Source organism: Podarcis bocagei (assembly GCF_964188305.1).
Source record: "Podarcis bocagei genome assembly, chromosome: 10".
Lineage (NCBI taxonomy): Eukaryota > Metazoa > Chordata > Lepidosauria > Squamata > Lacertidae > Podarcis > Podarcis bocagei.
This window is the reverse complement of record NC_138135.1, coordinates 30,079,684-30,185,975: the sequence shown is the minus strand read 5'-3', so window position 1 is coordinate 30,185,975 and position 106,292 is coordinate 30,079,684. Positions and strand designations below refer to the sequence as shown.

Below are 106,292 nucleotides of genomic sequence, written 5' to 3'. Positions count from 1 at the left end.
GACTCAGTCAAGCTTCTTCACTGCTTCACTTTTCTTCGCTGGACACAAGCAGAGCATTCCAGAACACCATTATGAATGCGCTCAGGTCTGTTGCATGACTAGCTAGCCAGGTGCAGTGCTGTCAGATGCTGTCCCATTCATTCCCTGTGTCAATGTCAGATTCCAATGCCATTCTGACCAAAAAATTGTATATGGAACGAAAGGAGGCGCCATCTTGTCCTTTGCCTGAGGCGCCAAAATGTGGCAAGCAGTTCCGCCACTGTGCTCGTTTTGCGTATAAAGTAAAATAATTATATAACAGCACGGGATGTCACAAGAGGCTGATGCATTCTATGAGCTGATATAGCGAAGTACCATATATGTTGATGACTGTCTAATGGTTCCATGTGAGAATGACCGTGAAGGACAATTACCACGAAGTTCTGAAGAGATTCCAGTTTAGGAGCAGGAGCAGGGATCAGAGCCTACAAATGATAGCCTTCCTCGCAGTTCACTTGACTCACATACCATTCGCTTTCAGGCATCGGATTTACCTCACAGAGCACCATCGTGTTTTCACAGGTGTTCCACTGGCATCACTCATCTATTCATCGCGGCTGTCCAAGGTGTTCAATGTGACAGCAGTTTCCCCACTTCAATATGTAGGGACAGAGAAAGAACAGTATGGGGGAAATAGGGTATAAAACCTGTGCTGTCACAAAGACCCCACATTTATCAGGATTTAAGAATAATTCCAGTGTGGTGTAGGCAGCTGATAGAACAGGGACTGGGAACCTCAGGTCTGGGGGGTGGGGGGCAAATGAAGCTCTTGAAGCTTCTCTGTATGGGTGTAGCCAGAGGGGCAGGGGGCAGCTGCCCCCCTAGACCAAATAAAACAAGAGAAATAACTGACCAATCATGACAGTTCTGCCCCCTAACAAAGTCCTGCCCCCCCAAAAATCCTGGCTATGCCCATGCTTCTCTGCTGGCCCTCAGGACTCCCCTCACTGGCCCTTCTTTCCAGCCTCTTTGCGTATTCATGCCCAGGTAGAATGTGTCTCTGAACTTTAATAATTCCTCCTGCCTGCCTGGATGGAAGCTTAGAGAGGAGTCTGGAAGTCTGTGTAGAAACCAGCCTACTGCACAGACTTTAGGATCACCAGGAGTTGAGGAAATATACCTCTTTCCACCTGCACCAACCAGCGGTTTTTGTGTGACAGAAAGATATACACCACAGCGCAAAGCAGTAATGAGATAGTGTGCTTGGGGAGCAGCATGTATGCCTTTGGTGACCCCCAGTATCACAAAAAAAACCCATGGTGCTCAACAGTACCCATTGCTTTGCTGAACTTTCTCCCCTCATCGAGTTGTTGAAGGCACAGCACCTTACCACAAATAAAAATAAAATAAATCCAGTTGGTAGAGCATGAGACTCTTAGAGTCATGGATTCAAGCCCCATGTTGGGCAAAAGATTCCTACATTGCAGGGGTTGGACCTGATGACTCTTGCGGTCTCTTCCAACTCTACAATTCTATTATTCTAAATCTGACAGATCTCTGAAAAAATGGCCACAGTGATTGGTTCAACAATAGCGTTAAAGTATTTCTGCACAATAATATTTTCCTAACTTATTATTATATTCTGTTTTTCCTTTAGAAAGCTTAAGATTGCTTCCATTGGGTTTTCATTTAAAGACTGCCCTGGTCCCTATTTCCTTAGCTTCACCATTGTTACAAGGTTAGATGTTCCTGTACACTGGGACTTACATGCAACGGCATTACCAGTTATAGCACATGACAGTAAATCTGAAAGTCAGCCTTAAGTTACCTCCGAGACCGGCTGTATCTTTTCCAGCTTCAGGGAACAATGCCAGAGGTTAGAGGGATGCATGTATTACTCAGCAAAAGCAATGCCTTCCTTATAAGGGAACGTCGTGACACAGCAAAATGTGCTGCTAAAGCCTCAAAAGGAAACGCTGAATCAGAAAACAGAATGTACAGCTGTGTGCAACAGGAAAAAACAACAGCTTTTCTGAAAGCGGTAACAGATTTGTTCGTAGAGGCTGAAAGGCCTCCTTGTCAGTGGAAGGGAAATGTAAGAGCGAATGCGCAAAGGTTAACAATTATTGAGTGAATTCAACAATTAAAGCAAAACTAGTTTCACAAGTGCTTTGGTAGCACAATTATGTTTGCCCACAGCCAGGCAACTCACATGTTATACTCCTATGGGGCAGTCGTTTGTTTTTCTACAGACAAATCAAACTTTGAGCTTGATGTTATGGTTCACATGCCAGGAAAACAGTGAGGAATTCCAAGGACATTTTCCATTTGTGTAGCAGATTGTGCTGAAAATAAAAGCTGGCATTCAAAGCAATCAGCTTTCTAGCCATCATGATAATTAACAAATCTGACAGAACTGCTGAGAAGAGCAGAGGTTACAACATACCCCACTTTACATGGCAAACTGTGTACTTACTCAGTGCTTGTTTGTCTCTTCCAGTTCATGAGAAATCTACAAATGATCTTTAATGTAATGCATTCAGTCAAACATTAAACAATGCATTCCATGAAATATAGACCATTTGATAGAGTATGTTTGCTACTGGTTGCGGTTTTCTATATCATGGCTGAAGTCCCAAGCTCATCTACTTGAAAGTAAATTATAGGGAAATAAATTGGATTTATGAATAAACACGGTTATATCAGGGTGTAAGAGGCTGTACCTGATCTCTTATTCTCACAGTATAGAGAGGAGAGAGGAACTGTGAAGTAATGATCATATATTTCAAATCAGGAAAGTTGTGGATTAGCACCTTCTTGCTCCAAGTCATCAAATCTTTGGGAAATGCTTGTGTTAGTAATGGCCAATGGATCCCCAGTTTGCACATTGGAAAGTTTTCCCTTCAGTCCTGTACCACAGCAATAGTGCTTCCTGATGTGCTTCTCTCAGTCTCCCTTTCCATCATAGTCCTGTACTTTGGTACTTGTTCTAGAACCCCATTAAGCAAAATGTGTGGGGACACACAGTGTGTTAGCTTCACCCCAATGCCCTCCTGTACATTGGACCCATCTCTCCACTCCTGATCTTCACACAGTCAGAGATTCTTAATGTTTTCAGCTAAGTGTACTGACGATCTCCCTTCAGACCATCTGGAGACTGGAGTCGGCAAGGTTCAGGATCTGACAGGTGTTCATGGTGCCAACCACCTGAACACAGCTATAGTTTCACTCATTGTGGTCCATGTTCTAGTAGAACTGTAGTTCCTGGGACCTTAGCAGAGCACCACACACATCCTTGCAATGCCTTCCCTTGGTTTGTTTTATTTGCACAAAACCAGCAGCGTTTTCCCCTCAGGAAACTGTCCAGATTAATCTAGCCAAGCCACTTTGCAGCCAGCTGTAACATACACATGTTAAAAACAGCCACAAGAACATCTCCCGTTAGGATAGGAGCTAGCATCTCTGCTTGCAAAAGTGGTTTGATGCCTTGACAATGAGCCTCCTGTTTGAGAGAAAAAGACCCAGGTGTGGCTCACTTGGTGGGTCAGAGATGCATCAATAGTCTCCCAGCAGCAATGTTGCTGCCACTTAGTGAGAGGAAGCTGTGTGGATGCCCTTGTGGGAGCACCCAGCAGGTTCTTCTCGTGCATCTTCTCAGCTTTGACCTTGCCATCACCTAAGTCTTCCCCTGCTGGTTAAGTGCCAACAATACCACTGCTAGGAAGCTATTGTTGTTGTTCTGCACCGTGGGATGAGCCACTCCTGGAGGGAACACATAACTTAGTAGAGAGCTCATGTTTTTTTGCACACAGACAGTTCCAGGTTCGGTCCCTGGCTTAGAAGGATCAGGTAGCAGGGGACGTGGAAGTCTTTCCCCCTTAGCTGCCAGAGAGCTGTTACCAGTCAGAACAGAAGAGTATTGCAACAGACTGGGTTGGCAGCTATCGGTCAGAATAAAATTGGCCAGATTGCTGGATCTGGCCTGAAACTGCAATGCACACACACTATGCATGCCCAAATGATTTTGATTAAATGAAAATAGATGGCGATCCCTTGGTTCACCTGCATGATATTTGTCAATCACTAGATCATATAGGCTTCAGAGCGTCTGAATCAGCTTAGATGGGAGGGCATGTGGTTCTGGACTAGACTCAGAGCAGATGTGAATACAGAGCCTAAGACTGGATTCAAGTCAATCAGTCATTGACATGAAACTGCCACAGATCACAAAGGCAGCTTGATAGGCGTGGTGTAGGTGTGAGATCAGGAAAGCCATTGGAATGGGAAGGAGCATAGTAACTTCTAAAGGGCTCCAAGGGAGGCCAATAACCCTGCTCAGTTGGTCGAACATGAGACTCTTAATCTCAGGGTTGTGGGTTCGAGCCCCAAGTTGGGCAAAAGATTCCTGCATTGCAGGGAGTTGGCCTAGATCGCCCTTGTGGTCCCTTCCAACTCTACAATTATATGATTCTACAAAATCAGGAAGCTGTTCCACTGCAAACTGGAGGTCAGGTTGTTGTGACTCCTTTAACTACTGCTTGTCCTGTCATACCAAGGAACACTATCCTTAAAGGTAAAGGGACCCCTGACCATTAGGTCCAGTCGTGACCAACTCTGGGGTTGCGCGCTCATCTCGCTCTATAGGCCGAGGGAGCTGGCGTTTGTCCGCAGACAGCTTCTGGGTCATGTGGCCAACATGACTAAGCCGCTTCTGGCGAACCAGAGCAGCACACGGAAACGCCGTTTACCCTTCCGCCGGAGCGGTACCTATTTATCTACTTGCACTTTGACGTGCTTTCAAACTGCTAGGTTGGCAGGAGCAGGGACTGAGCAACAGGAGCTCACCCTGTCGCGGGCATTTGAACCGCCAACCTTCTGATTGGCAGGTCCTAGGCTCTGTGGTTTAACCCACAGTGCCACCCGCATCCCTACACTATCCTTAAGCAGGCTCAAAAACAAAAAGCATCTCTGATATGCCAGAAATGACCTTGATCCGAATGGCAGTATTAATGATGCATCTCGAGAGAAGAGCGCACGCAATGAGTCCCAGGTAATTATTGCTTGTGTGATGCAGGTGCATATGAGACATCTCTGGAATGAGCTGATGTACACCTTGCTGATGTACACACACACACACACACACAAACACACACACACACACACACACCAGTGACTCATCATATTGACATATATGACAGAAGCTGGACTGATACACAATGCAGGAAACTGTCCTTCAGGGCTGTACTCTGAAGATATAACAGGCATTGTTCTTGAAGACAGGGAATTTCTCTGGACATTTAGGCTCCAGCCGTATGGACTCTTACTCGGGACTTAAGCCCCACTGAACAGAACGTAACCAGGCAAAAGCCTTCGCTGTGAGCTGGAAAGTGGAAAAATGAACTGGGGCTAAGAACTGCCTTCTGTGCTTTTGAAATAGTAACACGCACTTCTGGTTCTTACAGTGCAATCCTAAGCATGTTTACTAAGGAGTAAGTCCTACTGAGTTCAGTAGGACTCAGTCCCAGGTAAATGTGTATAGTATGGCTTTCTTGTCTTCTCAGATTAACAACATGGCTAAAAGCAGGGGTAAGACATGCGAGAATAAAATATGGTTATTTTTTGTGGAGTAGGTTCATTTGCCTTTTCTTGCTCATTGAAAATTCTATTTGGTTTATATTTCATTTGTTAAAATTGCATTAGTTTTGAGTTCCATTAATTAGCATTTCATCTTAATATTTGTCTTGGAGTGTTTCTCTACTAATTTCCCTTTTCAAAAGAAAATTGCTGCTCATGGACATCATATGCACACTTTAGTATATGTATTTTGCCAGAAGAAAGTGCCAGTTTTGAAGAACGGGTGTGTTTAGGGTCATGCATTGTTTCAGAAAGGGCAAATGAGGTAGATTCATGTTTAGATGTGAACTGAATTGAATTTCTAACCCAACCACCCCAATTTTCACTGGCTCTTTAATTACATCTGTTGAGAACAGAGAATGAGCTGTTGGTTTACCTAGATGGTTATGGTGGCTGGACAGAATGTTGCTGCAGATCTCTCCGTTTTTCATGCCAGCTGAGCAAACATGTTCTTAAAATAAACAAACCTGTACTGTTTGACTTGTCCTAAATTCAGGGACATATTAGACATGACCTACTCAGAGTCACAAAAGTCATGACATTGTTTAGTAAATCTGTATAGTCGCCTTTCTTGACAAGTTCAGAATCTCTTACAAAGCTTACTGTTCCTGCTCATGCTGCCTCGCATTAGGTTTGAAAGTTTGCCAGCTTATAAACCCATGCAACCCATCTCAGTTTTTTTAAAAAAATACATTTTTCTTTCAACAGAGAACACAACAGGGTAAAAACTCTGTATAAGAAATAGGTGTAGTTTTATGGGCATGTATTATTCATACTTCCCCTGGAGTATTCATTAAGGAACAGAAAGAGTTAAAGGCACAGCAATCAGATCGCTTGGAAAAATAGTTGCTTCTAGATCATTCTGAAGGTTTAAAAAAAGAAGAAGTAGGGATGTGAGCCAATGCATACAGCTGCAATCTCAGGAAAAGCAGCAGGAAACCATTTGATTCAACACAGGCTCACATGTTCTCACCACAGTGACTCAGCAAAAGTGGCCTCAAGACTGGAACAGCTTAGCTTACTCAGCAAGTGTGGAGAGGCAAACAAAGCCTACCATGACACAGCAAGATGTAGAGACAGATGCATGACTCGGAAGGTTCTTGAGAGGGTTAGTCAGCACAATTCAGACCATTAGCTCTTTCTCTGCACATTGTGCTGTTGTTTTGTAGCTGGAACTCATAATGCAGAAAATATGGCTGAAGGGCTCCTCCAGGTCTATGTGGGTTTTTTATGGGTCAGTAAAAGGGGACAGCAAATAGGAAGAGTTGGAACATGGGGATGAGTAGCAGAGCATCCATTTGTCCTAACTCCTTATTCCCCCTCCCCAACACTAATCCTGTACAATACATAAGGATCCTGTTGTTACACCTCCCCTCTGGAGGAATCCTCTTTGGAAGTTGACTTGGAGCTCCTCAAGGCAGACAGCACAGAGGAGCAACCTGTGTCAAAGGATTGTGAGGCACAGCAGGGGAATCTGGGGACTTCAGGGGTCACAGCAGCTCAACTTCTTCCTCAAAACAAAGATAACCCCTTCGCAGAATCAGCAGCAGAAGCTGAATAGCTGTCAAATCCTAAGCAGTATAGGCACTTAAAGGTGAAGTCTCAGCCAGACACTAGAAGACCGAGTGTGTGCCTGAGGAGCAACTCCTCCAGAGTAAATGTATATGTGAGTAAGCTTCACAGGTAAGATGAAATATGCAAGCCACACAGGTATCTTGTGTGTTCTGGGTGAAGCCTTGGAAGGTCAGGTTTCAAAGTCTTCTTCTTCCAAGCTTAGAGTGGTGGAACAACATCTCTGCACCTTGCCACCTTGATGGTCACTAGACCACCCCTTGTTTGGACCGTGGACTGTAAGAACATAAGATGAGCCCTGCAGGGTTAAGCCAATGGCCTGTCTAGTACAGCATCCTGTTCTCACAGTGGCCAGTCAGATGCCTATGGGAAGCCCCAAAGCAGAACCTGGGAACAAAGCATTTTCCCTGTGATTCCCAGTGCCTGCCATTTAGTGGAGCCATCAAACCTAGTATCCTCCGAGAGCTTTATCCTCCAGATTGCTTCTGGACCTCACTTCTTGTGTTGTCCCTGCAGCTTCTTGTCCTTCCTTCTTCTTTCGCCCTTGGACTTTCTCTGTTAACTCTTAGCTGCTCACCTTGAGGCTTGGTCATCTAATCTTGGGCCATCATGAAATAATGATCCAGTTCTATGTGGATCATACAAGAGAAGAGGGGGAAATGACCTTCCTGTGGGTTAAAAACGGTCATGTGAACTCAGCCCTAAGGCCACTGGCAAAAATAAGAAGAGGAAATCATTTCCGCTACAAGCAGCAGTTATGTGAAAACGCAAGGGTATATACTGATGGACATATCACAAAAGTTGATACTCTCAGCAGTTTCTATTGAGTTCCAGTTCCACTCAGATATGCTCAGCACTTCTAACAGTGGCAGACCATGGCATCTCAGATGTCAATGGCACTCTGTGCGGTGCCAAAATCTGCCCCTCCCCAATGCCTCTTGCCTTCCATTGGAGTAATAGTGGCAGAGCCTGATCCGGCGTCCCAGAAATTCCATGCCCAGTGTGATTGCATTGGCTGCACTCCCCAAGAGATGCCTCTGCTTCTGAAAAGCTAGGAGATAAATAACCAGTATTTAGGACGGGAGCAAAATGGGATAGTCTGGAGTGCTTAGAGTAGACTGTTCCACTTTAGACTGCAAGGAAGTCGTAAGACCTGAAGTCTGGAATGGTGTAGACCATTCAACTCTTTTCAGATTGTACCACCTCATTCTCTTGCATATGTAGGTAACGGTAAAGGACCCTTGTATGTTTAAGCCTGGTCAAAGGCAACTATGGGGTGTGGTGCTCATCTTGCTTTTCAGGCTGAGGGAGCTGGCGTTTGTCCATAGATAGCTTTCTGGGTCATGTGGCCACATGACTAAACCGCTACTAGCACACGGAGGACTGTGACAAGTGCCAGAGCACACAGAAATGCTGTTTACCTTCCCTCCGCAGTGGTACCTATTTATCTACTTGCACTGGTATGCTTTTGAACTGCTAGGTTGGCAGAAGCTGGGACAGAGCAACAGGAGCTCACCCCATTGTGGGGATTTGAACCGCCGACCTTCCGACTGGCAAGCCCAAGAGGCTCAGTGGTTTAGACCACAGCATATGTAGAAGAGACTGAGATCAAATGAAATGCGTAACAGCTGGATGGAGGGAATAAATCAGAAAGAGCAGCAAACCAAAATGGAATAGGCTTGTCCCTGTCATTCGCATGTAAAATTTCTTAAGAGAAAAGGTCATTTGAATTGGGGAAGTTCTGATTTCTCAACTAAAGCTGTTGTGTCTCTACTTGTCTATTATATCTCTGAGAAGCCAGAAAATCAAAGTTTTTAGAAAAAAGGTCTTAGAAACCAGGATTTTTATTTTATTTTAAATCAAAGTTCTGTGGAATGCTCTTCTTGGGAAGACATGTCTGGCACCTTCGTGGTCAGTCTTTACATGCCAGGCTAAGACCTATAGGCTTCCCCAGGTCTTCAATGTTGCCTTATGCTGGTTGCTACCTTTTAAGTTGGGTGTGTGTGCAAGACCCCCTCTCCCCCTCTGCTCACTGCTTTCCCCATTAGTCACTCTGAGCCAGAGAGGAGAGGTGTGATTTTGTGCCCTCTGACACACCCCTGCCCTCACTCAGGCCCATGACAGTTTTATGTATTTTGTACTGTTACTGTTTGTTGTACAAACCATGAGATAACCATGAGTTATATCCCATAGACAAAGCATGGCTTCTCTCCAAAATTCGGTTTCTTCTCCAGCTGCTAGTCTTTGGTGGGTGTCTGGGGTGGGGTGTCTGGACAAAGCACAGCGAAGGAAGGATGCTGGTTTCACATGTATCACGAAGCCATGGTTAAAACAAACTAAAGCTCGCAAGCCACCAATGAGCCATGGCTTTTTATCATGGTTTGTTGCCAGTAAACGAAGCACGGTTAAACCACTGGGCACATAACACTAAGTTATGATTTAATGAACCATGGTTTAGCATTGCGTGTGAACCAGACCATTGGATACAGCAGCAGTTCTACTGACCCTGCAGCAACACATCTCTGGTGCCAGAACAATGCAAGTATAGAATTGCTTTGCCCAATGTTTACAGAATCATAGAATTGTAGAGTTGGAAAGTAGCCCAACATTGGCACATCAACATTTGGGGTGAAACTTAACCGCCTTTTCATATTATCCCAATTACTATAATCATATATTTGTACTCAAAGTATTAAATGCAAAGCTCCTAAAGGATTGCCCCATATGTGAATGCAGCCAGTGTTGCAAAGCTGTAGTTACCCTCAAAATGATGAGCCAGCTTTGCTGTATTATAAAATTGCTTAATATTTTAAAATGACATTTGCAGTTTTGCTTCTGCTTTCTGAAATTTGCGCTGTGACACAAGTATTGCTCAGCAGTCAAATAGGGTACTGCTGCCACTGTTTTCTGGTAGAGCTCTTGTACCTTCAAAAATTCTTTACAAGGCAGAAATAACACAGGAGCTGTTTTCCCCAGCTTGGAGTAGTAGTCTTAAACATTTTTAGAACATAAAAATCCTGCAACAGCTTGCCTGAAACACAAAATAGGCACACAGTCATATGCAAGGTAATCCATAAGAGGAGGAAGACAAAGAACTGTAAGGATTTGTCCAAAAACAGTATGCTACTCTGTACATAGTACAGCTCTGCTGACCTCTGCTGGCCTGTTTATTTTGGACGCAAGCTCTTTTACATGGACAAAGAACAAGATTTATGCATGAAGAAAAAGTGCGAAAATTTTAAGTCTGTCACATGAAGTGGCAATCTTACCCGGATGTATTTCCCAGGAATTATGCAAGTGGATAGGTTGTGATTGGCCAATAGCTCCTAGCATATAGTGGCATGCCTTGTTGTTTAGTCGTTTAGTCGTGTCCGACTCTTCGTGACCCCATGGACCAGAGCACACCAGGCACTCCTGTCTTCCCCTGCCTACCACAGTTTGGTCAGACTCATGTTTGTAGCTTCGAGAACACTGTCCAACCATCTCGTCCTCTGTCGTCCCCTTCTCCTTGTGCCCTCCATCCTTCCCAACATCAGGGTCTTTTCCAGGGAGTCTTCTCTTCTCATGAGGTGGCCAAAGTATTGGAGCCTCAGCTTCAGGGTCTGTCTTTCCAGTGAGCACTCAGGGCTGATTTCCTTAAGAATGGATAGCTTTTATCTTCTTGCAGTCCATGGGACTCTCAAGAGTCTGCCCCAGCACCATAGTTCAAAAGCATCAATTCTTCGGCGATCAGCCTTCTTTATGGCATGCCTACATGTAGTGAAATAATGTGTAACTTTATGTACACTCTGTACACTGATTTATTGGGTTTCCCGCTCTAAACAGAAATACTTTTTTGTGTGAGAAAAGTATAAAAGGGTGAAGCTGTTGCCTGTGAACACTGGCTTTCCCTGAGCCACTGGCGATGGTGCCTGGTTGAATGGCTTTGTGGAAGACAATTTCCTAGAGCCATTTTAAGAGGCACTGTGGCTTGGCCCCTCCATCCCCACCACAGGGAACTACTACTACTACTACTACTACTACTACTACTACTACTACTAATAATAAATTATTATTTATACCCCGCCCATCTGGCTGGGCCTCCCCAGCCACTCTGGGCGGCTTCCATAAAAACCAAAAATACAGTAAAATATCACACGTTAAAAACTTCCCTGAACAGGGCTGCCTTAAGATGTCTTCTGAATGTCAGGTAGTTGTTTATCGCTTTGACATCTGCTGGAAGGGCGTTCCACAGGGCGGGCGCCACTACCGAGAAGGCCCTCTGCCTGGTTCCCTGTAGCTTTGCTTCTCGCAATGAGGGAACCGCCAGAAGGCCCTTGGCGCTGGACCTCAGCGTCCGGGCAGAATGATGGGGGTGGAGACGCTCCTTCAGGTGTACTGGACCGAGGCCGTTTAGGGCTTTAAAGGTAAGCACCAACACTTTGAATTGTGCTAGGAAACATACTGGGAGCCAATGTAGGTCTTTCAAGACCGGTGTTATATGGTCTCGGCGGCCGCTCCCAGTCACCAGTCTAGCTGCCGCATTCTGGATTAGTTGTAGTTTCCAAGTCACCTTCAAAGGTAGCCCCACGTAGAGTGCATTGCAGTAGTCCAAGCGGGAGATAACCAGAGCATGCACCACTCTGGCGAGACAGTCCGCAGGCAGATAGGGTCTCAGCCTACGTATCAGATGGAGCTGGTAAACAGCTGCCCTGGACACAGATTTGACCTGTGCCTCCATGGACAGCTGTGAGTCCAAAATGACTCCCAGGCTGCGCACCTGGTCCTTCAGGGGCACAGTTACCCCATTCAGGACCAGGGAATCCTCCACATCTGCCCGCCTCCTATCCCCCCAAAACAGTACTTCTGACTTGTCAGGATTCAACCTCAATCTGTTAGCCGCCATCCATCCTCCAACCGCCTCCAGACACTCACGCAGGACCTTCACCACCTTCACCGGTTCTGATTTAAAAGAGAGGTAGAGCTGGGTATCATCCGCATACTGATGAACACCCAGCCGAAACCTCCTGATGATCTCTCCCAGCGGCTGCATATAAATGTTGAAAAGCATGGGGGAGAGGACAGAACCCTGAGGCACCCCACAAGTGAGAGCCCAGGGGTCTGAACACTCATCCCCCCCCACCACTTTCTGAACACGGCCCAGGAGGAAGGAGCGGAACCACTGTATAACAGTGCCCCCAGCTCAGTTCAGCAGTCATGAATGGAAAGCTCTGGATGGACAGAGGCAGGACAGAAATCTTATGCTCTCCAGGCCTACAATATTTTTGATCAGGAGTAATAGCTGATGGAAATCATGGAATACACAGAGAAGGCAAAACTGATAGCGGTGATAAGAGCCACAAGTTTAGAATCTTTCAAGGAGGACTGGAAACCTTTTCGGGTCTATCTAAAATAAAACTTCTCATATGCAAAGTCCACAGTGGGGTTTGAAGTCTAAGGGAAAAAAATAGCAGAACATATGAGAACTTTGTTTGAAAGGATGAAACTGGGTATGATAGAATTTAACAAACACAATTGCATGTAATTGCAATTATAAACACAGAGGTTGAGTGAGTGGGAATTCATCGATGTTGTAGACTAGGATTATAACTGTTGAGTGATGAAGTGTACCTTTGAAACGAAATAAAATATTAAAAGTGTGAGAGAAATTATGTTTAGTTTGGATGAGATGGCTCTAGTAGTAAATACAGATGGTGTCTGATACCAGCAAGAGCACCATTGTTCCTTTCCTTCCACTGCCTTCCCAGACAGGACTCTGTTGAGGATGCAGAGCCACCATCTCTTGCTCAGAAGCCCAGAATCTTCTCCTGCTCCTCCCTCTTCCGCACCTTGCAAGGTGACATTTTGTGCCAGGATGCAAGGCCCACTGTAGGGATATCGCGGAGTGGGGCAGTGGGGTCCGGAGGGAGCACACTTCCCCACCAGCAGGCAGCCATGGCCGGCCTGCATGCGTGACCTTGGGGTGCAGGGCAACCCCCCCCAGACAAGCCACAGCTGTCTGTACATCGTTCCACCTCTGCCTGACCTTTCACGATCTCAGCAGTTTGCGGTGTCCTGTCTGTAACCCTTTTCCATGAGACCTCTGTCTCCATTCGTCATACACAGTGCAAGGGGAAAATGACGCTGTGGAACAGGTGCCAAAATAGCTTTTTACCACCCCACGATATCGGGACGGAAGTTGTGTAAAGGTCACAGCCAAAAATGTATCTGCCTAGCTTGCATATTTGTCTCAATAAAAAGAGGCTCCACAGGAATGGTGGTAGCTCGCTCGCTCGCTTCAGACCACCTGTGCGCAGCTCACATGATGATCAACCCGTCTTGGGCCTTCACTTCAGCCCACACTTCAGTGAAAGCACGCACATCTCTAGTGAAGTCAAATATTGTCTTTAATAAGGAATATAAAAGGCAAGTCTCCCAGTTACATGGAATAATTCGGTATTTCACCCCAACAAGCTCCACCCATTAACACAGTGAACGCTGTTTCCTCGGTGTGTTTTCTGATAATGCACAAAAAGTGTCCAGCCTCTGCAGCAAAGAGGGATAGTTTGTGAGGAGGAGCTCTAAGGGAAGGTTATGGCAGGGATAGAGAGATCATGATCAATGGGGGCCGTATGAATTAATTTCAGAAGAGAGGCTGCCTCCTGGATGTTCCTGTTTAGGAGGCAGGAAGAACCCAGTTTTAGAAGGATTTGGTACCACTGAGAAGACATATGCCTCCTTCCCTGTGGTGCTTCATGAGACAGGTACCTGGGCTGGCTACAGTAAACTTGGGTGTTCTCAAAGCAGTCCTTACACAACAGGCAGTGTTGCAACCGAGGCCCACTGGGGTTTTAACCCCAACAGTGTTCTCTGGTCATTACAAAGGGTTTCCATCGTTCCTGCTCATCCAGGGGAGGGCAAAGGATGGAAAAGACATAGACGAGCTGCTTGGTTTTACAACGCAGTGCAGCTGCCTGTAGGGCTGGTAAGAAACTACAGAGCCCACTACCGATTTCCAGCATGGCTTCTTAATAGTCTCTTCATCACGAAAGGAACAACGAAACTGTCTTGCCCACAAAGAAGGAAACCCAAGCCCGTCGACTCACCAGGCGGCGACCCATTTGGCAGCTCTGCAAACCCTTCCCGCTTGTTTCTCTCTTGCGCCCCCAAATGCAGCAATGATTAATCTAACCCCAAAGCAGCCTAGAAAAGGAGGCAGAAGGAGAGGAAAGCGGTGGTGGGGGAAAGGTGTCTCTTCCCCAACACATTCTCCTTTTGCTTCCCTCCTCTCCTACCCCAAGAAAGAGGAGTGCAGTGCAGCACACAGGTCCTCTTGAAACCACAGCACACCAGTCCACAGTAGGGTTCATAAAGCAAACATCGCCTCCTCTTCTTTGTCCTTCTTCCGCGGAGGGCCAGAGCTGCTGTTGGAGGAAGGAGCTCCAGTTGGGGGACTGGGAAGTGTAGGCAGCCGTTCTGCCACTTTTGCTCGCTCTTCCAGGAACTTGTCAAACTCTGGCAAGGAAGAAAAAAGGGAGAATGAGGAATCAAATCAAGAGTTGGAAAAGCCCCGAGCATTGCTTCTTATGTAATCGTTTCCATGGACTGGACACATTTATAATTCCAGATACATTTGGAGATTGATAGTTCACATTCACTGTTCAGGGGTGCCAATTATAAACACAACGCCTTCATTTCTACATGATTAAACATGGGAGCAATACATCCCAACAGATCTGTGCAAGGAGAGCCACATTTTGGGATTTTTCAAAAATCCCAAAGATTGAGAAGACATTTGCACAGATTGCTCATTCATAGAAATTTTTGCATAGACATGGAATCAATCAGCAGATAGCATCCTATGCCTGCAAGAATTCATTGGAAACGTAACCCTCAAAGGCAGGGCACAGGGTCTGCTAGAAACTTGCCTTCGCTGGTGACACCCTTTGGATCCACCGTGTCGTTTCCCTGAGAAAAGAGAACACAAGGAAGTGTGGAAATTATGGCAGATCAAATGAAAGTGTGCAGGGCTTAATTACATGGACAGAAAATCCAATTTTTATTGTGACAGGGATCTAGTGTGTGCTTACCCATACCAGCAGAAACAGACAGCATTTTAAGGCAGAAACAGGATGACATATGGATACCAAAAGTCTACTTCCCCAAACTACCATTTTAGTCAAACAACAGTCACTGCCTTTCAGAAAGGATGAAATGCAGAGAAATTAGTTCTACACCAATATCAGAACAGACAAGACAGTGGAAAAAGCAGACCCTGTTTTAGCCAGTAAGTGAGGAGGCTGATTCACACAACCAACTTTCCTGTGGCAGGCAGCTTCAGCTATGCTTGGCCTGCATTTGGTTCATGGCAAACTAGTTATGTGAGAACTGAAAACTCAGGTCATGTTTGGGGTTTACGATGATGTAATCCTGGACTGGGGTGTGTGTAAATGAAATGACCCACGGCAGATAGTGTGGCAATGCAAACCACACCTTAGCTCAATATACTGCAAGCAGCGGGTGCTTATAGTAGTTTGCAAAGTAGTAAGAATGGGAAGGGGCATTAGAAGCAAAGGAAACTGCATAATGACATGCCAGACCACTGATGCATGTAGCTCAGTGAAGTTGGCTATAGAGGCAGGCAATGTAGTGCTTTCCAGATGTTATTGGACTCCAACTTCCATCAGTGTGGGCAATGATCAGAGATGATGTGAGTTTGAAGCAACATCTGGAGGGCATCACACTGGCTATTCCTGCAAAAGGGTTTCCGACAGGCATCTTCCAGCCCTAAATGGAAATGCCAGGGATGTGAAACTGTGACCTTCTGATGTGCTTTACCCCTGAGCTAGGACCCCAACTCCAGAGACAGAACACCCAAAGGCTGATTCTAGGTAGCTCTGCTGAGCATCTATTACAGATATTTAAAAATAGAAAACTGCCTCATACCATGTCAGACCACTGGTCCATTTAACTCAGTACTGTAGATACTGACTGGTGGCAGCTCTTCGGGGTTTTAGGCTCTACCACTCACCTAATAACTACGTTCATAATCAGCCATCACTAATAAGTAAGTGCTTTGGCTACGTTACTTACCACATCAGTAGAGAGCCACTGCTCAATATCTTCCATGATGGCAGCTTGGGGGACGGGAACCTGGCAGAGAAAGGGAAAACAACAAAGAAAGGCAGGGAAGAGCATGAATGAAACTCATCCTTGCAAAAATGCTCTTAACTGACAGCCGCTTATTTTACTTAGCACTGTTTTTAGGACCAGTATCTGATGGGAATCCATTTCTTAGCTAATTCCAACATCACTTGAGAATGGTTAGATGATTCTCAGGTTCACCTTTCAAATGGCCTAGGCCTACACCTGACCACGAATGACACTGATAAACAGCTATGTCATGCACTGGGTCTCATGGGTGGTATCAATTAAGTAGTAGTTTCAGAAGTGACCCTCAAAGATGGCAAAGTTGTTCAGCCACAAGATCTATCGTGCATACATAGTATTATCCAATATTATGCCACCTTGGGCAACTTTGGGAAAAAGGGCAGGATATAAATAAAATAAAGTCAATTGGGAAGCCCTAGCTGTTTTTTAGTCTTTATTAACACAACATGAAAAAAGTTCTTATTTCGATTCTTAGCATGAAACATTCTGAAGGGGCAAGCATTTTTTAAATACAGGATTAGATTTTGGTGAATTGTGACAAGCTGCCTATCACAAACTGCAATGTATTCCAGTGAACTTCAAATACCACAGAGCAAACTCCCTGTAGCCATGGCATTTCAAGAATATCAATATTGCAGTCTTTTGCATTCCTGGTCAATTCAGGACACACCATCCTGTTTTTCGAGCTTTCCCTCCATAAATCAAAGAGCATCAGAAACTTCTGATTTTATTGAATGAAAGCAGCGAATTTGCACATGCTGAACCACATTCCAGTGGCACAGGAAAATGCCTCAGTGGATTTAACATTTTGCCACCACTTCCTGATGTTAATGCCATTCAATGCTCTCTCTACCGCAACTGAAACAGGTACATCATTATTAGTCAATTGGGATGTGGCATGTCAGATCTGCTATGGATTCTTCATTCACTTTCTCTCACCCTTCTTGTTCTTAAAGGGTTCGTTTCACTTTAAAGTAAAATTCAGTGAGACTGTTAAATGCAATGCTGTCTGGACCCCTGCCATTCATATTGTCACTTTAGAAAATTGCTATGTTTACACCTCCAATTTGGAGCACATCTTGGGTCTGGTAGTAAGCCCAGAATTGGTGGACTGGCATGCAGGGTCCACCTGGCCTATCTGTGAACTCCTGGCTGTCTTCAGTGGATGGCATGCATTGGAGGTTGCCTTCCTCAATGTCTGCATCTTGGGTACTTGAATGTGCCTGCCCATCTCCAGCATGCCACCTTCAAGTTGCTTAAAACAATTTCATGGAAGATAATCTGCTTGAGACAAAGAGCAGCTAATGGCCATGACCTTCATATGCTCTGCTTGTGAACTATCAGCAGCAGACGCCTAGTTATGGCTAGAAACCAAACGCTGGATTATCACTTTATGGACCCTGGTGGGACCCAGGAAAGCATCTCATACAATCTTAACACCCATGGAAACATAAGGCCATGCTAAGACTATTGGACTTAGCTGAGAGGGTGAAGTTGACATGTGCAATTAAGAGAAAAATCATTGTCAATATTTACTAAAGATTGGAAACTCCTTTGCATGAAAAAGAATTGAAGTGGATTTGCATGAAGATTGAAGAAATTATTGGTTTATAGAAAGAGGAATTGTTGGGTGTTATCCTGGAGTGGATGTCTTGAATATTTTTCTATATATAGCTGACAGATGAAGAATTGGAAGTTCTATTCTTTTCTCTTTTTTCTCTTCCCCTGGCCTTTTTTCTTTCTTTTCTTTTCAATCTATTTTTGGAATGTGTTTTTATTTAGATTAGTTTCTTGGCTATTTGATATTAACCATTGTATACTTTTTATCAAACTTTAATAAAATCTATTGAAAAAAAGAAAAAGAAGGCCATGCATCAATTCTTTGGTATTTTAGGTGAAGAGCTGAGCTATTGCTACTGAGCATATAACCTGCATATGCAGTCTAACAGAATTCTGTTTTGATCCTAAATAGAAGGGAAGAGCCTGTGTGACACATTAGATTGTCTGGAATTATACTGTAATTCCAGGAAATGAGGAAGTGGTAGGTATGGCAAGGAGAAAGGCTTACTTCCTACAATGATTCCTTCCAAAATTGGACCATGTGCTAACCCAAGTTATGGGAAACTGCTTAAGGTGAAAAAAGTGATCTCCATAATAGTGAATTTTCAAAAGTGAGATTTTCCCTTTCACTGTGAAGAACTTCTTCTCCCCCGCCTTTGTCAGCAATTAGATGATCTCCCAAATTCACAGATCCTTAAATGCAACAAGAAATTTCTGCTTAAGAGAGAGAGAGAGCACAAGAGCACAGAAGAGAACTAGTAATTCCCATAGGTTACCTTAAGGAGAAGTAAAAGCAAGCGGTTTCTTGCTATTAAGTGTAGGAAAGTTAGCTTCCAAATCAAAGAAAAAGTGTAAAAGCAAAATGTCAGACTCCATCTCACCCAAGAAAGAAAAGATCCCTTTAAAGCCATTTCTCAAGATCCTGAGCTATTCTTGCCTAACCTTCTTTCCTCTGCCAAGGTAAAAGCTCTCCATCAGACTGGTTAGCATAACTGGAGATGTGCTGAGGTTTGAGATGGAGCGACACAATTTAAGAAAATGAAACCAAGACCTCCTTTATCCCTAGAAGAGCTTTCCAAGACAGAGGGAAGACAGGCATGCACAAGCCAGTTGGTACAGTGTGTGGGCACACCTTGGACAAAGCATCTCAATGGGTCTTCTAATCCTGTAGCTATTTCCCTCCACCGGTTCAACTGTATATATTGAATTTGGAACCACAGAAATCAAAATGACAGAAAGCCCAATACTGATCACGTTATTAGTGTAAGTTCCCCTTGAGCTGGCTCTTATTGGGTGTTGTGGAGAAAATAAGCAAAAGTGGCAGAATCCTGAAAGGGTTGGTGCTTCGTGGAGGATATGGAAAATGGTGTGTCATTCATGAGTTTCCTTCTGTGATGTGGCAGCCTAAGAGCTGGCCAGTAGTACAAACCTCTCATCCCATAGATGTTCTCACCTGGTGGGAGAAACATCTCTAGTCTCCAGTGCAGGAGGAAAAGACAGCAACGGATCATGGATATTTCTTGTACAATTGTGGTGCAGATCCCTGGATTGTGAAGCTAGCTGAAAAAGGCTGGGTGGGGGGAGTTATGCTAATGGATTCAGAGTTCAGTTTTTATCCCACTAACACAGGAATGGAAAATCTCTAGCCTGCCAGGCCTAGGATTATCAGATTTCAAAAATTCCTGACACCCGCAAGGTTGTTGAGCTTTTTTTAGGAAGACCCCCAAAATTGTTAAGCATTGTTGTTGATCTTTTTTAGAGGAGAAGGGGAGACCTCCCCCAAAAATAGTGATGTTAAGCTTTTGGATCTGTTTCTACTGCTTTTTCATATGTCCGTGTTTTCCCCAAAATTTCCCCAACGCTATTTTTACACCTGGAAGCCAGGACATATCAGGAGTTTTCATGACATATGGCAAGCCTAGCTAGGCCTCTCTTTGCTTCTGGCACTCCAATATATGTCCCCATCCCAACCGGCATTGAACTGGCTTCATGGCCAGACTGCCATGTTTCAATTCTGTGTGCTGATGAAGGAGCTCTTTTCTCAGTGCACAAAAAGGAAGGCAAAGTAGAGGCATGTGTGTCACACAGAAAGCATGTGATGTACATAAATATGCGTGCTTTAGCCCCATTCATTCTGTGTGTTGGCCCTGCCCACTTTGGGCATGCAGCCACAAACTACTTTCCTCCGAGGGAATCCCCCCTTAGAGGGGAAAATATTCTGCACTGTTGCACTATGTTGATGAGAATATAAGGCTTAAAAACGGTCCCTTGTTTTCTTCCATTGTGTTAATAAGACTTGTCCAGTTCATGAAGCCTTATGGACTGTGGATTTTATTACTGGGAGAGGTTGCTTGACTTCCATCCCAGCCACATTACTTTCTCTGATGTCTGTCCCCACACACTGTTCAGCCAACACCGCACCCTTGCATAGCAGCCTCTGTTTTGCTCTTCCTTGGCAGCGACACATTCTCACCATTCCTTGGCGCATCATCCAGTTTGCAATTGGGGCTCCATCAGTGGAAGCACCTGGCTCCGGCTAATTGAGAGAGAGTTTGCTTTCAAAGCAGCTGGAAAAGGTGGGAAATGTGGGACAGGGTAGGGAGAAATGCAGGTGCCTTCCAGGATAAAGGGCTCAAGAGCTCAGAAGGGAGAGCAGCTCCCCTCTCCTACAAATTAAAGAGAGCTGGAAAATTTCCTTCCTCCTTCCCATTTTTGCTGAGACACAAACAGAGTGCGGGAGAACCCCAAACTGAGCTCATGGCTTATGACCACAAAGATATAGTTGCATTGCCTCTGGGGACGGAAAGGTGTACAATCCCAAACCAGTTTCTTTCCCTATGGATGGGAAGGTCTGAGTTGAAGAAGGATGGCCTGCTAGCCTTCTAACCCAGACCTTGAAAGGAAGCAGGATTTTAAAGCCTGTGTGATCGTAGTTAGTCCAACCTCATATACTTAACAATGCACTGGCCCAGGGGCTAATCCGGCTGCATTCCTTGCCAGACTGCTCCACACCCTTCTCAAGTGGCTTAATAATATCTCTTGAAAGAGAGACAAGAGAGAGAGGAAAGAAACCTCTAATTTTGTGTGGCTGGAATGTAGCCTACAGTATGATGGCACGAGTCATATCCTTTGGTCTGCCCACCTTTGCCTCTGGTCCCACCACTGCAAGTCCATCCAATCACTGGCTTGTGGCCCCTGGAAGGTTTCTTAGGATGGAATGCAGCCCTTGAACTGGAAAAGGCCCCCCACCCTGGGTGGATCCCCTAGAAATTACACCCCAAACCTCTTTTTACTGATTTTTGTGATTTTAAAATGATTATTTAGTTGCAGGCTTTTAAGGCGTTACATCTTGCGTTTTGATAGCTGCTACTAACTTGTTACAGCTCAGAACCATAATACACATCAGCAGTAACTGAAAATGACTGGAGTATTACTGAATTATAATTATTTTTACTTTTTCGTCTTACTGATCGAGAATTGTTTCAAAACGTTACTAGTTCTCCGTATTTACTGAATTCTTAAATAAACTGTTTGATATGCCGATGCTTGCTTGCTTGTTGTTGTTGTTTTGTGCTGTGCAATTAGGTACTTATGATTTAATAGTGTGCAGTTGCATGTTCTGCCACTACCGCTGTGGGGACAGGGGAGATGTGCGAGTCCATGTTTAGGTGTTAATGAGATAAGAAAATACACAAAACTATATAATTAACCTACAAAGCTGCTCTGATGAACTGAGTGAGCAATGACCTAGGTCCTACTCCCACTAGCTCCAGCCGGCATGGTCTATGGTCAGGAATTTTGGGAGTTGTAGTCCCCCCAAAAAACCCATATGGAGGGCATCATGGTATACATGGACCTACAGCTGACGCCTTGGGAAGGCAGGGGGCTCATCTTTTACATTGAGTGCTCATGCAATATCTTTATAGTTAGCAACTCACCGCTGCTGTGTTCTGTTGCCGGGCATCCAAGGCTCCAGCTAGTCCTTGCCTGGCCAGAGGGTCTTCATACTTCACCCTGGAAGAGAGAAACAGGTCAATGACAAAAAAAAAAAAAAAAAAAAAAAAAAACCAAGCAGAGAAGCTACTGAAGGTTATGCACTATGGAATCTTCTTTTAAACTAGGTATAAAAAATGGATGTGCTTGGGGATCCTGCTTTTCCTACGTACACAGGATCGTTTACATCCTTTGTCATAAGGAAGAATGACTGAAATCTGGTGAAAGTCAACCCCACACTCTCTCATTGACAGCAGGGCCAAGCTGGAATAATTTTTGTGAAAATGTTAATATCAAAAGGCCACTTACTAACCATTCAGCAATTTTTCAGGCTGGATGCACATGTGCTAGCAAGAGCCCTAATGGGCTAGGATAGTCTAAGTGATCACTGTAATGAGTATGAGTTACTCGTGCGTAAGCTGCCGCCTTTCTAGGCTTAATTGCCTTGGTTAAACCGTTCTGACTGCACAGCCCATCTCCGCGTGGCTGCCTCAGTCGCTAGCAGAATCTGTCTGTGGGCGTTTCTTAAACCTTTTCCAGCATAGAAGCTGTCTGACTCCTAGTCGCCTCCTCCTCTCACTGCGCGGGAGTCTTCTGCGCAGGGAGGGCGTGGGTAGTGGAGGACCAGTGCTCTCCTCACTGATGTCCAGAGAAGAATCCCGGAGCTCTCCCTCCGCTTCCCCCATTTGCCCCCCTTTATCCCTGGTGTTGCGCTGATTTCCTTCCTCCTCTACCGAACTGCTTCTCCCCCTGGTGCTGGGTCCTTCGCCTGCAGAATCTGGGAGCCTCCCCTTCGCCTCTCGCTCTGATGTCAGTTCCCTGACAGATCATTATCTGAAGTACTGACTTATTTCTAAATGGACACTCTTTGCCCTTCATGACATAAGCTCATAGCCCAATCGGATCAATCGCAGCACCGTGATGCCATTGGGTCTAATATGTGATGCTGATTGGGTGGGATCACTTAAGGATGGAACGAAACAGAGAAAGAAACAAAGAGCACCAGGGCAAGAGCAGGGGAGCAGTTGTGAATAGTCACAGACAGCCATGGAAAAGTTTATAGCATTATAAAAGGTTTTCAGGTTCCAGGTGGTGGAACCTGGACATTGCCCGTTCTGAAGTAGGTCTGAACCAGCGGAACATGGCTCAGTTGTACTTAGGAATCCCAACAAATGTGACGATTATCTATTTGGCTGCCATGAGTGCTCAAATGCATGAAAGAGTGAGCAATGCAATTTATAAACAAATAATAAACAAATCCCTGCGAGGCAGGTTAGTCTGAGAACCAGTGACTTGACCAAAAGGATGCCCTGTGAGCATTATGGCTGAACAGTGGATTTTAGCATGGCTCATCTATAGCTATACCCAAAGCTTTTGCTATTATACTACCTTAGCTCACACATGTATATATGCCTAGTTAGAGATCCCACTGAAACAGGGACAAGCCCTAAAGTTGCACCAATATTCCATGAGTTTGGGGAGAGTTTATTGTGGATTTCGTCAACATGGCCCAGCGCTGTGAGTGTTAGCCTTGGTGCTGGTGTCAAACCCAAGCTCAGCCATGTACCAAGTGGTTCTAGGCAAGCCCTTTCTCTCCATCCCAACCTGTAACATAAGGAGGGGCTGTCCTCAAGGGTTTGAAGGAAGGTAAAATGATATAAGGATATGTGTCTATCATGCACCTTAAGAGATAGGCTATAAATAGAGATTATCCCTTATATATATGCATACTAGGATACTCAGACCATACACAACTCCTTCATTGCTAATATACACCACACATCTAGAGTTGTGTGTAGAAGTAAGTAAGTGGAATAACAACAACAACAACTTAAAAAGAACATTCTTTGTCCAGACATTCCAATTTCTGGACCAAGAAAATTTCTGCACCCTATAGTGTTCAAATGGAGTACATATGCATAACTTCTCTTATTTTGTACAACAGATGCTGTGATCTTTACAATCTTGCATGCTTTTGTCTGGTATTGCTAATTATGAGCGGAGTCAAGGAAATATGGAGGACACCGAAGCTTTAACCCAACCACCGTTCCACCTCCTGAGATTTCTGCAAACACTGCCTCCATGCTTTCAAGCAGAGCTTTTTAGATACAGGGACTAGAAAAGTGCCATTTATATATGAAAAGGGGAAAAAAAGAGAAAGCTGGGATTCTCAGAAAACTAAATTCTGCACTCCTTGTCACATTTTGCACTTTTTCTACGCTATTGCAGAACTGTGACATGCACATAAACATGAATGCACTTCTGTTCTACCTAAGCACATGCCCTTAAAATACATTCTACATCCCTCCACATTTCTATTTTGTTTCAGGAGACATGGTGGGCAAACTTATGCGGTGCAGATGGGCTTGGGCAGACTTAACTGTTTCTGATTAATCAGTGCATGCACAGCTACAACAATACCTCTGCAAACATCACGACTGCCCCATTTCCTGCAAGAAATACCTTCAGTTTCAAGACCATTCCACCCATCCTTTGCCCTCACCCTCCAATCTATGCAGATTATTTCTTACACAGGAAGGCCAAAGTTTCCTTGGGCGATGACATCCCAGTGGTGAGCTCCCCCAAGCCATGTCTCTGTCCCTCCCATGGTTACCGGGAACTGTTCCCTGCTGGGGCCAAGGGGTTGGGCCACTTTTGCTCAAACTTTTCAAAAAAGAGCTCGTCCGTGAAGGGCCCGCTGTGCACAATGGCATCAAGGATGAAGTAGAGTGCCACCACCATGCCGCTGATGAGGCAGAAGGGCAAGAAGGGTTTGAGGTGCTGCCAGAAAGTCTGCAGACAGATGTTCATGGGGCTCTGGGAAGACGCACAAGCCAGCTGTGGTGGTTGCCCACAAAAAGGGTCTCGGTCTGGAAGTGAAGCCGCAGGAAGGGAAGGGAAAAAAGGCACAGGAGAGCATGAGGGGCTGTAGAAGAGACAGTCCTGAGATTGCTTGCTGGCAAGAAAGTTAAAAGTAGGAGGCAGATAGTCCAGTTGGAGAAAGAGGAATAAATAGAAGGAGCCTCTTTATCGGAATGATCACACCCGTCACAGGAGGATCAGGTTTTGCTGGAGAAGTTAACAGCGCTCAGTTCCAGGGTTGGGAGGAGAGTGGCCGGCGTGTGCGCCAAGAGGTTGGGTTTCAGTATAAGATCAGCTGCTTCCAGCCTTCTCGCTCTCTGCCTTGTTTCTTCAAAAATCGACTCCACTCCGCACTCAGCAAACTGTTTGCTGAGAACATTTGGACAGCCTGGTACACAGGCTCACAGCATCCTTCTCTCTGTGTCTGGTGTGCTCGACTGGCTCTTTGGGAGGGCAATCTGTGAGTCAAGAATTATAAGCCCTTTCAGCGGCAGAAAGAGCTGCAGCAACAGCAATTAGAAGGATGCTGGCTCCCAGCCCGGTTTGCTAAGTGTTGGGGGTGGAGTGCATTTTGTGCTCAAGCGTAACCGCACATGCCCAAAACAAACATCTGTTTCTACAATCAGCAGGGGTCACTGAAAGGCTTCTTGCAGGTTTGCATTACCGAGCCTAGGACTTCTCCCTCAGACACATCTGTGGGTTTTGGAACTACAAGGCCGTATTTGCCGAGTACAATGGAAAAGACCAGATCTTCCACACCTAAGTCCTCTACAGAATAACCATGCTTAGCGTTATATACTACTTCCTGAGCATGCAGAGTGCTCTGCATAATTCTAACCAGTAATCCTTCAGGCAGCCAACCTGAAAGATAGGTTGCAATTATAATTAACCCCATATTGCAGATTTGGGGTGGAGGGGGAAAGGGTGGCTGTGAGAATAGTGGCTGCCCTGAAGCCAACTGGTGAATTAATGGCTGAGGTGAAATTGGCCTCAGGAACTTTCTCGTAGCGTTTAGCTGAAGTGCCAGACTCATCCTATTTGTGGGAAGTAAAGGAGATGGGGAATATTTCAAGGTAAGATCCACTCACTAGTCACTGGCCATCAATTCCTCATCCCCTTGATGTTCCACCATGATGTCCTGTTGCACAGGGGAAGCGTTCTGGGGAAAACATTTGATGGCCCTTCTTCCCAGAAATCCCCACAGCTCAATGGTACATCATGGTATAGCATGTCAAGAGGCTTCTGGGGGAAAAGACTGTGGCTGTCAGAAGGAACACTGACTGCTTCAGCTGTTACTGCCATGTGGTGGCTGTGAAATCAGGCATAAGGATGTGAGCAGAAGGATGTGAACCCTTGAAATTGTCGCCAAGTTGCTCAAAACGTTTTCATTGGAGAACTTTTGGCCTACTCTTACATTTCGGCTCTCAAGAAATCTAGATCATTGTGGCTGGGACAGCAGGAGCAAACAAGGTATGTGACTTAAGATACAGATAATGTATGGTGCAGGGGAAAGCAAACCTCCTCTTTACAGGAATATTCATTCCCTGCTTTAAACTCCCCCTCCCCATATAGTTCAAGTCATTTTTGTATGTGTGAGATTTGTTTTCAAAACTAAGGAGGAAAGGGAAATTCCAAAAAACTTGAAATTTTCACTCTAGGTTACCCCAGAGAATTTTTAAAAATGCATTTATTTACTTAGTACCACAATAGCTATTTCCCTCTGGGGACTGTACAACAAAATACTAAAGCAAAATATAAAAATTATATGAATTCTGTAATGGAAAGAAGCAATGCTAAGTAAAGTAGGTGTGCATCATGAGATGAGGTTTGTCTCCTTTTCCAGGCTACAAGCATGGGCAAAATACAAGTACTGGGTATGGCTGGTGTTTACTCTCCTGGAGTATTATCTGCAGCACTGAAACACAGCTCTGCTCTCCATTTGGCCCACGCTGTTAACAATAAATTATCTATTTCACTGCTGCTAAAATTCCTGGAAGCCATTAGAGAATGACAGCATAACAGACAAGGGGGAAAAAAGAGTAGTGGAGAGAGTTTAAGTGCTAATAAAAAGTCAAGTCTGCCTTCATTAGTTCTGGTGGGGATGGACAACAACAGCAGCAATAAACAAAACCAAAACAAATCAGTCTCCTAAAAGACCAGGGTTTTAAACAACACAGACAGTCTGCTCTTGAACTCCACCACCAAAGAACATTCAGACTGGAAAATCAAAGATGGGTGTGACATTGGAAGATTCACTCCTGCACTACAAGCAACCCTGCAAAAGGGAAATGGAAGCTGGCGAAAGAGCAGGGACAAGCATGTAGGCTTTTTCCTATCCAGAAAAACTGGGCATAAGCAGGGCTGAGCCAACACAGTTTGGAAAACAAAATATCTAACAGCAATTCACTGGAAATAGAAACTATTTGTCCCCAAAGGGCTCTGTACTGACACTCAAGTCCCTAGCGGGCTTCAGCTACACCTGCTGAGTACAAGCTTGTTTGTTTGGTATCTCTTATTAAACATACTATTCATCCTACAAGCACCCTTGATTTCAGTTTCTCCTTTTCCTACTTGTGATACACTAGAATATAGGACTTATCTATTTGCTTAATCACATGGAAAAAATATCAAAGGGCAGAGGGCCATAGTTTCTAGCAAAACAAGTCCTGCTTTTGAAAAAAATAAAAATTCTGCATGGATATAAACCATATTTTGCACTGAAAGCCAAATTCCTCTGTTTCTATACAGTGGTGCCTCGCAAGACGAAAAGAATCCGTTCTGTGATTCTCTTCGTCTAGCGGTTTTTTTGTCTTGCGAAGCAAGCCCATTGACGGATTAGCGGATTAGCGGCTTTTAGTGGCTTATCGGCTGATCGGATCAGCTGATAAGCGGCTTAGCGACTTAGAAAAAGGGGGGGAAGGAAAAAACCCCCCGCAGGAACTCACAAGACATTGTCGTCTTGCGAAGCAAGCCCATAGGAAATTCGTCTAGCGAAGCACCTCCAAAATGGAAAACTCTTTCGTCTAGCGAGTTTTCCGTCTTGCGAGGCATTCGTCTTGCGGGGCACCACTGTACATTATGCAAACCTACATAACTTCTCTTGTTTTGAGTATGAATGAATGAACATTCATTATTAAGCCTGAACAGCCAGCATAAAACTCTTGTATACAACACCTAATTTGCTGCAGCAGGTGCTGTGACTTACTCTTTGCGCTGATCGGCCAAGTTGCTGCCTCGGGTCAGTGCAAACATGTCAAACTCTTCCTCCAGCTTGCCAGAATTGTTGAGGGACTGCAGTCCTGCACTGACGCTGCCAGAACCCAGATCTGAAAGGTGCAAAAAGTCAAGAACAAGGTAACATCTAACACATGTTCAGATCAGCAAAGCATAATGTGATATACATAACTGTCTGAAAATAGGATCACAGGAGGTTTCATTTCTTTTTGCCGATAAGAATAATTTTATGAAGGGTTGCATGAGCCATGCCTCCTCTGTAAACTACCTCTCCCCTCCCTCCAACCCACTCATCCTAAGTGCTGCTATCAGGGTAAGTTATGAACATCAGCATACATTTGCTGGCTCGGCATGATTGATTCTGCTACCTTATATTAAATTAATTCTGAAGTTTTTAAAGCAAGGACTGAGGGAACATAAAGAAGAAAAGATACAGAAGCTAGAAGACAGGTGAGCTAGTGGCTCCCAGAATCATGGGGCTGAGGTAGGGGGCAGACAAGGAAACCACACAGTAGAAGGGACACAAGTAAGTTACTCACTCATTTCTGCAAGCTGAGATGAGAGCGTGGAGGCGGCTTCTGTTTTTTTTTCTACTGCATTAGGTCCCACATCAATCAAATTGCTTGCATTTTCTGCATTGTTTAGCTGCTTAAAAGACAGAAAGTTTGCGTCGCTATTTTGAAACTATTCTCACAGCATTTCTAACCAATCATCATCATTTATTACTTATACCCCACCCATCTCGCCAGGCTTCCCCAGTGTGGTTCTGCTTTGGGAGGCCACGAGTTTTGAATAACTGAGGAAATCTAAAACAGCATTCATCACCCCAAAAAGTCTGAGAAATTTGGAAATAATGGAATCAGCCCCACCAAGACAAAATATCTGAATCCGCCACAATGAGGACTGTGCCCCTTGGTTCTAATGTGCTACTATCTTAGCCTTCTAAGAAACATTAATAATAATAATAATAATAATAATAATAATAATAATAATAATAATAATAATTTATTTATACCCTAGCCACTCTGGGTGGCTTTCAACAGATCATTAAAAACCTTGTTAGCATGCATTAAAAGGAAGGAACCCTCATTCACCTTAGCAGGCTGGCCAGATCGGAGCCGTTCGAACCTATGAGAAAGAGAGAGGTGAGCAGATGAGCTCAGGTGGAAGGCTTACACAAGCTGTTTTGCTTGCAAGGGGGTGTGGGCAGGGGAACGAGCAGGGGTGGGGCATGGGAATACCGTTCGTGGCGCAGGAAAATGTTGTTGAGGTTGTCATTGACAATGAGCAGCTCCTCTGTTAGCTGTTCATTGAGGATGCGGGGGATCAGCTCCAGCACGCGCTGCTGCATTGCTTTACATGTCCGGTTCAGCTCCTACCCATGGCAAGAGAACGTACATTGTGAAAACTGAACCAAACAGTCTAGGTTAACAAGTGGCAGCTAGTAACCAGCCCGGGCTAAAAATCCGTTCCTACTGCTCGAGTCACTGGCATGATGGGTTATTTTTGTCGGCATAAGCTAAGCCCACCTCAGCACTTGCTGGCCCGAACCAAATTAAGTCCTAACTCACAGCAGCAGAGGCAAACTTGTGTTGCAGCCGCTTCTTACCTGGAGCAGGTCAAGGTCGGAGGTTTCAGCTTGTCCTGGCACAAGCTCCGTGAGCATCTCAGACATCACTTTCACATTCCCATTCACCACTTCCAACTCGCTGCGTAGTTTCCCAATCTGAAAGCACAAATACACCCATTAAGTCCAGCTGGACTTTCCACTCTCAGAGAAGGACGCAGGAAATTACCTTGTACAGTGGTGCCTCGTAAGACGAAATTAATTCATTCCGCGAGTTTTTTCGTCTAGTGAATTTTTCGTCTTGCGAAGCACAGTGTCGGAAAAGTTTTGGAAAAGCTTCAAAAATCACCAAAAACCTCAAAAAAGGCTACCACACTGCGTTCTATGAGTTGCTCCTCGAAGTCAAGTCGCAACTGTATTAACGGTGTTAAGAAAAAGGAAATAAACTTGCAAAAAACACAAGACGTTTTCGTCTTGTGAAGCAAGCCCATAGGGAAATTCGTCTTGTGAAGCAGCTCAAAAACCGCAAAACCCTTTCGTCTAGCGAGATTTTCATCTTGTGAGGCATTCGTCTTGCGGGGCACCACTGTATTATCAGACTATTGATTGACCTAGCCCAGTACGCTCTGATCTCTCCAGAGACAGGCTTTCCCCCATCCTGCTGCCTGTGATGTATATCTGTGTATACATACGTGTGTGTGTGTGTGTATTAGGACCTGGCCATACCCTTGCTAAACAAATGAGACCTCTGACACTGCTCCTTCAGGCACATTTTCATTACTGTTGTAACTGTGGAACTTGCAACCATGGAAGAACTGGGGTTCCTTTTAATGAAACAGTCACTTCTCCATATGAGGAATCGAATGACTTGTGGAATATGTTGGGGGGGCGAGAACCCCCCAAGCTGGATGTATTGCAATAATATCACTACACTGTAGAGATGGAAAGGCCTAGAAAAAACCCAGAAAAAATGGAATAGTGTGTGGAATATTCAAACTATATCAAACTGTGTTTTGTTTTGTTTTCAATTTTCCCGGGAAAAAATGGCTTTGGGGAAAAACAGCCCCCCCCCCCATTTTCCTGCCCCCCTCCAGGCCTTCCCATCTCTACTACGCTGAAGTTGAACCTACCTGCTCTGGTGTCGGTGTGATGGGGGCATCCGTGGCGGCCCCTGGAGAGACAGGGAGAGACACAGGATGCAAAATAGACTCTATTGCTTGAGGGGAGTCTGCTGCTGGTGAATTCCCAGTAGGGGAGCCCGAGGTATATACGGTCTAGAGAGGAATCCATAAAATAAAAGAGAAAGTGGTTCAGTAACAGCTGAAAAAAAGCAAAGGATATTTATTTTTTCCCCTACTCTATTAATTCACCCAGCAATGTTGTACAGTGTTTTCTGCTCTCTTTGGTGTTCCCCTGAGTAATTTGTTTATTAATTACATTTATATACCACCTTCATCTTCCAAGGAGCTCAAGGTAGTGTACATGGTTCTCCTCCCCATTTCATTCATACAACAACCCTGTGGGGTGGGATAGGCCAAAAGATGGTGACTGGCCCAAGGTCACCCAGTGAGCTTCAGGGCTGAGTGGGGATTTGAACCCTGCTCTCCCAGGTCCTAGTCCAACACTCTAACCATTACGCCACACTGGCTCTCCAGTAACGAGCTGGACATAAAGCCTGCAAACCTCCTTACATTCTCAGGGCTGACCATTAATCCTCCTCTATGGATTCAGGGATGCGGGTGGCGCTGTGGGTTAAACCACAGAGCCTAGGACTTGCCGATCATAAGGTCGGCGGTTCGAATCCCCGCGACGGGGTGAGCTCCCATTGCTCGGTCCCTGCTCCTGCCAACCTAGCAGTTCGAAAGCACGTCATAGTGCAAGTAGATAAATAGGTACCGCTCGGGGGGGGGGGAGGGTAAACGGCGTTTCTGTGCACTGCTCTGGTTCGCCAGAAGCGGCTTAGTCATGCTGGCCACATGACCCAGAAGCTGTACGCTGTCCCTCGGCCAATAAAGCGAGATGAGCGCCGCAACCCCAGAGTTGGTCACGACTGGACCTAATGGTCAGGGGTCCTTTATGGATTCCAAAACAGACTGCCCTCACTGAGACGCACCCCAGCCACAGGTCCCAATGAGCTGGCGGATCGAGGTTTTTGTCTCCATATGTGCAGTGAGGACTCTAGTAAGCTTTAATGTACTGCTTGCTTTTTAAAACTGAAGAGACTGAATTAGGTCTTGTACTAATGGAGAAACGGCTGAAAATATACTAGGGTCAAACCTTTCAGGCCAGCTTTTCTTCACCATTGTGAAGTAGGAAACCACTTCAGAAAAATCCAAATGTTTCCAATAATCCAAATGTTGCTTTATCTTATAAAATAGCAAAGAAACCTATCAGCATTATATCTGAAAGCAACAGCAGTGCATACATTATTGCTGAAAATGCTGGAAATATTCGTAATTTCTACACATCTTGAACACAGAATCTGGGCTCTCAGTTTGTTCCCCCTTTGCAAATGCCTTTCCCTCTGGTTCTTCACTCTTCACATTACACCAGCTTTCTATTTAAGCCCTTCCCTCGTCGCCATAGACAAGAAGAAACAGCATGCAGGAGAGTGCCTGGGATTCCATGCAGGCTTGTGAACTGGATGGCGGAGAAGGGGGAGCAGTAGGTCACTGCATCTCTCCCCCCAAGCATGAAAACTAAGTGGGCTGCCAAAGGTGAGAGGGAATCCCCCTCCTCTGTCTCTAGAACAGAACTGCAGCAGGCTGGTGCAAGAGGAATGGAGCTCTTTGCCTCTCTTCTGCCAGTCCCTAGCAAACTAGTAAATATGCTTGCAGGCTAGTAACTTTTTGTGGGGTTATTTGCAAGGCTGAATTATACTCTTCCAGGAGCTACGGGCTTAAAAAGACCCTCATGACGAAAGAAAAGTGTTAACCTTACCCTTTGTGGTGTATGGATGGGTGAGAGCATATCCAGATCAGTCATGGGAAACTCCAAGCCTTTCCTCCTCAGGTCCTCATAAACAGCCACAACTCCTGTCAGGTCTGGTGTACTACGGAAGGCATCTGCCCAGGACTGCAGAGACAGAAAACAGGTACCGCCTCACAGTCTCATAATCTGTCTTCCCTTTCTTAAATTCTCATGGGGGAGAAGAGCAGAGTGTGTTATTGCTAAGAATCTGTAAGAGCACAGAAAAATTGCATAATGTGGTATCGGGAGCTGGATTCAAGTTTCCTGAAAATCTCTGCTTTATTTATTTATTTAGCGTCTAGGCCTTATGGCGTCAAATATATGTATTAAAAAATGTGTCAACTATGTCAGCTGAAACCTCAGCCGTGGCTGAATAATATGTTTGGTAGCTGAAAGCAGGCTTCAGTGCCCTGTCTGCCTTCTTCCTCCTCCTACCTTCCTTCTTCCGACACCGGGATACATTATGCAAAACAGCATATGCTGCAGAACACATTATGCAAATGAGATATTATATTATGCAAATTGAATATATCTATATATGTGTGTGTGTGTGTGTTGCAGAATTCAGCTTTTCTTGACTGAGGATTTGGATTGTAAAGAGTGCAACTATTTACTTTTTAAGAAACGGAATACACCCAGACCTGAAAAAAACCTGGGTGTGTGCCTCAGCCCAGGTTCAGACTCAAAATAACTATATATATTGTGGAGGTCACATTTTAATTCTGTGACACTGTTTGCGTGCAGCATGGTAGGCAGCCCCTGAAGGGCAGACACAGTGCTAGAGAGATTAATGCACAAAGTAGCACCTTGCCATACTTACATTTGAACTGACTTCCTTTGCTCCCTTCTGTTTAATTTGCTGGGAGTTATTCGCCTGCGAAAGAAGGCAACTGTGCACACTTGTGCAACTCATCTCATGCACTCACCTGTATGAGGGTCAGCACCTTGTCGTGTACAATGGCTGGAGGATTGTTTTTGGGAAGAATAGTTCGCACCAGCACACCTTCTACAAAATCCTGGCTAGCGACCAGCGTGTGGAAGCGGTGGCCACAGTTTTTGACACATGTTTCAAGGACCTGTAGAACCAAATAAGATGTCAGTGAAGGGGTTTTCGGTCCTCCTTCCCATGCAATCCCAACTGGAAATATCAATCCCAACTGGAAATTCCAGTTCCAAATGGCAGGCAGGCATAAGGATATGTTTTGGTACCCAGGGCATTTCCACTTGCTTTTGACTAAATCAAACACGCACAACATATTTTTGTAGTCTTTTGGTGCTTTCCCACTACTTAATCCAAGATTTAACATCCCAGCTCAAAGGTTATACCCCCTTTTTTGGATATACCTCTGAAAGACTTCAGACTATCTCTGTCATTGATTTAGCTACTGAAGTAAACAGAATCAAATGATTATAATGGCACTCTGCCCTATAACTCCCTCTGCAATAGATGACAAGAAGCAAATGCAGAATACTGTTGGGTTGGGGGGTGGGAAGAAATTGACGGGTTCTTGTGGTTATTGAAAAAAGGGTATCATACTCACTGTCAAAGCCAGCATCACCTCATGGAAGTTCTTATTCCCTACAATCCTTTTCTTTATGGCTCGGAAAGCATCTTTGGGGCTAAGAACAGAAAAAACAAGATTACAAAAGAACTAGCATTGGAACAGAGACAAAATATGCAGCTGGAATTTGGCAGGCCATGAGGTTTCATCAGTTTTGTTCCTCAGTCGCTACTGTTAAGAACCCAATTCAACCAGCCAATCGAGTCTGCCAAGCTAGCCATTCCTACAATATCAGTATCTTATCCCCAAAGTGTATTTGCTTGAATCAGAGGCAGAAATGCAGATATAAACAGGGACAAGAATTGCAAAGAATGCAAAGAGCAAGCTACAGATACGTACATCAATTTAATAAAAAAATAAGTAACAAAAAGATGTGAAAGGAAAAGTGTTATTTATGAAACATGTCCAGGTAAAGTCCTATATTGTTGTCTCCTTTGGAATGAAATGAAAGAGTCATATATAGCATGCCAGTAAGGGACAGCTGTTGGGCAAAATCAGAGAAGAACATAAACAGCCCACCTACTGAAGAATATCCTGTTTCAAAGAGCACATTCATTCTGCAAGCTTGAGATCCATTCCACCAGTAGCTTTACAGGAGTAATAGTGAACATGCTATCTGTTGCCATGTTACGGAAGATGAAGAATTCAGAAGCAAGACATACAAACCAAACCACCGTTATTTATTTCGGCATGTCTTGCTTTCTTGACACTTTACAAGTTTTCTGGATGAAACCCAAAACTTTAGCAACACCTAACAAACTTTTCTACACAAGGCAAGAAGCTAATTATCTTTGCATTACTGTGTTGTAGGGTGGTTTTTTTGGCAGGGGTGGGGTGAGAAGGTGGAACGAAATTCATTGTAGTATAGAGAATGAGAAGCAGAAGGCAAATGTAACCATGCTAGGAGGCAGTGGATTTTGAGGGCAGTTAATGGTGGTTGGGGGCTACCTAGTGGCATCAAAGCCCAACTGCTGTGCTGTTGCCTGGTAGTGATGCCAGAAGACTCACAGATGTGGGGAAAGGATGGACCAGCAGATGACAGCTTGCTGAGGGTCCCCTCAAAGCTGGAGTTAGCCATGAATTACTAGCCTTCACATGAATTACTAGCCTTCACATGAATAGGATTACTAGCCTACACCAGGCAGAGGGCCTTCTTGGTAGTGGCGCCCGCCCTGTGGAACACCCTCCCATCAGATGCCAAGGAAATAAACAACTATCTGACTTTTAGAAGACATCTGAAGGCAGCTCTGTTTAGGGAAGTTTTTAATGTTTGATGTTTTATTCTGTTTTTAATATTCTGTTGGGAGCTGCCCAGAGTGGCTTGGGAAACCCAGCCATATGGGCGGGGTATAAATAACAAATTATTATTATTATTCACATCACCAATGACACTTAGCATATTAAAAGTGCTTCACAATGTTTACCCCGATAACAAAAATTACACCAATGAGCCTTGCATCTCCTGAAAACAAATAAATAAAGGCAAACAACTGCCCACGGATTAGACCACACCATCAGATGCTCATCTTTTACTCTCACAACAAATTCAGATGGGGAGCTCCTGAGTAGCACACAGCTAAGCTAGGATGCAAATCCATTTCCCCCCAATGTCCAAGTAAAATATGGAACCTACTAGAACAGACCCAATGAGCCATGATGGTGTTGTATGAAAAACAAAATTGTGTGTGCGTGCGATGCAGTCATGCGGAGCTCACGGTGGGACAAAGGCCTAGGGTTGGAATAGACACAGGGGCTGCAAGGCAGGCGCGAGGAGATACAGCTGACAGAAACAGGACAATGCAGCCTGAAGCCATACCACGTTGCAATAATGAAAAGAAGAAGAAGGCTTCCTTTATTTTCTGTGTGGGGAGATATCTGCAGCCACGTAAGTGCTGAGCTGCATTCCAGAGAGGCACCACTCCTATTGCATGTTGTTCTTGCCCTTCCTGAGGTCGCTAGCAAGCCCACTGAGAGTTATTTATAGTGTTCAGCATGGATGGGTTTGGCATTCCTCAGATTTCTGGATGCCTCAAAGCTGGGTTGCTCAGGGTATATGTATGAGAGAAGAAGAAGAAGAAAAGATTGGCAGGGGGAAATTAAGGATTTGGATGGACTGGAAACTTCACACTTCTTTGCACCTCTCTGCTATTACTGTACTATCCCTATACCTGAGAGAACCTCAGTTGGAACTGCATAATGTCAAAGCACTGAATGGGCCAGCTGAGATTTTTCCTGTCTCCGTAGTCACCAGCCTGGAGAGTATTAGACTCCCAGCGAGGGAAAAGAAGGCAGAAACAGAGAAAGAGAAAGAGAGAGAAAAATGAAGAAGGGAAAGGAGGACAATAAAGAAGGAACCCATTGAGCAGTAAGCTGTCCTTGTGAGAAAAGGAAAAGAACCAAAAAAAAAAGGAAATGCCAGTGAAAGAATGCAAGACAGAGTTTAATACTATGTGGAAAAAATTACGGGAAAGGGCTAATGGCATATCTGGCAGCTGGTGGTACAAAAGGCGGCTTCAAGCAGAATGTTGCTCTGGCAGCATTCTCTTCTGAAGGTGTCAAGGGACTTGGGCTTTTAAGACTAATGACTTACATTGCCAACCCCTACTCAAGAGATTTTTTCCTGAACACTTTTTCCACTCATACACATTAGCGTAGTAGACTGACGCAAGTCCGTCAGTGAGCACGTGCAAGCATGTGGATAAGGCCACTTGTCTTGTAAGCAGCACTGGCTTCCTTACCCTTCTTCTGTCTCATTAATGATGTCACAGATCTCCATGTTGAGGGCCCAGTTTTCGTTCTGTAGGGAGCCATCAGTAGCTTTCTCTGGAGGAGGAAGAAAACAGACAACATCCCTAGATCTGCTTTTGAAGTATAGAATCATAGTTGGAAGTGACCATGAGGATAATCTAGTCCAACCCTCTGCAATGCAGGAAACCTTTGCCCAGTGTGAGGCTCGAACCCACAACCCTGAGATTAAGAGCCTCTCTTTTTTAATTTTTATCACTTTCATTTTTACAATTTAAACAATAACAATAATACAAATGTAAAACACATATTTTTTACCTCCCTTCCCCCTTCCATAGTTCATTTCATTATTTTCTTCTTCACTACATATTCTATTTCCCCCCAATATCTTCTTTTTCATCGTTTTATATCCCAGTAATTCTTACTGCTGAATGTACTCTATCACTGCTAACTTTTTAATATGTTTACAATAATTGTCAAAACAATCTATAAAACATTCATCTTTAAATATTTTCTCATCCTGATCTCTTATTCTGTTCGTTAATCTTGCCATTTCTCTATATTAATTTTGTCTGCCATTCTTCCTTTGTCGGTATTGTATCACCTTTCTACTTCTGAGCACATGCCATTTGTGCTGCTGTTGCATACATAAGAAGAGATTTTTGGTCTTTAAATACACTTACATCTATTATACCAAAAAGAAAAAGGGGTTTTAACAAATTATCTTTTAAAACATTTTTTTTCCAGCTCATTGTAATGAAATTAAAAGTCTCAGGCTTTATGAATGGCAGCTGCAGCAGAACTGAGAATGGAAGAAAGGAAGAGGCAAGATTCCAAATATACACCCCTGCCCAATAATATTTCCCCACAACAGACCTAGAAATAGCCTCCACATGGTCAGAAGCACTGGCAGTCTGTGAGGTCACCATGACATCAGTAGCCTGTGCTGGCCACTGCGAGCCACTCAGCTGCCTTGTACCTGAATGGTGGCAAACCCAGCAGCTGCTAAACCTTTGCATCACAACACCTTCTGGTACAGGCAACAGGTCCCCATCCCTCGTCGCCAGATGCTGGTACAGTAGCCTATAAACAACTGCCTCCTGAGCCACTGCTGTTCCCAGGTCTCCACCTAGAGACAGCTTCTGACTGTAACCAGCCAACACCTGAGCCCTATTCCAGCTTTCTCTTCATGCCGCTGGCTTCAGGCCACTCACCCTCTGGCAGTGCAAGGATTCTCCTTGCAGTACAGCATCAAAGACACAGGAGGGAAGACAGTGACTTCCTTGTTCTTCTCTTGTGTTGCAAGGAGAATTGCAATGGGGAGCTGAAGTGAAGCAACAGACAGCTAACATGGCCAGCAGCTAGGAGCAGAATCTCCATGCTGCAAGGCCAGAGAGTAGGGCAAACAACACGGGGGAAACACAGCAGCCTGTTTGTAAACTTCCAGAAATATCTACACTGACTTTTGTCTTCTGGGTTTCTGGGGGTTTTCCTGTTGTTATTCTGTCTCTCACAGCTACAATAAACCTACCATTAAAATTATGGACTGGCCATTACTTCCTCAGAGGGCAAAAGGGCAAACTTAGCAGGGGATCAAATACTTTCCCCCCTCACTGTAGGCTCTTTCACATTCTTAAGGACTCCCAAAGAGGCCCCATAAATCAAGCCAAATCAGGAGTAAATATGTGTGAATGTATAAGGAGGAGGGAAAATCAAGCTTCTTATTTCCACATGGATCATGTCCTATGGGAGCCTTCTCGTGAGAGGATAGCTGCTTGCCTTAGACAGCAAATTCTGGGATACTCATTACAAGGCAAATTGTTACATAGTATTTTCATTATATTTTTACTGGGGGGTGGGATGGGGAAGAGGCACACCAAAATGTCATGGGTTAACTCTGGTCGTACAAAAATGGAGAAGCTGTTTAACTTCTTAGCATCCAAATGAGTGGGATGGGTAACAGAATGCAATGAGGGCAAACCCAGTCTTCGTCTGATGGTGTCTCTTTCAGGCGGTGTTACTCACAGCAGAATGTTGAACAGCAAGTTGTTATTACCAGCATCTCCACCCTGTAATCAGCTCAGCCTTAACCCCTTGTGGCAAGTGGGCCAAGGAAGTCTAGGCAGAAGCCTGGACAGTGTACAAAGAGAAAATGGATACCAGCCTGGCAGCAGTGGCACATGAAAGTCTGCAAAATAATAGGCTGAAGGAAAGAGGGAAACAGAGAACAACTCTATCTATTGTTCACAGTAGCATGTACCAGTGGCCAGTGGAGTAGTGGGAAAACTAAGCATTGCACTTAGAAGTACAGCTTAGGATGGCCATCAATTGTACATGGAAGTGCTCCTCTGCCTTTGACAGGTATAAGGTAAGCAGAACTTCCAACACTTGACTGCGTTGCAAATATCAGACAAAGCTTTCCTAGGAGAATTTCTGAAGCTCTGATGAAAGGGATGGAGACGCAGACCTATCACTGCTGTCTAAGGAGAAGTCAAGGATGCCAATGAGATAAGGAGGGCTGGAAGTAATCTGCACAGAAAAGGCTTGGCAACAATAGTCCTTGAAGGGTGGTACAGTTGTACCTTGGTTTTCGAACAGCTTAGTTCTCAAACGTTTTGGCTCCCGAATACCGCAAACCCGGACCGAGTGACTGTTCCGGTTTGTGAACTATTCTTGGAAGCCGAACGTCTGACGGGGCTTCTGATTGGTTGCAGGAGCTTCCTGCAGCCAATCAGAAGCCGTGCTTTGGTTTACAAACGTTTTCGAAGTCAAACACACTTCCAGAATGGATTCCTTCCAAGGTACGACTGTAAATGATAGGTAAAATATATAGCTGCTAAAGTCATCAGATCTTGATGATACACTGAAATTATCTGTATCAGAAGCTAGCAATTTTAGTACCTTTTTAAAACAAAACAAAACAAAACCCAAAACTCACGTGAGATCATTTTAATTCTATTTTCAGAGTATACCATACTCAAATTTCATTAGGTTATTAAAGTGGGGGGTACCACTTTTGAATATGTTTCTGTGTAAAAAGACTCACTGATTGAGCTGCTGAAAAGGGGGATACTTTAATATTCCTCTTCATTACATTTCCCTCTGCCTCGGTTCACTTTGCTAACCTCTACCCCAATGTGAAGAGATCTATTCAAGGTCCCAAAATATTTACTTTCCAGAAAGGAATGCAAACAAACTGCACATACTCCTCTAGCTGCCCAGGAAAGAGGCTTACTAATAAGAAGAAAAGTCCCAAGGAGCAGAATTCAGCCAAACAACTAGATGACTATTAATCCACCAATTTAGAACCCAGTTTTATTATGGCCAACAGCAACAGCTTTGGAAGTTGAAACAATTCCTTGTATTTTGACGCATGTAAAGTACACACAGAAATCAGAGCAGAGACCAACACCAGCCAGTACATGGTGAGACAGGAGTGAGATTAGCAAATAAATCCAAGGACAATGGGAGCAACAATATATAAGGAAGGCTGGGCACATGCTGCATATCCTAAGTAAAAAATAAACACAGAAAATCCAAACTGCTTTCAGAACTAAGGCTGCACATTTTCGCTATGCACACCGATTGTCGGACAGATAGATATAGATACAGATATATTGCAGTATTTCATTTATTTTAATGAAAGTAAATGTCCACATGTTAAACTGTACACAACTTTCCATGATGTGTTTGCTGGTCAGCACAGAACACACACAGGCAAAGTTTTACAGCGGGTGGCTAGCATTCAGTTCAGTGGGGTTTACTGCTAGGTTTATTGCAGCCCAAGAGCTTAACCATATTCTCACTAGGGACCATAGACTCATATTTTAGACTCAGCCGCATACCTGCAACACTGATATAATACTAGCATAGCTTATTGGATTGTTGGAAGCGTTGCTGTGGTAACAACTGGGAAGCATACTGAATCCAATTTTTCAAAGTGTCCTGTAATATTTATAATTATTATTATGATTATTAAGTTCTAAAAGGAAGTAAATGTGATAGAACAGACATCTGTCTGTGAAGATATATTCCTAGGACCTACACCTACGTACCTAGACCAGAAGTATATGGATGCCAGGATAGAGATTTTGCCACTGAAGGTGTTAGGACACGCAAACTAGGGACAGGGCTCAGCTGCCAGCTTGGGTATAGGAAGGCCTCCATGAGATCTTTGGGAGAAAGGGGCTGTTCTTCTCCTACCTAGGTAAAGGTAAAGGGACCCCTGACCATTAAGTCCAGTCGTGGATGTCTCTGGGGTTGCGGCGCTCATCTCACTTTACTGGCCAACAGAGCCGGCGTTTGTCCGCAGACAGCTTCCAGGTCATGTGGCCAGCATGACTAAGCCGCTTCTGGTGAACCAGAGCAGCGCACGGAAATGCCGTTTACCTTCCCACCAGAGGAGTACCTACCACCCCAGAAACCCCCTTAAATTAATTTAAAATAGCATAAAATAGTTGATTGAAGGAAATTAACCCAACAAAATATAAAGTATATTATTACGTTAAATTATTTTTCAGTAATCAATTATAAAGGAAAACAAATTAAAATCGTTATCAAACACACTTCTCTTCCAGACCCAAACAGAACATGCTGTTATTACTACTAATTCAGCTTATCATCTGTTTTATGGAAACTGTCAGTACCATTTCCAGCAATTAACAATCCCTCTGACAGACCACAGGCATTCAAGTGGAAGTGGTTGTGGGTGAGTGTGGGTGGTCCAATTCTGACACCTGACAATCTAACTCAGAGGCTTTTTAAACTACTTGATAGGGAGTCTCCTGAAATACCTACCGTATTTTTCGCCCCATAAGACGCACCGGCCCATAAGACGCACCTAGATTTTTGGGGGGGAAATAAAGGGAAAAAAATTTATTTCCCCCCAGGTGCGCTGCGCTACACCAGGAGCTTGGGGCGTGCGGAGCTCAGCGCGCCCCAAGCTTCTGCGTGCCGGCAAGGTCTCCGCTAGCGTGGGAGAGCCGGGCGCCTCTCCCAGGGCTAGCGGACCCCTGCGCTAATCCAGAAGCTTGGGGCAGGCTGAGGTCAGCGCGCCCCAAGCTTCTGCGTGCCGGCAAGCAGTCCGCTAGCCCTGGGAGAGCCGCGGGGCTCTCCCAGGGCTAGCGGATCGCTGCGCTATACCAGGAGCTTGGGGCGTGCTGAGCTCAGCGCGCCCCAAGCTTCTAGGTGCGCGCAAGCAGTCCGCTGCCGCCCCAAGCCTCGCGCACCCGGCAGGATGTCCCACCGGGTGCGCGAGGCTTGGGGCGGCAGCGGACTGCTTGCGCGCACCTAGAAGCAGCGCGCCCCAAGCTTCTAGGTGCGCGCAAGCAGTCCGCTGCCGCCCCAAGCCTCGCGCACCCGGCAGGAGGTCCCACCGGGTGCGCGAGGCTTGGGGCGGCAGCGGACTGCTTGACCGCACCTAGAAGCAGCGCGCCCCAAGCTTCTAGGTGCGCGCAAGCAGTCCGCTAGTCTTGGGAGAGCCGCGGGGCTCTCCCAGGGCTAGCGGATCGCTGCGCTACACCAGGAGCTTGGGGCGTGCTGAGCTCAGCGCGCCCCAAGCTTCTAGGTGCGCGCAAGCAGTCCGCTAGTCTTGGGAGAGCCGCGGGGCTCTCCCAGGGCTAGCGGATCGCTGCGCTACACCAGGAGCTTGGGGCGTGCTGAGCTCAGCGCGCCCCAAGCTTCTAGGTGCGCGCAAGCAGTCCGCTGCCGCCCCAAGCCTCGCGCACCCGGTGGGACCTCCTGCCGGGTGCGCGAGGCTTGCAGACACTCGCCCGAAGCAGGGGGAGCCCTCCTGAGGGCTCCCCGTGCTTCGGGCGACAGGCTGCCGCCCCAAGCCTCGCGCACCCGGTGGGACCTCCTGCCGGGTGCGCGAGGCTTGCAGACACTCCCCGCACGCGCTCTTCCGGCTGGGGAGGTGACGCGCGGCTATAGAGGCTCCTGCCATAGCCGCGCGTCACCTCTCCAGCCGGGAGAGGGTCGCGGGGGCTGCTTTAGCCCCGTGCGCGTGCTCTCCCGGCTGGAGAGGTGACACGGGGCTGTAGAGGTTCCTGCCATAGCCGCGTGTCACCTCTCCAGTCGGGAGAGGGTCGCGGGGCTATGGCGTCTTCGCTCCATAGGACGCACACACATTTCCCCTTCATTTTTGAAGGGGGAAAAGTGCGTCCTATAGAGCGAAAAATACGGTATATGCAAAACCATTCAACGTTCACCTCAAATTGTATCATCTCATTGCTCCCATCCTTCATCTGAGTGAATGTGGGATTATCAGATGTAAAAAAAAGGAGGGAGCATTACCGCAGGGGACCTCTGGAATGACCTTAAAAACAGAGAATGAGTTACACACCCACTCAAACACTATCTATAAAAGAAGTGGGCCACAGGGATGCTGACAGTGCTACAAACCTCTTCTGTCACTCTGAGCATTTTAAAGAGCACCTTTTTAGACGGACGCTTCATACAGCTGGAATTTTAATCAGTTCCAGCTTCTTATTTGTAATAAATCCATGGGATGGATTTTGAGTTAGTGATATTTTTTTTTAAAAAAAGGGGGGGAGGAAATCCTGGATTTTACCGCTTTGATGAAGATTTACATAAACACAAAGGCTATTCATTGGTCACATGAAGGATCTGGATGCTGGGCTCTGCTTCAAGAGCTGTAATTAGAACCATCCACACCTTCTGAAAACTAACCCAGGGCAACATGGCTTCTGCAGAGAAGGGTGTATCAGACAGCAGACACAGGAGCACAAATCTCACTGGCAACAAACATGCCAAATTGTAGGTTAGCAAATGGAGCACTCCAAGCTTTAGCTTGTGCAAGCGTCTCTGGCTTACTTCAAAGTCAGTTCAGGAGGGTGTCAGTTTGCCTCCAGGGTGTGGCGACTGGCAATTTTGTCACACAACATTTAAGTGTTATGTTTTACAGGCTGGTCAGGTTATTTCAGATTTCAGGGGGCTCTGGTATGCTCTATAACTGAAGCATTTACTAGCTGTTCTCAAAATAAGGGCCAGGAAGGATGCATCAGTGAAAATTCTCAGTGCAACTATCAGATTAAGAATTTATTCTAAAGACAGGGTAGAACATCAAGGGCAACATTATATTGTTAACACACAGCACTGGCTGCAAATTTTGCAGTTGTAAAACATGGATTTTAAAATGGGACTTTAACCCTAGCTATTCTCTGTGAAATGGTTCAGTGCTGATTACATTGTTGTAAACAATACATGTGCCTCCCTTGAAAGAGGGCAAAGCTTTTAAGTTGGTTTTCAAACTACGGAATAGGGATTTTAGAAATATTACCTAGAAAGAAATATTTCAGTATTTCATTCAGTTTCAAATCACTTTTACTCAAATGATTCATCAGGCACTACTTCCCAATAATCCTAATTGGATAGATTTAGTGTTCATTCAGTATCTTATACATTGTTACTAGGAGATATTTTCTGAAGACACATTCTCAGTACAGTACAGTACAGCCAAATCAGTGTGTGCCATGGGAATGAAATAAGTAACTATGAAGAGAACTGTCATTTTATGCTAGCTCTTCCTCATGTTTCAACTTCTGAATCATCCTTTATTAATCAGTCACAAACCCATGACCAATACCCATTTAAAGGGATTAAGTCTACACTGGACAGAAAATGCATGATTTTAACCACGCAATATCTATACTGTCATCTTATTTTTTTTTAAAAAAATAAAAAATATAGTAATCCCCACCTACTGGATCCTGACTCACCAGTGCGTCTGATAATCTCCAGAATTTTCCCATGCACTATGGAAGCTTTAAGTGAACATAGTATTGTCAGAAGATGGATATGAATGACAGAACAGAGCATTTAATTTCTGTCAGTCTTTAGTGCATCCTTAACTTATGAAACCTGGAGAAAATATACAGGATTAGGCACTCCACTCCCCCCACTTTTTGGTGTGGGGTGCAGTGGCAGCCAAAATTGTGGCGCCCCAAAGCTCTGTGCACAGTGCAACCAAACTGATCACACTCCCCTAAATCTGCCTCTGTGGTGTTCCTGTTTGTGTAGAGTTTACAAGGAATCCCAAGGGATTTATCTGCCCTCAGCTTTATAATCACTTGTAGTACACCTCCTACAGATACCACTGGATTGCCTCAGAAATAAAAATTTCCCTCCCTTCCAACTCAGAGCCAGTATCAGCGATAGTCATCTGCTAAACATCCTAGCAGGCCCGCCACCAGGATCCACCACGGGCTCTCTTTTTGTGGCTAGACAACCCAAAGTGTCAGGCAGCTGAGTCTCACTGCTGTTTAAATTTCCCACAATACCCAGTGTAACACTGCCAGCTACCCAATGCTGCTCCTGCCATCCCAGCACATGAACCCATAGATGAAGGGCCACAACCTGTGCCTAACCCTATCCATGTACACAGTGCCGGATTTACGTATAAGCTCAACAAGCTATAGCTTAAGGCCTCACTCTCTTGCGGCCCCCAAAAAATTTAAAGGAAAAAACCCCTGGATGTACATTTCCAAAATTTAAGATGAAAAAATAATAATAAAACCTACATACAGCAACAGTGTTTTGTGTTGTGTATTACTTTGATAAAATACATATTTTTCTACGTGCAAATGGCTTTAGATACCTATTAGGTCCATAAATTACCATATAGCATATATTCAACACAAAAAACACATCTGTTGTTGACAAAGGACAACCGGGCATATAGAGGGCCCCATCACCTTCAGTAGCTTAGGACCTCATCAAACCTAAATCTGGCCCTGGATGTACACATTTAGGAAATAATATCAAGCCTGTTTCTCTGGAAAGGCACTTCTCTCTATGTCTCTCCTCGGGACAACCATATGTGACTAGCAACTTTTAGGACTGGCTTTTGAGATCTCTAGGTCAAAGACCTGCTTGCCTGGAGTGCTGCACGGAGGTGCAAACAGAAGGCCAGAAAGCAGCACCTGTTTAAAGTGGCCTGCCAACAAATGCCGTTGCGACACTCGCAGCTTCCTCCACGCCTCTACACAGAACCATTAGGTTGGCAGCCGAGGAGGGCAGCGGGACTTTCCCCTCAGCCAGGTACTTTACAACCTCTCCATATTGTCCTTAGGCAGCCCGCTGCCCCCCCTCCCCTCGCTTTGGGAAGGTGGTCGGGGTGAGCAGCGAAGAGGCTTTGGCTCCAGGGGGCGTGGCGCCAACTCGGAGCGGGGCGCGGCCCCTTTAAATGAGAAAACTTTTTATCTAGTGCGCGAGACTCCTCCCGTCTCCCCCCCCTCACCACAAGCCCCGATTGGTTTAGGAGGGCAGCCCCGAGAACCCACCTCCTAGCTCGCTCCCCATTGGCTAGCACTCGTTGCCGATCAACATAATCCCGTCCTCCCATTGGCCCAGGTACCCTGAACCCCGCCTATTCACCGTAAAGGTAACCCCCCCCCGCCTGAGGTAAGAACCTCGACGGGAGGGGGGAGGGAAGGGAAATACGCGCAAACGCCACAGAAGCGAATTTGCGGAGTTGGTAAAAGGAGGGCCGCGGCGAGGTTCGGCGTTCTTACCGATGCGCTGCCCCACGGGAGAGCTGAAAGGGTTGCCCAGGAGAAACTCCATCGCCGCTGCCGCACAGCTCAGAAGAGATCAGCTGACATGGCCCGCGAGAGCGCGTCACGTGACCTCCTCGGGACCGAGAGAGGCGTGTCCGCGGACCTCTCTCCCACCGCCGCCCTCGTGACGTCAGCGCCCCGGCGCGTTCCAAGCTGAACTTCAAAGGCGATGTTGTTGGGGAGCTTTACGGAAGGGATGACTCAGCGGGCCAAGGGGAAGAGCCCGATCTCAAACATGCTCGCCAGGAGAGCAAGCCCTAATGAGTGTGGGACTTGCTTCTTTGCGAGCATGCTTGGGAGTAGAGGTTTTCAGCGGAGAGGTCGATTGGTTTATGACGGTGGCGGGTGACGTCACAGCGGATTGTTAACTGGGACACAAACACGCCCACACTCTCTCCACCCCTGCCCTGTGGTCTAATATGTTCCTTAGGCAGCTGCTGCTTTGAAATAGAAACGTGGCCAGTGCGGGTCTTTTGCAATAGTGCCTGCGGGTTTCATAGATCGTTGTGGCGCCTGCCAAACGAATATGTTTTTCCTCCGTTACCATCCAGACTAAAGAAGCACAGGAGCAAAAACCTCAGCAGCTGCTGAAACTGTAGCAAACTAGTTTGGAACTACTCTTGGATTAAGAACAGGATACAGATATGATTGCTCACTGGAAGGACAGATCCCGAAGCTGAGGCTCCAGTACTTGGGCCACCTCATGAGAAGACTCCCTGGAAAAGACCCTGATGTTGGGAAAGTTGGAGGGCACAAGGAGAAGGGGACGACAGGACGAGATGGTTGGATAGTGTTCTCGAAGCTACCAACATGAGTTTGACCAAACTGCGGGAGGCAGTGGAAGACAGGAGTGCGTGGCGTGCTCTGGTCCATGGGGTCACGAAGAGTCGGACACGACTAAACAACAACAACAACAACACAGATATGATTGGGAAAGATGATGGGCTTCTTAGACTGGTGCTGACTAAAATATAGTTGGAGAGGCAGGTTTGTCTGTTAACACAGCAATTAAAAACATGCATAGAAATTTTAAACTGCTTCCAGCATTCTCGGTCACTAGAACTTCCTTTCAGAGTGTGTTTAAATCTTGCCTAACCACAAAAAACCTCACAAACAAAAGAATCACCCACAGGAATGTTCACTTGAAGAGTAAATGGTTTCCAGATTTGACAACATACAGTATATAGGTGAACCATTGTGTTCTTCAAATGAACACACTAGGATTCCTCATGGCTGTTCCATATCTAGGCACTGGACAGTATTTCAACCTGGGCAGCAGAGGAGGCACAAAGTCATTCAGAATCACAGAATTTGTAGAGTTGGAAAGGACCCTGAGGATCATTTAGTCCTACCTCCTGCAATGGTGGAATATGCTGCTGTCCATACATGGATCAAACCTGCAACTTTGGCATTATTTTAAAATATTTATATGCCACCTTTCTGAGTAGCACTCTTCCAGAGTAGTTTCATATTAAATTTCAAAAATAGTAGCAATGAAAATGCGTAACATAAAACAAAATAGTACAGTAGTTCCAAAGAACCAGCAATTCATGAAGAACAGGTTAGGAAAAAAGGTCTCCTAGCCAGTGTTGCTTATGTAAAGACACCTTCTGACAAAGTCTTAAGAATTACACAGAAACCCAATTGCAATCAATGAGTTAACACAGTGACCGTTACTGGTAAATCACACTGCTTGCTTTCAATCTAAAGAAAACTGGTGGAATGAGTGAAAGTAGAAAGATAGTTATGGACTATACTGAGGCATGTAAAAATTACCAAATAGAGAACTTATATAGTTGTGAAGTGTGGGGTTTATGAACAGGGATGTTGTAAAACTGATTTTAAAAAAATAAAAAAAATAAGTAATTTGCAAAGACCAAACATCTCATAGATGAAATATTGGTGGTCATGAGGCATATGAAATTAATCAAGATTCAAGTTCTGATTTTTAAAAAAGTTTATATACATTAGCAAAACATTTATACAATGCAATTTGGACTAGATAGCAGGAACTAACAAATGTAAAAAAGTATGAGGGGTATATCCAAAGCTCTCCAGTACCAAATGTCACATAACACAGATTATACAAATGTTTACAAATTTTAAATAAAAATACATCAGTACATTTATCTTTTAAAAAGTCAAGTTTGCCATAGTGCAGATGGCAGAACTGCAGTAGAGCCCCTTCGACTGTTTGACTCAAAGCCAAATGTTACACGTCTCCTGTAGAAAGGAAGTTTCTGACAATTATCCAGGTTTAAAGTGATTGCGCCAGGATTCTCTTCAAAGCTCAAATGTTACTTGAGACACAAAAGGCTCTGTAAAAATCAAGACGTTAGCTCCCAGCACATGGGTTTGTTTACAGAATAGCACCTAATACAGCTAGCCTGTCCCCTTGGGATTAACTAGGGAAAACTTGTGAAGAAAGTGAGAACCTTTTTATTAAAACGTTGCCAAGAAGTTTGGAAAAGGTGGGCAGAAATAGTTTTCATACACTGAGCCTGTGATCCTAAAGTGGGTGGAGCACGTGGAATGCAAAGGTGGTTCTATTGCCATTGTCAATTCCCTACTGGGCTTGAGCCAGCTGGGCGGAATGTGGGTAGGGGCTTTTAAACTGCCAAGACCACCCTAGGGGTCTGAAGACAGAGCATGGAATTTATTTATTTAATTTGCTAGTCCTGGAACCAAAATTATCCCACTGTCTGCCATTTTTCAGTTTTCTAAATAACAAGTGGCAAGGGAACTTAGGGCAGAATATAAAGTTTTCAGTTTTTGTTTCCATCCACCATCCAAATCCCACCGCTACTATTTCCTTCATTGTCAGCCTATGCTTGAAAACGGCAGATAAAATGCAATTCTGGCAGGGTATCTAGGTAAAAACACATAGTTCTCGTTTTCCATACATGGTTGGTGGAGGGAATTTTTGCTTTCATTATAGCTATATACAGAAATATACAATATAAATTAATCTACTACAGATGCAGTATATGAAAATGTTAATACACATGTTAAAAATGCCACACTTCATCCTAGGTGTGAGAGAAGTGCTTCCTCAAAGAGGCACTCAAAGCGCTAAATCCTGTGACTGGGATAAAGGACCTGCCCTCTCATTGTCTTCCTCTCAGCTAAAAGCCCTTAAATTTCAGCTTAATCACTGCCTCTACAACACACATTTCAGCACCATGAGAGGAGGACCATGTCAGTTCACTGCTGGTGATAAGCAATTATAAATCAGTATGTGAACTGTAAGGGAGCTGGAGGAGCCCCGGCCCTCAATCTTTTATGGTGTTACCTTAGCTACTAGTTTTTGAAGGGTACTGGGGGTGGGGGTAGAGAGACAGCAGAGGGGAAGAGAAATTAGCTAAAATCAGGAGGAGTTGAAAGTAGGGCTTGTGGATCCTCCTCTTTAGAATATCCCAGCAGAGTTCTAAAATATCACAATCCATTGATTAGTTACAACCTGTGAAGAAGTGGTGCAGGCTTTCACTAGGATTTACTACTTATCCCTATTAAGAAGCCCTTGTTTCTCCTAAGAATTTGAGAATTCACTCACCACACCTGAATCTGTATTTAGCAACCTACTTACAACTGGAAGATTTAATGAGGATTCCTGGTGCCAGCACAAGCCCTCAGCAAAACACTATCCCCCCAACTTTCTTTCCCACCATTATTTTAACAACATGCAAGCCAACTCTTCAACCAAACTTGCTTGACTTTTCCAAGTAAAACAAATTCATTAAAAAAAACAACCACCCATATTAAGGCTAATCTATCAAAATATTTCCCAACTCTAATTGTAGACACATCCAATCGATTCTCACAAATTACGGTTGAAACTTTTCGTAAAATCAAGCAAAATAGTTACAATTCTATTTGATATATTACAGACAGAAAAACTCAAAGCCCTATACATTGTCCTCTGGAAGAATACCAGGATAGTGTATCTGTACACACTTCAGTTACTTGGCAGCATGTCACTTCCCATTATCCTTTTCCTGTCAGAGTCCAGGCATGATGTATGCAATGTTGTCCAATGTGTTTGACTGGAAAGGTGGCCGGGGGGGGGGGGGAAGAGAGAGAAATGCATATTAAATTGAATCAGTATCTTATAAAAAAACCACAAGCATGCCTTTGACATTAATGCAGCAGAACAAATGACTTAGGGAAAACCAAACCCCTAAAGACATGACGAAGGGAGACAGAGTGCTTCCTTTGGAGATGCACAAAAGCCTGTGAATCTTTCAGAGGTACTGGGGAATATTTTCATTTGCCCTGGGCTTTGATAGCTGTCACTAAGCCAATAAAGAAATATTTCAGCACCAATGATTTTATGGCACCCAATTCTATAGAAGCCAGGGCCACAACATTTGGCTGGTCTTGGTATCTGGACTAAAATCTGTGGTCCTCAGGACTTACAGCACATGAGCAATAAGCTCCATGATGCTTGCAGGGGTTTACACCCAGGAAACTAGCCCTAAGATTGCAGTTAGGTCCTATCTAATTCACTTCTGAGTAGACAGTAAGACTGGGTCACTGACGGTGTGCTTTATCTTTGCTACTCATAGCCAAAATGGCCACCTTGCCCCCCAGAGCCAAAGGCTTCATACTGATCACAGAGACTCAAAATGGCAAGACTCAGCCCTCTGTGGAACTGGAAAGGGGAACAGATATCTTCCTGTAGTTCTGTTGTAACCTCCAAAGCTCACTGCAAGTCTTAAGAGATGATCCCCACTACTTCCTCAACTCCAAGCTGGAGAAGAAAGGACAATGGGACATTCACCATGGTGAGCGAAACTGAACTGCTGCTCAGAATTAAGTTTTACTGATTTTCTGCTTTTTAGCACTGAACGTATTAGCTTGCTGCATTGTGCTTTAATTTTTAACATGGAAGGTGCCTTGAGCATCCTAGAAAAGGCAGGATATGAATATTTAACATAAATTCAAGACATGTTTTTATAAAATTGCAGTTCTTACATAACACAGCCGCCTGCTGGTAGAAAATATTAACAGCAGGTTGCAGGAGGGACAGCCTTTAATAAATGTTTCAGCTGCCTGGGACAAATGAAGCAACTCTCCACATAATTAGGTGTGCTCCACAGCCAATGTGCTGTGATGGTTAAAGGGTTAGTTGGGTTGGTTAAAGGGAGACTTGGGTTCAATTCTCATTAGGTGAACTTGAGCCTGCCACCATCTCTCAGGCTAACCTATCCCACAGGGTTGATTTGATAAGGAGACGGGGGTACCATCTATGTTGCCTTGCATTCATTCGAGAAAAAGTAGGATACGGATGCCATATTGTTTTCTAAAATGCACTATCCTCTATTTTTTTTACTTTACACAAGCTTTCTTTCAATAACAAAATCATTCTTTATTTATATTCCACCCCCCCATGAGCTCAAGGTGGCGTACATAGTTTTGCCCCTTCTTGTTTAATCCTCACAACATCCCTGAGACTTATGTTAGGCTGAGAGACAGTGGCTAGAAAGGACTCAGGTCTTTCCCAACTCTACAATTCTATGACTGGCCCAGGGTCAACCAGTGAGGTGCAGAGCAGGGTTGGGATTTGAACCCTGTTCTCCTAAGTCCTAGTCCAGCAGTTTAACCACTACACCACACTGGTCCTCTAAAGATTCTATTCATATACAATGAATACAAAATCTGGTAATGGAGTGTATATTGCATCATCTCACATACAAAATAAGTGTGCTTTGAACACAGGGAAAGGTGGGACTGAAGTGCAACAAGGAAGACATGTGGACACCACCAACAAATTACATACAAACTGCATGTTCAACCCAGACAATGGGTGCCAGTATTGCACCCTCCATATGTTGTAAAGAATACAACTCCCATTGTTACTGACCATTGACCATGCTTGCTAGGGCTGATGGGAGTTGGAGTCCAACAACAGCTTGAAGGCACCACACTGGCTACTCCAGGACTAAAAATACATGATTGTGCAGAAGGGAAAAAAGACAACTTGAATCCTGCTAAGTTCAATCAGCATTTCCTTTCTATAAATTCCTTAAGCTGTGAGAGAAGAGGGTACTAACACGGGAGTATCCTACATATAAAGCAAAGTGCTGAATCTGTGCTACAATTGTGGAAAAAACCATGCCTTTCATGGGCAGAGGGAAGCTGTAAGAAATAGTGTGAAACCTTGGCATTCCAAAACAACACAGAACTTACCAAAACGTGTTTGGGGCAGCCATTTAATTCAGGGAGCTGGGACGTCAGGCATGCCAAAGGGCCTAGAGCACAAATGATTGAATCTAGGAGCACAGATAAACTTCCTGATACAGCTACCATACCCTGGGAAGGAAAAAAGGAAGTAGTAGTAAGAGATTTGTCTTGATGTCAGTTTGTTATCTTTGTCTTAGGCCCAGCACAGATTCTCTCATTCTCATGGAGCTGGCAACTCTGATTTGCTTATTGAAGCGCTCTTCCCTTAGAAAAGATGAAGCTCAAATGCAGGAATGAAAGATCAGAGATGGAAGATATACTTTCTCATTTTTGAAGTTATTTCTGGCCACTTTTACTCAATACACCATGGCTGCAAGCCTGCGCCCTATGTCTAAAGCACCAGGCAGAATGATAAATATGGGAACACAGCAGATGACAAAGCAGCTTTGCGCAAGATACCAGTAAGGTGCTCCCACCTTGTATTTCCTTACTGTGATGCTTAAATGTTTGATGTGCTGCTGCTGCTGTCCTGCTGTGCACTGTACCTGGAAGCTTCCATATAGTCATCATGACTACAAGCCACAAATTAATGGCTATATGAGGGGTTGGAAAGCCTTTCCAGCTCAAGGGTTTCATTCTGTTCAGGGTGGGGCAGGGGACACATTCTAGCAAAGGGCAGAACAATTAATGTAAATCTTATCTCTGTACAAGAGGCTGGTTTTTTTGAAACTCCCCTCAAGTGCCCTACCAGGCAAGCAAGCAAAAGTCCTTCTCAGAATTCAAGGACTCATTCCAGCCAGACAAAAACAAGCAAGAAGTCTATCAAGCAGGGCTGGTGAGAGGCATCGCCGGGGAAGAGGGTGTATGGCTGGGGAGAGTCCCAAGATTCATGGACAGGACTGGAGGGTTGCATTTGGCCCCTGGGCTTAAGCATCCACACCCCTGGGCTATGTTAAACTTCCATGTCCAGAGGCAATAGATCTCAGTTTCATATCCCAGCAGGGTTTCCCAAACTTGGGTATCCAGCTCTTTGTTTGTTTTTGGTCTGCAACTCCCACCATCCCTAGCTAGCAGGACCAGTGATGATGAGAATTGTAGTCCAAAAACTGCTAGAGACCGAACTTTGGCGAAACCCTGTCTTATACTAAGAACATAAGAGGAGCCTGTTGAATCAGGCCATTCCGGTCTCTATTCAGTGTCCAACCACATACCCATGGGAAGCCCAGAAACAGAGCTTGACTATAGCAGAAGTAAGTCATATAAACAAAGTTGGAAACAAAAAAATCACCTGAAAGCAAAAAGTAAATAAATAAAGAATACGAATAAAGGGAAATGTACTCAGGAATTGTATACTCAGACACGAAATGTAGTTAAACTAGTAAATGAGGGTAAAATCAATTTGGGTGGATTGTTACTTCATGCTACTTTACAATGCAAGAGCTTTTCACTCTTAATGGATTCATCATTTCAGGGCAAACTGTTTGGGTAGCTGCCAAAATCCCCATTTGGGCATTTTAATTTAATGTCATTAGCAGTAATGCAGGGCGTGTCATCTTGTTCTGCAGAGGCAGTCATCCCAGAATGATGCCATGAAATGGCTGCGGGTAGTTTGTATAATAGACTAATGTGATCAACAGTTTCCATATAATCCCTCAAACACAGCAGTAGCCAAGCAAGAGCTGTGTCTTATATGTATTTTGGAAAACATTTATTCTGCTTTATATATATATAAACCTTAGTTCAACCAAACATCTTGACATAGAATTGGAAACCATGAGGTTTTTTTTTAATGATGGCAACTCAGGAATGAAGCTTGCTTAACCTGCAAAAGTGGAGTCTTGATACAGTGGTAACACAATTCGTTTCAGGGTGCCGTTTGCACCCCAAAAGGTCCATAAGTAGAGTGTCGCTACTGCGCGTGCGCTATAGAGTGCAGTTCGCTTCACGCGTGCTGCGAACCCGGAAGTAGCCTGAAAAGCCGCAACATGAAGCAAACATAACATGAGGTAAGACTGTACACAAATAAGAGCCCTTGGAGTAAATGAAGTTTGTTCAATGTGGCACTGAATGCAGTATGCAGAACAGGCAGACTTGTTCAATTCAGTTTATTCCAATTAGTTATCTGAACTTCGTGAATAAAGTAGCTCTGTTGTTTAAAAATGAAATGACTACATTCGCGTGCGAAGGTTCCTGACCTACCTCTGTCTCCTGTAGCCTGTGGCCAATAAGACTTAGAGATTCACCCAGTAATTGCAGATGTGCAGCTACATCTATGGGATCCGTTTCAGGAACTTTGACAGGTGATGCAGATAGCACTACAGTGCTAGATGGAGACTTCTTATGGGGTGAAAGTGCCCCTGTTAGAGAAGCTGAAAACAGAAAGTAAAACACTTATTTCTGCATTTTACATATTATGAAAACTCTGCATCAACTGCACAGTTTACATAGCCAAACTGTATGGCCATAGAAGTTTAGCCCACACTATTTCTTTAACTTACTTTATTTTTAATGCAGTTTTATTTATTTATGAATCATCTCTTACATTTGGCTCTAGCTGATTCACAAACATACCACAAAACAGCTTAAAAATAGTTTTCAAAACACTACAAAAAGCAAAAGATAGGTGTTCATTTTTTTACTGTTTTAAACCTTTCCATCCAGAGAGAGAAGCTTGTTGAAACAAAAATGTGTTCAACTGTTTTGCAGCTACAGTAGCAACAGCCTTAAGGAAACTGAGAATCAGTCTGTCCTTAATTATTCAGGTTTCACATTGTTGGCCTAATTTGTACAATCTATTGGGAATTTGCTCCAACAGCATTTGTTGAACAGCTTTATATTCTGTACCATATACCACATGTGGAATAACTTTCCCCAGAAAAATCTTTTAAGTGCAGATCTTAGATTAACTCCTGAAAGCAAGCATAGTTTAATATGGCCTTACTTATAGGTTTGGAAGTCCTGTGGATACCCAGGTATGATTTTGATTAAACTGCATTCCTAAATATTTAAAGTCCTTAAAATATTCCAAATTACAGTGGTACCTCTTTTAAGAACTTAATTCATTCTGGAGGGCCATTCTTAACCTGAAACCATTTTTAACCTGAGGTACCACTTTAGCTAATGGGGCCTCCCGCTGCTGCTGTGCGATTTCTGTTCTCATCCTGGGGCAAAGTTCTTAACCCGAGGTACTACTTCTGGGTTAGCAGAGTTTGTAACCTGAAGTGTTTGTAACCTGAGGTGTTGTAACCCGAGGTACCACTGTAGTATTACTGTCTGTGTATGTGGCCTAGGCCTTTTATCAAGCAAATTAAGTTTTGTTTTAGCATAGATCAAAGGTAGATGTTCTTTTTTTTTCAAAATGAAAAGAATTCAAAATCTTAAAAGGGTCCCTCATACTAAGCATGGATGAAGATACAAAGGGCATGCCATCTGCATAAAGCAACATGGAGGGTCTGCCATCTAAAGCTGTGTGGGATAAATACTGAGGATCTTTGAAGATCCTGGATTACACACACACTCATAATGGACTAACAGACACCCTCGTCTTACACTTGAACAGCCTCATTTTAAGAATGGTATGTAAGAAACAGTGGAATATAGAGGTTACCTTTCAGTTTTGGTGCACCCTCTGATGAGGTTGCTTTCCTCTTCACTGTTGTAGCCTCTGCTTTATTCTGCTTGTGTTGCAAATACTGCGCCTTCTGCTTCCAAACCTGAAAAGAATAGGGAAAACAAAACTAGTGTTACAAAAGGCAACATCAGCTGTCCAACCATACAGATGGAGCAATTGTAAAGCTTGTCTGGCCGTGTGTGTGTGTGTGTGTGTGTGTGTGTGTGTGAGAGAGAGAGAGAGAGAGAGAGAGAGAGAGAATGAATGAATGAATGAATACCAAACATTTCCCATTTGCAAGCAGGGGTAGGTGATATGCAATACACAGATCTGGAAAGTAATAAATACAAGAACCATGGTGGCAGTATTCCAGGACCAAGTCAGTTTTCTGCCTACACATGTCATTTTCTGTACAAATGTTTATCAGATATTTACCAGCTTATCTTTCTCCGGAAGCTGCTTCCAAACTTCTGCCAGCTTTTTGCTCAGATCGCCAAAATCTAACGGGAAATCAGAGAAAGTAAGCCATTCAGGGAAAAGCAGAGATTTTCTATGTACATTCAGTTAACTACTTGAACCGTTATAGGACTCATTGTTTACAATACACATGACGCTAAAATATCCCATTATTGCCTGTATACATGGAAAAAAACAATCCATGGAACAGTTGCAAAAAAAATCACAGCGAGGAATTTGAGCAAGAACATAAGAAGAGCCCTGCTGGAACATACCAGAGACCTAGCTAGCCCACCTCTTTCCCCCACAGGGGCCAACTACATGCCTATGGAAAGCCCCCTAGGAGGACATAAGTGCAGCACCACTCCCACTTTTGTTCCCCAATAAACAATATTTAGAGGTATACTGATTCTGGAGGTATCACATAGCCATCATGAAAAGTAGCCTTATTCTCTATGAATTTGTCTAATGCCCCTTTTTAAAGCTCTCTTACATTAGTGGCTGGTCTAGTCCATCCCACACAATGTTGTAATGCATGTTACATGGTCAGGATTTGGGACAAAAAGTGGAAAGGAGCAGGAGCCAAGAAATTCAGAATTCTATGCTTGGGAGGATATGTGACAGCAGAATGGAAGGTAATTTCTACTGCTATACATATATTTGGCATTTAATCCTGTCATCTACCTAGAGAAAAAATATTGTGCGTCTGCCTACCCTCCAAGTATTCACAATTTAAATGTTAACATGTTTGTCCCTAGCAAGGGTGCTAATCATTTTTTGTTTATGACATAAGCCACAATTGCCCGTTTCTAACAGGGATCTGGAGGTCTGATATGGTTGTATTTCTTAAGTTTGAAAAAAACCCCTCCAGTCCCTTTACATGGGGTTCTGCAGAGGAGACATGTATGCTGATCTAGACTCCCCAAGCTCCAAAAGTCATGTGCACAGAGCCATCTTGAATCCTTTGAAAAAGCCTGAGTAAAGTACTTTTGAATGCCCTGCTTGATAATCACACCTTGACCAAGCAGTGAAGAATGGCATTTGCATTACAACTCTTAGTGCCATTTTTATTTCTGCTGCCACTTTAATACCAAAGAGGCTGCCCAAAATGATTGGTTATATGCTTTCTGAAAAAGTGTATTGCTCAGATTCATAATGGGAACACAGAGCCTTCGCTGGAGCAGGCAGAGTTCTTTCAAACACTTAAACATTTCTTCTCCGTAGCTTTCGTTTTGCAGTGGCCCAATGGGCAGGATCCAACATCATGCCAGTAAAGATGCCAGGCATTCCCCTACCTATCTCTCCCCTGCCTCTCCTTTTAAAAGGTCCCCCAATTCTCTGGAGCAGATTTGGGGGATATACAGGTGGGCTGCAGGGGGAAAGAGAGAAAGTGAAGTGCAGTGTGTCCAAGCGGGATGCCACAATTGGATATCTCCCAAACCTTACCGGACACTTCTATTACCTATTCCTGGATGCTCAGCCACAATGTTCACACGATACTCTTTACAGAATACTTGGTAGGCAGACATGTTCTTCTTCTTTGGCTAATCAGGAAGAGGAAAAAGAAAGCAAGAAGTTTCTGTTGGAATATGTTGTAAAATATTCAAGCTCCTTTAGAAATCCCCAAAGAAAATAATCTCCTGGTGCATTCTCTTAGACAAGTTAGGAGTGGGTTAATTTCAAGCCGACTTTTTGTATGATGTATGTTATCTAGCTACTTATATTCATACTCAGTCCTTGAGGTCATTGCTGGAGACCTCTCCTGAGTGCTAGTGCCAAATGAGACCCAGAGGATGGATATGAAAGGGAAGGTATTCTCTGTGGCAGCACTGCACCATCTTTCTCAGAAAGGCATGCCTGGTGCATACTTGGTAACCTTTTCAGTACCAGGCAAGTACTCTCTTATTTTCCCATGCTTTTTAATGGATTTTTAATCAGTAGATTGCTTAGTATCAAAGTTATTTATATCAAAAAGAAAAAAAAGTCAATGTAAGTCTGATTTAAATCAACTGATACTTCTTCCTATTTCCTAAACAATGGTGGAAATCTGACTATTAAAGCATGTTAATTTACAACTAAGCAATACCATTTGTTGTTACTATTTTTAATGCATTTTTACAACTTATATATACATCATACAATATTCATCATTTTTCTCTTATCTTCAGACTTCCCAGTCCATCTCTCTTCATGGCATTCTAGGTAGTCTTTTGTCAGCTGCATATTCTATTATTCCACCCATTCATTTAGTTAGTGTGTGTCTTCCTTTAATTAGTCCCTTTCCTGCTTGGCAGGGGGTTGGACTCGATGGCCCTTGTGGTCTCTTCCAACTCTATGATTCTATGATTCTAGTGTTATCTGCTGCTCATATGTGTTCATTCCTACTTGTAGGTTAAATTGACTACTATACCCTCTAAGATACTCTTCAAAGCACTTCCACCCATCTTATCTGTGACTCATCCTAATTTCAGTTACTAATTCTGTATATTCTATCAATTTATTCTGCCAAATTTCTTTTGTATCTCTTTCTTTCAATTTTTTTGGATATACTACTCTAGCTGCGGCAGTCATAAACAATACCATTTAAACCACTCTTTCTTACAACTAGGCCTTGCATTGCTTTGTTGCACTATTCCTTCTCTACTGACAGCTAGAATGTATTTAACCCCTTCCCACACAGACCATCTTGGCTGTGAGTCCTGGAAGACTTGCTCCCTGCCTTGCAGGCCTTTCTCTACCTGGCCTGGGAGGACAGGGCTGTGACTGACTCCTGCTACAAAAGCTGAGGCTGCTGAACAGAATCTTGGATTGAGGCATTGTTTAAGTGGTTTTTTTTTTTGGGGGGTGTTGCTGTTATTTTTTTGTATCTTTATTTTGTATCTTATGAGTTATGTGGAAATGGTTCAATTTGGTTGTGTACTTTTTGATGTCTTGTTTATTGTTTATGACTACTTTTGCTAGTAATTTTTTATATGTTGTAAACCATGGCTTGAGTGTGGTTTAACTTTAGAAAGGCAGCATACAAGTAAAATAACCGATTGACTGATATTGGGTCTTTCTTACAATAAGCCCCATAACAGCATAGAAACAAAGTTAAGTATGGGGATATACTGCACAGTGGGCATTTTTGTTTTCTCTTCTTTCTCTTCTCTTTCTTTCACTCTTACCTTGATAGGTAGACGTCTGATACGTACCGGGCAGACTACAGCAATTTATTTTCATTAGGTTAAATTGATATGCCTATGTTTGGCAGGTAGAATATACATATTCATATTTCAGAAAGGATCCAATTGGTTTTCATTTACCGTATTTTTCGCTCTATAACACGCACCCGACCATAACACGCACGTAGTTTTTAGAGGAGGAAAATCCGTAGGCATGCCACCCGTAGGCATTCCCTCCATAACACGCACAGACATTTCCCCTTACTTTTTAGGAGGAAAAAAGTGAGTGTTATGGTGCAAAAAATACAGTACATAAAAGGCTTTTTTTCAAACTCAGTGTGGGCTATATCTCACTACATCATGACTTAGTATTATTAATTTCCATGGGTATACTCTGCATAACTTAGTTGGACAGCATCTTGTATCTGGTAGAGACATTGATTGAACTTAAGATATTTACTGTAGGGCCAGTGTTCAAAACTTCCATTGTTGTAGTTGCATTTTGCAACAGGGAATTTCATTAGCGTGAGCAGCTTCTGAGCTCTGGGAGCAGTACTGAGCCCAAGATTTCAGATTAAATCTGCAGAGTGGAAAGAAAGGAGGACCTTTCTCTGCCTCCCCACTTCCAGCTACTCTCTGAAGACCGGAGAAAAGACCCTCTTAAGAATATTAGGGCGGTGGGCAGGGGAAGGACTAAACCATGTGAAAAATGGGCATAATATTTTAGTTGCAGTTCATTCATTTTCAGCTTTGTACTCTTGTTATTAAAAAAGCAAGCCTAGACATTCCATTGTTGCACTCATAACCTAGATTTAAGGTGCCATTTAGCTCATAGCTTTCATATCTGTTTCTAACACTGTGTAGGGCTATCATGCTTCTATCAGGCCTAATCATTATTAGTTGTTATCATTATTTAGTTATAGTTATTATTGAAGAGAAACAGAGTAGATATAATTTTTAAAAAATGCAGTGTAAACAAAAAACCCCTGATTTATTACAAATGTAGATTTTTATCCACACTGGGTTTTTGTGCATTTTGAGGTATTGAGTTCAAAAGTTTCAATGCCTATTTGTATTTAACTTTTATTAATTTGTATCTGGCATGTTGTGTTTTATACTATTTTAAAGTTTCTTATTTTATTCTGTAATTGTTTTGCTATTCCCATTGTCTTTTATCAATGTTTATATACATGATTCAAAGAGCTTCAGCTACTGGGCAGTACAGGGCTGCCATCAATGAATAAAATAGCTACTTCTACCAGCTACTTTTACCTAAATATTTCTAAAGCAGAAACCAATTTGTTTCATTCGGGGGGGCGGGGGAGAAGTGTACTCCTTGAGAGTGTTTCTGCTTATCTGCAGTTCAGGAAGACAACTATCAAGATAATTTATATATTTGGTTCCTATATCTGAAGTTACCGTAAATTTCGCTCCATAACCCGCAGATTTTTCATCCTAGAAAGTAAGGGGAAATGTCTGTGCGTGTTATGGAGCGAATGCCTACAGATGGCGGGGGAATCTGCTGTAGTCGTGAGCAGTCCGTGGCTCGCTTTGAAACAGCAAAGCGGGTGTAAGCGGCTCCTGTCAGCTAGCGGAGCCGGGGAGGAGGGAAAGAAGCAGAGCGGGAGTTGGCTGCTTTAAAACAACCCCTGCTCTCTGTTCCTGCCTGCAGTTTTTTGCTGTCCGATTTTGGATTAGCCACTGTAGGGGCTGTGTGTGTGTGTGCTTGAGCTATCGTTCTCCTCCTGCTGCTTCCCCTTCACTCTCCCAGCGCCCCTGCGACTTTAGAATTGACACTCTGTGTGTCTCTCTGTGTGTGAGGGCTCCTTCTCCTTCTCTTGCTTCCCGTTCACTCTCCCTGCGCCCCTGCGCTCTCCCTGCGACTTTAGAATTGACACTGTGTGTGTCTGTGAGGGCTCCTTCTTCTTCTCTTGCTTCCATTCACTCTCCCTGCGCCCCTGCGACTTTAGAATTGACACTGTGTGTGTCTGTGAGGGCTCCTTCTCCTCTTGCTTCCCATTTACTCTCCCTGCGCTCTCCCAGCGCCCCTGCGACTTTAGAATTGACACTCTGTGCGTCTGTGAGGGCTCCTTTTCCTTCTCTTGCTTCCCGTTCACTCTCCCTGAGACTTTAGAATTGACACTCTGTGTGTCTCTCTGTGTGTGAGGGCTCCTTCTCCTCTTGCTTCCCGTTCACTCTCCCTGCGCCCCTGCAACTTTAGAATTGACACTCTGTGTGTCTGTGAGGGATCGTTCTCCTTCTCTTGCTTCCCGTTCACTCCCCCAGCACCCCTGCGACTTCCAGCGCCCTGCGACTATAGGGCCAGTTCTCTCTCTGTGTGTGTGTGTGTGTGTGTTTTGACCTCACTGCGCTTGTTTGGGGAGAGTGTTGGTCGCAATTTTTCTTGATTTGTCTCAGAGTGGTTACTATTGTGGTTTCCTTGCCGGGGAGGAGGGAGAGACGCAGAGCCTGCTTGTTCTAAAGGAGCAAAGCCAGAGAGGAGCCTCTCCTGCATTATTAGCAGCATCCTTCTCCACGCCCCCACGCGTGCTCCTTGTCCCTTGAGTGCTTTTCCTTCCCTCCCCACTTAAAACGTGGTTACAAAGCACGGATCCACATGGATCCTCAGGATTTTTGCACTGGGTCACCCCAAATTCACCATCAGATCACATAGCATGTCCATGGCTACAGCCTGCACAAAAACACACACGCACCCACTGTTTCATGGAGACGCAATGGCGCAAAAACGTGGTTACAAAGCATGGATCCACATGAATCCTCAGGATTTTTGCATTGGGCTACCCCAAACTCACCGTCAGATCACATGTCTGTGGCCACAGCATGAACCACAAAAATCATACATCCACTGTTTCGTTTAGAATATTTTTTTCTTGTTTTCCTCCTCTAAAAACTATGTGCGTGTTATGGTCAGGTGCGTGTTATAGAGCGAAAAATACGGTAACTAACAAAACTGCAAAGAACACTCTAGCGCCCTCTATTTTGGGAACAACAGTCCTCAGCATTTCTAATTACCCACTTGTGCTGCCACTTTTTCCTTTTTACCTTTTCTTTGTCCATTTTTTCAACCTTCTCCTTTTCTTCTTTCTTTTTCTTCTTCTCACTCTGGCCATCTGTATGGAAAACAGGTGGCGGTGGAGGCGGTGGTGGTGGAGGGGCAGGAACGGCAAACTGAGCACTGGTTGGAGAGACTGGGAGTGGAGCTGTTACTTCTGCTACTGCCAGTGAAGAGGAAAGCCCAGAAAGCCCAGAACTCTTCTTGGATTTGGAATGCTTCTTTTCCTTGTGTTTCTCCTTGTCCTTCTTCTTTTTGCTCTTCTTTGATTTCTTCTTCTTCTTTATCTCCCGGTAAGAATCGTCAATTACTAGCTCTCCAGCTTCCAGTTCACCTCCAGAGGACGAACCTGATTCCGCTTGTGGTTCCAGGCCTGAAAGCTCAAATTCACTGCTTTGGCTTTCAGGGAAGAGGGGTGTGTCTGGGCTAAAGCTCTCAGCAGCTGGAGAGGGATGCGGATCCTTCTCCAGTGGCTTGTGCTTCTTTCGGGATGATTTCGAAAAGCCGTGTGAATCATGACTTGGGAGAAATGATCCCTGTTCGTCCCGAGCTGACTTCTTAGAGGATTTCTTTGTGGCTGACGGATGTGGAAAGGGCTCCTCCGTTGTGCTTCCCCCCTTCTCCTTAGGTGAGAGGATGAGTTTCATCTTTAAGCCATCAGGTTCACGCAAGGTCAACATTTCAGTGTTCACAAAGGGGGGCTTCACCTTTTTGGACTTGTGGAAAGCACTTTCATCCAAGGACAGGTCACTGCTACTGCCACTCAGTTTTTTCTTGTGGTGTTCCTTCTTGCCTTCTGAATGGCCAGAGGCAGAGAGTAAAGAATGAGATGACTTTTCAGATGTTTTCTTCGAGGACTTGGAGCTTGTGGCCAAAGGCGAGGTGATGGCCTTAAGCAGATCCATGGCAGTGTCAGCAGAAGGTGGGCTTGTCACTACTTTTTTCCTCTTCTTTGCAGACGATTCCAAAGGCAGGGATAACTCAAATGAAGAAAGTTCTGAAAAAGTTCAGAGAAGGATCAATGGAAGTATACCCAGCAACAAACCCATCTTCACTTGCACACCGTCATAACTTCACGGCCTCATGTCCGGGTGAAGATATTCGGTCTTGAACTGCTAAGAGCTATCCTACTGTAAATCAGTTTTGGTTTATAAATCAGTGAGGCCAATTGGTGAGGCTGAAATATAAGGACACATTGGTTTTTAAGAGGCTATTTTGTTTCTGGTGTATTCAGTAATGGTTGGCAGCTCTTACCTGACCTGTGAGTGGTGTCAGTGCAATGTTCTGGGAGAGGGGAGGTGGCAGTGATAAACAAACACACTGACAGATGATCTTGCCTCTTCTATTGGTAAGCCAGTGACACCTGTGATGGGAGGCCAGGTATGAAAGTCGACTTACAAATAAGTTGGTGAGGCTTATTTGACAGCAATACAAAACCAAGCCTCGACCGAGTCCTGTGGAATACTCTACCAATAGATTTATCAGCACCTTTAAATGCCTGCTGAAAACCTTTCTATTCAACCAGGCTTATTCAAGCAATTCAGAATGCCTATTTCCATAACAGTTACCTGATTTTTGACTTTGTTAAATTTTATTTGTTGTTTATTGTATGGTTTTATGTGTGACTGTTGTAAGCTACTCTGATGCTATTTATGAACAGTGGTATATAAATATTTTTATAAGTAAATGAAAATAAATTAGCTGTCAAAGTGAATATGCAATATATACAGCTGCCTCCCTTTCACTGATTGGCCTCTCCCTTATCTATCTTTAGACTGGAAGCTTTGTGGGAAAAGACCTGGCCTCTCACTTTACCTCCAGGAAGCACAAAGCCTATTGGCAGAACCTTAGAAATACAAATTGAACCTTAAAATCACCTCTCAACTTTTCTCCTTTGCCATATCCTTTCCTATGTTGCTTCCACTCTTACCTCTGTAATAGTACTCATTGGAGTGCTTCCTCTTCTTCTTATAAGTGTCTGTCCCCAGCAAGAAAATGTCACTTTCCTGCAAAAGAAGATAACAGCATTTTGGAAAGAAGAAAAAGAAGCAAGTAATGAAGGCATATACGTATTCATTTCTAATACAGATGATCATAGAAGTCACATTAGCTAACAAATATGCTCTCTATGGCATGGCATTTCTGTGCTTTGAAACAGAAGATGGTCTGAGTTGCCATGTGAATTTTAGAAATGATACTCTCAAGAGAAAGCAGAACTTCCCTGTTTAAGAGCGGAAAACAACTTTTAGAAGCTGAAGATTTAGAAGAAGAAAAAAAAAGCAAAGCTCAAATAATCACCTCTAGACTAATAGGAGAGATTTCAGGTCAAAGGAAATGTTTTGAGGAAAAGCTGTCTGTGTTATCATCCCCAGGGAATTGAATGAGATAGATCACACCTCATTATTTTTCAGGCTACCTGCAGAATCAGGCAAACAACAACCTATCAGTTTGCATCCTGCAACAATATAATGATGACCTATGCATCCAAAATAATTTCTATTCTGTAATGATCATTCAATCTCTAATTCAAACAGCAGTTTAAGATGAGTGGATGATAAAAAGTTACATTCATCTCATCCTAGTTTTTAGAACTTTTATTGACCTTTCTAAAATAGGGAAATCTGTTTCTATAACCCCAATAATCCTGTTCTCTCATTTCTCTTAATGTGGCATTTACTACCAACAGAGCAGTTCAAATTGGGCTGGGAGAGGCAAAGTTGGACTGGCAAGCTTTTCCCATTCTCTTCTCAGACTCTCTCACCTTCAGCCTCTTCTGTGAATTCTTCCTGACCTGAGCAGCTATTTCCTCCTCTTCTCGAAGCAGGTCCTTGTAGGAACGTTTCTTTTCTCGCTGGGTTCTGCCAGCTACTAGTCCCACGCCATCAATTCGGTAGCTCTCTAAGCAGTCTGAAGGAGGAAACACTGGCGTGGTCAGAAATAATCAAGGCACGCTCTCACAACTGTCACTGTGGCCAAAGATAAAACACAATGCACAAGAGGAAGCAAGCAGTCACATACACACACATACACACAAGCTACTCACTACTGTAAAACACTGCCCCAAACCTTTAGGGAAATGCTTTAGGCTGCCGTATCAAAGGCTTTAGTTTTATTCCTACTCTTGGGTCCCCCCCCCTTGGATAGCAAGAACTGAAAAGGCTTCTCAGCCAAATCAGGACCTAGGCATCAGTGTTGTGCTGTGTTGAAGGTCTGGATCCAGGCCCCAATCCAATTATAATTCTACGGAGCTGACAAGGGTTAGGAAGTGTCCCTTGTGGCCAAGCCTGATAAAAATTAATCAGCACTTTGGAGCTTGTGAGACTCATGTTTCAATCCAGGTACACTTAACTTTCTGAGTACAAGGGAGGGATCTGGAATGCTGCAGAAACCCAATCCATGCAGGACACTGGCTTTCTTTCCTAGTCTCTCACTCCACGGACTGGGGGAGTTGTACTTTCCTCGTAACACCTCTCAGATTATGAAACAATCCTACCTTCTTTTTTCTTGGAGTCATCATAAGCCATGGTGGTCCTGCAGGGGCCTGGGAATGTGTTGCCACGCCTGGGCTCCTTCCCCCGTTCCCGTCTACAGGACAAGGTCTAAGAAACAGAGAATGAGAATAACCCTCCCATAAAGTGGAATCATAATGCAGAAAGGGACTGAATGAAGTTTTTTTTTAAAAAAAGAATGAAATGGGAAGCAGGAGGGTGAAGTGGTGTGCCTTCTCAGCAGTTTATCTTTATCCTCCAGACATTCCAGGGCTTGGAGAAAGATCCCAGATTCAGCAGGCAGTTTGGTTTAGCTGATTTTCATGTTAAAAGGCAGGAGAGGAATGTTTTTCAAGGTGAGAACCAAGCCTCTGTTCCAGTAGTTTTAAACAGATTAACACCATGTGATCTTTTTTAATGAAACACAAGGACAGTGACCAAATAACTATATTGGGCTTTTGTATTGTTGCAATATGTTCAGGGTGAGTACTGTATTGAATCCTGCATTTTTTAAAGGAAAGTGTGTAAGAGCCATGGAGGTGAGGGAATGAGATTTTTATAATCTCTTATTCTAGGATAAAGTGAATTGACTGGAGAGAAGAATTTAATTTTTCAGTCCTGTGTGATGTTCAACGATATCAAACTTTAGAAGCTAGTGATGGTGCAGCAATAGTAGGCATTAGTCCTATTATTCCCACAGGTGTTGTTCAGAGTACCAAACTGGGGAAGAAAAAGGGAAGGAAAAGGAGGAGAAAGAGAGAAGACTGAAAGAAGCAGTCCTTTTTCCAGGGCCTCTGCAGCATTTCCAGTCTCTGTCACCTCAGATGCTCAGGATTTCCCCAACCTGCCTCAGGAAGGATACTGATTCAGGAAGTGGGGCACTTGCTATTTCTGTTCTTGAATAATGCTTTATCCCCCTTAAAATGACAGACATGCAATATCTCTCAAAGCATAGTTGTGCAGTTTTTATTTTGAGTCTCACAATAATTTAAAAAGATTCAGCTCCTGAATAAACATGATTTCCCCTGTATAAACTATTTGAATTTTGAATGCATTTATACACAGCTGTCATAAAAATGCCAAATTAAAGCATAGGCTCTTAAAAAGGGGGAGTTTTGACCTCCTTATAGTAATGTATTTTACAAATAATACAAAAATACAAGATGTTAACCAATGTCAGCTGTTAGAGATATTAATGTAAACTAGTGGGTTAAGTTCCTGAAGAATATTTCAACCTGTGAATGGAATATTTCATCTGATGAAGAAGACTTTGAAGAAAAGTTATCTGCATATTAGAATTCCCTCATTAATTGTTTATGATGCATTCATAACAAATTCACTAACAGAATAAAGGGAGCTCAGAAACCTTGCTTTTGCATATAAGCTAGAAAACAAGCCTCTGCTTCTTCATGTACCGTACTTAAAGGTCAAATCATACAATAAGCTGTAACTCAGCAGAATTGTTCCCTGTACAAAGCAGGGCTCCCTGGTTATAGGCAGAAAGGACTGAACGATTTACAGGATTGACAACTCAATTCTATGGACACTTATTTAGCAGTAAGTGACAAAGTAGGATTTACTTCTGAGTAAACACTTGGAGGAGGACGCTGCAAGTCGTGTAAAAATGGGTGTTCACAAGCAGCGCTTGCAAGTTACTTCTCAAGTGATTTTAACAACCCCAGCAATTTAATTTTGTTACATCATGCAGCCATCTTTCATAGGAATACTTCTGAGGCTTCCAACTTGCCAGTAGTGGATAGGCTATCAAGCATTTAACTACAATAGTTATCAGCAACAGTTTTAAATGACATGGTGCCTGGAAGAGTGGTATACCACAAGCAGCATGGGAACAGTATCACCTATACCATGAAGTCCACACAGGCGTTGGTTATTTATGTGAAGAAAGGCATCCACCCATTACTCTACTGCAAGGGACTTACAAAGTCGCATGATTTTATAAGATCAGAAAAGGGCAACTTATGTTTCCAGCGTTATTCTCCTACTAACAGCTCTATTTGTTCATATGTCTGGGTTAGCTCAGTTGGCAGAGCATGAGACTCTTAATCTCGGGGACACGGGTTCGAGCCCCAGTTGGGCAAAAGATTCCTGCATTGCAGGGCTGTTGGACTCTTGGTCCTTTCCAACTCTACAATTCTACTAGCAAGCGTCTGCTAGGGCCAGCCTAATAGAGAGAATAGGTGGACACCCAAGCCCTTGTGGAGCACCACAGCCCCATGGGGCAAGTCCTGGGCCAGCTCTTTACTCTTGACCTGGAGCCCAACCATGCCCCACTGCTTCCTTCTGGCCGGGCCAATGTCTGCATTTCTCCCCCATTCAACACCAGCCTGGCACCATCCCATTCATTCATTCATTCATTCATTCTGGGCATCCAATCGAAGCTCCACAAAGGCCACCGAGTTCGGAGCCCGGCAGCTGAGCACATTCCGGCTTGACACAAGTCACCACAAAAGGATGCCAGAGATCCAGGAGCAACGACACCCCTTTTGGCTGGGGAAATCAAATCAAATAGCTTTAAGAAGCAGGGAGGATCGTTTCCATCGCTCCCGACCAAGGACAATGCCTCGATTATGATCGCCCCAGCGGCCGGAAAACAGCAGCGGGCGGAGCCTGCGCGAGCCGCTGCACGGAGCAGCATCCGAACCCAGAGCTGGCAAGAGCAGCGGCCAAGCCCGCGTCGCCGGCCGCTTCCTCACCTGCGGCTGCTGCCCATTTCTGAACTGCACCTGGTCCAAGCGGCGCAGCGACGCCCTCTGTCGGCAAACCCCGCTCGCCCCCGGGCTGCCCAGGCGCCACGCCCACTGCGCATGCGCACCCGCCCCTCGAGGGGGTGGGGGCAAGGACCCCGCGCGACCCCTTTCCCGCCTCCTCAGTTTGAACTGGCCCCGGCCGTTGGCCGCCCTGTGGCCCCTCGCCCTTCGCGCGCTCACCCCAGGCGGGCTCCAGAAGCCTCCGGAACGGGGCGGAGGAATTTGTCGACGCAGCGAGGGGCGGCGGGCAGATAACGGAGCGACCTGCCCCCTCCCGGCAGAAGGTTGCCTTCCCTCCCCCGCGGCGGAAGGGGGTGGGGGGAGCGGCCAGCCTCAGGTCGCCTCGCCGCTTCGAGCGGCCGCCATCTTGGTGTGGGAAAGGGGCGCCCGCCAGTTTCAGCCGCTAAGGCGAAGCAGCCGAGCGCCGAGCTCCCCCGCTCTCGACTCCGTTAAGGGAGCAGAGGCTGAAACCTGGCGCCGAGTGCATCGATTTGCCAGGTGTTTGGGCTCCTGCGAGCGAAAAGCCGGTGCTCAGGATGCTATCGGGCGGCGGTTCTAGGACCCTTTTGAGTTGCGATTTTTATTATTCTTCAGAAAATAATAAAAGCAAATGTACATCAGAATCTGGGGAGCCTGTAGTTCAATCCTAGGCATGCCTGCTCGGAATTGTAGCAGGAACCCCCCCACCCCAATCATTCTGTTTGTACAAACTTCACACACACTCACACACTACATACGCCACATTTCTGTTATAAATTCATAGAAAAATCAACCATACATCGGATTTGCACTGTTCCATTTTTATTTTACTCCATATGACAAGAACTATCAAAGGGGGGTGGCTTGGTTCTGGTCAGCCATAATCCCTTCACCATCCCAGCACATCCACAGGAGCCCTGCCCAGTTGCTATGTCAACCCTGATGGTCCTAGACAGAAGACCATCAAGATCACAAAGAACTTGCATATGGGAGTGGATTCAGCATGGACTGAAACAAAGGACAATGATCAGATCTTCCCTCTGGGGGCAGGAAACTGCCAACTCCCCTTTGTCTCCTGGAAGTGACTCATGGGGGGTGGGGGAGGAAGAACCAGCCAGGTGACAGGACACTCAGGTTACCACCAACTCCTCTCTCAACCCCTCCTTTCTGTAATGTATGCATGATGTCAACCCCTCCTTTCTGTAATGTATGCATGATGTTTCTGGGGGTGGGCTTGACCTAGAGGATGGGAATTTCAAAAGTTTTTATAAGGTCTTGCACACCATCTTTCTGGGTCTTTTCCTCTCTCCTGCAAGTGAGGGGAACACCCTGTTGCAACAGTTCAATAAAGGCCAAGCCTACAGGCTGCTGTTTTGCTCCAAGTTATCCTGGTTGGTGTCTTTGTTTTTGTCCAAGGGAGCCCTCGGATTTTTCCGGTAACAGAATCAAGTCCCCGTAGATGTACAGAAATGGGACTTTCCCCCCAAGTTTTGTGCAGAATTTCGGTAACTACAGTTGAATACAGTGGAATTTGCTTCCTAGTAAACCTGTGTAGCATTGCTCGTTCTTAAATACAGTACGTGAATATAAAGAGGCATTTGCTAGTGATTTGTCTTTTTGTTCAATTGAAGGCTTCCTCGTGTACCTAGACTGCAGTTGGCGGTGTGGCATAGGTCTCACTACGATTCTCAAAGGAGGTTTAAGAGGTTATGTATAGGGAAAAACAGGGAACTCAACCTTAGCCCAATTTGTGATCAGCTCTTAATTGGATCAGGATGTGGAGCAGGTATGGGAAAATAAGAGGAAGGAATAATTTAACCTGAACTCTCGGCATACTATGTTTCCCTCGGTGTCCAATAAGAGAATGTTAACGCCCCCCTTTTTTCAATCAAGTGTTCACCCAGTGTTTACTCTCTGTTGGGGTTCACCACTGTTGCTACTCAAAACTGAAAAATGTTTACACTAGCACATTACATCATTACTAACCACTTATACATCACTCCCCCCCAAAAGATGAAACGTGTTAGCAAAAAAAATGGGGGGCACAAATTTGCACATCATGATTTATCTAAATCTATGCGCTTCTCATAACAAGAAAGGTAAAGGTAAAGGGACCCCTGACCATTAGGTCCAGTCGTGGCCGACTGGGGTTGCGGCGCTCATCTCGCTTTATTGGCCAAGGGAGCCGGCGTACAGCTTCTGGGTCATGTGGCCAGCATGACAAAGCCGCTTCTGGCGAACCAGAGCAGCACACGGAAACGACGTTTACCTTCCCGCCGGAGCAGTACCTATTCATCCACTTGCACTTTGATGTGCTTTCGAACTGCTAGGTTGGCAGGAGCTGGGACCGAGCAATGGGAGCTCACCCTGTAGCGGGGATTCGAACCGCCGACCTTCTGATTGGCGAGTCCTAGGCTCTGTGGTTTAACCCACAGTGCCACCCGTGTCCCTCGTAACAAGTACTACAATTTATATTGAAATGCAATAAATTTTGCCATAGTGGAGAAGACTGTGACCTAGGAGCATGCTTAGTCTGCTGTCTAGCTTCTAACATTCAATGGGCAACTTCAGGACCCCGCCCTCCTTTCTGATAGTTCTTTATCTTTAATCTGAGTTGGACCAAATAGCCCTTTAAATAGAGGACTCATCAAATGGAGGACTCGCCTGACATTCATTGCCTATTATCTCTTCTGAGCACAACCCTGAAGGACAGTTTTCATAGGTGCAGTTTTTAGGGAAATGATGTCATGGGCCAAATTTGTTACCCTCAAAGGCCAAAATTGACCCATGGGCTGGAGGTTCTTTACCCTGGGATAATATAATCCACTATGGTTTACCTGTCAGTTTTCCCCTTAAAACCACTTCTGCCTCCAATTAGTCATTATCATGTAAACAAATCCAGAACTGCTTCAAAGTACAAGGGCTATGTAGACAAGCTCTCAATAAACACTAGTGCAGGAAGCAATTCTAGCATTAGAGGATGAAGGAAGTGTATTTTGTATCACATTTGAAAACCAGGATGATGATGACATAGAATAGCTAAGACAGACATATGATTAGTGAATAGGGACAGGGAATGTGTAGAAAGCTTTTCTCTCTGCTTCCAAGAATTAGGCATAAATGTACTTCCTTTGAAGGTTAGTTATTATAGCAAATGGTTTAGAGGCATGGTTAGGTTGCATTCCAGATTGTATGTGGGTGTGAGAAACCATATGTTTTCCTTTCAGTCTTAATCATAGAAATGTCTCATTTCTTTGAAGGAAATGAATTTTAGTCATTAGAATTCAAATCACTTTGCTACATGAAGTTACTGAAATGTTGTCTATACCACACACAAAGCTCACTTTTTGCTCCCCTAGTTTCACAGAAGTGTTTTGAAAATTCTATTATGTGTCTTCCAAGCCAAATTATGAAAATGAGTGACACAGGCTATGTCACTATTGCAGCAACATCACAGAGAGTGGCTTCCTACGTTTAGCAACTCTACGTTGCAATTCTGTTGCAAATACATAATGAAAGGTTATTTCCAAATAAAATGCACATAGACACATGCTGACATATGTGACTTCAGAAAGTCTTTGGACAACTAATACCGTTTTGTAACTAAGCCAAAGTACACGTAATTGAAATAATCACATACCCTCCCCCCCAATGCTTATCTACACTTCCCTTCTCTTGCTTCTCTATGTGTATTTTTCTCCTGGGGTGGGGATCTGACCTGTTCTTTATCTTTTTTTTATAATAATTTTTATTAAATTTTTCCTTTTACAAATTTGCCATCTCAAACAATATTCACAAATTTCAACTTTTTGGACTTCCACCAGCTTCTCCACCAATCACCCATATTTTCTATTTTTACGCATTCTCTAAATTAATATTGCCATTTAGGACTTCCGGGGGCGGCGCGAAACTGTAATGGCGGTCCTCTTCGAGCTCTGAAGAGGGGCTCTGCGGAAAAGGGTCGTTCGCTGCGGCATAGCGACGACCCATCAAGATAAACCACGGGTAGAGTGAGCCCGTGGCCGTGGGACTCGGCGGGCACCAGAAGCTGCTCCGAAAACACAGAAGGGACCCCGTAAGGAGACCCGGAGTGAAGGAGGGGTGGCGGTGCTGTGAGTTCATCGCTCTTTCCGCAGAAGTGAAGCCGCGCGGCTGTTACAGATGAGCGCTGATCCTTCTTCCTAAAATCAACACCAACTACAAGTAACATACCCGTGAGTAAAGGGGACTAAAATTTGGCAAATAATTTCGTAAATCTGGCTGAAAGCGGGAGACGAAAAAAAGGGAAGTCCGTCTTCCGACATTGCTGACAAGATCAAAGCAACGCTTTTAAAAGCGGAAGCGTTTGAAACGGGACTTTGGGAAGCTTTAACTTTTTCGTGCTATTAAATCTGCCCTTTTTATTGTTGAACTGAAGGTGGAAAGGGACTTTGATCATAAAAGAACGAGTAACGGTCTCCTCCTACCTCCCCCCCCCCCCGGGGTGATTTTTAAAGAGTCAGATCGTCGGGCTGCCGGAGAGAGAGACTGTGCTAAACTGCGGAAACAGTTGCAAATTTTGTGAAAACTTTGCTGGAGTATAATTGATACATTTGAGCAGGAAAGTTTGGTTGGGACATTGTTGCAAGCACCCCCTGTGAAACTTTGTTGAACCTTAAAAGGTGCTCTGGGGAACTTTGAATTTTTGAAGGGACTTTTGGATATTGAACTTACTGAGCCAAAAATTTCTGGAACTTTAATGGCGGACTACTTCCTTCTTTGTCTTTGAAACTTGGTGGCACTCCCCCTACAGGGCTTTCGGATTATAAGATCCTGGGAACTGACTTTTGTTTTGAATTCCACTTTACCGGTTGTTTATAATTGAATTTGTCTTTCCCATGGAACAATAGACAATTTGACCTTGAACACTGACAGATGTGTAATGAGTGGTGCAGGGAGAACAAGAGCATCCAAAGCTAAGGAATCTAAAGAGGCTAAGGAGAAAGAAAAGGAAAGAAAACCAGCACAATTTCTACAAACAACATTGACCCAAGGACGCCGATCGTCGGTTCCAGCTGTACTGGTGACCCAAAGGGAACAAAGGGAAACAACTGAGAAGCTCACTGAGGGAGATATGGCAGCAGGTGGGTCGGATACACTACTTAAACAAATATTGGAGCAACTATCAAGTCTAAACCAGAAGGTGGACGACCAGTCTTTGAAGATAGATAAAGCAACTTCCTCGATTCAAAAATTGACTGATCAAGTTTCCCAGCATACACAAGCTATAGAGAACTTGCAAGGAGCTACAGCGGAAAATCGGGAATTGGCTGGAGAAGCAATCCAGAAAGTGGGAGCTCTACAAAAAGAAGTGGAAGAAATAAAAGGAGAAGTTAAGCCCCTGCACAAACAGGTGAGTGAACAACAAGTTTATCTGTCAATGGTGGAACTGAAAAATCGCGAGAGCAACATCAAATTGAGAGGCATCCCGGAACTTGAGCAAGGAGATTTGATTGGATACTTAACACAAGAATTTTCGAAGTTCTGGGGTTTAAAGGAAGACACAGATTTTAAGATTGTTTCGGCATATAGACTGGGAAGAGTGGTAAAGAAAGATAGATCCAGAGACTGTTTGATAATTTTAAGATCAAAGGAAGAGAGGGATAAGATCCTAGGTCTTCATTTCAAAAAAGCAATTGAAATACAAGACAAAAGGGTGGAAATCTATAGAGATATCCCGAAACAGCTGTTGGACCTTAGAGCCACCTATTCAGAACTAGCAAAATTGCTGAGATACAACGCAATTCCCTATAGGTGGGAGTTTCCACAAGGACTATCCTTCACCTACAAAGAAAGGAAGGTTAAAATTAGAACACCTGAAGATAACCAAAAGTTCCTTCACGACCACGGAGAAGATCTCCAAAAAGGAGTGGATTGGCTTCCAGCTGCACCAGCACCAATACTGTCTGAAAGCGGGCCAACGCCTGCACCCTCGGGATCTGAGCAAAAGGAAGGCACCCCATCTTAAGAACGTTTAAGATAGAACAAGATGTCTCTGCAGCTACTTAGCTGGAACATAAATGGCGGGAATTCTCCGGAAAAAAGAAGGAGGATATTCCATATTTTGAAAAAAGAACAATTGGATGTAATATGCCTTCAAGAAACACATGTGACCAGGCTCCATAGGAAAGTATTAATTAATAAAAGACTTGGTCAAGAATTTATCTCATCAGATAAAGTCAAAAAAAGAGGTGTTGTAATTTATGCAAAGGAGAACCTATCACCAAAATTCTTATTTAAAGATGATCATGGAAGAATTCTCGCAATTGAAATCCAAACACAAGGGGAAAAGATTTTGATATTAGGAGTTTATGCGCCAAATGATGGAAAATCAGAATTTTATAAGAAGCTGCATGAGACAATGATGGACTACCTGGACTATTCTAATATTATTGTGATGGGAGATATGAATGGGGTGGTGTCTACAAATATGGACAAATCTCAAAATCAAAATTTAACAACAGACGGCAGACTCCCTAAAACCTTTTTTGAAATGACAGACAATATGGACTTGATTGACATCTGGAGGACAAGGAACCCCTTGGGTAAAGAAGGAACCTTTTTTTCTGATGCCCACTTGTCATGGACACGAATCGACCAAATTTGGATATCTAGAGGGCTGGCCCCGAAAACGAGAAAAGTGGAAATCTGCCCAAAAACCTGCTCCGACCATAACGCCTTAAAAATGGAATTGAGACTTTTCCCAACTGGATCCTTCAGATGGAGAATGAATGACACCTTGCTAAGAGATCAAGAGATTGTTAAGAAGGCCCAAAAAACGCTAAAGGACTACTTTGAAATAAATTTGAACACTACGGTGGAGAAAAGAATAATCTGGGACGCAAGCAAAGCTGTAATGAGAGGGTTTCTGATACAACAGAATACAATAAAGAAAAAATTTTGGAATGGAAAAAAGGAAAAAATCCTTGAGAAAATAAGTGAAGGAGAGAAAAAGTTGAGAACTAATCCGAAGTCAAAAGAGGTGCTAAGAGAGATCAAATTCCATCAAGCACAATATTCGAAATTGATTAATCAAGAGATTGAGTGGAAAATTAAACAAATGAAGCAAAGATCGTTTGAATCAGCAAATAAATGTGGAAAGTTGTTAGCTTGGCAATTGAAAAAAAGACAAAAGTTAAACACAGTCACAAACCTGGAGATTCAAGGAAAAATAGTTCAGAAACCAGAAGAAATAAGAAAGTGCTTCCACAGATATTTCAAGGAACTTTATGCACAGGGGCCTCAGAAAGAATCGGAAATAGACCAATTCTTGAGGACAAATGGACTACCTAAAATAAGTCAAGATAAAAGATCAATTCTCAATAGTAAAATAACTCAACAGGAAATTGAAGGTGCCATCCAAAATATGCAACTTGGCAAATCTCCAGGCCCAGATGGTCTCACCTCCAAATATTATAAGACTCTGAAGGATTGTTTGATACAACCGTTGTTGGAGGTTTGCAACCAGATTATGGAGGGGAGAAGGGCACCGGAAACGTGGAAAGAAGCATTCATCACATTGATTCCTAAGTCAGAGAAGGAAAAGACTCAGCTCAAGAACTACCGTCCCATCTCACTCCTGAATGTGGATTACAAAATATTTGCAGACATTTTAGCAAGTAGACTTAAAAACGTTTTAAACGAAGTAATTCACAAGGACCAAGCAGGCTTTCTCCCTGGTAGACACATGTCTGATAACACCAGGAACATTATTGATATATTGGAATTGTTGAGAATTAGAAATACAAGGGCTGCCTTAATTTTTATTGATGCGGAGAAAGCATTTGACAACATTTCTTGGATGTTTATGAAGAAAAACTTGAAGGGGATGGGAGTGGGACGGGGGTTTGAAAATGGACTAGAAGCAATTTATTCAGAGCAAAAAGCCAAGTTGATAGTGAACAATGTGGTGTCGGATGAACTTCTAATTGAAAAAGGGACACGACAGGGGTGCCCTTTATCCCCTCTGCTATTTATCTCTGTTCTGGAGGTATTGCTGAATATGATTAGGGAGGACCAGTTGGTGCAAGGTATAGAGGTCGGAGCGAAACAATACAAACTGAAAGCCTTTGCAGATGACCTAGTCTTGACAGTACAGGAGCCAGTATCTAGCACAAAAAGAGTTTTGGAACTTATCCTGGAGTTTGGTCGGGTGGCGGGATTCAAGTTAAATAAACAAAAAACTAAGGTTTTGGTCAAAAATTTGACACCTACAGAGATAGAGGGGTATCAGAAAGAGACAGAGCTAAGTGTGGTTAAAAAAGTGAAATACCTGGGGGTATACTTGTCCACCAAAAATTTAAATCTTTTTAAAGATAACTATGAAAAATGTTGGTTGGAAATTAAAAAGGATCTGGATATTTGGTCAAGATTGAAACTTACCTTGTCAGGCCGAATCGCAGCTATAAAGATGTGTGTTTTGCCAAAAATGTTATTTTTATTTCAAACCCTTCAGGTCGTGGACAGAATGGAATGTTTTGGAAAATGGCAGAAGGATATTTCTAAGTTTGTCTGGCAGGGCAAAAAGCCCCGAATAAAATTTAAAATATTAACCGACTCAAAAGAAAGAGGGGGGTTTGCCCTGCCGGACTTAAGGTTGTATTATGAAGCCGCAGCCTTCTGCTGGTTGAAGGATTGGTTCCTGTTGGAAAACACCGATGTCCTAGATCTGGAGGGGTTTGATAATGTGTATGGTTGGCATGCATACTTGTGGTATGACAAGGCGAAGGTTCATAAATTGTTCAAAAACCATATTGTCAGAAAATCAATTTTTGCCGTCTGGATGAAGTATAAGGATCTATTAGAAAACAAGACCCCGAGGTGGTTATCACCTGTGGAAGCCAAGATTTCAAAAAAAAAGCCCAATATGGAGGCCTATTGGCCAAAATATTGGGAACTGATTGAAAGAGTTGGAGACAATTGGAAGCTCCAAAGCCAGGACAAATTAAGAGGTAAGGTGCGAGATTGGTTACACTATGCTCAAATTCAAGAGGTATTCAAAATGGACAAAAAAGTGGGTTTCCAGTTGGAGAAATCGAAACTGGAGACGGAGTTACTAGAACCAAAGACTAAGGTACTTTCGAGGATGTATGACTTGCTGCTTAAATGGAACACTCAGGACGAGACAGTTAAATCTGCTATGATAAAATGGGCACAGGATGTAGGACACAACATCATGTCTGAGGACTGGGAAAGGTTATGGAACACCGGTATGAAATTCACGGCATGTAGTGCCTTGAAAGAGAACATTATGAAAATGGTATACCGGTGGTACATGACCCCAGTCAAGTTGGCTAAAATATACCATCTTTCTGATAATAAGTGTTGGAAATGTAAGGAGGCAGAAGGGACATTCTTTCACCTCTGGTGGACCTGCCCGAAAGTAAAGGCCTTTTGGGAAATGATACATAATGAGTTGAAAAAGGTATTTAGATATACCTTTTCTAAGAAACCAGAGGCCTTTCTATTGGGCATGGTGGACCGGAAGGTGCCAAAGAAAGACAGAACCTTGTTTATGTATGCAACCACAGCAGCTAGGATTCTTATCGCAAAGTTCTGGAAGACACCAGATTTACCCACACTGGAGGACTGGCAGACGCAGCTGATGGACTACATGGAGTTGGCAGAAATGACCGGCAGAATTCGAGATCTGAGCGAAGAAACAATGGAGGAGGACTGGAAAAAATTTAAGGACTATTTGCAAAAACATTATAAGTTGTTTGAGTGCTAAGACTGTGCACGATTAAGAAACGTTATGCTTCTGCAATTTATTTTAAGTAAATGATAAAGTAAGTATTGATGGGAAAAAATGAGACAAATTAGAAACAAAATATTATGTTTATTAAGAGTGTTAAAATTAAACTACAAATTTTTGAAACTGGTAACATAATAAATACAAAGGCATAATAAGTCGGGAAATAAGATAATAAATTGCTGAATTGGTTAGAATGATGAACGCAATGCTGAGAGGATGCGAGGAGGTCCAAAAAGTTGTCGAAGAAATTTTGTGATGATCTTTTCTTTTTTTTTATTTTTTTTCTTTTGTTATATATATGGAAAATGTTTCTTGTATATTGTTGTCCAAACAAATTTGTTTACCTATGAAAAGAAACGCAATAAAAAATTTTATAAAAAAAATAAAAATAAATTAATATTGCCATTTAATATTATCCTTTCAGTTCTATTTCTTTTTTACAATACATCTTTAACTTTCACAAAGCCTCTTTAAACCCCACTAGCGTTGTCTGTTCGTCACATATGCTTTTCAGATAATCTGTAAACTTTCCCCAGACCTCGATGAACTTGTGATCCCGTTGATATCTAATCTTCCCAGTCAATTTGTCCAATTCTGCATAGTCCATAAGTTTCATCCTCCACTCTTCAAGGGTCGGTAACTCCTCTTGTTTCCATTTTTGGGCCATTAATATTCTTGCTGCTGTTACTGCGTATTGAAAAAGTTTGTAGTCCCTTCTATTTATCTCTCTTCCTATTATTCCTAACAAAAAGGCTTCTGGTTTCTTTACAAATGTATATTTAAACATCTTCTTCAACTCATTGTATATCATTTCCCAGAAACCCTTTACTTTCTTACATTCCCACCACATATGGAAAAAAAATCCTTCTTTTTCTTTGCATTTCCAACACTTATTACATGTTTTAAACATTTTTGCTAACTTAACCGGTGTTATATACCATCTATATACCATTTTCATAATATTTTCCTTTAACGCTGTGCATGCAGTAAATTTCATATTTTCATTCCATACTTTTTCCCAGTCAGCCAATTGTATATTATATCCAAAGTCTCTGGCCCAATGTATCATAACCGACTTTACCTCCTCATCCATCGTTTGACATTCCAACAATATTTTATACATTTTTTACATTATCTTATAATCATTATTTATTATCTCTGTTTGAAATTTCGATTCTTTTTCTGTATATCCACTCTCTTTTAAGTCCTTTTTAAACATTTCATTTACCTGAAAATAATGCAACCAATCAAACACATGCTCTTTTACTTGTTCATATGGCTTCATTTCCCATTTCCCACCTTCTTTAATTATTAAATCTCTGTAAGTAATCCAATTCCCTCTCATATTAATTTTCTTTACACTCATAACCTCTAATGGAGACAACCAGTGTGGAACTTTGGGTTCTAATATATTTTTATACCTATCCCATATTTCTATTATGGAACTCCTGAAGATATGATTCTCAAAGCCCTTGTGACTTTTCTTCTTCTCCAACCATAAATACGAGTGCCATCCAAATCTGTTATCAAATCCTTCTAAATCTAACAGTTTATTGTTTTTTAATTCTCACCTGTTCTTTATCAAGTGCCATGTATGTATGGTTGCCACTAAATAGATTATATGGCAGGTATATCTGTACCTGCAAAAGGACAATTTTGAGCATTATAGTGTGCTCCCAGTTGATCCTCTGCAAGGAGGTGTTGAATTCAGCACCTTTTAAATTTGTCACCAAATACAAGCTCTGCCTGGTGTTCAGGAGCTCCTGATCAGGGCTTCTAAATGCATCTGATCCCAGCCACAAGTTGGACTTGCTTAAGGTGCTGAATTTATGTTTAGCACTGCATACAAGCCCTACTAAGTTAGCTGCATGTGGGAAATAGCACATTTCCCACATGCAGCTGGTTGAGGGCAGCTGATCCCTGCCACAAGCGATAGTTCGCCCTTTTGGTTTATGCACCGCTATTTTAAGTTCCAGTGTCAGTTAATGAAAGGTAATTCCCTTGGCCACCATAGGTTTGAGAACCAGAACAGAGTCCAGTTTAAGTTTCAATAACATTTGTAGATGATTACCGAGGGAGGTTCCATTGAATTCAGTCAAATTTACTTCTGAGTAAATATACATAGAATAGGGCTGCTAGCTAGCATGATACACTTGCATCCAAACTTGCACCTTCACTATAAAACTGGTATATCAATTTCCATCTGTGTAAAGCCATATTTTATTATGTGCTGCAGCAAAACAGTTTTACACTCTTCCACAAGTATTAAATCAGCTTGAGAGGCTTTTGGATCTGCTCCTTCAATAACACTGCTCCTTCTGTCTTATTCCTCCACAATAATAGTGCTTTTTTATTCTATGGACATGAACAAACAAATAAAGAAATCAGAAAGTCTCCCACACACTGCCTATTTTGGTCGTTGTTAGTTTGCTTATTTATTTTCCATTCTGTAATTGTTTCTGGTTGAAGAAACCTGAAGAAAAGATTATGATGACTAATAGATTTGCACATTATCAATGCTCAAACACCCCCGTAAACTGCTCTAGTAAAATTAGTAGGATGAGCAGCTGTTGTCATGCTTTTATTCCAATGACAACTGTAAATGAATTTTAAGGCTTTGTTCACATAGAACTTGTCTATAATAGTCAGAGAGGTGGGCAGCTGACTGAGCACAAGAACAGCAAATCTTAGGAAGAGGAGGAGGCAGAAAAAAGGAAAACAGATTTCCCCTTCCATTCTGGGTATGTACCGTATTTTTCGTCCTATAAGGCGCACCGGCCCATAGGACGCACCTCATTTTTTTGGGGAAAAATGAATTAAAAAAAAATATTCCCCCCCCAGCCCTGGCTGCCGCCCCAAGCCTTGCGCTCACCTGCCCGAAGCAGGGGAAGCCCTCCGGAGGGCTCCCCGTGCTTCGGGGCGGCAGGCTGCCGCCCCAAGCCTCGCACACCCGGCGGGACCTCCTGCCGGGCGCGCGAGGCTTGCAGACACTCGCCCGAAGCAGGGGGAGCCCTCCGGAGGGCTCCCCGTGCTTCGGGCGACAGGCTGCCGCCCCAAGCCTTGCGCACCCGGTGGGACCTCCTGCCGGGCGCGCAAGGCTTGCGGACACTCGCGGGGGCTGCATGCTGCTGCCCTCAAGCCTTGTGAGCCCGCGGGTACTCCCACCGGGCTTGCAAGGCTTGCGGATAGCTTCCTGAAGCCTGGAGAGCGAGAGGGGTCGGTGCGCACCGATGCCTCTCGCTCTCCAGGCTTCAGCGAAAGCCTGCATTCGCCCCATAGGACGCACCCAGATTTCCCCTTCATTTTTGGAGGGGAAAAAGTGCGTCCTATGGGGCGAAAAATACGGTACATCTCTACTTGAGATAAGGCAGCACAGCACCTGTTACCTTGTCTTATCAATATATAGCTATCATGATATTTTCTTAATTTGCATTCTTCATTCTTACCTGAAAAATTTAATTTTAAAGAAATCATTCACAAATGTTCCCTGGGCTCAGTTTCTAGTAGACAATGAAACTAAACTTTCTCACTTTCTATATATTTTATTTCCTTATATTCCCTTCCCATAGACCATTTTAAAATAATGCCTACAGCCTAAGATCTGTGATACAAGAAGGAAAAGAAAAAAGCAAATTCATGTTCCAACTTTTTCATAATACATCATCATGGACTGGGCATCACACGGGTGGGCTGGGGAAACCCAGCCAGATGGGTGGGGTATAAATAATAAATTATTATTATTATTATTATTATTATTATTATTATTATTATGGGCAGCCAAATGGCAATTGGGCCCAGCTGAGCCAGTGGAGAGGTCCTCGCATAAGGAGCTGCCTTATAACACATCGCACCATTGGTCAATCTAGCTCAGTATTGTCTACACTGACTGGCAGTGGGTTTCCCTGGTTTTAGACAAGAATATTTCCCATATTGGAGATGCTGGGGATTGACTTTGGGCTTTTCTGCAGGCAAATCATGCACTCTGCTGCAGAACTATAGTCTTTCTCGGTGTTTCACCTCTTGCTCTGATGCAGGAAGATTGAAGAACTGCTGACATTCTGTAACAGCAAAGTAAGTGTCTGACAACAGAGGTGTTGTACAATCTCACCCCTCCAGTCTGTGACTGTTACTGCATTTGCTTACAAGGCACAGTTGTATTGGCTGAGTGAGCTTCGGAATAGATTTAGGATAGGTTTAAAGCTTGCAACCCACCAAGCCAAAGCAGCCTAACCTTGCACTGTGGTCTGCTAATAGTTCCCAGTGTCTACATAAAAAATGGGATTTTCTAGGCCCAGTGAGAAGGTGTGTGCAGGAAGTGTATATGTGTACAGTAGGCACATACCTATTTGGAGGACCTAGTAATATGAGAGTGCTGTCTCTGAAATATAACAATCAAATTCTACCTTTGGAAATAGACAAAGTGGTAATCTAATGCCCTGTGAAAACCGATGAATCCATTTTGCACTGGAAGTCGACTGGTACTAATTATGGCAATGTATATGCAGTGTTTCTAGTTATCTCTGTTCTTGATCAGTGCCACATTAGCTCCTTCAGGGCAAGTTGGAATAGATTTAATCGTGCCTAGATTTTCTTATTTTACTCATATCATAAAATGTATATATTGCTTGATTGTAAAAACTCAACGTGGTTTACAAAGAGAAAAAAGTGAAAAGCAAATATTTAAATATTTCAATAAATTAGTATCAGCAATAAACAAAAAATAGATGCACATTCCATCTCAATTGGGGGGGGGCACAACGAAAAGGGCCTTTTTGCAGTGGCCCCACATTTCTGGAATACTTTACCAGCTGTGCTTTGGTAGACCCTATCACGTCAAGATTTTTTTTGATAATCCTTGCTTATGTGTGTTTTTTTCAACTGTGTTCTTGCTTTTTTAAAATAGTTTTAAAAAATATTATTTGGGCTGGTTGGTTTATTTTCCCCGACTTCTAATTATTGTATTGTATTGCATTTGAACTTTACAGCATCTTGGGTCATTTTTTAAACTTTAAAGGTGGCATACAAATATTTTAAAGGGGAAAAAAATCATGCTTATGCACATGGCCCATTGGTGGTGCTGTTAACCAAGGTTTCCACTCCTCTGTCTCTTACACTGCAATTCTGATTAGGATCACACACTTTCTTCCCTGCCACAGTTGCCTAACGTATAATCACAGCAAGACACGAACGCCCTTCCAAACACTGAAAGTCTGCATTAAACATGAAAGTGTGCATTAAACATGAACCAGCCCTACTGAGTAAAGATTCCTTTTTAAGCAAATATATGTTTCCCCACTATATTACTGTGATATTGGTCTTTCTTCCTCAATTTACTCGTTTAACTAGATTTCAGATACTGGGAAATTAGAACAACAGCACTAAGGGGCACAGAATGTTGCTCTACCTGTATGCCAGGAACTCAATTTTTCACTAGGCTATACTTAACATGATTATGTTATGAGAGGCCAGCTATACTGAGAGGTCAGTATATTTGGCCCATAGACCAGAAGTTTTCTACCATTGCTGTAGACTAACAGTACTACATTTGGAGGAAGATTTGGGAGCACTTGGCCAGAGCAGTCTGAGTGTGCTCCAGAAGGCCTCTCTTGTTAAATAATAATAATAATTTTAATAATATTTATAAAATTTATATCCTGCCCACCTTGCCAGGTTTCCCCAGCATTTCTGGGGACTTACAACATAAATAAAAACACAACAAAGCATCAAACATTAAAAAAAAAATATCCTATACAAGCAGCAAACAAACCAATAAATCAATGGAAACCAATAATAATAACAACAATAATAACAATAATAAACAGTAATATCCAAATTAAGATAATCACCAACCCCAACTAAACGTTTAACCAACATCAACATCAATAAACAGATGACTCTTTGGGCCGAATTATAAAGCATATTATCATAAATGTGCAGCTACTGTCCAAAATGGTGCCCATGCAACTTGTTCATAACTTTTACTCAATAGTCCCAGCATCAGGATGATCTTCTAGAAGATCTTATCTGATGCATTCTTCAGTTCCCCATCCCGACTATACATGACTGCTGATGCTTGGAAGAAAAGGGAGGGAGGTGTCAAGCGTCAGGGAATCCGACCCCCCCGCGGTAGGCTGCCAGGAATAGATAAGACAGGGAAAGTTCTTACCAATGTCTTTTATTCCATATTCACAGAGAGAGGCTTAGAAATGCAGCCTCTTGGAGTAATGGTGTTGCTCCAAGTAAGTCACCCCCCCTTCTCTCCACTTCCTCAATTGTCAACAGCACCACCCACCTTATTGTGGCCATTTAGGGTCATTTGTCTCCAAGTCCTACTTTCAATGCCCACTGGGTTCTGGAAGAGGGAGCCAGGTCTGGAATGCTAATGTGTCAGCCAGCTGCTCCGGCTCTGCCTCCTCTTCCTCGTCTCCCATTATTTCCCAACTTTGCCCTTCATCTGCCTCTGTGCTGTGACCTCCCACAAACCACTGTTGCAAATCTATACTGTCATCCTCTTCTCTGGAAGGTTCAGGCTGGGGAGGTGGTCTCCACCACTCCTCCTCTGTCCTGTCTCTCACATGACGTGAAACGAGTTCTGTTAAAAGTTATAGAGGAAGGAGAGGAACTAGATGAGAAGACACTACATCTTTACTGTCCCTAAAGTTTTGCAGTGTTCAGTTCAAGTGCTATGTAGCTGGACTTTCTCCCCTTAATATAACTTTCTAAAAAACTTAGGCCTTTTCCAACTCACACACCTTTGTACCTGAAAACCTATTCACTCTGGTGGTTGAAATTGACAAGATTTGTACAAGTTCCCCCTTCTAATAACTGGTTTTAGGCTTTCTAATCATTGAACATTACTAAGAAATTAGATTATTCAGCCATTATTGGTCTAAATGCACTGAGTACCATCAGATTTTGTTTTCCTTTAACTAAATAAAATTTTATTATTATAATAAATAAGTCTGCCTAATATGTCATATCATCTAGCCTTCAGGGCTGTATCCAAGTTCATCAAGAGGAATCAGACTAGATGAAAATTTTCTACCCTTGAGGCTTCTGATGGAAAAGAGGCACTAAAATGAGATACGAACATTAATGGAGACTCATCAGCATCAGAATAAACTCAAAAATAGACATGACATCTTGCATTTGCATAACGCTGTCAGCTGCTACTATAGAGACAGGGATCTATTACCTCTGTTTATGCTGCTGCTAACATAATTTATAGCAATTTATTCTATAAAAGTAGATTGTAACTGTGTTGGCTGGGAGGGGAAAAAGAAATCACCTTAGCTGCTCTGAAAATAAAAATGGTAATGTGTATAATAGATTTCTGATAAAGTAATTTGAATGGTGAGCTAATATCTAGGCTTGGCTAAATGCATTTTAGTGAACCTCATCACAACCCAGCAGCTAATCTAGATGCATTTATAGATAGAAAGATAATTCCGTCTCCTGACCCATGCAACTTTTGTTGAATGGGACATGATATCATTCCACCCACAATAGCATATTCTCTAGAATTCCGGAGAGCAGCTCACATCTGAAGAAAGAGAAAGTGTGAGGATACAGTCAAGTTTCATTTCATTTCATGTATGCCAGCTATAAAACAAACTTCATTCTTATGCATTTATACAGTTGTTGAAGCACGATTCAAACGGCCTTAGAGGTTAGGTGCTTCTGGGAGCTATCCAGGGTGCTGCCCATTATACTTGTTCATCTTTTGGTCTTTTACATTTGCTTTCCTTGGCCTTCCTTATCTGGGCCTGCCTTTTGCTTTGCTTGACCTTGCCTTGCTGAAGCCTGGCCTTTGCTTGCCTTTGCTTTCTGGATCCTGAAATAGTGGTATGTGACCTGGTGCCCCAAGACTATGGACTCAGCTATACAGCTGCAAATAAAATGTTTTAAGTGTGTTCTAATATAAGGGACACAGGGTTAAACCACAGAGCCTAGGACTTGCCTATCAGAAGGTCGGCGGTTTGAATCCCTGCGACAGGGTGAGCTCCCGTTGCTCGGTCCCTGCTCCTACCAACCTAGCAGTTCAAAAGCATGTCAAAGTGCAAGTAGATAAATAGGTATTGCTCTGGCGGGAAGGTAAACGGCATTTCCGTGTGCTGCTCGGTTCGCCAGAAGCGGCTTAGTCATGCTGGCCACATGACCCGGAAGCTGTGTGCCAGTTCCCTCGGCCAATAAAGCGAGATGAGCTCCGCAACTCCAGAGTCGGCCACGACTGGACCTAATGGTCAGGGGTCCCTTTACCTTTACCTTTAAGTGCAATATACCATGTGGCATTAGATGGTGATGGTGAGCCTTAGGGAAATGCAATGTATTTTTAAAAACACTTTAAAAAACAACAAACCCATTTACAGAATGGGGTTTTTTTAATATGTGTGTAGATTCCACTTGAGTCTACTACATGCTCCCACTTGGGCTGGAATCCTGTCCCAAGGGCGGGACCACTTCTGGGGCAGAATGCTAACTAGTTTCCAAAAGCTCATTTACCATGATGCAGTTAGACTCCTCAGAGATCTGGGATTGGCTGCACCTCTAGTTAACAAGTTAGTGGCTAACCTGAAGTTGTTGCCATGTAATGTGCAGAATGGCTCTTACGCCTTTCCTGTTTTTACTATTCATTTCAGCACAGCTGTGTGGTACCATGCTGCAAAGCATCCCCAGTCCCATTGAAGAGGGTTTGCTGTTACTGATCTAAGCTGGAGACTTTTTAGCTTTGCAAAGTTAATACTTCTCTAGCCCCCCCTCCCCTCCCAAAAGGTCATCGACACCAGGAACACCCAGTCTAAGGGTGGGACCAAAAATGTATTTATGGCAAGACAACATGGGGCAGTTGCCCAGAGTGATACATTTGAGGAGGAGGCATTGCACCATCAGACATGCCTTTTAATTGGAGCTCTTTCCCAACCATTGCTCTTGAGGGGGGAGGGGTGCACACACAAAATGCAATACGAAGGTCACAGCGGCAGTTCCTCCTTGGTCAGAGTGACAGAGAGAAAGCAGGAGGGGCAGCAGGAGAGAATGTGTGGGGTGGTGTGTGTTTGTGCTTTGAAAATATTGGCAGGAGGGAGACAGATAAGAGACTTTGAGCTAACTCACAGGACATAGAGAATGTGAAATGAGTGATGGGCTCTGTTCTCACACCAGTCAGAAATAAATGCTACATATATAAGACAAGTAGGCTTAAGGTGTGTGTGTGAGAGTGTGTGTATACCAATGCTCTCCTTAATCCTATTTAATTTATTACTTAGCCAGCAGAGTAAACAGTGGAGTTAAAAGTTCCTTTTTTTCTCCCCTGCCTTCTTAAACAACCAGCTGGATGATATGCGATACCGTCCACAAGATGGGGAGTGAAGTGTCCAGCCTGCCAAGATCAGGCTGGCAGCACCAGCACGGAAACTGACTAGTTCCAAAGCAAGTCTAGAGAAGCTGCTTGTTGGCTTCACAGTGGCAGCTAAGTCCTGCACAGGAGGGAAAGTCTGAAAATTGGATCTGTGCCTTGTGCGAGGGATTCCTCTCCTTGCAGGCTGAGCTCAAGTCACAATATAGCAGGAGCATAGAGTTGGGGAAGCTGGTTCCTCAGAAAAGTCAATTCCCAATTAAGCTGAGACAGCACTGCCACCATGGTTTGCAATAAAGCTGTGACACCATTGGGAATTGAGAGAGGAGATTTTGAGTATTTAGGAAACTAACAAAAGAGTAAATGTTAAGTTGGGCTTGTATGCAGGAGGAAGGGAAAGGTGTATGCTTGAGGAAGCTGGAACTGAAAGAGAGATGGGTCAGAGTAAAGGACTCAGGGTGTGGGTAGGTGGGGGTCATATACCATCGGAACAAGGTGGATGTTGATTTGATTTTTTATATATTTTAGTCCATGTATTTAGTCCACTTCCAATGAAACATCTCGTAAGTGATTAGCAACAATATCCTTCTCAGAGGAGAGTGGGGTAGAGCCAGCATCTGACATGTGCTTTAAGGTGCCATTAGGACACCAATATTCTAAGTTTAAGTGGCTTCATTATGGGTCATGTTGGCCATCCCTGCCCTTAAATATCAACCACCTAATCTGTCCCGTAAGAGATGCAGGGCTCTTTCTCACTAAGGACTTCGAATAGCCTTAACCAATAAGAGACACGATTTCTACCCTGTTGACACAATGTGCTACCACAGTGCAAGTAAGAAAGACAATCTTGCTTGACTGTATGTGGAGCATTCCTTTAAAAATACAGGCTGGCTCCTTTCGAACAGCCTTAGCTTCACGGCTCCTATAGCTCACTGTTTTGTGCCTGACTTGCTCAGCTGAGCTGCTTTGCAAAAACGAACTAATATTGATACTTGTTTCTGAGCTGAAGGGATAATGCTTTAATCCTCTTAGGGTGGGATTCTGACTCCACTGAAATCAACAGCCAGATTCCCAATGGTTTCCATGGGAGATTAGGTTTTTGAGGAGGGATTTGAATGGGGTAACTTGACAGAGAGGGACTTTTCTAAGCAGTGGACACAACATGGACACAGGCACAAATGAGGTCTGTAGGGCAATGAATCTCTTTAACCTCAAAGGCAATTTTTTTATGACCTGAAAATATTCATTTCCCTCATTATTCTTACTGCCTTCATAGTCCAAAATGTTATTAGCAAACATATAAAATTAGCCAACCCTCTTTAAAATCTAGCTGCAGTGTTGGGTTGGAGTGACCTCTTGAAGAATGAATTCTATAGGTTAATGCTATGCTGCACCAAGAATTATTTCTTGTCTTATTGGTTCACAACCTGTTGCCCTTTAAAGTCAGCAAGTGGCTGCTGCTTCTCGTAATGTTGGGGCACAAGGTAAAGAGAGAGAATCAATCTATTTTGCAGCAAACCTTTGATCATCCTGAATGCCTCAGACATGCCACCTTGTAACCATTCACCCTTGCAGGCTAAATGGCTCTCATCCTGCAGTCCTTCATCTTATGCAAATTCATCTGCTTTGCTCTGTTGACCTTCACCAAACCTTCCCAATGACTTCTACATATCTTTCCTTCACTAAACACCCTCCTGAAAAGCAAACTATTCTGACCCACAACTTCTTGTGTTATTCAAAGGGTCAATTCCTATGTCTGCACTGATTCATAATGATGAATGTGATCCCCTCCACATTCCTATTAGTTGTCCCCTAATCTTCAAAGAGATGCAGATGCTCAGCTTCTTTAAATTCAACGCAGATGCACCAACTTCTGTTCTTTAAGTAAAGGGATTTCATTTTGTTTGTTTGTTTATAAAATCATTTGGCCCTAGTAACACACTGTGGTCTTGAAGTGTGCACGCAAACTGGCTCACAATAAAAGAAGAGAAGCACAATAATATCCAGTTACAATACTGTAGTAAAACTGTGCTGAAGATAATCAACCAAAACACTATCTGCAAGTAGACAAGACAGTCAAAGCCAGATTAAAAGCTAGGTAGAATAAAATCTTCTTAGCTGATTGCCTAAGCTTAAAAGAGAAGGAGGCAGCCGAATCTGTTGAATTTCCTACTCTGAGCAGGAGATTGGACTACTTGGACCACCAGCAACACTCTAGGAATACTCTAGGAACCTCTTTATGATGGAAGTTCCACAGTCTGGGTGCTGCAACTAAAAAGGCCATACTCCAACCAACCATATTTCATAGATGGTGGGTCATGGAGCAAGGCCTCTGATGATGACTGCTTTGAGCACATTGCAAGCAGGCACCTGTTAAACTTTGGTTGCCTTTCAGGATCCCTTCTAATCCCAGAGTTCCCTCTCCTCCCTTCACCTGGAAGGATCATCTCATCCAAGCTCTGATGATGCATTCAAACACATCAAGGGCTTTCTGATAGAATCTTCTCCTTAGCATAATTAACTTGTGGCCCTCCAGGTATTGTTGGAATCCAGTTTCCATCAGCCCAGAGATTAATTAATTTAAAGGAATGTTATTCCACTCTTCAGCCAAAAAGGCTTTCAACGCAACTTTCAGGATCACTAACAAAAAAAGTCCTGTCAGTCTTAACATCTAAAAAGACACAACCTAAGTGGAAAATGGATTGGGAAGGAGGAGGAAGTGAGCAAATTCAGCTACAAGTTTTAATTACCAGTTCTTCCAATGACCAGCTAGGTGGAAAAGTTCATGGAGAGAATGTGCTAAAAACGCAGTTAATTCCAGTGCTGTCTTTCTGTCCAAAGATTTTCAGATGACAGCACCTCTGAAGTGCAGCTTAGGTTTTAGAACATGAAATAGGAATACAAGCTTTTTAATCTCAACCAGTTCATATATGAGTTAACACTTATTTCCCTCCTCTCTCTCCATTGAGTGGTATTTGCATTCAAATTTCACAAAAAAACCCCAATCAAAATCTAACACACAGAAAACACACAAACCAATTTCCTCCCATTTAAAACCTAATTGCAGTGGAACAGCTGAAAGAAGAGACTGACATAACTTTCTTCTTCAGGGAGAGAGGCGTTTTCTTGTATTCATTCATGAATGTCAGACAAGCAATTGGTAAGCTGTTCAATTGCGCAAATCTCCATTAAATGCAGATGTCAGTTGGAGAAAATATAAATGTTCTGAAGTTTTTTAAAAATGCAAGAGAACAATTTCTGCCCCAAACGGTCAATGGCTCAGGGATTCATAAATTCAACTGCACAGATGCCAGTGGTGATTTAAAAAATTGTGTCTGGCAAATAACACCCCTGAAAAGGCAGAAAATAGACTTCCATTTCTTCCATGTGTGCAAGACCTGGCAACTTTTAATATGATTTCCCCACCCAATTGTCTTCCTTGTCATCTTTGCTAACCCTGTGTCACTTTGCCATCCTTTATCATCTCTGCAACCATTTTGCTTGTTCTTTTTTGCTCTCCTTTTAGACTCAAACTGCTGTTTCCCTCTTTTCTCCTAGTTCCCAGTCAAAGCTATAGCCACTGTAGGCTCAGTCTTGGAGTTGGGTGTATATGTGTACAATCAGAAGATACAAATATGTTGGGGAAATGGTGGGTGCAGCTGCATCGTCTTCCAAGGAAATGCAGCCGGACTCTCAACTGGTGAGCCATGGACACAGAGGGAACCAATGTGTCCATGGAATTGGGGGTGTGTGTGTGTGAGTGCATTCTGCAACACTGGATTCACCCAACATGGAGAACCAGGTAGAAACACCAGTTGCAGACAGAGGAAAATCTGAGCTACCCTCTGCTGTAGCGGCCCTCCACACTTGCTCCTAGGATGGCTAGCTTGAATCCCCTTGTGACAAATGTGACAGACTCTCACTAAAGATGGGTAATGAAAATGACTTTCTGGGTGTGCAACAGGTTCAACTCTCCCTGTTAACAACACTAGAGAAGTCTGTTTTAACTATTTGTGGTAGTGTTTTATTAAACCACAGTCAGGTGTTTTACTTCTGTGAAGGATGCCCTGTGTCCACTTATTCCCCATTCAAAAGTTCACAGTAATGAGGAGGCATTTCTGGAACAAAACTAGATTAATAATAATTTATAACAATAATAATATTTTTGTACCCTGCCCACTCTGGACAGTTTCCAGCATAATATACAGAAACACAACAGAACTGCACACATTAAAAGCATTCTGATACAGGGCTGCCTTCAGATGTTTACGGAAGGTTGTATAATGATTTTTTGCTTTGACATCTGATGGGAGGGCATTCCACAGGGTGGACTCATCTGCTGAGAAGGCCCTCTGCCTGGTTCCCTTCTCGTAGTGAGGGAACCGCCAGGGAACCGTTGGAGCTGGACCTCAGTGTCCGGGCTGAACGATGGGAGCTTGATATTTATTTACACTCAATGAGGGTTTTTAGCTTGATGACTACTCATGCAAGGCACAATTCTTCGTTTCAGGCAAACACTATTTTCAGAGAACTTTAAAACCTTAATCAGCACTCTTATTTAAAGTTTATTTCAGGATGGATTATTTCCACCTAGAATGGGTACCCCCAGACCGCCACTATTTTGCAGGAGGGGTATCCAGTACATACTGGGAATTTTGTTGAGCAAACAAAATAGATTAAAGTTCTCGCCCAAGAACAGCAAATCCAGCTGCTTAAAAAAGAAGAAAAACCCTGACTTTTGCAGTTAGGAAAGTGATGAGATAATGAACCAAAAATTGTGGGAAGACTTATGAAGTTTACACTGTTGTAGAACATCCCTGAAAACAAATCAGGATGAATACTTAATAAAGACTGGACTAAAGGTGCTTTCAGATGGCCACTATTTTCAGGTGAGATTCAACCACAGCCTGACAAATTCAGAAAGCACAATTAAAGTTGATTTGGGGCTCTGGCAATAAAACAAAACAAAAACAAAAAGCCCACTCCCCCAGTATCAGACTTTTTGCAATAAGGAAAACTATGGGGAAATGCACTGGAAAATGTGAGATAACTCTGGCTTTGAAAGGTCATCTAAACTCCCCACAAACAAATGGGCATGACTGCTCATTAAACAGGTAATGCCGTCTAATCTCTCTGCAAACAAACCAGGTTGAATGCTCATGAAACAAGTCATCTGGGAGCAAACATAGCCTCACCTTTGTGTCAGCTTTGTGCAATGAGATCAGGATGAATGCTCAATAAAACAGGTTGTCTGGAAGGAGCTAGAGGAGGAGGAGGAGGAGGAAGCTGAATGTGTCAAAGGAGAGCTCAAACCCAGGCAGGGTTTGCCAAGGCAATGCACCACCACCATCTGGGCTAGAAAGCACACAGGAGCATATTACATCTCTTCTGATGGCTGGGATGGGAATGAAGTGGTATTGAGCAAGATGCATATGCATGCAGGTGCAGGACATGACATACAGGCAGGAAGACAGTGCACATGCCACTCGAGAAACAAGTCACTGTATGCAATCCATTGGGCATGGGGAGGCAGCCAACTCCACCTTGCCTGAACCCAAGGGGTTCTGTAGATGTTTTTGTCATGGCAATGGTTTATCTGGCATTCTGCTGCTCCTGTAACCCCTGAGCTGAGGGCTCTTTGGTACATGGTTGCCCCGATTAGATAGCAAGACTCTTGGGGTGAAATTATTATTTTGCAGCAACTTTGATTCCCGTGGTAGTTCGCAGTGCACTCTTGGTTTTCCTTGTCACTTACGCAAGGCACCCCACCCCCTGCTATTCCAAATGAAACAAAATAGTCCGCAAGGAAAATAGTTTATTCTGTGGAAAATCACAGTCTGCCAGCAGTGCACACATTATAGAGATTACAGCATTAAAAATTTAATTTGAGAAATTCTAAAGCACTTTATATTAAAAACTCCCTGAGATATACTTAAGAGAAAATGCTTGTAGAACTCATAAGCTAAGCAATGCTTTAGTTATGAAATGTTCAACTATGCTTTAATTTATCAAGATCAAGTTTGTGTCACGAATATTACATTTCCATTAATGCAGGATATAATTTTTTGTTCTTTTACTTTCGTCTTTTTTGGCAGCTCCCTGCTGTAATTGTTTTTCTTGAGTTGCCGGGGGGGGGGGGGAGGTTAAGGGAAAATATATACATGCTTCAATTATATTAATGTACCATTGTATGTTTTTTTGGAGAATCAGTGATACCCTGGGTCCCTTCCAAACCTGTGATCCTGTATTTGTGAGGATACAAGGGAACTTGGAGAACCAGTCAAACTAGTTCCTTTGTTAAGGTAATGGCCCAAGCCAGTCAGTTGTACTCATTGTTCACATCTTAAAAAGGGGGCTCCGTTGCTATGGAGACAAATGGGTGGGCCTTTTCCCACCTCACCTGGCTGGATGCCACATTATCCTAGGATGAAGAAGAGGCCAAGATGGGGAGGGCTGTATATGTGAAAGTTGTATGAGTCTGGCTCATGCTGGAAGCTGGACACACGGAGAAAAGTGTGCTCTGTGCTGAACCCCAACTGTCTGGGGGCTGCCCTGGAAACCTAATAGAGAATGCAAAATCTGCTGGTGTGTTAAAAACTGTGAGCCCTTCCATCTTATGCCCAGGTTGTATTTATGTGTAAATAAAACCATATGTCCTAAAGACACCGTAGCCTCTGCTGACCTTCATTCCAAGGAAACTGAACACTTGGTAACGGCAGGAACCCTTGCTTGCAGATTGGGGTGGCACTCAAAAGTATTAATGCTCAATTCAGTGAAGACTGATTCATAATGAAGTACTGCCTCAGTCTGCCCCCATCTGCCTGCCTTCTATTTACAACTGGTCCAGTGAGCAGAACTGCCTGTCAGCTTCCTTCTCCTGCTTAGTCTTGGAGTTGACCTTGAAGAACTCAGCAGAAAGGAGGATGGTGACAAAGCAAGAATGAGTTGGTTCTGCCTGTCATTGGCTCTTGGCTCCTCCTACTGTTGGCCTCTGCCTTTCTCCCTACTAGTCCCAATGGGTACCAGCCACCAATGCAACTTGCCTATGAGCAAGTTACAGGTATGCATGTGGTGTGTGTGTGTGTGTGTGTGTGTGTGTGCGCACGTGTGTGCGTTTGTTTGTTGTAAACAGTGGGATCAAAGAGAAATGCAGTGCAGAAATGGTCATTAACAAACCAGTAGTTGATGGGTTACACGGACATCCCAACCTTTGTGAGCTTATCAACATAAGCATTTCAAGCCATGGATGATAGAGCTAGACCTCTTGATGAACTATAGTTCCTTTGTTCGAATATAGCCACTTTCAAGGTCAGTTACAGAGTGTCCTGGGAGGCTGAAATGTTTCTTTAAATTTTTTTTTCTGATGCCAGATAAAAGTCCATTTATTCGTTTGCATAGAGACTGGCCTTTCTGTCCTATGTAGAACGCAGAAAGGCAGTGCTGGCAGATAATGGCGTGTAACACATTGCAAGATGAACACTGCTAATTATATAATTATCAGTTCTGCATATTAATTCCCTCTGAGCTTACTATTCACAAGTCCACCCAGGAAAACCCATGTGTATCTGTTTGTGTGCATCTGCTTGTAACAAAGGATAACACATTCTGCAACTGATGAAATGCAACGTGTATTCCACAAACCCTTGTGCCATAATTTGTGAAAGATGCCCAAGACTCTTTGCTGTACGAAAAATATCTCTCACTCCTGCCTTGAACCAGTCCTTGCAAATTCTAAGAACTGCCCCCTTGCACAGTTCTCTTGATCTCCAAAGACCACTAGCTCTTTCCAAGTCCGTAGAGAGCCTGTGTGACTAAGGACCAGTTCCAGCAACCTTTGTGATGCTTCCCTCCCTAAGGTAGCTAGTAGCTGGACCAATTAACCTGAACATAACAGGAGAAAATCAACCTGTCTACACCTTCCACAAACAGGAGTCTGCTTGCTCAGGCCACTGCAATCATTTGGGTGAGGGTAACATTGGAAAAATGAATGTAAAGTAGGCTGAAAATCAATAAACCTGGCATATTCCTTCTCACTTGTCAGTCAGGAGGGAATGAAGCTATATTTAAAGCTATCTGATTGCTGTGCCTAGAGCCAGATGCTATGGTTGCTTTTGTTTGGTGGCAGGTTACAATGCCCCAAACCCCCTAAGTGGGTTTGTGTGCTTCTCTGCAATTTCCCCCTGAGGAATTCAAAGCCAATGCCAATTATTCAGATGAGATTATATTTAGGGCTGGCAATGTTCCTATCATGGGTTGCCAGTGAAGCACCCATGGATGCACAGCACTCTTGGAGGCCTTCCCAGGTGCCCACAGGGCCCAATCCTCCTGAGAAAGAAGCCTAATGTAGCTAAGAGAAGGCATATTCCATACCCTCCAACATTTCTCTGATGAAAATAGGGACATCCCATTTCATAATGATAATTTTACTATTTATACCCCACCCATCTTACTGGGTTGCCCCAGCCACTCTGGGCGGCTTCCAACATATATAAAAACATAATAAAACATTAAACTTTTTTTTTAAAAAAACCCTTCCCTATACAGGATTGCCTTCAGACAGCTCAGGGGTCTGATAACTCCATACCCTCCAACATTTCTCCAATGAAAATAGGGACATCCTAAGGAAAAGTGGGACATTCTGGGATGAAATCAGAAACCGAGATGGCTTCTCTAAATCAGGGACGTTCCTGGAAAATAGGGACACTTGGAGGGCCTAGTCTTCAAGCTTAGTTACAACAGGGGAGGGACAATTTCTGGGTGAAGTTATAGCTGTGGAGGGAAGTAGTAAGCTTTCCCTCCCCAATGGTGACCCCTTACACCTAATTGTGACAAAGGGAGGGTGTGAACATCCTAGATGTCCAGAGTCCCAGTCAGTAGAACGAGCAGGAAGGATCCCAAATGCAGCAGGGCTGAATCACCCCATTTGGAAGGAACATGGTACCTTCTAAAGAACAAGACCCACAAGACCATTAAGAGTAGAGCAAAAATTACCTAACAGCACTGTTGAATTAGCTCAGATGCTGCCTGGTATGAGCTAATTTATAGAGAAGGAGAAAAGAGCAACTTCTGGAACTGCTGATCTGGTACGTTCCCTGAGTGCTAAAACACATGTGCCATTATTAGGGTTTTGGGGAAAAGACGTCTGAGAACAGCATGATCATTTCTATTATTTTAAAAATAGCTTTTAGATTATGCCCTTTATTGAGTTGGTGGCACACCAGCCTGATGGCCATTGCATTTGAATTTCCCGTTACATCCATTTTGTGCCATCAAGGCAAACTCATATTTGCTGATTAATGCTATAAGCCGAGAGATTTGCTCTTCCCTTTTGTTTCGTTATTTTTCTAAATTGAATTTAGCACTGGCAAACGGCCGCACAATAATGGATTTAGAGCTGGAAATATTTTTCTTAATCTCTAGCACACAATGTCTGTGTGTTTACAAGATATGCAAATTTCTTTACCACTTCTCTCCCCACCCCCCAAATACCTTTCCATAATGTGAGTCACAAGAACATCCCTCTGAGTTCACTGCAAGTTACGTAACTTAGAGAGATGCTCATTGAATTACATAACTGGAATGAACCTCCAGGTTATTTAGCCTAAACCATTGAATTGAGGCATTGGAATGTAACATTTTAACAGCACTGCCTCTAACACCCAAACACAAGAATATCTTTCCCTGCCCTGGGCAGTAGTGTAGTGGTAAATTTTGAAGTGCAAGGCATCCAAAAAGAGTCCCCAAAAAATGCAGACCGCAGATTACATACATAATCTTACATGTATCTATATACAGTACAGTGGTACCCCAGGTTAAGAACTTAATTCGTTCTGGAGGTCCGTTCTTAACCTGAAACTGTTCTTAACCTGAGGGACCACTTTAGCTAATGGGGCCTCCCGCTGCTGCTGCACCGCCGCCGTGCAATTTCTGTTCTCATCCTGAAGTAAAGTTCTTAACCCGAGGTACTATTTTTGGGTTAGCGGAGTCTGTAACCTGAAGTGTCTGTAAACTTAAGCGTCTGTAACCCGAGGTACCACTGTACCTAAATATATATACATACAGGACTGTAGCCAATGAACTCATCCTGTTAGTGCAAGGACTTTCTCTTGCACAATGAAACTTTTCCTTAACTCTCCCAACATGCCCTCATCCACTCCAGAGGGTTAGGGGACCCCCAAAACAGATAAGGGTGTGTTTGCATGGGGGTGGGGTGGGGGAGAGGAAGCGGAAGTTCCATTGCACAAGCAGAATTCCTTGTGATAATGGGATGGCTCTGTTGGCTATAACCCATTACAACCCTCTGTTCCCCCGAGCAATGGTACCTAGCACAATACCAAGTTTATTAGGATCAGCCAACAGTCATTGGATACTATGCCAGCAAAGAGTTGTTAGCAGTTAGCCTGTTGGATTTGGGCTGGGTGACCTGGGACTGATGGGAGCTGTAGTTCTTACAATGCAGTAGCTCTCATTTTTATATATAATGCTTGGTTATACCTGAGTCCCATGTGCTCCATAACTGGACATGTTCCTGCTACTGTGACTGATGCTGACTCTGTTGAAAAGTCTGATCACTCATCAAGCTATGCGCAAGGTGCACTGCATTCAGAGCATCTGATACCTGTAAGCTTACAGAGCACCTGTGCCTATACTCATGGTGGTCTTTGCTGATCCAAACAGCAGACTGGAGTGAAAACAGACACAACAATTTAAGAGTCCTATAGTGAAGGTGGTATGATAGCTCCTCTTCGCTTTGTAAACAAACATGTGAGGTGGGGGGATGATTCTGCAGTGTCTCAGCCCAAATAGGGAAAAGTTAGCAGTGAAGGCACCCTAACTGGCTACTCCCTGCAGCATGACCAACATACCTCCATTCTCCCCAAACCCTGGAGAAGATTTGCATCTATTTTTAAAATTATTTCTGAGGGATGAACATAAATGTACAAGTGATGTTTATAAAGGTGGCAGAACAGCCCCAACAGCTGCATGAGGGGAGGGGCAAGACTGAAGGCCAGTGTGCATTCTATAACTAAAGTTGTGTGTATCTGAAGAAGTGTGCATGCACACGAAAGCTCATACCAAGAACTAACTTAGTTGGTCTTTAAGGTGCTACTAGAAGGAATTTTTTTATTTTGACTATGGCAGACCAACACGGCTACCTATCTACTGTTGCAAAACTAGTTTGTGGATAAGTATTCATTGAGGGGCACTGGCTAGCGTAATCCATTGCACAGAATCCTATCCAATTTTGTATTTCTTTGTAGTTACGATTTTCAGCATTTGTGCTACAAAACTGCACCAGGCCACTGGAAATGAAGAAATCAGTTGTGTGGGTACACTCTTAGGTATTTTCTGCTCCTGCTTCTATAAACAGGAAAGATCAAGCAAAAGAACACAGGAATTTGTCTTGTAGTGATTCAGACTACTAATCCAATCACTACATTGACTGGCAGCAGTCTCCCCCAGTTTTCTGACAGGATATTCCCAGCCCAAGCTGGATAATTCCAGGGATTGAATCTGGGACCTTTTGCACGCAAAATGTGTGCTCTTATCACTGAGCTACAGAAAGGTATATTGCACCTAGGGCATGTGATGATGTGTAAGGAGTAAGATTCCTAGGGGCGGGGAGGAAGAAATTGCAGGGCAGATTTTACAAAAAGAAATGCTAGTGATTTCATGTCCCTCCTCATACATTAGTGACATTTTGTTATCACAAGTATTATTTCAAAGGTTCTGGAGTATAATCAACAGTCGCCATCCCCACAAATGCACAGAATAAAATGTGTCTAGCACAAGTGAGAATCCATTTATTGCCTCCGAGTTGCAGGAAACTGAAATTACCGCTTAAATAGCCTCTCAGTTCAAGCAAGGGTAAATCGATGCTGACCGCGGAGAACAAACAGTCCAGATTTTCCCAAAGCTGCAGACCATCATAATTAATCTATTCTTGTCGAATGAATATGGAGGTGTTATCTCCTTTTCCCCTGCTTGCATCTCTTTGATCGTGTACGGTAGGCATTATACTGTACTTGGGAGGTTTGTCAAGTTTTTATTATTTGGGTAATTTCATATTAAAAGGGAAGGTGAAGAATCTTGATGGCAATTTGGCTGCAGGGCTAGAATGAATTCTTGCAAGCAAATCACTGCGGAGTCATTACTCCTGCCTGCTAAATATCTGGATCAGCTGATACGAAAATTGTACTTCCAGTCATGCCTGTACAAGATTACACTGAAAAGATTCTGAATCACTCTCTGGCACTTGTGACATAACATCTGCGGCAACTCTGTGTATCCTCATTTGGCATGCACATCCACTGTGGTTGAAGCCCAAGTAGGGAACCAATGTGGGCCATTTTTGAAGTACTCAGATCTCCAAAAAGAGTAAGCTGAAACAGTCTAAAGCAGGGGTCAGCAAACTTTTTCAGCAGGGGGCTGGTCTACTGTCCCTCAGACCTTGTGGGGTGCCGGACTATATTTTGAAGGGGGAACAATGAACGAATAATAATGAACAAATTCCTATGCCCCACAAATAACCCAGAGATGCATTTTAAATAAAAGCACACATTCTACTCATGTAAAAACACGCTGATTCCCGGACCATCCACAGGCCAGATTGAGAAGGCGATTGGGCCACATCCAGCCCCCGGGCCTTAGTTTGCCTACCCATGGTCTAAAGCAAGGTAAAGGTAAAGATAAAGGTACCCCTGCCCGTACGGGCCAGTCTTGCCAGACTCTAGGGTTGTGCGCTCATCTCACTCTACAGGCCGGGAGCCAGTGCTGTCTGCAGACACTTCCGGGTCACGTGGCCAGCGTGACAAGCTGCATCTGGCGAGCCAGCGCAGCACACGGAAACGCCGTTTACCTTCCTGCTAGTAAGCGGTCCCTATTTATCTACTTGCACCTGGGGGTGCTTTCGAACTGCTAGGTTAGCAGGCGCTGGGACCGAGCAACGGGAGCGCACCCCGCCGCGGGGATTCGAACCGCCTGACCTGACGATCGGCAAGTCCTAGGCGCTGAGGTTTTACCCACAACGCCACCCGCGTCCCGGTCTAAAGCAAAGTAGCCCACTATCTGAAACAGTGAAGAGGGTTCTGAACCCTGGGGCCTCCTCATATGGGAAGCAAAGGTAGCAGGACCCTCCATAAGATATCCACACTGCCAGTAAACCTGTGAAACCATCAGATCTGGACATCCTGCCTCAGTACATAAGGTTCCTCACACCCGTGGCCTGGGTTCTTGGGCACTCTCTGATATCTCCTCCAGAGCTACAGGATCATCTCTCTCCGGAGTGTAACCACCAAAGTGGCTGGCTAACTGCAAATTAAGCTTCTCTGGGGCATGGGGCAGTGAATAGGAACCGCTGCCCAGATCAGTGCCTGACACAGTCCCAGTCTGAGCTGCTCTATTGCTTGAAGCAGCAGCTCTCATCCTGGCTTCAGGTTCCAGCCTTCCCAACCTGAGGAATAGGGCTTAGCTTCAGCAAGGTGGTAGCCTCATATCCCTCCAGATTGTATCCCAATGCTTTCCCTCCCAGTGCTTTTCTTTCCCCCTAAAAAATGTTTAGGGGTACTCTTATTTTGACTCAAGAAAAATCACCATTTTACAGTTCAAATCGGGAAAAATAAATACAGCAAATTGACAAAAGTACAATGATTGGCAAAATGTTTAGGGGTATGCGTACCCCTACGTCCCCCCAGAAAAAAGCACTGGTCCCTCCCATTTGAGAACTGCCACAACTGCAAGAAGCTATTGAACAGCCTTCAGTGTTTGAACTCCTCAGATGCTAGTTTGGAACATTATTCCTATTCATTGTCCATTTGCATCCCTTCTCTTTCTTCTAGATTTGCCACTGGTTCCTATGTCTGCCTTATTGTCGTTGAGCCAGTACATGCATAATTGAAACCAGCACATATTCCCCCCCTTGCCATTTTCCCCTTCCTCTGTGGTTGATTTTGGATTGCGAACTGCTTGGGGGCACAGAGGTGTCATGTCTGCTTGCTTGTTGCTTATTTATTTATTTATAATATTTATTTTCAATATTTTTAGTGTTCCCTTCTCCTGTGTATATAGATGGCTCTATATAAATAAGAGATGCCATTATAAATGATTTATACATGGTGATACATAACAATAATGAAATAATACAGCCAAAGTCAAGCACCTTTAGACCCCATTGATTTTGATGGGAGAGTTAAGCATGTGCTCGTTGTTTGGATAATCCTGTGCTATGTACATCTTCCATGGTTTCTACAGACTTATCCATCCATCTGATCTTTCTAAATAGTTGTGGACTAATATTCCTTTCCTGCTGCAATATTTCTAGGGATGTCACCTTATTAAAGAAACCATCAGTGGATCATCTACATGAGTTTCTGCTGATCTAAGTGATCCATCAAGTTGGAATATGCATAAAACCAATAATCCACAAGCAAATAATGCTTTCTTTGTTTATAGATGATGTATGCATGTTGTAGTGAGCATCATGACAGAAAAAGGCAGTGCTTCATGTCAGTGTGAGAATGCTTGCCACCTGCAGCCAGTGTGGTGTAGTGGTTAAGAGCGGTAGTCACGTAATCTGGGAAACCGGGTTCGCGTCTCCGCTCCTCCACATGCAGCTGCTGGGTGACCTTGGGCCAGTCACACTTCTTTGAAGTCTCTCAGCCCCACTCACCTCACAGAGTGTTTGTTGTGGGGGAGGAAGGGAAAGGAGAATGTTAGCCGCTTTGAGACTCCTGAAGGGGAGTGAAAGGCGGGATATCAAATCCAAACTCTTCTTCTTCTTCTTCTTAAGATTATTATTATTATTATTATTATTATTATTATTATTATTATTATCATCATCATCATCTCCCAAATTTATCAAAATAGCCATTTAGTTTTGAAATAAATTAATCAAACCAATTAGTCAATTAAGGCTGCAGTTCTATGCACTGACTAGGGAATAAATGTCATTGAACTTGGAGGGCCTTATTCCTTAGTAAACAAGTATATGATTGTGCTGTATCAGTTACAGCCCTAAATATTTCCATAGGCAAGTTTCAGTTTAATTAATATATGCAGCACAGCAATGGCTAAACTCCTGCTTTTGCTGCTTTGCCCCATGGAAGTTTGAATGGGTAGCAACTTATTTTGGGGGAAGAGGGAATAGCCTCTTGCTACATTTTAAAATATAATAATTATGATGAGTACTAGACACCTACCTGTCCCCATATATGCATCTTGAATACAGAAAACAAAATCAATTTTCAGGCTGGTGGATGATCCTAATTAAATAAAATGAATAATTTATTCAAATAAAATGAGACGTGCTGAGACTCTCCAGGGAAGCTATAAAAATGATAATGCCTTCTGTTAGGAAAGAAATGTGCCAATGCTTGCCTTACACTTAGGCCTTTTTATCTCCATGGGTAACTTAAGACCCTTTAGATGATGGAGCACCAATATTGTGTGTTTTGGACTGTGCCAATTTTTGATGTATAATTATGGGTGCTTTTTGCATGAGACACATAATCATGAACACCTTTTTTCTTCTTCTTTTTTACAGCTTGTTTTCTTTCCCCCACAAACAGGAAACTTCCACCTCCCCCATGCCCAACTTTTGAGATTCTGTTTGCAGCCAGGAAGTCAGCGATGCCAAGAGGATAATTTTTCCATGACATGTGCTGAGCGATTCTTGCATAAAATTGCTAAGCACTTGACAAAGTCATAATCGCTAGTTAATGATCCATTATGCAATTGCCATAATTAGCATTCTTATTGATATTACCTTACTGGAATAATTGGACTAGTATAACCTTTATTTGCAGAAAGGGAAAATGGTCCATCAGTGCTGTCAAAAGACTAGCATCATTTGGACATTGTCTCTTTTGAATGGCTTGTGCAAACAGCTTAGATAATAACATGACGGCAACTTGGAATTTATTGCTAAGCACATATACAAAAAGAAACAAGACAATGCATAAAACATTCTAAGTAGATTTCATTTTAACATTCCCAAGCCTATTTCCTGGTCTTGTGACTGTGATTTGTTTTAAAAGTTTTTAATACTGAATGTTAAATTGTTGCAACCTGCCCCAGGACTTGCTGGTGAAGGGCAGGTGAAAATGATTATGATAATACTTAAGGCCAAAAAAGTCCATCATTACCAGGAGCTCTGAATTTCGGTTAAGAAATTTCCATGACCTGGAAAAGAATAAATTCTGCAACCTGAACTCATGCAAACCTGGTAAATTATTATCATTTCAATCGGAAACATTTTTTCATTGTAGTTTTTGACTTTCTTATTTGCCGGGGGACAGAGAGGGAAGCAATGGTGTGCAGGAGCTCATGGAGGGAGAAAGCAGCCGTCAGAGGAAGGAGTGGAAAGTTGCACCAAATGACAAAGCCCTGCTTCTTACATGCTGCAAATGCTCCCATACTGGGGCTTCTCTGTGAAACCGTCTTGCCAATGTGTGCAGCCTGTACCTGCCATTGGTGTCAGCTGAGTTCTGTGTTAGTGACTGAAAGCAGACCAGCTTCTTCACTTGCTAAAAAGCTGTGATGTGAAGTGCTGCAAACTGAGCTCACGGGCTTCTACCTTTCAGCAAGTGCTCAACACACACGACCCATTCGCACTTTTGGTAGCGGTGGACATCAATGACCTGTCCACCACCGTTCTCATAAGGCATGTGTGCTGCCATGAAAGAGAATGCAAGGTCGCGGTCCCATCTGCACTTGAAGCAATATCATACCACTTTAAGCAGCCATGAGCCATGACTTCCCCCAAGGAATCCTGGAAAATGTAGTTTCTAAAAGGTGCCGAGAGTTGTTAGGAGGAAAAAAGCAAACCCATTCACCCATTCTCCTCACAAAGCTACAATTCCCAGAGTTTCCTGGGAAGAGGAATTGTTAAATCACTCCAAATTGTAGCTCAGTGAGGGGCTTCTGGGAGTTGTAGTCCAAATCCTGGGCACCAGGTTGGGAAAGGCTGACAACTAGAGAAGTAATTCTGTATCTACAGTGCATAATATATAGGCAAGCCCCAAGTGATACCCATCTCTTGTCTTCTCATGGGACTGAATTTCCCTGAGAAGAGTAAATCAGCAAGCAGACAGACCGTGGTCCTTGCCCAGCCAATCCACTGCTTTGCTGTATGATATATGCTCCCCTGGCTCTCCTTATATTAGGATAATGAGCCAGCACTGACATTTCTGTCTCTGCTGTCAGGCCAGCAGAAGGCCTAGATTGGTCCTATTCCAATATTATCAGGCAATTAACCTTGACATAAGTCTTTTCTTTCCAGAAGCCTGTTAGTGCTCTTGGAAATTCAATTTTTTTCTTGATAAGGGGGATTCAGAGAAAGGGTGAAAATTTATCACCTACTACGAAGGATGTTAGTCTCTTAAATAAGGAGAGTGCAGGTATCGTTAAGCCACTCTTATCCTCACCAACGCAGGGGTGTGGGGAACTGCTAAATGGAGGACGTTTTTGCCCTTTTGTTACAGAATCTATTTGGATTACCGTATTTTTCGCTCCATAGGGCGCACCGGACCATAGGGCGCACCTAGTTTTGGGAGGCGGAAAACAAGAAAAACTTATTCTGAACCCCAGAAGCCAGAACAGCAAGAGGGATCTGGCTTCTGGGATACCTTGTGGCTGTTCTGGCTTCTGGGATAACCGCGCCAAGCCTCTTCAGGGCAGCGGGATGAAGGTTCCCCCTGCCCGAAGAGGCTGCGCAGGGCTAAAGCAGAAGCCAGGACAGGCGCGTCGCTGAAGGGGCGCTGCGCCTTCTCTCTCTGCGCAGAGAGGGAGAAGGCGCAGTGCCCTTCAGCGAAGCTGGAGAAGGAACAGAAGGAGATCCTTCTGTTCCTCCTCCGGCTTCGCTTGATAGGCGCGTTGCTCAAGGGGCGCTGCGCCTTCTCTCTCTCTCTGCGCAGCACCTCTCCTTCACAGGAGAGGCGCTGCGCAGAGAGGGAGAAGGCGCAGCGCCCTTCAGCGAAGCTGGAGAAGGAACAGAAGGAGATCCTTCTGTTCCTCCTCCGGCT

General features: G+C 43.7%; 2 protein-coding genes across 8 annotated transcripts; both read right to left on the bottom strand.

Moving 5' to 3' along the window:
• Positions 1–13,553: 13,553 nt before the first annotated feature.
• TOM1 (target of myb1 membrane trafficking protein) lies at positions 13,554–46,521 on the bottom strand. Of its 4 annotated transcripts, none has more exons than XM_081211004.1 (16): positions 46,362–46,521; positions 36,822–36,906; positions 34,063–34,141; positions 33,448–33,597; positions 32,492–32,626; positions 30,682–30,825; positions 29,594–29,710; positions 29,226–29,359; positions 29,079–29,112; positions 28,524–28,632; positions 27,956–28,076; positions 21,834–21,909; positions 20,369–20,431; positions 16,258–16,317; positions 15,093–15,132; positions 13,554–14,679 (listed from the first exon to the last, which is right to left on the bottom strand). In XM_081211004.1, exons 1-16 carry the CDS (start codon positions 46,411–46,413, stop codon positions 14,531–14,533), a joined length of 1,548 nt encoding a protein of 515 aa, XP_081067130.1. In that variant the 5' UTR covers positions 46,414–46,521; the 3' UTR covers positions 13,554–14,530. The 4 variants fall into 4 exon arrangements, with proteins under 4 accessions (XP_081067130.1, XP_081067131.1, XP_081067133.1 ...); XM_081211005.1 differs by having other exon boundaries at positions 28,524–28,629; XM_081211007.1 differs by lacking the exon at positions 46,362–46,521 and adding an exon at positions 45,771–45,932.
• Positions 46,522–48,345: 1,824 nt separating this feature from the next.
• On the bottom strand, positions 48,346–69,792 carry HMGXB4 (HMG-box containing 4). Of its 4 annotated transcripts, XM_081210992.1 has the most exons (11): positions 69,329–69,792; positions 66,386–66,491; positions 65,654–65,799; positions 64,823–64,898; positions 62,883–63,889; positions 58,118–58,199; positions 56,635–56,699; positions 56,197–56,302; positions 54,789–54,958; positions 52,596–52,718; positions 48,346–50,449 (listed from the first exon to the last, which is right to left on the bottom strand). In XM_081210992.1, exons 2-11 carry the CDS (start codon positions 66,414–66,416, stop codon positions 50,405–50,407), a joined length of 1,851 nt encoding a protein of 616 aa, XP_081067118.1. In that variant the 5' UTR covers positions 66,417–66,491; positions 69,329–69,792; the 3' UTR covers positions 48,346–50,404. The 4 variants fall into 4 exon arrangements, with proteins under 4 accessions (XP_081067118.1, XP_081067121.1, XP_081067119.1 ...); XM_081210995.1 differs by lacking the exon at positions 66,386–66,491 and having other exon boundaries at positions 69,329–69,549; XM_081210993.1 differs by lacking the exons at positions 65,654–65,799; positions 66,386–66,491; positions 69,329–69,792 and adding an exon at positions 65,191–65,308.
• Positions 69,793–106,292: the final 36,500 nt, after the last annotated feature.

Coding starts and splice junctions, on each gene's coding strand:
- TOM1 (XM_081211004.1), bottom strand. CDS start 46,413: ATGGAGTTTCTCCTGGGCAACCCTTTCAGCTCTCCCGTGGGGCAGCGC. Junction 29,360..29,593: donor CCGACCTTGACCTGCTCCAG/GTAAGAAGCGGC, acceptor TGCCATGGGTAG/GAGCTGAACCGGACATGTAA. Junction 16,318..20,368: donor GGATGATGCGCCAAGGAATG/GTGAGAATGTGT, acceptor TTTCTCTGCCAG/GTTCCCGTCCCCCAAGCTGC.
- HMGXB4 (XM_081210992.1), bottom strand. CDS start 66,416: ATGGCTTATGATGACTCCAAGAAAAAAGAAG. Junction 56,700..58,117: donor GGCTGAGCATCCAGGAATAG/GTAATAGAAGTG, acceptor ATTTCCCGTTAG/ATTTTGGCGATCTGAGCAAA. Junction 56,303..56,634: donor TTCCGGAGAAAGATAAGCTG/GTAAATATCTGA, acceptor TATTCTTTTCAG/GTTTGGAAGCAGAAGGCGCA.